General features: G+C 33.6%; 1 protein-coding gene across 3 annotated transcripts; it reads right to left on the reverse strand.

Moving 5' to 3' along the window:
• Window positions 1-8,641: 8,641 nt before the first annotated feature.
• Window positions 8,642-113,932, reverse strand: LOC106094275 (3-phosphoinositide-dependent protein kinase 1). Of its 3 annotated transcripts, none has more exons than XM_059370747.1 (6): window positions 113,419-113,932; window positions 61,065-61,515; window positions 59,070-59,537; window positions 28,281-29,486; window positions 27,934-28,208; window positions 8,642-11,462 (listed from the first exon to the last, which is right to left on the reverse strand). In XM_059370747.1, exons 1-6 carry the CDS (start codon window positions 113,428-113,430, stop codon window positions 11,106-11,108), a joined length of 2,769 nt encoding a protein of 922 aa, XP_059226730.1. In that variant the 5' UTR covers window positions 113,431-113,932; the 3' UTR covers window positions 8,642-11,105. The 3 variants fall into 3 exon arrangements, with proteins under 3 accessions (XP_059226730.1, XP_013116932.1, XP_013116933.1); XM_013261478.2 differs by lacking the exon at window positions 113,419-113,932 and adding an exon at window positions 83,818-85,361; XM_013261479.2 differs by lacking the exon at window positions 113,419-113,932 and adding an exon at window positions 71,277-72,492.
• Between the last annotated feature and the right edge of the window lie 30,247 nt (window positions 113,933-144,179).

The following is a 144,179-nucleotide window of genomic DNA, read 5'->3' on the forward strand; positions in this document are numbered from 1 at the left end:
TTTAAGGCTTTGGGCCCATAAAAGATGCATCTATCTTCCGATTGTGCCAAAATTTGGCACAGTGAGTTGTGTTACGCTCTTCGACATTTTTCTGCAACTTGGCCCAAATCGGTCCAGATTTGGATATAGCTGCCATATAGACCGATCTCCCGATTTAAGGTTTTGGACCCATAAAAGGCGCATTTATAGTCGAATGTCGCCGAAATTTGGGACAGTGCGTTGTGTTGGGCTCTTCGATAGCCCTTTTCGATACCCCTCTTCAATTTGGCTCAGATCGGTCCAGCTTTGGATATAGCTGTCATATAGACCGATCTCTCGATTTAAGGCTTTGGGCCCATAAAAGGCGCATTTATTGTCCGATTTCGCCGAAATTTAGGACAGTGAGTTGTGTAAGGCTCTTTGACATATTTCTGCAATTTGGTCTTGATCGGTCCAGCTTTGGATATAGCTGCCATATAGACCGATCTATCGATTTAAGGCTTTGGGCCCATAAAAGGCGCATCTATTGTCCGATGTCGCCGAAATTTCGAACAGTGAGTTGTGTTAGGCTCTTTGACATATTTCTGCAATTTGGCTTAGATCGATCATGATTTGGATATAGCTGCCATATAGACCCATATCTCTATTTAAGGTTTTGAGCCCATCAAAGGCACATTTATTATCCGATTTTGCTGAAATTTGCTACAGTGAGTTGTGTTGGGCTCTTCGATAGCCCTCTTCAATTTGGCCCAGATCGGTCCAGCTTTGGATATAGCTGCCATATAGACCGATCTCTCGATTTAAGGTTTTGGGCTCATAAAAGGCGCATTTTTTATCCGATTTTGCTGAAATTTGGCACAGGGAATTGTGTTAGGCTTTTCGACATATTTCTGCAATTTGGCCCAGATCGATCAAGATTTGGATATAGCTGCCATATAGACCGATCTCTCGATGTCAGGTTTTGGGCCCATAAAAGGCGCATTTATTATCTGATTTCGCCGAAATTTGGGACAGTGAATTATGTTAGGCTCTTCGACATATTTCTGCAATTTGGCCCAGATCGAAAGAGATTTGGATATAGCTGCCATATAGACCGATCGCTCGATTTAAGGCTTTGGGCCCATAAAAGGCGCATTTATCTTCCGATTGTGCCAAAATTAGGGACAGTGAGTTGTGTTAGGCTCCTCGACATTTTTCTGCAACTTGGCCCAAATCGGTCCAGCTTTGGATATAGCTGCCATATAGACCGATCTCTCGATTTAAGGCTTTGGGCCCATAAAAGGCGCATTTATTGGCCGATGTAGTCGAAATTTGGGACAGTGAATTGCGTTAGGCTCTTTGACGTATTTCTGCAATTTAGCTTAGATCGATCAAGATTTAGATATAGCTGCCATATAGACCGATCGCTCGATTTAAGGCTTTGGGCCCATAAAAGGCGTATTTATTATCCAATTTTGCTGAAATTTGGTACAGTGAGTTATGTTGGGCTCTTCGACAGCCCTCTTCAATTTGGCTCGGATCGGTCCAGCTTTGGATATAGCTGCCATATAGACCGGACTCACGATTTAAGGTTTTAGGCCCATAAAAGGCGCATTTATTGTCCGATGTTGCCGAAATTTGGGACAGTGAGTTGTGTTGGGCCCTTCATCATTATTCTTCAATTTGGCTCAGATCGCCCCAGATTTGAATATAGCTGCCATATAGACCGATCTCTCGATTAAAGGCTTTGGGCCCATAATAGGCGCATTTATTTTCCGATTTCGCCTAAAATTGGGACAGTGAGTTGTGTTAGGGTTTGTGGATCCTTTAAGGACTACTGCTAGCCTACCCTCTGCCACAGATATAACCACTTTGCACAATATATTTAAAAAACTAAAAATTTACTCAAACAAAAAAAAATAATAGTTAGATAAAAACGCCTATTGGATTGTAAGAATCGAAAAAACACAAACCTTTTCTTTTCCTTTTTTGGGTAATTCTCCAATTGTTAGCCAATTAAAAAACAATAAGTTCGTTTTTGTTTCAATTTTGTTTTTATAAATCAATTTTTTCTTTAATTTTAAATTATTGTAATTGTTTTAATTTTGTTTTTTTTTTTTGTTTTGGTTTTGTGATAAATTTTGTTTAAATATTAATTTAAATCTCAAAATTTTGTTAAACTAAATTCAATGATGCTTTAGAAGTTTCTCAAGTATACGTTAGCTCTGCTCTCATTAATTTATTTTAGAATTTATAATTTTGGGGTTTCTTGGTTTTGGTTGTGCCTTTTTTTGAATTAAAAATAAAAATATTTTTTACAATCTTTTTCATCGAAAATTTACAATTTTTTGTAGGATTTAATGGTTATATTACAATGAAATAGTGTAAGGTTTTGGTGATTGATAAAAAAAAATGTGAACAATTAATAAAACTTATAATAAAAAAAAGATTAAAACAAAATACAAAAATACCCAGAGTTTAAAAAATCCTCGGAAACTTAAAAGGTCCCCGAGTTAAAAAAAATCCCCAAATTTAAAATTTTTGTTTTGTATCTTTTGTATAGCAGTTTAGAGTCTAAATGACTTTTCGAACGAAAATCATGTATGTTGAAAAACTATGTTTTTTTAAATAAAATGTAAAAAATCATCTTTTACTGTAAACGAAGCATATTTTGGATTAAAAATATTTTTGAATTTTCGTGTAAAATTTCATACAGACAGAGATCCAAAAGGTTTTGTCATGAACGTAACGACTTTTGTATCAAAAAGTGACAAATTCACGACCAAGTGCCTTGGAGAAACGAAAAAAATAATTCCTAGTAACGAAAAACGTTTCTGATAGTTAAACCCTGGATAGTCATCCTTCGTCAAAACGACATCTCGCGATTTTCGACTAAAAAGTGTTTTTTCATTTGTTTTGAACTTATTTTTCGTATAGCAAGTTAATTTTGAAAATTAAAAAAAAAATTAACTAAATTTTGGTTTTCATTTTTGCTCATGGTGCAATTTACGGAGCCTAGAAATAGGTCGTAGCGAAAATGACGAAGGATGGCGTTAGTGTATAACAAGTAACAGCAAGCGTGCTAAGTTCTAGAAGCTCAAGAAGTCTAATCAGGAGATGGGTTAAAATGGCGCCTATATCAGGTTACTGACTGATATAGACCCTACTTGGCACAGTTGTTGGAATTCATACCAAACAATATGTGCAAAATTTCAGCCAAATCGGATGAGAATAGCGCCCTCTAGAAGCTCAAGAAGTCTAATTAGGAGATGGGTTTATATGGCAGCTATATCAGGTTATGGACTGATTTAGACCTTACTTAACACAGTTGTTAGAAGTCTCAACAAAACACTTTTTGCAAAATTTCAGTCAAATCGGAATAGAATTGCGCCCTCTAGAAGCTCAAGGAGTCTAATCAGGAAATCGGTTTATATGGCGGCTATACCGGGTTATGGACTAATTACGACCACACTTGGTACAGTTGTTGGAAGTTATACCAAAACGATATGTGCAAAATTTCAGCCAAATCGGATAAGAATAGCGCCCTCTAGAAGTTCAAGATGTCTAATTAGGAGATGGGTTTATATGAGGGCTATATCAGGTTATGGACTGATTTAGACCATACTTAACACAGTTGTTAGAGGTCTTTACAAAACACCTCACGCAAAATTTCAGTCAAATCGGAATAGAATTGCGCCCCCTAGAAGCTCAAGGAGTCCAATGGGGAAATCGGTTTATATGGCGGCTATATCAGGTCAGTCCTTTGGACCAGAAGGAACGTGACGAGGATCGCCACTTCCACATGAATATGTGACTACAACAAGGAAAAGCTGCCCAGCACGGGATAGCTGTGAGCACCACACAGGCTGGAACATTGAGATCCGATCAGTGGGGTATTCATTTATGGCGCCTTTAAAACACCATTGGTCCCGCAGCGATCACGCGTCTACAGGTTGCGCATAGTGGAATACTCCATACGAAGTAGCTGCAACGGCAGTCACGGACAATCAGCGATATCGAGCGGGGAGTCTCAGTGAAAGACCGGGCGGCACCGGATCATGCACAAATACTGAATGTCTATGATGCTCGATATGACAAGGCGAGTTATCGGCGCTTTTGAATAACCAATGGCAAACTTGTTCCCGCGGAGTTCGGTCCTTTGGACCGGTATGAACATTCTACCCTTCAGGACTTGACGAGGATCCTCACTTCCACATGGGAATGTAGCTACAACAACGAAAAGCAGCCCTGCACGGGATATATGTGAGCACCACATCGTCTGGAACATTGAGCTCCGATCTGTGGGGTATTCATTGCTGTCACGAAAAGTTAAGTTGCGAGCAACTGGTCCCATCCACAGGTTGCGGATAGTGGAATGCTACATACGAAGTAGCTGCAACGGCAGTCACGGACAATCATCAGAGGCCCGGCGGCCCTGGCTCTTGCTAAAATACTGAGTGGCACCTTTATATAACCAATGAGCACCCTCTTCCCACGATGATCGTCCCTTTGGACCGAAACGAGTTTGTTCACCTAAACCTTTGGACCGAAACGGGCTTGTTCACCTAAAAGAGTTTGACGAGGATCCCCCCTCCGCATGAAACTATGCCTACAACAAAAACAACAACAACAAAAAGCGGAACCTTTCTAGTAGGTTATGCAGACGATATCGTTGTGGTCATCACTTGAGGAGAGACAGAAGGGGCAAAGTATAAACTATGGCAGGTGATGTTAAGAGCAAAGGAACACCGCTTGCAACTTGCTACGCAAAAGAAAAAGCTACTGCTCTTAAAGAGAAAAAATGTCCCCGTGGATAAATACATAGATAGCATACTGGGGAAGATAAAGGTGTCAAATATCTAGGGATCCGACTGAATACAAAGCGAATCTGTGGAAAGCAAATGCGGCACGAAACGACAAAGGCCACGAGGATAACAGCGCAACTCAGTCGACTGCTGGCAAACATACGTAAGCCTTTCCCGAGCAATCGCATACTCCTTATGGAGACATGCAATGGAATCCTCCTACATAGGAGTGGTATATGAGGTCAGATATATGGGTCCCAAGAGGTATCACACTGCGGCACGCCGATCAGACTCCACCAGAAAAAGGAGGTCCCTTATCATTGAGCTTAATGGGTCGATTATGAATTGCAACTCGACTACAGTTGCGTTGCCAGGAGACAAAACTACGAAGTACAAATTAGTATATCCCCCTTATTCCGGTTGGCGATGGCGTAGTCGAATATCGAAATTGATACAAAATGGTAGCACGTAAGTCGAATTCGACTGTCAGATTTGACGAAAACGATCGTTATATAAGTTGATTGCATTCTGAATTACATTGGGCCGGTTTTTGGGAAGAGTATGGAACCTACTTTTATGTAGTTTTTATACCCACCACCATAGAATGGGGGTTTACTAGTCTTGTTATTCCGTTTGTAATACCTCGAAATACTGATCTAAGACCCTATAAAGTATATATATTCTTGATAGTCTCGACTTTTTGAGTCGATCTAGCCATGTCCGTCCGTCCGTCCGTCTGTCAAAATCAAGATAGTGGTCGAACGCGTAAAGCTAGCCGCTTGAAATTTTGTACAGATATTTTATACTGATTTAGATCGTTGGCGATTGCAAATGGGCCATATCGGTTAAAATTCAGATATAGCTCCCATATAAACCGATTTCCCGTTTAGACTTCTTGAACCCTTACAAGCCGCAATTTTTGTCCAATTTGGCTGAAATTTTGCATGTGATGTTCTTTTATGACTTCCAACAACTGTGTCAAATACGGTCCAAATCGGTATTCAACCTGGTATAGCTCCCATATAAACCAATCTCCCGATTTGACTTCTTGAGCCCCTGGAAGTCTCAAATTTCATCCGATTTGGCTGAAATTTAGCATGTGGTGTTCTGTTACGACTTCCAACAACTGTGCCAAGGTTGGTCCAAATCGGTCTAAAACCTGATGTAGCTCCCATATTAACCGATCTCGCGATTTGACTTCTTGAGCCCTGGAAGCCTCAATTTTCATCCGATTTGGCTGAAATTTTGCATGTGGCGTTTTATTATGACTTCCAATAACTGTGTCAAGTACAGTCCAAACCGGCCTATAACCTTATATAGCTCCCACATAAACCGATCTCCCGATTTTATCTCTTGAGCCCCTGGAAGCCGCAATTTTCATTCGATTTGGCTGAAAATTAGCATGTGGTGTTCTGTTATGACTTTCAACAACTGTGCCAAATACGCTCCAAATCGGTCTATAATCAGATATAGCTCCCATATAAACCGATCTCCCGATTTTACTTCTTCAGCCCCTGGAAGCCGCAATTTTCATCCGATTTGGCTGAAATTTTGCATGTAGTGTTCCGTTATGACTTTCAACAACTGTGCTAAGTACGCTCCAAATCGGCCTATAACCTTATATAGCTTCCATATAAACCGATCTCGCGATTTGACTTCTTGAGCCCCTGGAAGCCTCAATTTTGGCTGAAATTTAGCATGTGGTGTTATGTCTGTTATGACTTCCAACAACTGTGCCAAGTATGATCCGAATCAGTCTATAATCTGATATAGCTCCCATATAAACCGATCTCTCGATTTGATTTCTTGAGCCCCTGGAAGCCTCAATTTTCATCCGATTTGGCTGAAATTTCGCATGCGCTGTTCTGCTATGACTTCCAACAACTGGGCTAAGAACGGTTCATATCTGTCTGTAACCAGATATAGCTCCCGTATTTTAGCAGAACCCTTGGTGGTGGGTTCCCAAGATTCAGCCTGGCCGAACTTAGCACACTTTTACTTGTTCTATGATCAAACTGTCGAAGGCGAATAAGTTTCAGCATACCACGAATTCGCCTTCGACTTTGGCTGCTGTCGATTTTCGCCTTCGACAACGGGAATAAGGGTGATTAAGTTGGAAATTTTGATCAATTTCATTTAATATCAGTATTTTCAAAGCTCAGCTACTGAGAAATGTAAATTTCTGTAACAAATTTGGTCGTTGGCAACGCAACTGAAGTTGGGTTGCCAACTTGGACATGCCAACCTCTGCGCTTCAGTAGTCTCATTAAGTTTGCCCACTGTTCCTCAATGGAATGTTTTTTGGACAAATTTGCATTCGGGCAAATGGGGCCATAGACTGCAGATAGCATGCTGAACGAAATCCTAGCTCTCGGCACAGAGGAAGGAGGCTCTTAGGGTCATATTGTCCAACCGTATAGGCGTTCGGCGTCATAGGCGGACATGCGCTACGGTGGCCTCGTTAAGTTTGCCCACTGTTCCTCAATGGAATGTTTTTTGGACAAATTTGCATTTGCAAATGGGGCCATTGACTGCAGATAGCATGCTGAACGAAATCCTAGCTCTCGGCACAGAGGAAGGAGGCTCTTAGGGTCATATTGTCCAACCGTATAGGCGTTCGGCGTCATAGGCGGACATGCTAACCTCTGCGCTACGGTGGCCTCGTTAAGATTGCCCACTGTTACTTAATGGAATGTTTTTTGGAAAAAAATTACATTTGCAAATGGGGCCAGACACTGCAGACAGCATGCTGAGCGAAATCCTTGCACTCGCCACATAGGATGGAGGCTCTTAGGGTCATATCATCCGACCGTATGGAGAGGGCGTCCGCAGCCCTCAACCTACATTTTTTAGAGAATTCTAAATGGCATTGGCCATGGAGGAGGCCACCGTAGCTCAGAGGTTAGCATGTCCGCCGACACTAAACGCCTGGGTTCGAATCCTGGTGAGACCATCAGAAAACTAATTTTCAGCGTTGGTTTTCCCCTCCTAATGCTGGCAACATTTGTAAGGTACTATGCCATGTAAAACTGCTCTCTAAAGAGGTGTCGCACTGTGGCATGCCGTTCGGACTCGGCTATAAAAAGCAGGCCCCTTATCATTGAGCTTAAAGTTGAATTGGCCTGCACTCATTGATGTGTGAGAAGTTTGCCCCTGTTCCGTAGCGCATTGGAGGCCACCGTTGCTCAGAGGTTGGCATGTCCGCCTATGACGCTAAACGCCTTGGTTCGAATCCTGGCGAGACCATCAGAAAACTAATTTTCAGCGGTGGTTTTCCCCACCTAATGCTGGCAACATTTGTGAGATACTATGCCACGTAAAACTGCTCTCCAAAGAGGTGTCGCACTGCGGCATGCCGTTCGGACTCGGCTATAAAAAGCAGGTCCCTTATCATTGAGCTTAAACTTGAATTGGTCTGCACTCATTGATATGTGAGAAGTTTACCCCTGTTCCGTAACGCATTGGAGGCTACCGTAGCTCAGAGGTTAACACATCCGCCTATGACGCTGAACGCCTGGGTTCGAATCCTGGCGAGACCATCAGAAAACTAATTTTCAGCAGTGGTTTTCCCCTCCTAATGCGGGCAACATTTGTGAGGTACTATGCCATGTAAAACTGCTCTCTAAAGAGGTGTTGCTCTACGGCATGCTATTCGGACTCGACCTTGTCATTGAGCTTAAACTTGAAGTTTTCCCCTGTTCCTTAGTGGAATGTTCATAAGTAAAATTTGCAATTTGCATTAGCATGGCTAACCATGATGCGACTCCATTTTCAGCCTAACTTTAAGCATTCTTTTGGCTTTTAAAGTCCCAACCCCCAGGTGGCTCTCAGCCCACCCTTGTAAAGAAAAAATCATAATAAATTAAAACAAAATCATATAAATTGGTTTGCAAAATAATTGAAATTCAAATAAGGTTTATTTTCTTTTTCTTTCTTTCATCATTTTTTTAAAGTCTTTTTCTTAAATATTTCCACACAAGCGCAAGTTTTATTGCAATTTTTCACTATTTTTATTTTTAGTACTGCGTTTTTCTGTTTTCTTTTCTTTTTTGATAATTAGTATTATTATTTTTTGGCGGAAATAGATATTCAAAAAATCATATAGCTAAAAGGTATAATTCCAATAAGAAAGGGGAGAGAAAACTAAAATGGGGGAGTTTTTTTTTTTTAATGGATTAGGGGTTTGTTTGTGGGTGGTGTAGGTTGCTTTTTACTAAACTTTCAATTAATTATAAATATATGGGTATATATATATAAGTATTATAAATATAAATAGGATTAAATTGTATTACAAACAAAAAAGAAATAATAATAATAATAGCATAGGAGAAGTAAATTTGAATTTTTATAAATATAAATAAAGGAAGAGAAATAAACACAAAAAGAGAAAAAAACAAACAAACAAAACAAAAAGAAAATGTAAAAAAATATAACAAAATTTCATATGCAGTTTATTGAATATTTGGTGGCAAAATTTCTAAGAGGGGAAATACAAGGAAAAATCCTAGTTGTATATAAGGAATTTTGAATTCCTTATATAAACAAAAAACAAAAAAAAATTGACTAATTTTGTAAGATTTTACAATTTCGATATTATTTTTTTTTTTTTTTTTTTTTTTTTTTTGTTTGACCAAAAGAAAGGAAAGAGAGCGGCTGTGTTGTTAGCTTTTCTTCTTCTTCGTCGTCATCGGCTTCAACTACTGCTTATTAATTTTTGTTAAATTAAAATTAAGATAAATTAAATAAATTATTTTTGCTTAATGTGTGTGTGTTTGTTTTGCTCTTTTTGTTTTTTGTTTTTTTTTTTATATATATATAATTAAATTAAAGTATATGCATTGTTGTTTTTAGTTAGAATTACAATTTTTTTAAACTAAATTAATTTTTATACAATGGGAACTTTTTTTTTGGGAAAGGGGCTTTATATTTAGTACTAAATAAAAAAAAAAGAGCTCAAATTGAAAAGTGTTTTCCCTTTCAGTTTTTTTTGTTATTTAAAAAAAAAAAAAAAAAAAACAAAAATTCTAGGAAACATTTTTTCAATTTGTTTTCTCTTAAAAACGAGCTTATAGTTAATAGTAGTTGGTTGGTTGCTTGTTTCTCCTTTTTTGCTTCAAAGATATTTTACTGTGTTGTAATATTTCTTTAATTTTTAAAACTAATGTATTTTGCGTATATTTCTTTCAATATAATATAGCTATTTTTATTATTTATTTTTCATTAATTTTTTATTATATATAGCTTTGCGTTTTATATCTGTGTGTATATATATATATATGTATAATATTTCTTTTAATTTAATTTAGCTTTAATTTAGTTATAATTAATATTAATGTGTGTATTTTCGCAATTTTCGCTAAATTTTTCTAAATTGCTTAAAATTTAGTTTTTGTTTAGTTTTTTATAGAGGGAGTGGGTATACAAGGTATTTTGGGTTCTGGTTTTTCTTCTCCTTTTTGTTTTTGTAATATTTATATAAATACTTTTCTAATATATATACGTACTATGTATATTATAATTACTTTCTGTTTTTCCTTTTAATTGAGACTATCTAGAGTTTTGTTTGTTTTGTTTTTTTTAATAGTAGTATTTTCTGGTTTCTCTCTCTTTTTCATGTATAATTATTAATTATTTTCAATTTATATTAATTTTTTTGTAAATGTATATATATATATATATAGATATAGGTATGTTTAAATATTACCAAACTTATACATGTAATAAAGTGTTGGGTGTTTCTCTTTCCGGTTTGTTGTAAATAAATTATTTTTTAAAGGATATTTTCATTAGTTTTTTTGTTTTAATAATTATGCTATAATAATTATAAAATATAAAGGGTTTTGGGTTTATATTATAACTTTTTTTTTTATTTCTCTGAACTAAATTTGTTCTAAATTAAACAAATGAAAATAAAAAAAATAATAATAATTAAATTTAAATAATTTTTCTATGAATTGCTGGTAGATGGGGGTTGATTTTAAGAGAGGGAGCTGATGATTTCAGTTGCTGCGGCGAATTTTTCAGTTTTCAGTTTTAAGTTTCCATTAACACATTTCAACATTCCCATTGCTTATCGTTGGCTTAACTAAAGATAGGCAAATAGTGATATTCCTTTGTGAGACTTCTTCTTTAGACTGCTTCTTTAGTTTTTGCATTTGGTTAGTTCTATGGTTCCATAAGTTTCCCACAAGTCATTTCTTTTTAGATGGTGTTGTTGCTGTAGTTGTTGGTGGTGGTGGTGTTGCTTGTTAGCTGGCTTTTGTTTTTTTTTTCTTTTTTTCGTTACATTATCCTAAAGATATTCCCTCTGCTTTTGTTTGTCCTGCGTCCTCCTTCCTCCGCTTAATTGGAAGCCGTTTTTAGTATTGTAAACGGTGCTGTCAGCAATGATGAGGTTTTATGCGCTATTGATGTTGACGATATGGCTGAGGAGGTTTTCGTTACCGAACTTGTTGAATGGCTGTGATTGTTATTATTGTTATTGTTGTTCAGATTCATTGCCAAACGATTAGAGTTTGTTGTGGAATTTGACGAGCAGGAGGACGATGTGGAAGAGGATGAGCCAACAATACCGGCTGCAGCATTGGAGTTTGAGGTATTGATTTGTTCTTTATAGGTTAGATGATGCATTTTCTCAATGGATTCCACCCATTGGAGACCGAAGCCTTCGGGATCATCCAAATAATAGGTACGATTGGGCTGTAAAAAAAAGAACAAAACAATGCAATTGATTAAAAAAAATTAATAAAAGAAAATTTGAAAAAAAGGAATAAAAATAAAAACTGTCCGTCTTGAAAAATAGGTCAGAAATGACAAAATAGCAGTAATTTGGTATAGAAGCCACAGGAGAACTTATTAACGAAATATTAAAAAATAAAAAAAATAATAAATAAAACAAATAATAAATTAAAAAATAATAAAAAAATATAACAAATAAAACAAGTTAAAAATAAAAAAAGAAAGAATAAAAAAAGAACAATAAAAAAAATAATAAAAAATAATAATATCATAATAAAAAAATTAAAAATTAAATAAAAAAATAATAAAAAATAATAATAATATAATAATAAAATTAAAAAATATAAAAAAATAATAATAATACAATAATAATATAATAATAATAATAATAAAACTAAAAAAAATAAAATAAAAAAACAAAATAAAAAAAAATAAAAAAAAAATAAAAAAAATAAAAAAAAATAAAAAAAAATAAAAAAAAAATAAAAAAAAAAATAAAAAAAAAAAATTAAAAATTAAAAAAAAAAATAAATAAAAAATAAAAAATAAAAAAAAAATAAAAAAAAATAAAAAATATAAAAAAACAAGTAAGAAGGCGTTAAGTTCGGCCGGGCCGAACTTTGGATACCCACCACCTCGGGTATATATGTGAACCACATTTCGTCAAAATCGAGTGAAAAATGCATACCTTAAGCCCCATAGCAGCTCTATAGATATCATCCGATTTAGACCAAATGCTTATAAGTACAAGTCATTGATCAACCGAGAGATCGGTCTATATGGCAGCTATATCCAAATCTGGACCGATCTGAGCCAAATTGAAGACAAATATCGAAAGGCCCAACACAAGTCATTGTCCCAAATTTCGGCGACATCGGACAATAAATGCGCTTTTTATGAGCCCAAAACTTTAAATCGAGAGATCGGTCTATATGGCAGCTATATCCAAATCTGAACCGATCAGGGCCAAATAGAAGAAAGATATCGAAGGGCCTAAGGCAAATCACTGTCCCAAATTTCAGCAAAATCGGATAATAAATGTGGCTTTTATGGGCCAAAGACCACAAATCGGAGGATCGGTCTATATGGCAGCTATATCCAAATTTGGACCGATCTGGGCCAAATTGACGAAGGATGTCGAAGGGCTCAACGCAACTCACTGTCCCAAATTTCAGCAAAATCGGATAATAAATGTGGCTTTTATGGGCCTAAGACCTTAAATCGGAGTATCGGTCTATATGGCAGATATATCCAAATTTGGACCGATCTGGACCAAATTGACGAAGTATGTCGAAGGGCTTAACGCAACTCACTGTCCCAAATTTCAGCAAAATCGGATAATAAATGTGGCTCTTATGGGCGTAAGACCATAAATCGGAGGATCGGTCTATATGGCAGCTATATCCAAATTTAGACCGATCTGGGCCAAATTGACGAAGAATGTCGAAGGGCTCAACGCAACTCACTGTCCCAAATTTCAGCAAAATCGGATAATAAATGTGGCTTTTATGGGCCTAAGACCATAAATCGGAGGATCGGTCTATATGGCAGCTATATCCAAATTTGCACCGATCTGAGCCAAATTGACGAACGATATCGAAGGGCTCAACGCAACTCACTGTCCCAAATTTCAGCGAAATCGGACCATAAATGTGGCTTTTATGGGCCTTAGACCCTAAATCGGAGGATCGGTCTATATGGCAGCTATATCCAAATCTGGACCGATCTGAGCCAAATTGACAAAGGATGTCGAAGGGCCTAACACAACTCACTGTCCCAAATTTCAACAAAATCGGATAATAAATGTGGCTTTTATGGGCCTAAGACCCTAAATCGGCGGATCGGTCTATATGGGGGCTATATCAAGATATAGTCCGATACAGCCCATCTTCGAACTTAACCTGCTTATGGACGAAAAAAGAATCTGTGCAAAAATTCAGCTCAATATCTCTATTTTTAAAGACTGTAGCGTGATTTCAACAGACAGACGGACAGACGGACAGACGGACGGACATGGCTAGATCGTCTTAGATTTTTACGCTGATCAAGAATATATATACTTTATAGGGTCGGAAATGGATATTTCGATGTGTTGCAAACGGAATGACAAAATGAATATACCCCCATCCTTCGGTGGTGGGTATAATAAATAAAAACAAATAAAAAAATATAACAGGAGAACTTATTAACGAAATATTAAAAAACAATAAATAAAAAAATAAAAAATATAACAAAATAAAGAACAAATAAAAAATATAAAACAAATTAAAAATTAAATAAAAAAATAATAATATAATAATAATAAAATAATAATAAAAATAAAAAATATAAATAAATACAAATAAAAAAATATATATACAAAAATTTAAATGTTTTTTGCTATACAATTCTTTGAATAGAAAGCATTAAACAATGGTACAAAGCCGGACAATATCCTACAATGAAGTATCAAAAAATAAACATATAAAAATATAAAAAAAAAACAAATGAAAAATTAAATATTAAATATAAAAAAAAACAAAAAAAATATGAATTTTAGTTTTGTTTTAATTTTAATTTTATAGTTTCTTTAATTTTTTTTATTTATATATATTTTTTTTTAATTTCATTAGGTGTGTATCCATAGTGACATACACATAAACTAACCTAATGTAACCGATATTTTTTTTTATTTTTATAATTGTTAATTTTTTTGTTTTTAACTTTATTTTACATGTTTTAATTTTAATATTTTTTGGAATATTTTTTTTAACTTTTTGATTTATTAGACAATTGTTAATGTAAGTAATCTAATTAGTAGTCTACCCTCTCTTTTACATTTTTAGGTATTCAATTACAAAAAAATTTATTTATATGTCTATTTGAAAAACGATTTTTTAAATTTATTTTTTTTTAATTTTTTTTATATTTTTTTTTTATTTTTGTTAATTTTTTTTTATAAATTTTTTTTACTCATTTTTTTTTTAATTAAAAAAATTTTTTTTTTATTTTTTTTTTTATTTTTTCTTATCTGTTAAATTTTTTTGTTATTGTTTTAATTTTTTTTTTAATATTTTTCAATTTTTTTTTTTAATTTTTTTATATATTTTTTTTTTGTTTTTAATGTTTTTTTATTTAATTTATTTGTTTAAATTTTTGTTTCAATTTTTCAAAACTTTTTTTTAATTTTTATTTTTAAATTTTTTTTTTTAATTTTTAATTTTTTATTTTTTTTTTATTTTTTAAATTTTTTTTTTTTTTTTTATTTTTATTTTTTTTTTTTCATTTTTATTTTTTTTATTTTTATTTTTTTAAACGATTTTTTAATATTTTTTTAATCGTTTTTTTAATATTTTTTATTTTTGTTTTTAATAGTTTTTTTTTTATTTTTTGTTTTTAATAGTTTTTTTTTATTTTTTGTTTTTAATAGTTTTTTATTTTTGTTTTATTATTTTAATTTTTGTTTTTGATAGTTTTAAATTTTGTTTTGTTTTTGAATATCCGATGTTGTCCGGCTGCAGTTCTACGGTTCTCTGTGTTAGGTTATCAAACATATAAAAACAAAAAACCCTCTTTTAAAAATTGTTATAATTTAATTTTTTTATTTATTTAAATTTTGTAATTCTTTTATTTTTTATTTTTTTGTTTTATTTTTTTTTATAATGTTATTATTCTAATTGTTCTTATTTCAAGTCCTACACCGGCTAAGAACAGAGGTCTTTAAGAAATTAGGGCAATCAAACTCCTGCAGACATTCAAAAATAATGAAATACATGAAAAAGTAACGACGCAAATTGTTTGCTTCAAATATAAATGTCGAAATTCGACAGACAAACAAACAAACAGCAAAAAAAAAACACCTTGCAAAAATTATAGTTTTATTAATTGAAATTAAAACAGAAATCAGAGCAAATTAGAAAATAATTTGCATAAAGCTGCTGTTTTAATCAATTCGAAGCAAAACCTCACGAAACGAAACAATTGTTGAAGGAGCTGAGCTGAGGTGAGCTGAGCTGAACTACCTAAGCCATCACGTGTCGAATGAATGGGAATGGATATTGAAAATGGGGACTTGGATTTTGATTTGTTTTTTTTTTTTTCTTTTTTTGTGTCAACACGACAATCTTGAATGCGGCAATAACAGTTACAGGGCCACCCACGCTGTCCGCAGAATTTTAATTCATTATGACTATGGATTTTTGCAGCATTAGCAAAAATCCATGATCAACGAAATTGTCGCAAATGGATTTTGTATATACAAAATCCATTTACCCCAACCAGCCACAGAGAAACAGAGATCAATGCAAATATCATTTGACCACCCATAGCGAGCCATAATGAAAACATATACTATGAAGAATTCATCAGCTAATTGTAAACATTTATTTATTAAGCTAGCGTTAAGGAAAATTTGAAATAAAGATTCAGTTAGACTTGAAACTTACACAAGAGAAGTTTGTATCTAAAACTGGCGCAGTCGGTAGGATCCTACAAGGTATCCACGACTCAACACCATCCAGGAAAAGGATGAAAACATAAATCCTCGAAAAGGATTTACTTTCGGAATCCAGGAAAAGGTTTTGTCCGGGCAACAGGAAAAACCATACGACGGATAAAGGAAGAAAAAGGATGAAAACATAAATCCTCGAAAAGGATTTACTTTCGGAATCCAGGAAAAGGTTTTGTCCGGGCAGCAGGAAAAACCATACGACGGATAAAGGAAGAAAGAGGGAGAAACATACCAGCTCTAATTTATGGTAACTAATAAGAAAATAATATTGAATATTAAGAAATTGTGAAAAAAAAAAAATTGTGAAAAATTTACGCTAAAAAAAAAATTGTTTCTGATAGCTCTAATTTATGGTAACTAATAAGAAAATAATAGTGAATATTAAGAAATTGTGAAAAAAAATTGTGAAAATTTTACGCTAAAAAAAAATTGTTTCTGATAAAAAAAAATCAGCAAAGAAAAAAGTTTTAATTTAGACAAAAAAAATTTAAATAATAGTAAAATGGCACTTAACGCAGTCACGGTTGACCCTATAAAGTATTTATCAAAATTACCGGTTTATAACGGTAGTTTTAGCGAACTCTACACCTTTATTGACTTAGTTGACAGAATTACGCAAATTTTAGAAACCTATGATGACTTGTCGAAGGGAATATTTTTAGACATAATTAAGTCAAAACTAAGTGGACCGGCTAAGGACATTTCCGAAATAAACAATCACCTTACAAGATGGACAGAGCTAAAAGAAACCCTTATTAACAACTTTGGCGATAGATTAACAGATGAACAGTTATATGATAAATTAAGATCAGTTAAATTTAAAACTAATGCAAAGAATTTTTATGACGAGATAATAACTTATCTCAGAAGACTTAACATGAAAACTCGATCATTACATCAAAACGAAGCGGGCTACAATGCTCTCATTGCAGCTAATAAAAGGGTAGCATTGGACGTATTTAAAAACAAATTAATTGAACCAATGCGTTCCATTATAATTTGTAGAAATCCAAATAATATCGAGAATGCGATGAAAATACTTTACGATACGAATTATGCTTTCTATAATCCTAATCCAATTCCAAATAAAAACGAAACAAATTCTACTCATGACAATAGAAATAAAAGCGTGAATCAAAATACGAACTTTAATAAAAATCAAAACTATAAATATCAAAATCAAAGACACAGACAAAATCAACATCAGAATCAAAATTATACCAGATATCAGGATCAATATCAAAATTATATTCCGAGACAGAATGATAGTAATAATCGAAACAACCCGTTTCAAAATAACACCGTTAGCAGTGATTCAACTAATCAGCCAATAAATGATAGTGATAGACCAACACCAATGGATATTGGAAATTTTTGTCAGACAGCTCCAATGAACTCACCTACATAGTAATTAACAAGTGCAAATTTTTGATTGATACAGGAGCCACAAACTCCTTAGTGAATCCAAATGTTTTTCATCAAAGTAAAATAGTACAATTAAAAGGACCAAAGGAAATGTTAGCTTTAAAAAATTCACATATAGTTACACATAAAGCCGTGGTGAAGGCTTTCAGGGAATTTAATTTGCCAAATCAAATGTTTGAATTTTATGTTTACAATTTTAATAATAATTTTGAAGGATTAATAGGCAACGACATTTTATTGAAAAATAAAGCGATTATAAATTACGAAGGGATGTATTTACTTCTAAATGGTTCAAAACTGCCATTACTTTCTGAGAAAATAACGACGAAAGTAAAGATAACTATTCCACCGGGAGAGCAAGATTGTAAAATATGTCTTCCTTTAGAAAATGGAGACGTATTAATTAATAATATTATGCAGGGTAATGGAATAATTCTCAATGAAGGTCTTTATAAATGTGAAAATGGAGAAGTGTGTGTAAAGATTAATAATAAATCAAATAAACCTATTGTTTTAGATACAGGAGTGATTTTGACGTATGAAGAAATTTCGGAAATTCATAATATTAATGATATTAGTGGAAAAATCAATAGCGAAATTATAGATGTTGATTCAGTTCTAAAGAAAATTAGAACCGAACACCTTAATTCTAAGGAGAGATTAGAATTGGAGAAACTAATTAGGGATTTTAAGGTTTTACTTTCTGATAATGGAAAATTGACTTTTACCCACGAAATTAAGCATACTATAGATACCACTGATGAAATACCAATAAGAAGTAAAATTTATCGGTACCCTTATATATACAAAGATGAAATCCAAAAACAGATTTTGGAAATGTTAAGTAATGGAATTATTGCACCGAGCAGTAGTCCATACAACAGTCCTGTTTGGGTCGTACCAAAGAAATCAGATGCATCGGGCATGAAGAAATTTAGATTAGTCATTGACTATCGAAAATTAAATGATAAAACCATTGAGGATAATTATCCGATTCCAAATATAACAGATATATTAGACAAGTTAGGAAAATCGAATTATTTTTCTATTCTTGACCTCAAAAGCGGTTTTCACCAAATCGAAGTCCATGAAAAGGACAGACAAAAAACTGCATTTTCAGTAGATAACGGCCATTATGAATTTAATAGAATGCCATTCGGGTTGAAAAATGCACCGAGCACTTTTCAACGATTGGTAGATAATATTTTAAGGGAAAATGTTTCGAAAAGGGAGTGTATGGTTTATATGGATGATATTATTGTATTTTCCAATGGACTAGAAGAACATGTAAAAAATTTGAAATCAGTGCTTAACAAATTAAGAAATGCAAGGCTCAAAATTCAATTAGATAAATGTGAATTTTTCAGGAAAGAAGTCGAATTTTTGGGTCATACAGTAAATGAAGAAGGCGTGTCCCCGAACCAAGCTAAAATTGAAGTTATAAGAAAATTACAAATTCCTAGAACTGAAAAGGAAATAAAAAGATTCTTGGGAATGACGGGCTATTATAGAAGATTCATAAAAAATTATGCACACATTACTAAACCCATGACTAAATACTTGAAAAAGGACTCGATTTTAGATATAAAAGATATAAATTACATCGATGCATTTAACATTTTGAAGGAAAAGTTGGTTCATGCTCCAATATTAGTTTATCCCGACTTCAGTTTACCTTTTGAAATTACTACGGATGCGAGCAATGTTGCTATTGGAGGAGTTCTATCGCAGAACGATAAACCGATTGCATACGTATCTCGAACTTTGAATGAACACGAAATAAACTATTCCACCATTGAGAAAGAATGTCTTGGAATTGTATGGTGTTTAAAACAATTTAGGCCATATGTCTATGGCAGGAAAATTAAACTTTTTACTGACCACAAACCACTAATATGGTTAAATAACTTAAAAGAGCCAAATTCGAAATTAATGCGGTGGAGACTTCAAATAGGAGAGTATGATTATGAAATAAACTATAAAGAAGGACACCTAAATAAGGTGGCAGACTGTCTTAGTAGAATTGAAATTAATAATACCATATCATCAAATCAAAATTTTAACAATAATGAAAATCTAAATTCAATTAAGGAATTGCAAAAACCAATAAATATTTATGACAATCAAGTTATATTTCAAAAAATAATATCAGGCGCTGTATCAATTAGAAACTCAGTCATACATAACCACAAAAGAAAAGTAATAAAGGCAAAGGAATTTGACGATGATTTCCTGAAAACAATTATAGAAAATCATTTTGATCACGAAAAAACAAACGCACTATTTGTAGATGATGACATATTTAATAAATTAAAATCAATCTTATTTAAAGATTATAGTAATCTAAAAATTGTCAGATGTCTCAAGAAATTAATTGATATCCTCGACGAGGAGTATTTAGAAGAGATAATCTCTAATGAACATTTGAAAAATAACCATAGAGGATGCAATGAAAACTACAAAGAAATTAAAGATAAATATTATTACCCATATTTGTATAAGAAAGTATCGGAATTTATAAACAATTGTGAAGTTTGTATGCTGTCAAAATACGAAAGGAATCCAGATCTAGTTCCTTATAAAATATCTGAAACCCCTAGAAGACCACATGAAATTATCCATATGGATGTATTTTATTCCATAAATAAAAGTATATTTGTTACCATGATAGACAAATTTAGTAAAGTAGCACTTATAACTCGTGTTACCAATAGATCAGACCCCGAATTTAGGAAATGCATCTTAAGATATTTAAGCTCTTATGGAAATATTGAAAAAATTGTAACAGATAACGAACTCGGAATGAAATCACATGGAATGATGGAGTTCTTAAAAGAAAAGAATATTGAAATTAACTTTACATCAAGTTTAAATCATAATAGCAATAGCGATATTGAAAGGCTACATAATACTATCAATGAACATTTAAGAATTCTCAAGCAAAGCAAAATTGACATTTCTATAGAAGAACAGATGATTCAAATAAATGGTTTCTACAACCATACTATACATAGTACAACAAATATAAAACCAATTGATTTTATTCAAGGGAAGATTAATGAATCTCAATACCCGGATATATATGATAGGATGCTAAAGAAAAAGGAACAAGTAATTAATAAACTGAATGAATCAAGGATAGGAGAAAAAATTCTAGAAGACGGCATCAATTATATCAAAGAGACTAGAGGAGGCAAAAATTATCAGAAATTCAGGAAAATAGAAGGAAGGAAAATTGACGACTCTCATTTAAAAGACCAAAATTCAAAACAAATTTATTATAAAACACATGTTAAAAAGAAAAAGAAATTCCAAAACGCACAGAACGTAAGATTCCCAGTGCAACAAACCACTAGAAGGGGTAATGCTGTTAAACGAAATAATTAGTAGCAACAATACAGGAGCATAAAATCGAATTTTAAAGATTACTGCATTAATTTTATACATATATATATATATATATATCTAAATAACAAATAATTATTATAATTGTCTAAATTGGTCTTCCTTGATCTTATATTCTATTAGATCACAATGACAACTTTGTTGGTACTAATAATTTTGATATATGGAATTCATGCGGAGAATATCGAAATAATCGATTTGGACAACAACAATGGTTATTTACCAATCAAAGTGGATGAAGTGCGGCTTATTGAGTATAATATGAAAGTATTACACATAATTAATATAACAGAACTAGAAGTTGCTAGAAACCAAATAGAAGTTAATATTAAGATGTTAAATGAAACGCTACCAAGTGACACAAAAAATGACTATATACATAGGACGTTGCTTAGGAATTTTAGGGAACTGGATACAAAACTTAAAGCTTTAACACCAAAAATAAGAAATAAAAGAGGATTAATTGACTTATTAGGGAAAACATTAAAAGTTATTGCAGGAACCATGGACAGTGAGGATGAAAAAGCAATCTATAATGCATTACATAATTTAGATACAGAAAATACCGAACTTATTAATGAAAATAACAAACAAATTAAAATAAACAAGGAATTACAGGAACAGATAGAAATTCTAAACAAAAATATTTTGAATATTGAAAGATATATTTCCAGCCAAATAAAAAGTCTTGTATTAAATACTCAGATTAGGGAACATTATTACTATTTGAAAGTATGTTTTCAAATACACAATGACATTAATTCTTTACTTCATTTTATCGACACAATAGAGGACGTTATTTTGACCAGCCGATTAGGTATCCTCACAAGAAATATTTTGACAGACCAAGAAACAAAACTGATAGAATCTGACGAAGAATTTAAAAATATTGATTTAGTGTCATTACTATATAAGCATAATATTATTATATTTACTCTATTAATTCCTAAATACGGAAAAGAAAAATATGAAAAATATCGTCTTTTTGAAATTTTGGATGATAAAAATGAAACAATTAGTTTTAAGCACAAAGAAATATTGTTAAAAGACGGTATTGTTTACGAATTTAATGAGAAATCGGAAAAAGCAAGCAACCTTGTAAAATTAAATGATGAATGTATTATCGATATTTTTACAAAATCCATAATAAAAAATTGCATTAGAATTAAGAAAAAAGCAGAAGAAACAATAAAAATTATAACGCCAGGCTCTATTGTAATACAGAAATTTCATAAAACCAAAATGAAAACTACTTGTGGTCATAATATTTTTGTAGAAGGAACAAAATGGATTAAATACAAAAATTGTACTTTATACCTTAAAAATCAATCTTTTACAAATGTCGAAAACACTATTAAACACCATTATTTAAACCCTGAGTTTATTAAAGCTATACCATTTACAAATACAACCAAAGAAGAACTTACTATGGAAATATTGGACACAAAAAATGTCCAAAATAGAAACAAAATTGAAAAACATCAAAAAGTGTCAAATTACCATTATACATGTCTGTATTTGTTAATATCAATTATAATTATACTTATTTCATATCAAAGTGTAAAAAGATTTAAGTTAAATCTATCATCGACTCCGAGGACGGAGCCCGAAACAAGCGTTGGGGGAGTTACAGGGCCACCCACGCTGTCCGCAGAATTTTAATTCATTATGACTATGGATTTTTGCAGCATTAGCAAAAATCCATGATCAACGAAATTGTCGCAAATGGATTTTGTATATACAAAATCCATTTACCCCAACCAGCCACAGAGAAACAGAGATCAATGCAAATATCATTTGACCACCCATAGCGAGCCATAATGAAAACATATACTATGAAGAATTCATCAGCTAATTGTAAACATTTATTTATTAAGCTAGCGTTAAGGAAAATTTGAAATAAAGATTCAGTTAGACTTGAAACTTACACAAGAGAAGTTTGTATCTAAAACTAATAACCCCGGCCAATGAATGGAGGGCGGCAAGGCGGCACTTCACAAAAAAACAAACAAAGAAACAAAAAAATCATAAAAATTCAACATTGTTGCAAAATACAAACCAAAACTAAAAATAAAAAAAAAAATTAAAAAACTAATTAATTAAAACGGAATGCTTCTATGTTATGCTAATTATTGAAAGAAAAAAAAAACGAAAATAAATAAACAACCAAAACGGGTTGGTTTAAGGTTGTTCATATAACACACAAAAACACCCCAAGACCAAAACAAGAAAAAAAAACAGAGTACAAGGAGGTGGGGTTTAAGGTAAGCAAGTTGAATTTTGTATAACATAAGATTTGTGTTTAAGCATCTTTATTTGACACAAAAATAGAAATGTTGAGTCAAAAAAAAAATTGTCAACAATAGTAATAAAATCCAATGATTTCTATTTATGGTGTATGTCTACAAAAGTTGAAGATATGCTGTTGGAATATGAAAAAATTATCTAAAAAGTGTTTCGTTTTCGATCAAGTTCTGTTTGGTTTTCATGCTATGGCCTTGGGATTCATTTTCTCTACACAAAAAATGGCCAATAAACAAAAATATGCATATTATACCATTCTATTTCAATATTTTTATTGCTATTATTTAATTTGTTTTTTTTTTTCTTTGCAGTTCTTAGATTAAAATGTATACAAATTGCTCCAAAGATTATCATCACTTAGTAGTACCATATGATCCTCCTCCAAATGCAAAACAAACGAATCGAAACGTTAGCGAAAATAACAACAACCCAAAAGCCATTCGTTGTCGTTCGGTCAGCACATCATGCAACGTGTATGTGTTTTGTGTGTTTATCTGTCTATCTGGCTGGTTGCCTGCCTTTTTTCCCGAATACTTTGTATTTTATTTTGAAATATTTAAATGCTGTTTAAAGTTCAACTACATAATACATAATTGGCGCCAACAATTGTCATTTGTCGCGGGCGAAAAAGATAAGATCAAAAATTTATTGGTTTTGTTTATTTTTCTGAACGAACGAATGAACGAGACCAACACTTCAAATGGAATGCTTGATGTTTATTTTTTTATTTTATTTTATTTTTATATAAAATTAAAAATTAAATGTGAAAAGCCAAAATCACGCTATTAGAGGGTGAAAGACAATAAAAAAAAATTAAAAAAAATTATTTTCGTAATAGCAAACAAATCAGGCATTTCAAAATCAAAAGGTGAGTAAAGTCAGCTAATAATAAAAAAAAAACTGAAGAATTTTTAATGGAATATCAATACCAGAAGAAGACAATATTGTGTTACCTGAATTTGATTGAAATTTAAAACAAAAATCGCCTTAGCTGTATTTGTATCTTAATGACTTTGTGTCAGATCTTGTGTCATAGATCAGAAAATATGTAGAAATAGCTAATGCTCAAAATGTATGCATGAAATTTAGACAAATCTTACAAAAACACAAATATCCTCATTTGAAGAATGCTAACTAGCATTTCAAAAACCATAAAAGGCTGAAGATATTAGACTTCACAAACTTAAAGATTACCACAGACAGCGTTTTCAATCACATACTCCAAAATGGCATAGTGTTAAAGCTTTGGCACACAACCGAGAACATGAGTAGTCTCTTATTTATGACAGCTTTAACCCCATGTTTTGAACTATAGCCTATACTACTCATTGATATGAGAAAAATCTCCCTGCTGTGAATGCAGAGTAATGCAACTTTGGCTATTTCAACATGTCTTATATTTGTTTTTATAGGAAATCAAAAATTCAACAAAACGTGCCAAAATTTCTCCAATGACCTTGGGGGGAATGCATAAATTCCAAAGAATAATAATAGATTAAGAAAGCGGTTTATAAAATGATTTCTAATTTTAGCAATTGTCATAAAATTCATGCAAATGTATCAACTTAAAAGCAATAATGACATTTGAAACAGTTATTTTTGAATATAACAAGTTAAACAAAGACTACGAGTATGTGAAGAAGGGGTACGCATATTCATATTTATTGAAATAAATCCGAAAAAACGAGCAAAATAAAAAAAAAAAAACATTTCGTTTTCTTTTTTTATTTTTTTTTATGCTTTATTGTTCTTTATTTTATATTTTTCAAATTCTTACTTTTTAATTAATTTTTTTCTAACAATGCATACAATAAATGTATAATTTATTGTAAATTTTTAAGTTTAATTTATTTTTTAATTTTTAATTGTTTTTTTCTTCAATTTTTAGATTATTTTCCATTTTAAGTTTATTTTCAATTTTTAGTTTATTTTTAATTTTTTATTTTTTCTTAAATTGTTTTTTTATTTTTTTTTTTTAATTTTTTTTTTATTTTTTTATTATTCTTTTTTATTATTTTTTTATTATTTTTTTATTATTTTTTTATTATTTTTTTTTATTATTTTTTATTATTTTTTTATTATTTTTTTTTATTATTGTTTTATTTATTTTTTTATCATTGTTTTATTTATTTTTTTATTATTTTTTTATTATTTTTTATTATTTTTTTTTATTATTTTTTTATTTTTTTTTTATTTTTTTTTATTTTTTTTTATTTTTTTATTATTTTTTATTTTGGTTTTTTTACTTTATTATAAGGAATAATTATTTAAAAAATATTAAAAATTAAAATATTTTTATATTATTATTTTTTTACTGTTTATAAAGAATAATATTAAAGATTGCTTTAATATGTCACATTCATTTATTTTATTTTGTTTTTTTATTTGATATTCCTTTTATTTTTTGTTTTTCATTTTGTTTGTTATTTTATATTTTATTTAATTTAATTTTTTTTTTAAGTTTATTTTATTTTTTTATGTTCTTATTTAATTTTTTATTTTATTCATTTTATTTTTGTTTTTGTGTTAAATTTTTTATATAATTTTTTTCTTCACTTTATTTTTTTTATTTTGTTTTTCTACTTTTTTATAAGTAATAATGTTAAAAAAATATTGAAAATTGTTTTAATATTTTATTTTATTTTTGTACTTCATCATTATTTTCATTGACAAAAACTTCCCTATGTTTAATTGCTCATTGTCCCCCTATCGCAATTACCCATATATTGACCTTCATTTACTATTTCATAGTTTGTTTACAGTTTAGTCACCTAATAAAACTACCAACAACAACACCAAGCAACTCTAACTAACCAGCGAACCATAGTTGATTGAACTTTCTGAATAAAGGCCATATGGAAGAGAAAAAAAAACAGTAGGGTTTTTTTTTTTTGAATAATGAGAGGAAGTCGGGGTAAAATTAAAATCCTCAAACCTACACTATAATGCTCGTATAAGAATGTTGTTGTTAAATTTTTTTTTTAACATTTTTGTTCTAGTTTCAAAGAATTAAGTAATTTCCCTCCCACAATGCGAGAGTAGGCGAGCGAGTGCAGCAAAAGTCCTAGATAAATATGTATGTATGTGTATATTAGAGAGCAGAACAAATCGAACGCACCATAATAGAAAATTTTCAGCAGTTTTAACAATACAAATACAAAGACTACAAACATATGTATGTATGTAGTTTATAAATGGCATACACGTGCTGGCTTTTTTTTTAACAATAATGTATCGACGACGACCCCCACTCACAGTTTTTGCTTCCCCAACATGGCAATCATCATCAACAACATCAATATTGTAGTTTTTCTTTAACGCCTTCACCTCCTTCTTGTGCTTCCTGCCCCTCATCACTGTCATATTCCTTATCGACTTAATCACCCTTAGAGAACAGCATGAAAGTTTTTGTTGGTTTGTTGTAGTTTCATTTTCTATTTAATAATGACGTCATAATAGTAAAATTTTTGGCGTGTGTTTTTTAATTGCTTTGTTAAATAAATGGCTTTTGTGTGTTTGTTTGCCTGAACACGAGAGCGGTAGAGAGTGGGGCAAGAACGAGAGCTTTCCTTTTAGTTAAAGGATTTGTTGTTCGTTATTAATTGAATTGTATACGAAAAAAAGGCAAAACGTATATGAAATAGGCTTAAGTAGGCCATAGCAAAGGATTTTTCTCTATTAATAGATTTGTTTGAAGAAATAACACAATCCATCACAGGCGACATAGGTTAAGTGGAAAAAATGTCTTAATTAGGTCATATGGCCCAAAATGGAATTTACCAAAATAGAAATTTGTAGAGAAAAGTTAAAAAACAAAACCAAAAAAAATATTAAAATGTTTATGGAGTAGCTTTGAAGAGGTGAAAAATGGAAGGAGGAGTCACTTTTTCTTTAAAGGAATAGTTCTGTGTGGTACAGATATAATTCAAGAACAGTAGATTGGTCATAGTGCGTAAGAGATGTGGAAATGAGAGCTGATTTAGTGGGTTCCGCCGGGGAGGTGAGTGATGTTAAAAAAGCATTTTTCTATGTAATGAGTTTTACATTTTGGACGAAGTTAGTGATGTGCGACAGATAGGCTAGTGTTGTTCACCCCGGTGGTGAGTGATGTGCTTGTCACTACCTATTTTCTTAATTTTTTTTAAATTATTAATTTTTTATGTGATACATTTTTATATATTTTTTATATTAAATAATATTAAGTGCAATATTTTTCTCTTTATTTTTTATTTTTTTTTCTTTAAATTTATTTTCTTTATTTAATTAAATATTTTTTAATTTAATTTTTTAACTTAATATTTTTAATTAACTTTTTTTATAAAATTTAATTTAGTTTTTTCTTTTTTTAATTTTTTTTTTTTAATTTAATTGAATTTTATTTTTTTAATTTTAATTTAGTGTTATTTTTTTTTAATTTAATTTAATTTTTTAAATTTAATTTAATTTAATTTTTTAAATTTAATTACATGTTATTTTTTTAAATTTAATCAAATTTTTTAATTTTATTTTTTTTAATTGATTTTTTTTAATTTTATTTAATTATTATTATTAATTTTTTATTTTTTATTATTAATTTTTTATTTTTTATTATTTCAAATTTTTTAATTTTATTTTAATTTTATTTTTTTTTTAAGTTAGTTTGATTTCTTTTTTTTTTTAGTTAAATTTATTTTTGTTTTTAAGTTAAATTATTCTTTTTTATTTTTTTTTTTTTTTTATTTAACTTTTTATTAACTTTTATTAACCGCTTTAAAATTGTCATTCCCTATATGTCTTTAGTCATTCGTCTGTTTTAATTTTTCAACTTACCGTATGCACAAAGAATATTTTGAAATTTTTGGCTTCAGCTCTCAACTCCGGACTCCAAGGTATTTCACCTTTCTTCACCATTTGCACGGGATCAATGTAGATGAGGCGGGGTCCAGTGGTCAACAGCAACATGCGGCGGCGAGCAAACAAACCTTTGCGTTTGTTAACAAAGCCTTTCTTTAGAATGACTTCGCCCTCGGCAAAGCTATGCCATTTATCGGTTTTTTGCAATTCCAAACGTTTATGCTTTTCCAAATCGGACAGATCAAAGCTATCTAAAGGGATGAAGAATAAAAAAAATAATTAAAAAAAAAAAATCTAATCAAAAATGCTCAACAACTACTCACTTTTGGCTGATTTCTGAAAACTATTTGGCGTTGAGGCCGGCGTTGTGGTTATTGCAGGTTTGGCTTTATTCACACTCATCTTCCTCTCACCGGCATCGTCATCGCTAATGCAACCCAGTTCCTTGCCCAGCAATCTCGTTAGCTGTTTGTCATCCAAACCGGGTTCCAAATTATCGCACAACATATACGCCTCCTCTTCCTCACGCACCAGATCGGGCAAATACGGCGATATCGGAGGTGGTGTTGTCTGCCGCACTGCCTCGAAGTCCACGCCCTTGAAGAAGGGATGCGAGCGTATTGTCAGATAATGACTTATAAATTCTTGGGCACCCAAACGTTCAGCAGGATTGAGTTTTAACAATTTTTTGACTAGATCCTCGGCATCCTTGTCGAAGCCTTGGGGAAAATCTAAATTGCAGGCAATTATCTCCTTGAAGATGACATAGTCATTGGAACCACGGAAGGGTGGCAAACCCGACATCATTTGGTAAATGATGCAACCCAAGGCCCACAAATCAGCTGCCGGTGTTATGGGGGCATTTTGCAAGACCTCAGGCGATACATATTGCGCTGTACCCACAAAACTGCCGCGTCTTCGCCGATGATATCTGGGCTGTTGTTGACGTCTGGCGACACGCGGTGAATCTGTCTCACCACACACTTCACCATCACCACAGCTACCGCCCGACGAACCGGTCGATTCGTAATCCTCATCATCTTCATCGCCATAATCATCATCATCGCTGCGCATGCTGCCGCCCGATTGACATCTGGCCTTTTTGGTAAAATCAATGCCGCCGGAGAGTAGGAATTCATTAGCTTGAATCTTCTCTTCGGCTGTGAGAATCTTTACCGAACCAAAATCGGCTATTAGCGTATGCATATCCTCATCGAGCAGTATGTTCTCCGGTTTCAAATCACGATGCACAATATTGCGACGATGCATTTGTTCGCAGGCTAATACTAGTTCGGCAGCATAGTGGCGCGTTGAATCGATATCGAAGGAACCAACTTTATTGATGTATGGCAATAGATCACCATTTTTGGCATAGGTCATAACAAAGTAAAGTGAACGGGCATCTTGGAAGGTGCAGGATAAATTCACAAAACCAGGAACATTTGTTAGAGTGTGCATAACTTCGCGTTCGCGTCGTATGTAGTCTTGTTTGCGTTCGCGTAAAATTTGGCGTTTTTCGCAGACTTTAACTGGAAAGAGAGGAGGCAAAAGATAAAATTAGTAAGGCAATTAAGTTAAGGAATTTATATTAAAAAAAAATTCTAAAAAAGTACCAAAGTAAACAAAGTTTATTTAAAAGCTTTCAAAAAGCTCATAAAGCTTTCAAAAGTTGTTAAAGCTTTTAAAGCTTTTTAAGTTTACAAGATTTTTTAAGTTTTTTAAGCTTTAAGAAGCTTACACGCCTTTAACGCAGCTTCCAGCTAGTTCCGCTTAGGTTTTTTGAAGCTTTCAAACTTTTTTTAAGAATTTCAAGCTTTATACAGCTCTGAATCCTTTCCAAAACGTTTTTTAAATACGTTAATCTAGCCTAAATACATTTTTTGAAAATTTCATAATCTTTTAGACCTTTGATACTGTTGCCAAGCTTCATCCCACTTGGCGCCAAAACTGCAGGCAGAGATATGAATGAAAATTATTTGGAACGCACCACCAGTACAACACATCTCTGTGTTTTTATTAGCTTGCTGGCTTGTTTTATTACTGTCTCTCTAATGACCGCAGAAGAACAACACATCCGAAGAACAAACTCTAAGGAGTTCAGAGCAAACAACCTTGAACTTAAAAACACTGAACCAAAAAACAGAAACAAATCTTAAACAAATGTTGATAAAAAAAAAAAAAATGTGCAATAAAATACACAGTTGAGTCAAGAGAGAGAGAGAGAGATCTATTAAAAAAATAAAAAAAAAAAACAAACAAAAATTGCAATAAATTCATAAGATGTGAAACGCAGTTGGTTATCAGAAAAAAAAATGTTTTTACGACTTTTATTATTTAAAATTTTGAAGCATTATTTTGTTTATATTTTGCATGCCTTAGCGAATTATTGAAAATATGAAATGGCACACGCCAACGTCGTTGTCTTGTAATTTGAACACGTTTTGTTTTAGTCATCGATTTTAAAGTTTATACGCAAATCGTGTCGTAATTATTCTTGGGCTAACAAACCCCAGAGAGATGGATTAAAAGCTCAACAGCTATCCAGGTTATTGGCCTTTGGGGAGTCATCATCAGACAGTTAGGCTATAGCACCAAAACTACAAGACCAAAGGGGACTATGGAAATATGTAACAAAAAATTATAATAATACAGTGTTTTTGTTTACTTTTTTGCTCAATAGTTGCAAACACGAGCACATAAGTCATATTCAAAATCTGTGTTTTTGACAGTTTTATGGCAGTTGTTTAAGTTTCCAATCAGGAGACAAAGAAATAAGACAGACCGTCAGACTAAGCAGGTTAATAAACTCCATGAAGTATGAACGAAAGCAAAATTTAATTGCAATGTTTATAAATATGAAGACAATGCTTAAAAGTTTGTTTTTTGTTGTTGTAGGAAAAAGCTTGTAGGATTAAAGTTGTAAACTACTACACTTATAGCCAAACTATTGAAGTAAGTATTAATTTTTAAGCAGTTAGCGCCATCTAGTTGCAGGCTTTCAAAATATTTTACTATATTTTTAGTTCTGTTTTTAGGAGATGCAGCTTTAAATTGATGAAATCTGTACCTCAAGAGCGCCATCTACACAAACCTTTGGAATAATTCAGGACTTCTATAGTTAAATACAACTCAAAAGCTTTTTTCCCATTATAAACATAAAGCTTTTAAATTTCTAACCAAATTTAATTCCCTTGCCATATTGCTCTCATCACTTTGATCTTTACTCCCAAGGGGGTAAAAAATTTTGAACATAATTCAAAAAAAGAAAAACAAAAAAAAACCCCAAACAAACAACTTTAATGGTTTTTGCCCCTCCAAACAACAGCTTTTGGCCATGGTCAAATTTTGATCACAAGACCTGACCATGACGTGAACGTGTACCGCCCACTTTAAACTGGCTGACATTGCTGCCACCTGTTGCCAACTGAAATACACTTAATTTTCAGCATCTACTAAAAATGCTAAAAACAAAAAACTAAAACTAAACAAAACTTATGGAGGAAAAGTAGGATTTTTTTTCTGTTAGAAAAACAAACAAGCATTCCCATTAATCCCAGAACATATGAACATAACGCGGCCAACAACAAAACTCTTGATATAGGAAAACAAACTAAAAAATAGACTTTAGGAGGTAAACAATATATTTAAACATTTATTTTGCTGGTTTTATTGTTTTGGCAAATCAAAAAAAAAAAAAAAGCAAAACATCACATAGTATTTACAATACGAGTGTTATTGACATTTTCATCGAATGCAAGAACAAGGGGTAAGCATAGGGTGATAGAATGAAGACATGAAGAACAACAATAAAAAATTTTGCATTGTTTACTGAATTTAACCAGGCGGCAGAGTTGAATATAGAGCGAAAGTTATAATTTTCGCCAATTTAAGCATTTTAAAGAAGGTTGGCAAATTAGCGAACAAAAATTGGCATTTTGGATAAAGAAAATAAAATTAATTTTCTTTTTTTTTTCAATTTTTTTATTAAGCGTTTTTGTTTTTAATATAACATAATTTTTGTAATCAACAAATTTTTGAAATTAAAAAATCAATTTTTAATTTGAAAAAAAAAAAATTAAAAAAAGTAAAATATTAAAAGAAAAAAATTAAAAAAATTAAATAACAAAACTTAAAAAAAGAAACCAAAAATTGGAAAAATGTAAATGCTAATTTTAAATTTTATTTTTGTAATTTCTTTTATTTTTTTTTTATAATTTTTTTATTTTTTTTTTATATTTTTTTATTTTTTTATATTTTTTTAATTTTTTTTAATATATTTTTTTTTTAATTTTTTTTTATATTTTTTTAATTTTTTATTATTTTTTTAATTTTTGTTCTTTATATAACATAATTTTTGTAATGAAAAAAGAAACAATAAATACATTTAAAAAAATTCAATTTTAAATTAAAAAAAATAATTTAAATAAAATATTAAAAAAATTAAAAAACAACACTAAAAAATTGAATAACAAACCTAATTATTTAAAATTAATCAAAAATTGGAAAAATTGTAAATGCAAATGCAGATTTGACCATGAACATTCCACTAAGGAACAGAGGAAAATTCTCACATATCACTGAGTGTTGTCCGATTAAAATTTTAATCTCAAAAAAATATAAAAAATTTAACCTGAAAAATAATTATAAAAAAAAGGTTCTACACCTGCGGCATTAATGCACAAAAATTCCTTATTAAAGTCCTTTTTATATGGGATTTTCTTTAAAGAATTCTTCCTTAAAAATTTTAAAATTTCTTTCTCATCACCCAGCCAGTAGTAAAGAACACAAAGCAACATTTTGGCGGGAAAATATGTACATGCTTGCTATACTTTTATGCTTTAACTCGTTTTAGTGTTTTTTTTTTCTCTTTTTTATGTCAAGTTCTTGCTGTATGTGTGAGTTTTAGTTGTAAAAGAAATAAATCTCAGCCTGTTGAATTTCTTACAGAATATAAAAAACATGAGGATGGAGGAACAGACAGACAGACAAGACAATACAAGAATAAAAATTAACAACGAAAACGAAAACGTTCTCATAATAAAGCATAAAGTACAACAACATTTGCACATCTACTCTTGCCATCTCTCACTCTGGTTTTGCAAAAAGAGGGGGCTACCACATTAAAAGCTTGTTTAGTTACACCACCACACACCATCATTCACCACATCACACCATTGTTTATATGGGGAGTAGGAGGCATGTATTATGCTGGAGATCATAAGCATGTATGGGTTGTGGAGGCTTGTGTGATATGTCTTTTTGATTCATTTTGTTTTTTCATATTTGTTGTTATTTTTTTTTTTTTTTTGCCTTATTATGGGTTTGTTGCTTGTGGTGTCAAGTTCAAAAACCTTTTTTCCCTGTCTGGGTTTTAAAAAGCCACCACAACAACAAACCAAACCAAAGAATCATCGAGCAACGAACTGCCTCCGCACTACAGTACACCCCATTGTTAAATAAATTTCGCAATTGGTAGTGTTCTTTTTTTTTCCTTCCTCTTCTTCTTCTTCTTTGCCTTTTTTGAGCTTCTTTTTTGTTTCAGCCTTCCCATAGAGCTGAGGTTGTTGCTTGAGGATAGCTTAGTCTGTCCGTCCGTCTGTCCATCTGTGCGGATAGACAGTCAAAACAAAGAACAAGTAGTGCAGCAGCAGCAGCAGTCTAACCATTATGCCTCCTCTATGTGAGTAGTGTAGAAGGGTTTGTTGATCTTATTTTTGCCTCACACTGGTGTTTTATCGTCTGACTGAGCCATGAAACATACTTCAAAGGCAGAGACAAGAAATATCAACGGTGCGACAATACCATGAGGCGTCATCACACTGAGCAAACTAAGCCTGTGTAGTTCTAAGCGGCGAGAGGGGGAGAGGATAAGAGCTTCTCATATAGATCTTTAAGTAGCGGCAAAAGTTGAGAAACAAATAAATATTCTCAGACAAAGAAATTTAACACAAAAACAGAAATGAATTTAAAATATAAAAAAATGCATGTTCAAAGGTGAACCATATAAAATATAAAAAAAATTAATATTAAAAAAATAAAAAAAAATAAATAAATAAAAAAATAAAAATAAATAAAAAAAAAATAAAAATAAATAAAAAAAAATAAAAATAAATAAAAAATAAAAGTAAATAAAAAAATAAAAACATAAAAAATATATAAATGAATAAATAAAAGTAAATAAAAATAAATAAATAAAAAAAATTAAATAAATAAATAAAAAAATTAGTAAATAAAAAAATAAATAAATAAATAAATAAAAATAAATAAATAAAAAAAATAATAAATAAAAAAAATAATAAATAAAAAAAATAATAAATAAAAAAAATAATAAATAAAAAAAATAATAAATAAAAAAAATAATAAATAAAAAAAATAATAATAAAAAAAAAATAATAAAAAAATAATAAAAAAATCGCAAAAAAATCGTAAAAAATCATTTAAAAAAAAAAAATTATTTAAAATAATAGAAAAAAATAAAAAAAAAATTAAAAAAATAAACCTTTTTAATTTAAAAATATTAAATAAGTATATAAAAAACAAAAAAATAATTTTAAAAAATTAATAAGAAAAAAAAATAATAAAAAAAAATTTAATATTTTTTTTTAAATAATACAAAAATTTAAATGATTAAAAAAAAATTTAATATTGAAAAAAATTTAATAATCCAAGAGATTGTAATAATAAAAGAAACTGATAATAATTTTTTGACATTTTTACAATCCTCTCAGCAATATTTACTCTTATAATTACTTTTAATTGTGTTTTTGCCATTCTTGTGTACCTATTTGTATTCACTTACAAGTCTATTTGTTGTTATTCAACATAATTGCCGACTTTTCATGCAACGGCCTTGTGATTGCCGCACACAACATCTAATACAACCTGTACAAGTTTGTATATAAAAATGTTTTTTTTTTCGACTCGTGTGTTAGATTTTCCACATAAAAATGCAACAACTTCTTGGCCATAAAAACACCCATAGAGATTGGACAATTGCTTTCATATTTTTCCAACAATTTCGTAGAAACAAACTGAAATGGCTGGGAAAAAAAACTCCAAGCTATACGAACTTTAAAGGTAGTAGGTGCTCTGTTGTGCTTCTTGTGGAATGCTGCTCTACCACATTTGACTGCAAAACAATGCTGTCTTTCGGATGCTGCTGCTGCTGTTGTTGTTGTTGCTGCTGCAGTATTAAAACCAAACAACTAACAACTAACAACAACGACATCTGAAAGAAGATAATTGTTATTGCTGTTTTTTGTACAGTTTGCTATTTCTGTTCTAGAGACTCTAACAGCAGTATCGATTCTATGCGCACGCGTACCATCGTACCTGTGCACATTTTATTCTATTTTTGGGTCCACGGAGCAGCAGTTAAATCTCTAATGGGGGGGAAACGAATTTTTCCTCTAAACTATGTGGTATTGCTTGACTGGTTTTCATGGATTTTGTTGGCCATAAATATCAACATAGGAAAGGTTTGAGCTCTGGTTTCTTTTTACTCTTCCTCCTTCTTCTCGTTAAAGCGGGCGGCCAGGCCAAGCATTCTCAATTTGTTGTTAGTTTTTATGTGATATCATTATCTCTTTTATACCCTCCATTTGTCTGCAAGTTCGACCAAGCGAGACCAGACCGACCATCATCATCATTCGCAAGCGATAGAATGCGCTTCCATGGATTTGGTGCATATGCCCCCGCGTACAATACCCGGGGCACTATGCTGTTCTTCAACATCGACGCACACACACACACCCGAATACACTAACTTGGCCATATCTATCTAACAACCATATGCCATCTCCTGGTGCTAGCTAGTGTGTCGGAGGCAACAGGCAGGGTGCAATCCTCTTGGCCATGGCTTGGCTGATGCTGCGTTGTTTTGGTTGGTATTTATAGCTCAATGACTTGTTTGGTATGCGCGATTGTATAGGAATGTGTTTATTTTCTTATTTTCCAACATCATCATTATGATCATCTTTGCCTGTTGATGATCATCATGAATTTATTGGTTTGTGATTTGTGTGGTGTGCTTTCTGTTGTTTGTTATGGTACCAGCATCGCTTTTTGTTTGCTGCATGCTGCAAAAAGCATCTCTCATGAATCGAAGGTGAGTTGAGAGTGGCAGAACTTTAAAAAGAAGCAACGCAGCAAAGGCAGTTGGAAATTTAAAAAAAGTTTGAAATGATAGACAGAAATAATTAAATGAAAAATAAAAACAAATAGAAATAATAAAATAGTAATAGTAAATAAATAATAATAAAAATAAATAAATAGTAATATATAAATAAAAAATAATATATAAATAAAAAATAAAAATAAATATTAATTATAAATCAATTAAATAACTAAAAAGTTTTAAAAAGTAAATTAAAAACAAACACATAAAACAAACTAAAAAAAATAAAAAAAAATAAAACAAAACAAAAAATAAATAAATAAATAAAAATAAAAAAAAATAAAAAATAAATAAAAAATAAAAAAAAATAAAAAAAAATAAAAAAACAAAAAAAAAATTTAAAGCAAGAATGATATGTAATTATTTTAAAAATATATATTTATATATATAAACATATTAAAAAATATATATAAAAAAAAAAAATAAAAATTAAAACAAAATTTAAATAAAAATTAAAACAACATTTAAATAAAAGTAAACAAAAACATAAAACTTACTAGTTTAGGTTTTGTTTTAGTTAAGTGTTTTATTTTGAATTCATTAAATTTTTCTTTTTAATAGCTTAAATTTAAAAAATTTCAAAATATTTTTTTTTTACTTTCTTTCTATCACTCTTTAAAAGAACACCCTCTATTAGAGATACAAAGCAAGCAGCACACATTGGTGCAACATTAATTTATGTTTACTGTAAAGATGAGATTCTCCCCTCAGCAAAGACGACGACAACAGCGACGTTTTGAAAGCATGTCCAGTTTAAGGCAAACGGGCAAACTTGTTTAACTGCATTCCAAACGATGTTGGATTTAAATGCAATCGCTGTTGCAGTCGTATCACAAACAGTAACGACGACAACTATTTACGTTAGAACAAGAGAGATTCGCGCGCAAAAAGTTGTTGCCAGCTAGCAATTCAATAAAAATTCCTCGTATGGGCACTTTTTACATTTCACAAATATATCAATGGCATTTACTGAGGGAATTCTTAACCAAAATGGGGTTAGTTTTCCAAGAATTTGAAAAATAATCAGATAAAAGAAAATCTCATGATCGATGTGTAGGGAAAAATATTTTATATGCAGCAATGCCTTTGGCAAATGAAAGGCTATACAAATTTAAGCGAAATAGGGAATATAAAAAAAAAACATGTTGCTGGTTATAAAATTTGACAGAGGATAACAAGGATAATTTCGATGTACTTTAAAAATTCAGCCGAGAAGTTACCTTTTTGTTTAAGGCAAAATTTAACATATTAAAAAAAATAAAAGTAAAAAAAAATTTTAAATTAAATTAAAAAAAAAAAATAAAAAAGAAAATAATAAAATAAAAATTGAAAATAAAATTAAATAAAAAAAAACAAAAATAAAATTGTTGTTTGTTATTGTTCTATTTCTGTAATTTTTATTATTTTCCAGTTTTTTTTAATTTTTATTATTTTTTTAATATTATTTTTTATTATTTTTATTTTTTATTATTTTTATTTTTTATTATTTTTATTTTTTATTATTTTCATTTTTTTATTTTGTGATTTTTACTATTTTGTGTATAATATTTAAAATGATTATTTTTTATTTTTCTTTTTTTTTAATTGTATTATTTTTTATTTTTATTATATTTATTATCATTATTATTTTTATGTTTTATATAATTTTTTTTTTCATAATTTTTAGAACTTTTTTAAAGTTTTTATTTTATTTTTATTTTATTGTTTCTATTATTTTTTATTTTTTTATTTTTATTTTATTTTTTTTCTATTATTTTTTATTTTTTTATTTTTATTTTATTTCTTCTATTATTTTTTATTTTTTTATTTTTATTTTATTTTTTTCTATTATTTTTTATTTTTTTATTGTTATTTTATTTTTTTTTTCTATTATTTTTTTATTTTTATTTTTTTTTTAATTTTTTTTTTATTATTTTTTAATTTTTTTTTTTATTTTTATTTTTTTTTTTTACTATTTTCCTGGTGTTGGGGGGTGCTACATATATGTATAGAAATCGTACTATTTGCCAAGTTTTTGCTTACGATAAAAATTTATAGTAAATAATTGCCAAGGGACATAATTTCCAAATATTATTTTATATCCCAAATGCAATAAAAAACACAAAATAATAAAAACTGGCCATGAATTGCATTTAATCGCCTCCTTAAGGGTACTTCCGGAGGAAGTGGTCTGAAAACAGTCTTATAGGCAACAAAAAAAAAATAAAAATATACGCAATAATTCACCATGATAATTATATGCCCATTTACATTTAGTAGGAAGGATTCGATATTCTTGTAATCCCACCCCTCCCTTGAACGTTCTCTTTGAGAGAACACACAAATTATGAATAAATTATTATGACGATTTTGGTAATAAAATATCTGTAGTTTTCCCCCCTTGGTAAAACTGCCAACGCGCTACAAGAGTTCATGAATTTCTTCAAACTAATTTCATCATTTACGAGTTGCCATAAAAATTATAGCAAAAATAGAAATAAACTTTAATTCACCACCACTGTGTGATATCATTGGGAATCACAACAAATATTCTAATTAACATGCTAATAAATGTTGGGCTTTACAACCCAAACGGCAGTCATGGAATAATGATTCAACCACATGTATATATATAGGGATGATAGAGGGGGGAAGGAATAAACACCACCCCACGCTTTAACCTACATTGCGAAGACATGCACTTTGCCTTAAGTTTCAATCTGTTAGTCAGTCTGTCAGCGATGTACAATATAATCACAATGGTTGTCATAAGCATAGCGATTGTACATGATCTTCTTGCACACATGTAGTGGACATTTTTATCACACATCTCCCCCACTTGACCATAAAAGACTGAGGCAATTAAAATTAAAAATAGCAGCAGCAGCAAAAAGACTTAGTATTTTGAATCATAAGAGAAATAAAACTATTTTACAATAAGAAAAATCAAAAAATAAATGGGAACCCCCATACATAAAGAATGTGTGTATGTGCGGTCTTATTATCGTTAAACTATAATTTATGACAATCTCGGAAAATACACTGAAAGAAATATTTTAAAGCAATATTTGGTGCGAGATTAAAGTCAATTTGACCAACTCTAAGTGAAAATGAAAATTATTGTATAATCTCCCAATCGCTTCATAGTTAAGCTTCAAATATATCTGGGCTTGCTTTTAACAGCAAACCTTGCTTGCTCTTTATAGCAAGCATTTTTTTCCCATTGTATACTATGTCAGTATAGGTATTGCAAATGCAACCCAAGCCAAAAGTAATACCAAAACTTCGCCATCGACACCAACATTAATCATTAAATGCATAAATAGGCGATTGTTTTTGTACACACACAAACACACACACACACACATCCCACCACCAATGACAAAAACCATGGGACTTGACCATCCTTTGTATTCCCATTCGTTTTGGTATTCGACATCATTTGAGCAACCCACATGCATGCCTTCATGTCTTTTGAGCGAGCCCACGAAAAGCCAAACATAAAGGATTTCAAAAACCTACGCTTTTTATTTGAGATTCGGTCGAAGGTTGAATTTAAAGCGAAAGACCAAGGGGGAGAGAGCAGAGGGAGGGGTTTAAAAACAAGACAAGCCACCAACCAACCACTAAGGACAACACTAGGAATGCCAATATTGCAAAATCAATAAGACAAGCAAGCCAGAAGAAAGAAAGAAAATAAATGTACCGACCAATAACAAGGCAAAGATGGTTGGCGTCAACATTATGTATGGGGCATGTGAATATTTGGCCATAAAACACATCCCATTATTGTTAAGCAGCAGAATAAATAGTTGGTGGTAAGTGAACTGGTACTTGATATTTGTGATATCATACGAGTCATATATGTGCTGCCGCCACCGCAATCCTTTGCCCTTTGTGGCAGTTTAGTTAGCCAGTAAGTCAGTGAAGCTATAGTTGCCACAGTCAGCATTTTATTGTAGCAATTTGTTGCTGCCACCAATTTAAGTTAATAAACACTCACACAAACAAACACAAACACCATGGGGCTCTAGGATAACTGCCAGAAATAGTCTCATGTCACTGGAGCCCCCTTTTTGTTTTGCTCAAAGAGTAAGTAAGAGTAGCACACGCAATGCTCATTGCTTTCCTTTGCTTGGCTTTTGCAACACTTGTGTGATATTTTGATGAGCACCTCTTACAAAATGACAATCCATGGAGGAGCAGGGTGTCGCTTAAGAATGTGGAAGTTGTACAACTACTATTAATACTACTGCTACCACTACCACAATTATATGTAGTAGATTTCCCTAAAGAATTATTAGCATTTCGCTGTTTATTCCTAGCATTTCCTTTAGACCACAACCAACACAACCACCACACGAGGTGCCACGATGGCAGACAACACCAAATGGAGAAGAGAAAAAATAGTAGTAAAAAGGCGCCCAAGAGCTTGCACGCAATGTCAATGGAAGAACACAAACTCACACACTCACTCTCCCACATGTACATATATGTATAACAAAAGTCATAAATGACATTTTAGGCTTAATTTTGTTTAATAACGGCAGAAAATGCCAACTTAAAAGAAAACCAGCGACATCAAAATGCCTAAAGGAAATTATTACATATGCAGTTGGGAATAGATCTCAAAGGATTGGTAGTGTCATGTCAGCAAAAAAAAAAAGAGCATTTAGATAAGCCCCTGCATAAAATGTAGTAAAAAAAAGAGAAAAGCAAAACTAATTAACTTTAAAATAGGCTTGAAAAAGGCTGAAGTTGAATATGAAATGCAATTTTATTATTTTTATTTGACTTACAAAGGAATTAAATAACATTTAGCATGCAAATTTAGGCAAATTTGAGATATTGTGAACTTGCTATAATTTTTATAGCAAGTCTTAAATGAAGAGCTTGAAGCAAATTCCAAAAGGGAAAATAATTGTAAGCTAATTGACAATAGAAATAAATAAAAATACACTGGAAAAAATTAAATGTTCCCATAAAAATTTGAAAAAATTAAATATTGATAAACATTACTGAAAAAACAAAACTTACTATGGTATGGCTATCATGAGCCTATTTTTGTAACCACTTTGTTTTTATTCGCTTTGAGTAATCTTAAAATACCATGTGGCATGAACATTTTGGTTAAATTGAAAGTTTTTGAACTTGCTATAATTTTTATAGCAAGTCTTAAATGTAGAGATAGGTGAAATTTCCTGGAGTGAAAGTAATACATAGATAGTAAGAAAAGATAGCAAGATTAAAATACACCGAAAAAAAATCATAATTTTAACTAAATTAAAGCAATATAAAATTTTTATACTCATTATCAATAATTGGGGAAAAAAACTCTGGTAGACCCTTATAAGAATAATTTTTTGCAATTATTTGGTTTTCATTCACTTTCAGAGGCAATAAAACAACATATGGCCAGAAATTTTTTCCAAATTTTAAAGTTTTTTGAACTTGCTATAATTTTTATAGCAAGACCTCAATGAAGAGATAGACTAAAATTTTAAAAATGGAAAATAATTATAAAGTATTTAAAGGTATAATAAAATAAAAAACACTAAAAAAAATTCTAGTTTTTACAAAATTTAAATATTCATGCTCATTGTTGAAAAAGAAACAACGCATAATATGATATGAAAAAAATAAAAATAAAAAATAAAATATACAACAAAAAAATAAATAAAAAGAAAAACAAAAAAATTAAAAAAATAAATAAAAACAAAAACTAAATAAAAATAAAAACCAAAAAATAAATGAAAAAAATAAAAGTACAAGTAAAAATTAAAAAATAAAATATTAATGAGTATAAAAAACGTAGTAACTCAAAATTTAAAAGATAGAAATAAGTAATAAAAATAATAAAAAATTTAATGTAAACAAATTTATAAAAAAATTCAAATATAAAATAGAAAAAACTAAAGTTTAAAATAAAAGATTTGAAACAATTAAGAAAATTTAAAAAGGAAAACAATGTTGAAAAAAATAAATAAAAATAAAAACAAAATTAAAAACATAAAAAAAACAAAAACATAAAAACACAAAAAAATAAAACTTAAAATAAAAAAATTAAAATTAAAATAAAAAAAAAATAAAATTTAAATTAAAACTAAAAAAAATTTAAATGAAAAAAATTAAAATAAATTAAAAAAAAATTAAAATAAAAAAAAATTTAATAAAAAATATCAAAAATAAAATTAAAAAAGCAAAAAAAAAAATTAAAAATATATATATATAAAAATATATATATAAAAAAATAAAAATATAAAAAAACAAAAATATAAAAAAATAAAAATATAAAAAAATAAAAATATAAAAAAATAAAAATATAAAAAAATAAAAATATAAAAAAATAAAAATTTAAAAATTTAAAAAAATAAAAATATGAAAAAATAAAAATATATCAATATAAAAAAAATAAAAAAAAATATTATATAATTTTTCAAGTTTTTTGCCTGTTAGGGCGAGATCATTAAATTTTACAACTTTTGTTTGTTTCTCTTTCGAGACGAGCTGAATGATCGAAGATGCAAATGGAAAAGGAAAGCCAAAGGTAAGAACACACACCAACCACTATGGGACGCGTTTCGTCTTTGGTTAGAAGACTTTTCAACCATATTAGGTGTGATGACTTCAAAAAAAAAAAAAATTATATATATTATTATAATTTGCTTCTACTACTACTTTATGGCGTTTTGCTTTCAAATATTTTCCATTAAGGCATTTGAAAGTAAGAATTTCATAATTTCATCTTTTAAAGCCTTAAAAATGAAATAAAAAAATAATTAAAGACAGGACACTTCAAAAATGAGAATTTAATGCAATAACGTTGAGGCCATTAAAAAAAGCTACACGCAATGCATAGGCAACTCAAATAGATTACATTTTATTTTTTAATTTCTAGTAATGAAAGCCAAAAAGGCTAACAGCTACAGCTACAGCCAAGCAAAAAAAAAACGGAAATTGCCATAAATTCTACATGGAAAATAGTTTCAACAAGGAGTATAGTGCTCTCATCCCACTTCCCTTCCAAAAACAAAAGTGTACAAGTAAGCCTTAAAGCCGCCGCCACTTAGTAATGAGAACTCTAGCAAATAACCGTTTGTAGGGGCAGTAATGTATTCGGAAGAAACAAAGTAATTTGAATTTTATGATCATTTAACAACTATAAAGAAGTAGCTCCAAACAAACATTCTCAACAAGGAGTGTCACTACTTTCATGGTAAAGGCCATAAACAAAATAGAATTCACCCCACCACAGATGTTCTACATAATAAAACAACAGAAACAAAACCCAACCATACAACAAACTTTTAAGACTAAAGAGAGGCACGTGTGCCATGTTTCCTATCTGATAATCATATAAAAGGGCTACATATAGTAGTAGTTCCTTAGGAATTGTGGCCATAGTCCTTGCCTTTCAATGCACATGTGTATGTATGTATGTATGTCTGTATGTGTAGTGAAGCGAACGCATTTCATTTCAAATCCTTAACTCTCGTCAGCCAAAAACAAAAAACATCTGCCATTAGTTGAGGGGTTTTTGTTGCTTCTTTTTGGTAAAAAAAAACATAATAAGGTTTAAAGACCTTTTGTTTTGGCCAGGTGCATTCGACGTCTTTTTTTTGGTTTTTTTCTCCTTAGTTCAAAGAAAAAGGACATTTAACTTTGGTTATAAGAATCGTATGAAGGAACAACTGTAGCAGCATAGCCCAGAGAACAAATAAACCAATGAAACCCTAAGGAAGTCCAGTCACGCAGTAGTCCTTACGGTTTTTGCTTTTTGTTGTCCATTGCTATGGACTCTAAGTTAGCCCGAGGGTTTTAGTTTAAAATGAAGAGGTTAATGACTTGTTTTTTTTTTTTCATTTCGTCTACATGCTTTTTTTTGGCAATAAATATTCGCTTAAAACTCTAAAGATTGTATTACCTGTGTAGAGGAGAACTGAGCAGAGCAGACTATGGCCTCATTGTGTGTTTTTTTTTTTTATTAGGGTATAAATAAATTTATAGCAAAGTTGTGGCAAAAGGGATGACGTGTCCCCAAGACTACTGCAGCTTAGTAGAAATTTGCAAAATGACTGCAAATATATGACAGATGTCCTTTGCCAAAGGACAATGACCAGCCATATCGAGTTAGAGTTCACAGCTGAGCGAACAAACCCCAAAAAAGGACAGTGATCTTTTGAGACAGTTAAATTAAGTTCCCAATGGCATTCAGTTTTAACCCCGCCTTCCTCTCAATTGTGACTAAGTGATAATAAAAAAATAATTTGTAAGAAAGTCTAGGCTACAGATAATACAATTAAAAAGGAAAAAAAAAGACAATGAATGCCCTCAAAATTTTAATACAATTAAGAGGACAAAATGTTAAAAAAAACTTAAAAAAAAGAATGGCAATAAAGATCTCCCAACTCCCAAGTCAAAATTGGTCCTCGAGATTGCGCTTTCTGGCATAGAAAAAAAAACACTTGAAAAACTTCTCTGACAATTCTTTTATGAATTTATTCCCTTAATCCCTTTCTTTATAACATCGTTTAAAACTCTTCAATTAGATGTCGCTCAATAACTGACACATGCCATCTGTTGGAGCTTTTTTGTACTAATATTGTTTTTTTATATAAATTCAAATTCAAATGAAAAGAAAATGTCATTCATTGATTTTGTGAGGGGGAAAAGCGACTTCTTTCAATTGTTGATTGACAAAAGTTCATCAATAATGGTTCTACATTTTCTGTTGTTGTTGCTATTGTTTTCATAGAGGCAATATATCGCTGCGTATTTACAGTTATTGATAACATCTGAACACATTTTCCAATGATGTTATTATTAATAAATATTATTGTTTGTTTTTAACAGCAACAACACACACACACAGCACAAAGCACAACAATAATTTCCAGCTGAAAAACTGTCTAGTCACTCTTAAACGTCAGTTGACGTTGACGGCAATATTAACAACTACGCCGATGAAGTGAATTAACCAGAAATAAAATTTAAGCAACCAAAAAACGAAAAATTGAACGATAACTGCGTCGCTTGTTCTAGCTCAATGACTGTTTTAATTATTGCAGGTTGTATAAAAAAAAAATCATTAATGAATACAACCTTTGGGTTTACATCTAGTAGATGACATAAAAAATGTGGCGTCATAATTTGATGAAAATGAAGAATAAAAACAAAATTGAAGAAAAATAAAAAAAAAATTGTTGAAAAGTAACAAAAAAAAGAAATCTCATAAAATAAGTATATAAAAGAACAAAAAAAAAACAATAAAAAAATTTTGTTAGAGATGCGTTTATTTGATGTGTTTGTTTTTTTTTTTAACTTAAATTTTCTATTTTATATTTTTCTTTTTTTATTTTTTTTATTTACCTTTTTCAATGTTTTCAAATAAAATTAAAAATTTTCTTTTTTTTAATTAATTTTTTTTTTTTAATTTTTTTAAATTTTTTTCTTTTAATTTTTGTTTTTTTTTTAATTTTTGTTTTTTTTAATTTTTCTTTTTTTTAATTTTTGTTTTTTTTAATTTTCTTTTTCTAAATTTTCTTTTTTTCAACGTTTATTTTTTTAAATTTTTTCTTTTTTAAATTTTTCCTTTTTTTGTTTCCTTTAATTTATTTCATTCTGTTTTGTGGATCGATTTGATCCATTTACAAACCCTGACAAATTGCAATATTTCTTCACACTGATTTATTAATCTCCTGGCTTGCCCCAAATTCCAATTTTGCCCTACCCCATCCACCACCTATAGGCCATACCTTAATCAATACTTTATTAATTTTCTACGCTCATAATCATGATCAGCGATTAGACCCCTAGTTACAATACTACAAACTATTTTCGGACGTTTATCACTGAACACAAGTTCATGTCATTTGGCCATTGAAGAGCGAACAAAACACAACAACATAAGGCAAAGAAAATTTATTAACATTTTTCATATGAGAATTTCATCATCTTTTTTATGGAATGTGTGTTTAGCAACCTCAGCAACCCCAACCCCAAAGCCCCCCCCTTAGCAGTAAGTAGAGTAAACAATAATAAAAACAAAAAAGCAAGTAACGAAAACAAACGAAAGATGAATACAATAACAACACTTTACTCTACTATGCGGTTGGTCTACAAAAATAATCTTCTGGTCTCACCCCACCCCAAAAAAGCTAAAGAGCACGAATGCTTGAAGCTTTGCTGGCTGGCTGTGGTTGTGTAGATAAAGACAATTATGAAAAAAATTACAAAAAAACAAATACTCTACATATGAGTACTGCACACATGTAATGTATGTATGTACCGTGTGTTATGCATAGAAAGAGAAATGTAATACAGACGCGAATTTTAAGACAGAAAATAAAACAAAAACAAAACACAAGTACACAAGTACACCACACATTTAATATTACTTTGATGAAAATAACAAGAGCAACTACACGGGAATACAAAATAACAACAATAACACAACATCATCATCATCATGCTCATAATTTCCTTTTTCTCATCTTCAAAGTGAACACACAAAATAAGAGCATCATCATGAATGGAGTATGAATGAATGAATTTAAAGAAAACCAAGGCAAACAAGCGCAACAACAACTGCTCGAGACTACTATTATGGGGCCATTAAGGGGACACACTTTGATGCTAGGAGCGCAGGGTAGATAAGGCAAAAAGACCTATTTTTGTTTTCATTACTTTTAACTTGATGTAACAAAGTCCATTGTCTCAATTGCTTTGGTGTCGTTTTGTTGTGTGTGCTTACACACTATGATATTTACATTGGGAGGTAGGAGGTAAGAGAGAGTGAGTAATATCAAATGTGAGTAAAGTGGGCGTGAGAGGTGGTGTTGGTTGGATAGTAATGTCTGTATGAAGTAGTCGGCCCACTTGTACCAAGCTTTGATGAGTACAAATCGAAGGTAATCGGTAATTGAGGCATTTAATATTTATATATGTATGTAGGTTAGATATTTCAAAATGTGAAGCATCCTTATGACATAAGCATAGATTAGCTGGAAATTGATATCTTAGAGGCAACAATTCTCAGTTTGAAAAAAGCTACTATTGTTATTTTATTTATTTATCTTTTTTTATAATTTCTTATGTTTTTTTTAAAGCGCACAACTAGCCGATTACTGGCTTAGGTGTATGTGCATAGTGGCATGGGGCGGATTAAGCCTCTTTTCAACCTAACCTTTTATTTTTTTAAATTTCTCATTCATTTTTTTTTTTGTGTTTAGATTTTGTTATTATTTGTTAATGATTTTTATTTATTTTTTAATTACTGTTTAATTTTTTAATTTTCTTTTCAATTTTTTTTTTATTTTATTTTTTGTCTTTTTTATTTTTATTTATTTTTTATTTTTTTAATTATTATTATTTTTTTATTTCTTATTTATTTTTATAATTTACTATTTTTTTATCATTTTTTTATTATTTTATTTTTGTATTATTTTTTATAACTTTTTATTTATTTTTTTTTATCCAGTTATTATTTGTTATTTTATTGTTTATTGTTTTTTTATTATTTCTTTGTTTATTTTTTTCTCTTAATTTGTTTTAGTTCTATTTTATATATTATTCATTTATTTTATATTCAATTTGATTTATTTTATTATAATGTCTGTTGGCGCTTTTATTATAATTTTTTTTTTTTTTCCTATTTATTTTTATCATTTTCTTTTTATTTACTTTTGATTTCTTTTTTTATTCCTTCCTTTTTATTGTGATTATTTTTATGTTTTAAGTTTTATTACTTCCTTTATTAATATTTTTATGTTTAGAATAATTTTTTTATTGTAAATTTTTTATTTACAATGTTTTCAAGTCAAAAGATTATCTTCACATTGCTGGCGTGAACATACAGGAAATGGCAAGTGTAGCAATAACAACAGCAGAAGCAATATTGCACAAGTTCGTTCTCTTTTCTTACTGAAAGTGTTTGTCCGCTTTCTAACCCATTATTATAATGTTATTGTGACGCATTCAATTTGTGTGACAATACAAAAAAATCTATCATGGAACGTAATCTTGATAAAGAGTAGTAGGTAGTAGTACTTGAGAGGACTTCAATAATAGAAAAACAAAATAATTGTTTACTTATTTTGCAGGCCTGCCGCCACCTCAAACCACCCAACGCCATTCAGAGCACACCACAATCACACACACACACACACGCACATACACATATATGATAATCAAATTTGTTGTTGAATAGACAAGACAGCCAGCCGTGTGTGCGAGGTGTTTTTTTTTTTTTCATTTTAAAGCGACAAAAACAAACTCTTACGTTTTTCGAAAACAACAAATGACGTTGAAGGAAAGCTGCTGTTTATAGTAGTACTATGGAAAAATTCAAAAACAACAATTTAATTGGTAAATAAAAAAGTGAATAGCGAGGTATGAGTATATAACAACAAACCGACAGATATGAAGCTCTACAATGAAAACTTTGAACTTTTTTGACGTTTAGCTGTTTCTGCTGCTATTATGAGAGTATGCCATAATTCTAATGTCACATGTATGGAGAAAAAAAAGAGAGATACGTATGTACTCCGGTCTAGACAGCTGGATGTATGGTGACAGAGTTTATGCGCCAATGGGTGGTTATGGGTGCGTATTTCTATGGAGCTTAAAAATACCTTCTAACGTCATTATGAGTGACGCCTGGCGAAAAACAAACATCAGGTGCTTGTGTGTGTGTGTGTGTGTGTGATGGATGATGCCTGTTTTTTTCCTCTTCATTTTATTAGTTTAGCGTTGTCGTAGACTTTGTCGTCGAAATCTTTACCCACAACGCACATCACATGCTTTCTCTTCGATTTCTATCCTATCATCCTACAATACCATGATGCATGGCATGGATTTATTTGTATAACATTTAATTAATTTTATTATGCTAGCAACAGCTGTCGCTCTTTGCTAACTGTTTTAAGACGTACAACAAAAAAAAAAAAACAACAACACTTTCTTAAAGTGTCCATTTCCGAGGAAAACAAAGATATTACCTGTGTAGGCACTAACATAAATACACACTTTCACACGCACACCTAAGACATGCCACCGTATTCCAGCAAATCATACGCACAGCTGCATATTGTTGTATAGCCATGTAATAATCTGCTTATGCTAGCAAAAACAACAAAAAAGGATTGAGGAAAATGCTGGGACAGCTAGGCCAATAGTAGTATACACAGAGAAAAAAGTCTTGAACAAACAACATATTTTTGTAAAATAAAAATTTCGCCCCGGTCAAAGCTTGATAAGGTTCAAATTTCAAGCGAATTTAAAACCAATCTTAAATGCAATAAATGAACATGCATGACTAATTAACTTTAAATGTCAAGACATTCTTAGTAATCTATATTAGATTTGAAACTTAAACACAAAATTATTTACTTTATTTTTCTGTGTGTATTATTCAACTGCCGCCATAATGGAGCAACTATTTTAGGAAAACAAATCCCTTAACTAATTGATCCTAGAAGATTTGGAAGCTTAAAAACACATGCTCACATGTCAAGGCATGATAGAATTTTCTTGCTTACCACCAAAAGAACACTCAATTTGCTAAGGTTTTCTTTTGGAAGATTTGTCGGTTGTTTTGTTTTGTCCAAAACAAATAAGCTGACGTTGGCCACCTTTTTCTTACCCAATGAGAAACATTTCAAAAGTGATAATTTGTTTTCCTTTATTTTGCTTTTTTTTGGGATGACTGCAGCATATCTTTGCAGACAATATTTGTTGCATTTGTTGTTTTTGGCTAAACAACACAGTAAGCAATCCATCCCGGGCCATCAACATCATTAACCAACCATTCTTAGCAAATCCGAAATTGTAGGAACAAAAAACAAATATCAGCAGCAGCTGCTTGTCTAGTACGTATCTCCACCACTACCTACAGCGTGTCAGTACCTAACTTGCACTCTATGGGAGAGTTGGGCAACTTTCTTAGATTGTAGAATGATGTACATCACGAATGATTCCAGTATTTTTCCTTTTGAGTACTCCCTAAGTGTTTTTCCAAGAAGTTTTTGGTTTTTTTTCTACTGCTTTCTAGCATTTCTGTCTGTTGTCGTTGTTATTAATAAAGTGCCTCCAAATGAACCTACCCTGTATGAGTACATGAGCATCAAGAGAGGGAGGAGAAGGCGTTTCAAAAGTAATGCCATGGGGAAAGACCAGATAAGCAGAGCTGTTGGATTTTATTTGGTTTCTACATTAAGTAAACAACATATTGAAATTGTATGGAAGCAAAAAAAAATAAATTGAAGCTGGATCTGATATGACGCTGGAAAACTACCCACTTTGATTTTTTTTCTTAGTTTGTTTTCTACATTTGTATATACATATGTATATGAAAAACATATTACAACACTTATGTTACAACAAGGTGATGATTTACCCCCGCCTTGACAAAAACAATTCTATATTTATCAGCAAGACGAGAAAAAGAAAAAAATAACCACACTATATATACACACATGTCTAATAAATTATACCATTTGTATAGGGGAGTAGAGATGAGAACTATTTTTGAATGAAAATAAGGAGGGTCTAATAAAATTTGTTAGAAGCAAACAAAAACTATTGGGGGCGAAAAGCTAAAATTGTCAAATCTCATATGAAGGGGAGACCAAGACAAAACAACCAATTAATGGAAACGAAACATTGATGGAAATTTCCATATAAAAGGTAACATATAAAAAGAAAACTATTAAAAAAATTTATAGAAAAATTATAAAAAAAATATAAAAAAATTAAAAAAATATATAAAATAATGTAAAATAAAAAAAATATATAAAAAAATATATTTAAAAAAATATATATAAAAAAATATATATAAAAAAATATATATAAAAAAATATATAAAAAAAATATATAAAAAAATAAAAAAATTAAAAAAAAATTTATAAAAATATATAAAAAAATTTAAAAATTATATAAAAAAATTAAAAATTATATAAAAAAATTAAAAAAAAAAATTTAAAAATTATATAAAAAAATTTAAAAAAAAATATTAAAATTATATAAAAAAATTAAAAAAAATGTATATATATACATAATTTTTTTTCTTTTGTGAAAAATTTTATAATGTTGCTTATAAAATAAAATTTTTGTCCAAAAATTTTGTCTACTATTTACGAAATTGCATTAGAAATGTTTTAAAACTTGAGTTTGAGGCTTGCTATAATTTTTATAGCAACTTTTTCTACTTGGAATTTTATTACAATTTTGACCAAATATAATTCAGAAATATTTGAAATTCTTTGTCAAGTAGCCTTAAACATAAATAGTTTTTTTTTGTTTGCTTACGAGACTTTTTTGGAAACTTAATTTCTTAATTTTTTTAGGTTTTAATTTTTTCTAATCTTTACGATAATTATGTTTTCTTATTGCTCATGCCTCCATTTGTAAAAATCCATTTACAAATTTTTTAAAACTTTTACACTTGCTATAATTTTTATAGCAACTTATATATTCTCAAAATTTGTGGAAAATTTCAAAAAAAACCATGCAAATATGTTTATAATTTAGGAAAATTCAAGCCAAAGTTTCTTAAAGTTATTAATTCAGGACATGCTATAATTTTTATAGCATCTATTTTTGGTTTAATTGAAAATATTTTTTTGTTTTGTTAAATAAATTTAATTTTTTTTATATTCTTGAAATTGTGCTTTGCTTTAACTTTTATATCAACTGATATAAAATATAGATAAAATTATAATTTTGTTCTTAGGCCTTGCTATAATTTTTATAGCATCTTTTTCATTCGGTTAATTTTGAGACAAAATTAAAAAAAAATACTTTTATTGCTAAATTTATAAAAAAAAAACTGTTGGTATTTTTACCAAAAATTTGGCATTTAAATGCAGATTTTCTTTGTCGCATCATTATCTAATTGCCGACGCCTAATTGAGCCAACACGTGTGGGAAAGCTGTATTTCTTTTTTTTTTTTGTTTCAGAATTTTCCCTTTGCAATTTATACTCTTGACATAACAAACGAAACGGAACAAACGATACGTCTCGCTGACAAACAAATGAAATCCGTTGATTATGTTCAAGTTTTTTTTTTTTTTTTTTTTTGCTTTCTGCTTTGAGATTGTGGTCAATTGGCGCCAGACGTAAAGCAAACGACCGTGTTAAGATTATTTACAACAAATATTATTTGTATCTCTGTATTGTCGGTTGAGTTTTCATTCTTAAAAAAAAGGCAAGTTTTTCCCAAGTCCCCACAAGCAGAACGAGAACCTGACGTTGGGAGGGGGGGACGCTGTGTTTAGGTGATGTTGTTTTGTTTTTGGCCGGGACAATTAGCCAAGAATGCGGTCGTAATATTAGAAATGTCCATATGTAAAAAAAAACACAGACAAAACAAAAGCAACAAGAACAACATGTGAATGGTACAGCTACAATTCATTGGCCGCCTTACTGACGGATTTATCTCTCTCTCTCTCTCACTCACTCTCTTTCTCTCTCATTCTGTCTGCTTGTAAAGTATCCATTTCTTGGGAGTCTATTTATGACAATCTCATGTGAATGGAGGCGTTTGTGTCATTTGACCGTTTTTCTGTTCATGGGCTGGACGTGTTGCTGTGTAATGTGGCAAGATCAATAAAAAAAAACGGAATATGTAACACCCTCATTTTATGGCACTAGGAGCGAGAGATGGGGATGGGGGGGGGGGAGACAAAGACTGAGTGTCTTAAATGCCTAGACCGTTTGATTGAAACTTTTGCAAGCGGCTGGTCTTTGTGACGAATGTTTATTTCACTGGGTACGTGAGTGGGTGTGGGTATAATGTAACGCAGAGCAGCTTTGTTGGCCCTAGAAGGTGAAACAAAGACCAACATGACGTTCTATTTTTAGCAAACTACTTTAACATACGCTAATTAAGACGAGAGACTTATTGTTATGGATGTTGTGTCTGAGGTGCTAGTTTTCTTAATATTGAACAAAAACAAAATGAAATGAAAAAACAAAAAAAAAAAATATTTAATAAATAAAAAATAGAAATAACATAAATAAATTGTAAATATAATTAAAAAAATAAATTTAAATTAAAATAAACATTTACATAAAAATTTAAAATAAATTAATAAAAAAAAAAAACAAAAAATTAATAAAATATAAAATAGAATTATAAAAAATTAAATTAATTAACAAAAAAAAAGTTTATAAAACTAATACGTAAAAAAATTAAATTTTTTAATGAAATTTAATAAATAAAAAATTTAATTAATTTTAAATAAAAAAGACTGAAAATTGAACAAAAACAAAATGAAATGAAAAAACTTAATAAAAATGAAAAACAAAAATAATAAAAATAAAAAATATACCTATTATATAAAAATAATTATAAAACAATTAAATTTTATTCAAAATAAAAATAAATTAATAAATAATAAAACATAAAAAATAAAGTAAATAAAATATAGAATCAATAAAAATATATGAAAAAACAATTTTTTTAAAAAATAAAATACATAAAATTATAAATTAATTTTTAATTTTATTTTTTTATTTGATTTTTTTTATATTTGTATTTAATTATTTTTTTATGTATTTTATTCTATTATTTATTCATTTTATATGAATTTGATGTTTTTGGTTTATTTTATTTATTTATTGGTTTATTTTATTTATTATTTTTATTATATTTTTTATTTATTCTATACATAATACATAATAAAAATAAAAAGTACAAAAAATAACAAAATAAAATAAAAATGTAATAAATAAAATAAAAAAAAAATTAAAAAAAAAAATAAAAAATTAAAAAAAAAAAATAAAAAATTTAAAATTAAAAAAAAAAAATAAAATATACATAAAAAATAAAATAATAATAAAAAAAATATATTTGTTATCTTACGTCTTAAAAAAATAATTTTTATTATTTTTTTTTTATTTATTTTTTTTTATTTTTATATGATTTTTTTTATTTTTATTTGATTTTTTTATATTTTTATTTTTTTATATTTTTATTTAATTCTATTGTTTTATTAATTTTATTCTTTTTTTTTCAATTTTTATGCATTTTATTTTTTTAATTTTTATTTATTCTATTACATAAATAATAAAAAAAAACAAATAAAAATATATAATAAAAAAAATATTAGTATAAAAATATAAAATAAACAATTATATGAAAATAAGTAATCAAATAAATAGATAAAAAATAAAATAAATGGAGAAATAATTAAAAAATTACATAAATAAAATATTTTAATGAAAAATAAATAAAATAACATATATAAAAAAATAAAATAAATAAAAAAATAAAATAAAATAAAATAAATAAAAAATAAAACAAGTAAATAAAAATATAAAAAATAAATAAATATAAATCTAAAAAAACAAAATAAATAAAAAAAATAAAATAAATAAAAAATAAAATATATAAAAAAAAAATAAAATATATAAAAAAATTATATTTTATTTATTTTAAATTTTTACTGCTTCCATTTCCCATAAAATAATTTTTTTTTTTATTTTATTAAATTGCTTTTGCACTTTTTGGCTTTGTAAGCTTTTATACCGGGGAGTTTTGCAGCAATTAAAACTAAAAATCAATAACAATTATTTCTGTTATAAAAAATGTTTATTGTTTTTTGTTTTTTTGCTATTGTTTTATTCATAAAAACCCCACATTTTATTATATGTAAATTAGCAAATTGTTTTATTTTTTGCCTCATATGATTTTGCATTTCTATGCTCCAATGTTGATTTGATTTGAATTGTTTGTTTTCGATTGTATGTGATTGGGAATTTCCAAAAGGAATTTGGGTCTTAATGAATTTGACGTCAATGTGTCACATTTTAAGTGTATTATATTATAGTCGATTTGATTATATCGCCTCTCGGACCACCACCCTTCTTCCCATCGAAGAACCCCCCCAACTCAAATTATTATCGTCAGAGTTTTTGTCTTTATTTCATAAGAAAGAAAAACCAAAAATGTAGAAAAAAACAAATCTTACGGAAGGCTAAGTCAGGTTGACTGACTGGTGGTGTGGTGGCATAGAAATCACGTACAAAATCAAAAGATAATCACCGCCACCAGGTAAACCAACAACAACAGTAAAAAAAACATTTTAAAACGATAAAATGAAATATTTTTCTAGTCAGGTGTTGTGCGTGATGCGATAGCTGCTACAGCTAGCTAGCTGCTGCTGGTTAGGCTATGCTTGAATAGAAGGCAAAGTGAGGTGAAGCAGTTGGAGGTGGTGCTTTACTTCCCCAGATAACACTTTTCCATTCATATGCATGTATGTATGTATATGTACATACATCATAAGTAGTGCATTTCACATATTTGGTGTGGTGGAGCAAGAGTGGGAGGTGGATTTAGTTTAGTGAAAAAAAGTGTTAACCAAATTGTTTATGTTTTCTTTACAAATTTGGTATCACAGGTACACATTTCTTAATGAAATTCCCAAAAATTCCACACCATATTTGTAAAGGGTTTAGGCTTTAGTTGATTTTTAGAGGTATGAAGGGGAGGGAGGGAGGCGTATAATGATTATGATGTGATGGTTTTCACACTAGAGCTGGTGGCATGGCTGGTTTTTTTCTTATACTAAATGTAATAATAAATAAACAACTATTCTACAAACCGGATGAATTGTTGGCTATATTAACAGTAAAGGTAGAACATTATGGAGACATTTCAACTAGTTGTTGTTTGGTTGTATATGTGGTATTTAGAAAATGCATAACTCAATTGTATCAGTTTAAAGGCTAGCCACAAAGAGTATAGGATGTTGGGTTTAGACAGCCAGTTTAAATGTCTAGGTTATAAATATTATGGTACAAAAATATGTTATTAAGTGTGTTCACCTATTCAAGAAGGTTGAAAAAGTTGAAAGTTATTTGGGAACTTAATCTCTCGATCATCTACTGTGAGAGTGAGAGCGAGAATAATGTACTGAGAGTTTGGTATATAACAGTGTTCACCAATAGATTTTTTTTTTTCAACCAACTCTCAATAATCAGATTGAGGAAAGAGGGAGCCGTGTTTATTAGAGCTGGCAACATATCGTTGGTACTATCGATATTTAATTTTTTGACTGCAAATCGAATGATATTTTTCCGAAGGATACTATCGCAAAAGTAAAATTTTTCCAAAACTAAACAAAAAACAGCAATCCGACACTGCAATGAATCCTTTAAGATACATTACGCCTATAGAGGGCGCAGTTTTCATCTGACTAGACTAACATTTTGTACAATGATTTCTCTCATGACTTTGTCAGCAGAAGAGAGCGGGAGAGTGCGTGAGAGCGAAAGTTTGGTAAATCAGAGCTTAAAAATTTCTTGTTAGAGGTTACTTTATAGTTTCAAGAGTTTTCATAGTTTTTAATATCTGCACCCTCTTTTCAACCTAATTTAAGTACAGCCTTTACTCTCTTGCTATTTATTTGAATTAAACAGCTGCTTAATGAAAACCAGCTGTTTAATTAAACTATAAAGAAAATTTAAAGCACTGATTTACCAAACTCTCGCTCTCACGCAATCTTCCGCTCTCTTCTGCTGACAAATTAAGTACGCGTACAACTTCCAGTAACAATTTGTGCAAATTTGCACAAATTTTTGAGTACGCAAAACTCTTGCAATTTTTTTTTTTACTGTAAAAGTTAACGAACTTATTTATTTTGAATCTTTAAGAAAATAAAAAATCAAAACAAAACTACTAAAGAGGGAAAGGCAGACAGACAGACAAACTTTATTTATGTGTACGCTATTTACTCCGCAACAACAAAAACAATTACAAAACAAAAATGTTAAACAATTGCTTATGGCTTAATAAAAATTGCTGCTTAGCTTGGGTTTTATTATTTTTTTTTTCACCATATTTCCTCCAAGCGGTCATACATACATACGTTTCTGTTGTTAGTGTTTTGTTTTTGTTAAGCCATATGAGGAGAAACAAACAACAACAATAATAAGAGCCGCAAAAAAACTAAGCGACACGTGTAAGCGATAAAATGTTTTTTTCTTACATTTTTTTTTCTTCTTTATAATGTATGTATGTATGTACTCTATATACACTTATGAATTCAATTTCAATTCTTTAAACGTTATTTTTTTCCTTCCTTTCTTTCCCAAAAAAAAGAAAAAAAAACCAAAATGTAACTTCAACTCTTCTATTATTTTGTTTTTGGCTAGCTAAATGAACAAAACTCATCTTTTGTCAAGTCATTGTTGTCGCTTAAAAGCAACGGTATATTTCATTTGTTTGGACAACGACTTGTGTACACTGCACTCTTCTGCTCAACACCACACTCTCCTCGTATATCATTGTTACGGTTTTCAAAAACAGTGCTGGAGAGTACGAGTTCACTCTAGATTTTCGGTGGGAATAATGGTCATTAAATTAAAAGAAATCTCTATTTGGTGGTTTCTTTGGTATTTCTTTTTAATTTTTTTTTTTTTTTGGTTTCTTCTTTTTTGGAAAGAAAGAAATGTATGAGAAAGACATTTTTTTAGAGAAATCTCTCATACCAAAAAAACAAAACAAAACAAAATACCTTTGGCAAAACAAAAAAGAAAAAACATTAGAGTGAAATAAAGGGGGGGGGGGGGGGGGGGGGGAGTATTGAATTTGAAAGCATTGGTATTTTAGATTAAGAGTTTCAGGAAGGAAATATTAAAATGAAAAAAAAAAAAAACAAAGAAAGATTTTTTAATAGAGATTGTTTTGTCTTCAATGTTAAATGATAACATTTCTCAATTTGTTCCATAAAAAGATAGACAATTGGACAATGCGTTAAAGTTATTTAAAATCAACATCGACCCTTCAAAATTAGACCTCCCTCTACTTTGTAATAGCAATGGGCACATACAAACAAACAGACTGTTGAATTATATATAATGTGCATATGATTTAAGTTGCAAAAAAATTTTACAAAATTCCTTTAACCTCAGAAAATGAAATGCCTAGATTTACCATATTTAAATATCAAGTGTCCACACCATTGCCACATTTTGCCTTCATCAGAATTTTTCGCAGAAATTTACGTCAAGCCAGGGCAGGGCGTTTAAATAAAAGTAGTGTCAATTTATGCAGAAAGGAAAATCCCAGCAATTTTATAATTCAAAGAAATTCAATATGATATGTAGATTTATGTGTACAATATACAAATATTCCAAAGAAAAAAAAACGGCTGTATTTTTTTTTTCGTCCTCTACTCATTGCACATTCGAATAAAAACCCTGAAAAAAATAAATATATAAAAAAATCCCACCATAACGGCCAGTTAGTCAAGTTGTTTAAGTCACTCTCTCAGAAATGTTTAATTCACACTCTCAGCAAAGAGAAGATATAAAAATATTATATAAAAAATCCCATTATAACGGCCAGTTAGTCAAGTTGTTTAAGTCACTCTCTCAGAGTTGTTTGTTTTAATTCACACACTCTCAGCGAAGAGAAGAAACCAAAAGCCTATCACTCAGCTAACTGTATATGCCAAGAGTTTGTCAAAAGATAATGAATGTCGTAAAAAAAAACAGCATTAAAATAAAAATAAACAAAAACAAAACCAAAACAATCCTCAATTAACAACAACCACAACAAAACCAAAAAGTAATTTTATATATATAAAAAAAAAAATTACTTAAAAAGAGAACACATGGTAAAGTTAGATAGCAGGGACGGAGGAACGGACTAAAAACCGTTGAATATTTGCTGTTCAGTATTGTGACAAAGGCGGATGTTTAATCGATTCGATTCGAAAGAAACCCCTGCCTATCTCATCCATAGTGGCTGCTAGTAGAAATAGTCTTCTAATTTGACCATCATTAGAGGTCACACATAAAATCTAAGGCTATTAGTCATTTTGTTTACTTTGGTCGCCACAATTCACTCACTGTACAATAGCACAAAAAATACATACACACAGTTATGTGTGTGTGTGTGTTATAGCATTAATCTATTTAAAAATAAAAAATTCTTTTTACACTTACTTGCATATTCACGTTTTGTATTCACATCACTCGCCAAATAGACATTACTGAAACTGCCTTCACCAATGTATTTACCAAAATAAAAATCTTTTGCCGATTTCTTTGGTGGTGTAACGGCGGTGGCGGCAGGTGGTGATGCTTTAGCGGGATACAAATTGTTTGTCGAATTGTTTGTTGTGGAGGACGCGGATGACATGGCAAATGAGCCACCGGATGATGTGGAAGTTTGTGATGAGGCCAATGTTGTTGTTGTTGCTGCTGCTGCTGCTGCTGTCGCTTCAATACCAACACCAGCAACACTACCAATACCATTGCTTGTTTGTTGTTGCTGTTGTTGATAACGCAGACGACAACATGTGGTATTGCTGCTGACACTGCTGGCATTTGATGCAATTGATAAACGTTGAGGTGATGACGAGGGTGAAGAGTTTTGTGTGGCCAAGGCCGCTGTAAGGGGTGATGAATGTCCTGAAAGCAGACAAGAAATACACAGAAAGAATTACTAGAGGTAAAAATAGTAAAAAAAAAAACATTCTTTTTTACCAAAGAAAAGTGAGAAAAAGAAAGAGAGCAAAAGCGAGAGAGAGCATAATTCTTCTAACCAAGTAATAATATATAATTAAAGACTATTTCAATTTATGATTTTTTTCTTATACAATAATTTGTGACATGCTATAAAACAAATATAAGAGTAAGAAAACCAAATTATCGCAAATAAAAAATTAAATATTTCATTTCAAAATTATTATTTTACATAAAATTTATGAAATTGAAAGTTGATATACAATTTTAGCAATTTAAAATTTTGAATTCTAATGAAATAAAATATAGTTCTTGCCTTCTTCCATTTATTTAAATGTATATCACTCTATATTGTGTTTGTATTCTTTGTATTTAAAAAAAAAATTATAGCAAGTCGAGAGTTATGCTTGGACAACAATAGCTATTGCATTAGACTTTCCACATTGTATAGATTTTTTATCTATTAAGTTTTAAACCATTTTTTAAACCTTCAGAGTTGCTATAAAATTTTATAGCAAGTATAAGAACTCAATTTTCTGGTCCAAACGCTACTATTTTTTAATTATATGTTTTTCGAAATTGTTTTTTGAATAATTTTAGAAAAAATATTGCACTTTTTTATGAAATTTGAGTTGCTATAAAATTTTATAGCAAGTCCAAAAACTCTATTTCTTTGGAAAAGGGCAAGTATTCCGAGTTTATATATATTTTTGAAGGATTTGTAATAGGAATAGATGAATACATATGGCAATTTGTCAAAATTTTTAGATGCTATAAAATATTTATAGCAAGTCCAAAAACTTCAGTTTTTTTTGAGAAAAATCTAGTATGCAGTTTCTTATTTAAAATTTTTTAAGTATTAAATGACTATTAGATTTTTTCAAAATTTTCAAGTTGCTATAAAATTTTATAGCAAGTCTAAAAACGTGAGTTTTTTGAGAAAAGACAAGTATGTACTTTGTATGTATGTATTTTAAATATTTTAAGTATTAAAATGAATATTAGAATTTTACAAAATTTTTAAGTTGCTATAAAATTTTATAGCAAGTCCAAAAACTTCAGTTTTTTGGAAAAAAAAAGTTTTACTAGTTTTTAGTTTTATAATAATTTTTAATAAGGTTAGGCGTATATTGTAATTTTTCTAAAATTTTGAGTTTGCTATAAAATTTTATAGCAAGTTCAAAAACTTCAGTTTTTGAGAAAAAAAAAACAAAAGCTTCGTTAGTTTTTATTTTTATAATAATTTTTAGTAAGGTTAGGTGTATATTGGTATAAGATCTTGAATACCTAATATTTTTTTTTGTTTTCTTTCATTTTGTTTATATCATTTCTCTTTTTTAACACGTGTAGTCTTTATCTATCATTTTATATGTTTTTGTTTTTAATTTTTCATCATTTAAGCCTTTAATCTTTGCATGAATATTTCTTTATTTTTTTTTTTTTGAATTTGTTTGAATTAATCCCCCTACTTACCATTGGTCATAAATTTCGTACGCATGGTAACCTCAGGAGCTGAGGCATTGCCACAACCACATAGATGTCGTTGCTGTTGTTGTTGATGGTGATGATGGGCAGCATTTTGTTGACGACACGATGTCGCCGTTGACATGGGCCCAGCATTAACGGGAACTGTGGCGGTAGTGGCCATGGCAGCGGTGGCAGCTACTACGGCAGCGGTATTGGCTAATTCTTTAAAATTCAATTCACTAAAATTATTTTCTGTTAATGATACTGCTGTGGCTGCCTTCTCAGTGGGCATAGCGGGCATGGTGCTATTACAGCAATGATTCAGATATTGCTGTTGCGCCGGCGCCGTTGCTGCTGTTGGTGTTGTTGGGGCACAAGGCAATGTTGCTGTTACGGTTAATGTTGCCGAGGTTGTGGGTAGAGGAGGGAGTTGCTGTTGTTGTTGTTGACCGTTAATCTAAAATTAGAAGAGAATAATGTGTGATTAGCTGTTTTCTTGGCTCTCTTGGTATTGAAATAAAAAATTAGATGTTTACTTTTCGCTGTAGGCAATTAAAAAAATAACAACAGTAACAACAATGAAAATTTTTTCGATATGAAAATATAAAAATTTTTATGACTGTTGTTGGTTTTTTTTTCAACATTTGTGTACAGGTTTTTTGCGTTATGCAGAATTTCATAGGATTGAACTGTGGACCTATACGAAATCAACGAAACGAACGAACCAAACCAGAAGAGAGATAAACTCGTAGCTAATAAAACCAAAAATATAGATGTTGTGAAATACACCAACATGACGCTGTTGTCTAAGCAAATAGTTTAAAAAACAATTCACATCATTTTTCTCTTTCCCCTACCGCCTCCCCTCCTTTCTCTCTCTCTCTATCTATCAAATAAAAGTTGTCTTTTGAGGTTTGCTGGGTGAATGAATGTGAATGTATGGTGGTTTTTGTTAGCCGAAATATTAAAACAAGGCAAACAAAAAGGTGAGTTAACTCTCATCAATAATTTCATTAATGGTTGGAGGTCATTAGTGACGTAGACCAAGAAGACTGGCACAGACAATTCGACAGACGCGTAGAAGACCTTCACACATATACACTGAAAAAACAAAAAAACTCTCTCTTGATGTTATACCCACAGAAAAAGCGTTGCCTTGAGAGTTTGCTAACCACTAAATAACTATTCTAACCGAAGAGAATAGTTTGTAAACAAAGTATGTTTGTGGCAAATATTTGCTATATATTGGGTTGCCCAAAAAGTAATTGCGGATTTTTTTTTAAAAAAAGTAAATGCATTTTTTATAAAACTTAGAATGAACTTTAATCAAATATACTTTTTTACACTTTTTTTTCTCTAAGGCAAGCTAAAAGTCACAGCTGATAACTGACAGAAGAAAGAATACAATTACAGAGTCACAAGCTGTGAAAAAATTTGTCAACGCCGACTATATGAAAAATCCGCAATTACTTTTTGGGCAACCCAATATTTCCCTCAAACATCTTATGCCCTAAATATAAGTTGAGTACCAAACGAAACTTTCTTGGAGAACAATTCACTCAAGTGTGAAATTTATGTGTCCTCTATTTTATTTTTCGTTTACAAACCACCAACTTTTTTCCCAGTGTATACGAGACCAATAAAACACAACAAACTACCATAAATTAGGACAGTTCATATGGGGAGAATGCTTTGTTGTGTCTTTTAGCTGTGTTTTGAGCAATCTCTTAAAGGTAAAACCTACAAAAAAAAATGAAGTTTAAGCTGTTAAACAAAAATGAAGTTAATAAACTTACAAAAATGTATGAGAAAATGTCGAATCACTTAGGAGGACAGCAGCAGCAGCAGGTGCTGTGAAGTGATGTGCTGTGCTGTGGTGTCTAGAGATTTGGCCCAATAGCTACTAATCAATATTAGAGGTAACCGAAAACGGGGCTATGGGAGCTCTCTTGAAATAAAAAGGTTTGCACAGTAAGGTGTGTGTGTGTGTGTGTGAGGTAGGGGGGTGCCTTAATTTGCAAATTAACCGACATACCTAGTGTTGCCTAATTAATTCAAAAAGGGGTTTTTGTTGGGTATTTGTTTTTTTTTCTCAGTTTGATGACAACGAAATCTTTGCTCGCACGCTTATTTGATCTTTTAGCGACAAAATACTTGTTAAATTTCCAAATATGGAGATTTTTTTTTTTTGCTTGATTGTTTTCGTTAATATTGGGGCCATGTCTTTTTTCGGGGAATTTCTCGTATCTCGTAGCTATCGTTGGCTTTTAACTACACATATATTGTATATTGGTGTCATAGTTTGAAAATAAATAAATTATGATCTCATGCTACCGTAACGCGTTGTCTGCGATGCTCTTCTATGTATGGCTGTGCTCTTACTCATACCGAGTGTGAGCCAACACCACTCACTCAATAGACACATTTAAAAAACTATTTAAAAAAATCTTTAAACAATAATAAATAGATAGCAGAAATCAACACAAAACTCCCCCATAAATCTTGACGAAATTCAATTTCCAAGAATCAGAAATAAAGAATCATTAAGTCATAATCGATGAAGTATAAAGAAGACAAAGTGAAAGAGATTGGGTTCAAAGATAAGTGAAGACTTCCAAAAGAGAATTAATTATAAAAATAAAAAAAATATATAAAAAAAATCTAAGATTAAACAAAATTAAGTCAGAGAAGATTTTTTGTGTTTAATTAAGGAATAAAAAAAATTTAATTTTATAAATGAATTTAAAATTAAAATGTAATACATTTTGTTATATTTTAAAAATGGTTTTAATTATTTTTGCATACCATTTAAATTGAAAGAGATTTGCAACTTTTTTAATTTGTATTTTTTTGTAATTTTTAATTTTTTTCAATTTGTATTTTTTTGTAATTTGTAATTTTTTTTTAGTTTGTATAGTTTTTTATCTTTTTTGGTATTTTTCAAAATATTTTAAATATTTTTGTTTTATATTACCTTTTTATTTTTTATTTCCCTTTTTTTTCATAAATTTTTTTATTCGATATTTTTTGGATTTTTTGACCTACATTAAGTTTCCGATTTAGATTTTTACAGCATTTTGTTTGTTGCCTAAAATTTGAAGTTTTCTATGCCAAAGTCTTTACATTACCCTCTGCTCCTCTAAATCCAAGATTTTTTAGCCTTGGCCCCTGACTTTTTTGGATTTATTATGGCATAGCATGTTTCTTCCAGGTTTGCATGTCTATAAAACATTGCGAGCTACCACCAGTTTTGCCGCCCACAAATCGTCACAGTTCCTAGGCCCAAGCAAAAAAACAGTATCCTGACAATATCATTTCATACAAAAACAACAATAACTGTTACAATAACTCAGCGAAAAAAAAAAAGACTCAAGCTATCTTTTTGTTGCAAATGCCGTTGTATTTTTCATTCAAGCATTTCATGTCTGCGCTGGTTGCAGCAACCATTACCAGAACCACCTACCTAACATACCTCCCCCCCCGTTTACTTGATGATGGCGACGACGTGAGTTTTGATGAGGTCCATGGAACTGGCGCCTTTTGAAAAGAAAAATTATGCTCGGCTAATTTTCTTTTAACTTGGCAAAAAAAAACAACAACAACAACAAAGAACAACAGTTGCAAGCTGAAAATTTGGTGTAGTGGTGGGGTGGGACCAGCCCAAAGAATTTTGTTTTTTTTTTGGTATTTTTGATAATAGCAGGAAAGTGTAAAGGTAAGATAGGTAATGGTTGCCTATTGGTGTGGTCTGGTGATTGTTTTTGCCTCTATGGCGTTTTTCCACATTCTTTATTTTTTGGCTTGGCTAAAACCATTGAAAAAGTATCAACAGCCAACTAGTCAGCCAGCTAGCAAATAGCAGCCATAAGAACAACAAGACTAAAATCTGGCACAGAGGCTCATCGTCGCCACTTGCACCTTGTCTGATTTTGGCTGCACTAAAGTGGGTCTGTTGGTGTTTTTGTTGCCGTTGTTGTACATTCTCGCGTTTGCTATGCCATTTTTTTATGGCACTTCACAACTGTTCTTTTTTTCTGGCTCTTAAATGGCGCTCTCATTATTATTGCAGGTGCCTGAGTGACGCCTGCATGTTACAATTAACGCTAACGCTATTTTTTTTTTTTTTTTTGAAAATTTCAGTAAAATAACATATTTTTATAGTTATATTAAAGTAAGACAATTTCATTATGATATTTTAAGTAAAATTTTTATAATAAAAGTAGCAATGGAGAAATAATGAAAAATAGCAATGCAAATCCTTAATTTTTAAATTAAGGCAAAATTTCTTTAAAATCATAGTTGCTATAAAAACGATAGCAAGTTTGAAGTAGTAGTAGTTGGTAGTTTTAAACTCATGATGCTTCTAAAAATAGATTTAATCTATAAAATTGCAAATATTTCATAAAATAAGACTTGCTATAAAAATTATAGCAAGTCCAAAACTTGTTTAAACCTGCCATGTCAATGCCAATCAAATATTCTTGTGCTTTCAAACATTGAAAACCACATTGAAGCTGTTAAATGTCAAAAGTTTCTAAAAATATGAGTTGCTATAAAAAGTTATAGCAAGTTCGAAATTGGGATACTATTGAAAATTTTGATGCCAATCGAATATTTTTGAGCTATATTAAATGAAAGTTATAAAAATTCTAACAATTCTTATAATGAGAGTTGCTATAAAAATTATAGCAAGTTGAAAAACTGCAAAATCTTGAAAAATTTCAAAGCAAACTTAATATTTTTAAACATCTAAGAATGGTTCTTAAGTTTTGGCAGAAAATTGTTTGAAATAAGAGTTGCCATAAAAATGATAGCAAGTTCAGATTTTAGGATATTCTTAAAAATTTCAATGCCAATTGGATATGTGAAATGAGAACCTGAAAAAAAATATGTTGTTAACATAAAACGGCCAATTCCTTATAAGAAAAAGTTGCTATAAAAATTTGAGCAAGTTAGAAAATTTTGCAATAATTTGCATAAATTTCTATATATCAGAAAGTAACGTGTTAACGATCCTAAAAGTTTCTTTTAAAAAATATTTGCCAACATACTTTAAAAAATTGCTATAAAATTATGGAAAAACCCAAAATAAGCAAATTTCCAGAAACCTCGATCCCACTGTTCTAATATCAAAAAGAACAGTGTATTAGAACAAAAGAAAAACAAAAAAAAAGACTTTTTATTTAAATTTAAATAATTGAATAAACTTGAAATAATTCTTTTATTATCAAAGCTTTGTTCCAATTTTCATATGCAAACATGTTTTATATACGCCCTTAAAAGTTTTTCATAATAAAATTTGCAAAAAACCTTAAATCAAGACTTGCTATAAAATTATAGCAAGTTCCAAAAGTTTAAAAATCCTACAATTTTCAATGTTAAGTGCAAATTTTTTTGGCTTGACAAACACAAAACACACAATTCAAACCATAAAATCTTAGAAAACTTTGAATTTGATAAAAAAAGGAAATAAGTTAACTAAAATTAAGAAAACTTAACTAATTTCTTATTACTAGGGCTATTATTAAATTTGTATGCCATATAAAATTTCATAAATATTCCCTTCAACGTTTTCAATTAAATTTTTGCTAAAATCTTTAAACTTAGACTAGCTATAAAATTATGGCAATATCCAAAAAAAATTTCAATGATTGCTTATTAAAAAAATAATACAATTTACTTAAAATCAAGATTAATTTCACTAATTATGTTATTATTATAGCTTTTATAAATTTTTTATTTCTAATTATATTCCCTAAATATCCTCTTATACGTTTTCCATTACATTTTTGCCAAAAATCATTAAAATAAGACTTGCTATAAAATTATAGCAAGTTCCAAATTTTGGTAATTTCCCAAAAATTTTGATACCAATTGCATCTTTACGAACTAGTTAAACACAAAAACGAAAATTTAGGCTTTAGAATAATAGAAAAGTAATTTTTTCCAACATATAAAAAGTTAAATTTGTATTTTTCCAAAATTATAAAATTGTTTATAATTTCTTTATTTGTATCGAAATTTTCTACATTTTAAGGCCAATTGATATTCTCAATAACCTTTAAGACTTTCCACACCAAATTTTGCCAAAAATCCTTTTAATCATGACTTGCTATAAAATTATAGCAAGTTCCCATAATCAGGAAATCCCCAAAAAAACTTGAACTTTATTGAATATTTATGAAGTTATTAAATACATAAATGGCAATTTAAGTCATGAAAACATAGATGACTATGTTTTTGACAAAAAGTTTAGTTTTCCTAAAATGTCATTATGATGATTCATTATAACATACCTGTTATGAAGCAATATCAACTAGAGGCCCACATCATTAAGCCTTAAACGATTGTTGTTAATAACAAACTAGTTGAGCAAATCAACATCTGTTTCACATACATACGCAATGTAGTGAGTATTTATTTTTTTCTTTTTTGGTTTTTAATAAATGCATAATTATACTAGTTTTGAGTTTAATAGAGCATGCAAATGTGGGCTTAACATACTCGTATGGCTATACTAACAAATAGCAGCAAAGTGATAATTATTACATAAAATGTTAATGAATGCTCCTCTAGTATCAATAGTTTCTTGTTTTTTTTTTTCTTCAAACGAAGTTAAGGCAAAAACAAAAACAAGATAACCTTTCAATCGATTGGAATAATGACCTTTTACCTTTGGCTATAATGCCCCAGAAGAGCAAGGCAATGCACACAAATTTTTTTATAATTTAAATGTTTAAGCCAAAATTTTCCTTTATGTTGATTTTTTTCTGTACTCCTTTGCTCTTGAGTTGCCTTTCAAAAACAATTTTGCAAATTTTTAAAATATTTCATCAGATTGCTTCAATAACATACACTTATTTATGATTTATTCATCTTAAATGGCCTTTAATAAATAAGCAAACGTTGCTTTCTTTTTCCATTTCTTTTTTTTTATCACGCAGCTAGCTTGTGTTTGAATTTTATGATTTTGTTTACTAATTTGCTGCGAAACGTAGCGTAGAAGACAAAAAAAAATCTTTATCTTTTGGCGGCGTTTGGTGATGACCAGCCAAATTGCTATACAACAAGGGATAATTTGCTTTTTAGTTTCAAAACAAATCAAGTTATTTATAAAATTAAAAAAAAATCTCTGCCTATTAGGGAGGGTCAATTGTTTAATGTCATATAAATCATTAAATTACGATAAATTCTACAAGAATTACCCAAGGAAACCAAAAGTCTAAAATTTAAATCGAATTTTTGATAAGTGTTTTTCGACCCACCCTAGTGTATATTACCTACATATACAAAAAATTTAGAAAACTATAATGGCTTTGACATACAGACATACATGCATACTATGTGGAGTGAGCTAAGTGCAACAAAGTATCATACAGTTATTTCTAAATAAATTAACACAAATTTGTGTGTAGTCGCCTGCTTACCCCGCTTTGCGCCTACCCCTACTTAGCTATCAAACAAAATTATTTATTTAAACAAATAGCCAGACCCACAATATTGTTATAGTTTTGGACTCTTTTTTTGCCTCAAAAGCATATCACTGCTTAAGACGATGATGATGTCGTCTTCATTGACTTGAGTGAGTCGCTTGTTTATGTAGCAAAAAAAAAATAAATTTAAATCAACGAATTCATTTAAACATTTAACACAAAACACTGCTACAACTACAGCATAGGCGGGCGGCAACAGACACCAACCACTACTGCAGACAGTAACAACAACAACAAAATATTCTTATTGCCATAATAGATGTATAATTTATTATATTTTGGGTTTTTATAAACATTTCAAACATTTCACGATGACATTTTGAATATTGTTGAATATCGTATGTGTTGTTATTATTATTATTGTTGTTGTTCAGGCTGTTGGGCTATTTTTGAGTTTTGCCAACAACAATAATAAACATGTCTAGACAGTTTCCACGTCAACAGGAAAATATAAACAATAAAAATCCAACAAAAATAAAAACATTTAAGAAATATCAAAAAACAAAAATGTTCTTCATAAAAAACAAGATCTTTTTTTTTATTGAGAAATTGGCATTTAAGCTCAAACGTCGCTGATTTCAAAAGGTAATAGGCTATTTCTAACTTGCTATAATTTTTATAGCAAATGTTGAATGAAGGGGAAAATAAAAATAGATTATGCATTTCCTAAAAACAATAGAATGATTTAAAAAAAAATGCATAATAAACATAAAAAAGCATAAAAACTGAATTTTAATATATTTTATAAAAAAAAAAATTATATTTTTTATAATATTGTCTTTCCAAAGGTCACTAAATCAAAGAAAAGTGAAAAATATTATATGCAAGAATTTTCAAAATAGAATAATTGTCTAACAGTATGACATAAAAAATTCAAAATTTGTTGTAAAATTTGATAGTTTGCATTAAAAATGCAAGGGGTGGATTATGGATGGCAACTGAACTATAGTCCCGTTGCCATTCGATATCATAATTTTGAACGTTCAACTACTAAATAAATTGTAAAAAAGTATGCAATTCAATGCAGAAATGGAGATTTCTATAACAAATTTGCACGTTGGAAACTCAACTGAGGTTGGGTTTCCAAAAAAAATATATATTTAGTTCTTTTTAATCATTTGTTGATACAAATAGCAAACTGTTTGCTGAAACATCAGCAAAATCGACTGCAAAATGTTGGCAGAGAATGTTAACAACTTTCAGTTTTTTTTCATCAAGAGGTGGTGAAAAAAAAATACCATTTCCCCCTATGCAGATAAACAAAACAATGTAGCTTAGACAAAAAACAACAACAAATATGTTCCCCCAAATATTTGTTGTTGTTTTTCTTCTTCTTTTTATGGTAAATCGTAAACAAACAGGTAAGCACAAAACAAGCGCAGAACCAGAAAAAATTCCTAACGGTAATTTTTGCACATACGTAAGCAGCTTGTATGTATGTTCCTTTCACCTTTGCTAAGCCAATAATCAACTATTTCATTTTAAGGTCCAGTATGCAGCACCTCAGCGAAATTACCGTTAGCCAAGACATGTTGACAAATAACTATGCATTCGTTTGGCCAATCTGCCGCAAGTTTTTGCTGATAAAGTACACTTTATAAAATTTAAGCATTGTTTTGTAGAAAAAAATCCATTACATGGTACAAAGAATTATCCAAGCAATAATTTTCTCGCAATGAAAGAAAACAAAATATGTCCAATGATTTCAATGTCACCCTTTAATACAAATCAAACCGAAAATGTCGCTTACTTATGGCAACGCAAAGTTCGCTTAAGGGAAAATTTTGATTTTTTTTTTAATTTTTGCCCCTAAATGTTTATAAATTTTATGAATGAATTTTTTCATAGGATTGCTTGCTGGCTAGTTGTAACAAAATCCGCCATACACGCTCACACACACACACACATTTATTCAATGCACGCGCGCATTGTCGTTTCATACACACACACACACACTCTTATTTGCCTATGGGGCTCAAGGTAAAATTCCATTGTGTGTTCCTTTCACCAAACTGCCCGCATAACCCCCGCTCAATGGATAAAAAAAATAAAATTGTTCTCATAGTCACACAAGAGTGAGAGTGAGTGTTGGAAGGTGGAGGCCTAGTTGATGTTTTGATGCATAACAACAAAACAACAACAAAAATACCCCACAGTGGTGTTGTAGAGAGGAACAGCAGCAAATGCCAAACATAGACAACATATTAATAATAGACACGAATAATGCACAACACTAATAAAATGAGTTAAACAACAGAGAGAGAGAGAGAGAGAAAGAGAGTGAGAGTTGAACCATGTTTCACCCAGAGAGTACCATAATATTTTGGTTTTTTTTAAGGGGACTATAACAATTCTTTACAACTTCTTATGTTAAATAAATTAAAGCTGTTCAGCATTAATTTAGTTTTTGTTAAATTTCCTTTTTCTGAGTTATGGTTTTTATAAAATTTAATTAAATCGTTTTTCTTATTATTTGCTACATGTTGTGTGTATAGGCATTTTGTGTTTTGCCATTCTCCAAACTGAGAAAACTGCAATGCGTCAAAATATATACTTGGCGTAGTAGGTAGTAATTGGAGCCCCCATATTTGTTTTTTTATTTTGTTGTCTATTAGAGGTCTTCTCTCGTTTTCATTTTGGCACACTTATAATTTACGTAGTATATCTACTAGAGTTTTTGTCTGCTCTCAGACGACCGAACAGCTAACTAAGCTAGCTCACTCACCTCGTATGGTGGCGCGCACTTGCTTTGGCTCTTGGGGTTTGCAATGTTGGATTTTTTTTCGCTCCACACCACTAGAGAGGTTGTGGTGGTGTTGAGCTGCTGCTGTTTCTTCTGGTGGTTAAATAATAATAATCGGATTTGTTTTCTCTCTCTCGTAGACTTCGGCAATTTTATATGTATTATACTTGTGTGGTGGTGTTTTTTTTTTTGTTGTTGTTATTGTTGCTGTTGTTGATTATTTTAAGGAATTCGGTATTTTTCCTTTATTGCGGGGCCAAAGAATTTTTATTTTGATGATATTATTATTCCGTTTTATTTATTTTTTGTTAATTTTTTGCTTAGAGCAAAACATTAATGTATAGATAATTTTTGCTATGATTTTTTTTTCTAAATAATTTCACACGATTGAACACAGATTGGAACGTTGATGACTTGTTTTAGTTTTCTTTTTTTGGTGGTTGTGCACACAAAAACATGTTTAACATAAAATTAAATTTAACATATCACACATACTATTAGATGGTCGTATGATTCGATCCACAACGAAATTTGTAGAATTTAATATAAATAGCAGATGAAATCGTTTGCCATTTTTTATATTTTTTGCCACAAACATAGAGAAACGCCACAAAAATAATTTTACTAAATAAATTTTTCTAGATTTATTCCTCTTTTTGGAAATGAACACATTGATTTCTGCCTTCTTTACATTTTTCTGGTTTGATTAGGTAGACGACATACAATAACATTTATTTAATTTTTTTCTATATGTATTTAGGTATATTTTGTTTTCTTGTTTTTTTAGGTTTCTTTATTTGATTTTTTTTTTTTCTTCTTGCTTTGAGAAATCAATCCTAACGAACGGGACCCGAAAGCTTCAAGTGGTTTGTTTTTGGTATACCGTTTCACTGTAAGCGCCACAAAAAACTAATCAAGAATGATTGTATTGTGGTTGTATAAAACCGTGAAACAGCCAGCTAGTCAACCAGATAGCATCGGCTAAAACAAGTCACAAGTGGGCATTGATATTCTCTTGACTTCTCTCTGTTTCTTAAAACAATACGTTCACTGTGGCAGGGAGGGCAGAATTCATTTTTGATGTACGAGTTTGCGCTCGCACTCAATCGCTCTCACTTCAGTGCTGACTCAATCTCTTTCGCTCAGTGCTGACAAAGATAGTAGGGTACTATTTGAAATGATTGTGAAATAGAAAAAGTACTCACTTTGCATTTAGAATTCGTCTGAAGCGGACGCTTCGGGATTCGATGCTTAGTCATCGTTATACACAGTACAGTTATAACTGTACATTGGTTTTAATTCTGTATTTTTAATACACGTGTTTTAATTTACAGTTGGTGGGGACACCAACTTCGGAAGTACAACCTGGCATATAGAGTCGTACTCTGCCATTTCGATTAAAGTCCAAAAAAAAGAAAAAGTACTATTCATAAGCACCACAGACATGTTCGAACACTACACTATTTCCAGACTCGTTGTAAATGTCTAAACTATAAATAGTTTTAATACAATTTGTTTGTTTATAACATTCCTAAACTACAACTATACGCATTTATGTACAATCTACAATCTTGTTATTGTTTCCAACACACATAAATGCTGAGCTCCCATATATAATAATAAACAACACTCGCCACTTAAGGCCGACAACCATTTGCTCTCCCCTCTTGCTCTCTGTCTATCGCTCACAGTCTTTCAATAACAGCACTATATATGTGAAAACATAAAATGAGCAGAAACCCCAATATCCAAAAACACAAATACCAATATCCAAAAACACAAATAACGCATCAATCCCAACAGAGCTGTTGAGGTAGACAGCGAGAGAGAATCAGCGCGCGAGTTCAATGATGAACAGTATAAAATGTTGTGGGGATACACAGAGGGAGCATACCAAACAAACAAGAGCTTATGTGGGGAATATGACAGCAATTGTATGCGTGTGTATAATAACATTACCTATAGTTGTTGTTTAAAAATAACTGTGTGTGGCGCTTTCATATATTTGGGGATTTTTTAGGAATTTGTTTTTTTTTTTCTTGCATGTTTTGTCTACTTGCAGAGGTGTAGGTAGTGTTGTTGCTGATATGGTTTGTTTTGTTTTCTCTTGGGGGAGCAGCAAAGAATGCCGTGGTGTTGTTTGATGCTGGCAAACATAACCAGCTACACATTCCACAAGAGAGACAACGACAGAGAGAGAGAATGAAAAAAAAAACAACCAAAACAAACAACAACATCACTACTTTAATGTTTACAAAAACATAAAGATGCCGCTAATCAATCAATCATTCCAAATACATAATAATAACAGTCATAATAAAAGGCCTGCAGCATTATAAGGTACAAAAACCCCAAAAAATATATTCTTGAATGGGAAAAATATTAACAGAGCGAGAGTGAGAGAGAGAGAGTGAAGGTGAAAATGTCGTTGTTATTCAGCTTTGTTTGATTTATTTTAATCGAATTTATATGTAAAATTAATTTGTACAAGCTGGCGCAAGCAGTTAGGCTACTTTGATGGGGAAAAGAGGTCACCACAACTTTTTAATTACAAGCAAAATGAGGAGGAAAAAAATAATAAAACAAAAATTAAGAGAAAAGCAAACAAAAGCATAATGACTAAATATATGTAAGTGTTGTGGGGACACACATTCAAAAGCCAGCGCCAAGCCAACAACAACAACAATGCCGCACAGCAAACATCATTAACAATTTCAATTTGACTTTTTGATCAATGACCAGCATCACAACAAAACAAAACAAAAAGGGGCGGCGGTATGTTTGAAGGTTTTATGTTGTTTTTGGAGATTTTGTTGGGGATCGTCGTAATGAAGCCAAAGATCAATTTACCCTATGTTATGTGTGTGAGTAGTTATGTTGGTAAGTCTAATGAGCTTAGCAGTTTTGAGCCAAGACAATAAGGTAGAAGAAGAAGGTGGTGGTGAAGGTGGAGAGGTTTCTTTTAATGTTCTCATTGTACAACGGTGATAAATGTCCATGAAAACATGTAACGGCATTGCGCTTTTCTTTTCTAGATAATTGATGCGATTTGATTTGAAAGCGTCATTATAAGGCAGAAAGTAGGAATGTGGTGAAATCTGAGAGCAAATTGGGAAAGTACCTACCTAAGTAATTTTTAACATATGGTTTGGAATCTGAGGAAAGTTTGACAAGGATGTTTGAGACAATTTTAAAATAATCAGAAAAATACCGAGTTTATTATAGAATTTGTCAAAACCCTACTCATTTTTTGTTTTTTTTTTATTATGAGACCTATTGAACATTATTTCTTTCAATAACAGAATGCTTGTATACATTTCTCTAGTTTACTTTACCAACCAACGTGCCGTGCTGTGCCGTGTTCAATGTTTTTGTCTAATCGAAAAATTACATACAAAAGCAGCGCAAAAATTCTAAAAACAACAATAATAAAATGGTTGAATTGAGGTCATTGTCGTTTTACTTTGAGCACCACACACATAAAACAAAATAAAAACAAAAAGTCATTCAAACAGTAAACGACAAAAATAAGTAGGTACCCATATACAAATAAAAAAACAAATGTGTGTTTTTTGTTGTTGTTATTGTCTTCTTTTAAACAAATTTCTGGTTTTCTGAAAATTTATTTATTTTCATTATTATTGGTTATTAGTTGGATATTAAAAACAAATGTTGACGAAGACTATGACGATGATGATAATCGGCCCCATTGCCGTGAGTAATTTATCATTATTTTTGAGTAAAACATTAAAAGAGCAAATATACGAGACACAATTGGCTTGTCTTTGAGAGCGAGAGCAGTTAACAGATGCAAAGAGGTGCAAGTCACAAAAGAATGCAAAAACAAAAAATCCCCAACTGATATGTAAGATTCAGTATTTATTGTTGTTGTTGCTGTTGCTGTTGCTGTTGCCGTTATTGTAAATATTCATTTGCAAAACAACACTCGGCACAGACAAAACAAACGAACCGACAAAAATGATAATAACAACAAACATGAAAAACCAAGGTGGATGTCTGCTGGCAGACAGACAGACAGAAAAAACACCTTTCACTTTATGAATACTGGAGCCCCACAACAACAGTCGAACAGCCATATAATACAACAGCAGACTTACATACCTATAAATACCAACAATATATGTATGTATATGCACATATGTACATATGTATTTTTTGCAAAATATTTGTGAATGTTCACAAAAATAAAAACAATAACAGCAACCAAACATACATACCTACTTTAAACAAGCGGTAATAACAATAATAATAACAATAACAATAAAAAGGAGAAATTAAGCAAACAATACAATTGCCAATGATGATGAGGACAAAGATCATGGATAAATCAAAATAATTGCCATTTTAATTAAATATATGTATATAAATTAGAAAAAAAAAACAAACAGATCAGAATAGAGACAAAAGCATTCAACAACTTTAAGCTTGTATACATGCGCAGAGAAACAGGAAAAAAAAAGAAAGAGTTAGAGGGCATAGCAGTTTATTAAAATTGCACCCAAAATTGAAAGGAATTTCAAAAGACTTAATAATACTTTAAAATGAAGAATTTCAAGCAGTGCTGATCAAACAGAAGCATATTTTGGACAAATTGCAGTTGATTGTTTTGTTTGTGGTGATACCGTGGTAGGTAAAGCCATTGACTAGGTATCTTAGGGTTTTAGTTATGTAGCAAAATTCAGTGCCCATTAACCTACGCACCTCGATTTGTCCGATTTCTTTCAAGTTTCAGTTATTCGTTATTCAGAAACAGGCAAATATTTTTGTTTTTATAAAAAAATAATAAAATACGCATATCTCTTGGTTATGCCCCTACAGGTTGTTTTGCTTTCAATGTCAATATCAAAGATAAGATTAAAACAAATCTAAAATTGTTAAAAAAATAATGCTTAAGATAATTAGTTTTTTTCGATTTCAGATAAGAATATTATAACCTAAAATACAATTTAAATCATATAAATACAAATAGATAGCAATTTAAAAAAAATAATATAATTATATTCTCTGTCTGTATTATTCAATTGCATGCTTCTACTAAACATCTACCAACCAAACGATTACTTGTATTACATATCATTTCCCTCCAAACAAAAACGAGATCAGTCCAGTTACGCACTTCTACATAAGGTTGTCTGCTGTCTCTCTGTGCAAAGAACAACAGACAACAACAGCCAGCCAGCATTAACAAATAATAAAACAATAACAACACAGCCTTTCAAACACACATCCTCCACTCACCACCCAAAACCCCACACAAACAGGCACACATACGAGTGCTCACCCAGTGCTTACGGGCAGCAATCACCCAGCCAGCCATCATATATCAGGTATGAAAAAAAATTGTTTACATTTTTCTCGGACAATTTTCTTTAGTTTCGTTTTGCGCGTTTCATTTGTTTTTATCAACCCTCAACGCACAGATGTATAGGCGCGCGTAAAAGAAAAAAAAAAAAACAACAACAGAAAAAATTAGTTTGACATCACGCAACTTCCCCTCTCACTCTCTCCCAATACCAATCATCAAAATAATGCACTTTGCAATAGAGAACAAAAAACAATTGCGTTGTTTAGGTTGGTAAACACAGGGTGGCGATGAAGAAAATGGAATGGAAATTTCGGGAATTTTTGATGCAAAAAAAAAAATTATAATTTTATAGAATTGTAGGAAATAAACAGTAGGAATTATTTAAAAAATGTCTAAAAATTGATAAAAAATTATTTGCAATCCATATAGTAGTAGTAGTAGTAGTAGTATTCTTTATTAATTTCATTAATGTTTTCATATAAATATAGCAATATAAACATAGCATTCTAAAAGAATAAATTGAGTATATATTTTCTTGACATTGACCTTCGGTCGTCTGTCCATTATTAAAATATAGTGTATATACTAGAGATTTACGAGTTTGTTTTTCCATATATGTCAATACAATATCTCAAGAGAATCATCTTCTTTCATAAAAGAAAATATATTTGCAATTAAAAAATAAAATACATAGGTATGTATGTGTGTGGAAAAATTCTTCATCTTTCCTTTTTGTTTGTTCCTATCTGAATCACCCTGTCTTACATCATAACATTGCTTGCTGTTTTTGTTTTTTTCTGCCTATAACCCCAATTTGATGTGTGCAACGTGTGTTTTTTCAGAGTCAGCCAGTCAGTCACTGCCGCAAGCAATGATCACCGTTCAAAAACAAGAGAAACAACAACAACTACCGCCACAAATGAAGTGTTGTTATTATTGATGTCTGGCTCACTTCATGGACTTTGTGCGTTCGCTTTTCCACTGTTGATTGCTGCACACGAACGCACATACACCCTGAGAGACGGAGGCAGCCAATGTTTATTTATATTTTTCAATACAATAATTTTTCCGATTTTGTTGTTACATTGCAACGCATTCATTGTCGCACAAGGCAAACAGCCAGCACATTGGGATGTTCAATTGATCAAAAAATAATTTTAATAATAATTAATAATTTTTCTTTATAAATTATTATTATATGAAATATATCAAAAAAAATTATTCAAAATGTTGATAAAACACTTTTATGATGTGGCGAAATGAACAGGAAAAACTTTTATGAAGTGATGAAATGTTTATGAACAAATTTCATTAAAATTTTCCAAAAAAAAAACTTCTTCCAATATATGAAATGTTCATAGGATCAATGATTTGTTTTATAAATTTCTATGCAAATTTTGATAAATATTTTAATGACGTAATGAGGAAGTGATGAAATGGTTTTATGAAGCAATGAAATGTTTATGCAACATTTTCATATTTTTTCTCAAAAATTTCTTCCAATCTATGAAAATATCATAAATGTGATGAAAATTTTCATCAATTTTGTTGATGAAACATTTCAATCAAGTGATGAAACGCTTTTATGAAGCGATGAAATGTTCAAGAAACATTTTCATAATTTTTTTCCCAAGAATTTCTTCAAATCTATGAAAATTTCATACATATGATGAACATTTTCATCAAATTTTATGACATTGGGTGTTGATGAACACGCTTCATCAAATTTGATGGATATTTTTTTCAGTGTATAAATGAAAAAAAATTTGGAAGCAAGATTTCCAAGATTCCCTGAATAAGGTTATCCCAAGCGATCAGCCGACATACAATGTTTTTAATTTTTGACGGTTCTTGGCATTGAGGATGTCAACTTGCTCTCTTTTTACATTCATTCTATGTTTAAGTTTCCTCCTATTTGATGACACTTTCAATCGGCAGATTTGACATCCTTAATGATGTTCATGCTCCCTATCCACTTCATGTTTTCGCAAGTGACCTAACCTTCTATTAGTGAATCCTACAAGATTTCGAGGAGAATGAAAAAATTCTACACACATAAGTAACTACATACTATTTTTGGGGAATGTTTTTATCATTCGCAATTTTTATCCCTTTAAAAGGTGTTTAAATTTTAAGGGCCAATGTTGAAAGAGAACTTCATCTAAACCTAAAGTTTGTTTTCTGCATTTCATTTGCAGATAGAAATTGCTCATGAACATTCAGTCCGATTCAAGTTTAATTTCAATGATAAGGGACCTCCTTTTTAGAGCCGAGTCTGACACCTCTTTGGGGAGAAGTTTTTACATGGCATTTTAACTAACAAATGTCGCCAAAATAAGATTAGATAACCACAGCTGAAAATTTTCATCTGATGCTTTTGCCAGGATTCGATCCCAGCCGTTTAGCTTTATAGGCGAATATGTTTACCTCTGCGTTACGATGGCTAGCATTTCATTTGGCATTCCCCAGTTACAGACTAACGACATTTGAACTATGGAAAGGTACAAAATCAAGCAACGCTTTTTAGTTCAGCAGAATCAACTTCGGTTCTTAATGTGTAACCACCACACTCTATAACTTTTTTACCCACTGTGCCTTGTTTGTTATTTAATACTGATTTATCATTGCAAATTTTTCGTTTTTTTTGTTGTTGTTATTGTTGTTCTAGCTGGCTGTTAGTTTTGCTTTGTTTTGTCGTCTGTTGTCTATGTGGCGTTGAGTGCTCATTTTCTTGCAATTCTCAGCTGTTTTTTTTTTTTGTATTTTAGCCTAATGTCTTCTCTTTGCCCCACATCACTCATTCCTCAATCTTGTGAGACAATCAACCAACCAACAACCATCCATATACATATGCAGCAAACGGTTTATGTCTGGTTGGCATTGCATGATCTGCCATGGCAGTGTTGTTTTTGTTATTGCTGCTTAGTTCATCTGTGAGGGGCCTCACTTAAAAACGAGAAATAGTGTTGGTGGTTGTGTTGTATTGTTACTAGATATTTGTGTTATGGCGTTGTTGCTTTTATTGTTTTGGTTTCATTTTCTTCATTTGAGAAAATTGGCCTCCATAATAATTATTTATTTTTTCGTTTTTGTTTTGCTATGCTATCTGCCTGCCTAGAAATATTTTTTGTTGTGTTGTTTTTGTTTTTATTTTCTATATGGAAAAAAACGCAAGGGGTTTAATATTTCGCTTCCTTGTTGCTGAAGTCAGCAAAAATGAAGAAGTAAGAAGACAAAATGTATAAAGACAAATACAATAACAACAACAGCAGCAGCGCCAACCTCATATAACAATAATGATGGTGATGATGATGACGATGAAGACAGCAACAACGGCGTCGAAGCTGACACCGCTGCTGCCACCATTACCCCAATGTTGTTTTTGTATTTTTAATGTTTTGTTTACCATTTGCCACAGCAAAATAAAAGAAGAAAAAAACAAGGAATACTAGAAAAAAAAAGAAACTCTTAAATTCGAATTCAATTCATTGTTTTTCATGCTCTTAAGTTCCACAAATTTATTTGATAGCGGTTTTGCTCTTAAACAGCTACTTTGCTCTCTTTCACTGCTGTTCGAATCCATTCTGGAGCAGCCAAGATAGTGGTAATAATACATGGGGGGGTGCGTGTAGTGTGTAGTGTTTGTTCTTTTTCTTTAATTCAAGTTGATTTAATTTTTTTGGGTTAATTTCCCAAGTGTTTTCTTTTGGTGTTGTTGTAAGTTTTTAAGAGCGAGAAATGGCTGACTATACAAAGAATTTACTCAAACAAATTGTTTGTTACCCCCACACTCCCAACGCCCTCCTCCCACAACTTCATTACACAAGATGATAATGGTGTAAGCGAAATGTGTGTGTGTGTGTGCGTGCATTGTACTCATGTAATGACAAAGGAAGTACACCTTACTTAAAAAGGTTCAAAGGTTATAAGGTTTTGTTATTGTTGTTGTTGCTGCTGAAATATATCGAATATATTTGTTTAGGGTTTTATTATTTAAGCAGATGGGTATATATTTGTTTTTCATGTTATTTAAATTTTATTAGCATTAGTTTTTTGAAACAGTAAATAAGTACAATCCAAAAGAGCTTAAGGAATTTAAAAGTTTAAAAAATTTTAGTTTATTTGCATGCATAGACAAATAAAATTAAAAAAACTAATTTTTTGTTAAGGATAAAAAGAAAAGAGAAAATGTCATAGACAGCGAACAATTTTGCTTATTAAACACCATGGTAGCTCAGTTGGTAGCGTGCTCCGGTTATGGTTGCTTGGGCCTTGGATTCGGTTCCCCCAGAGACTTTGCTGGTCCATCTCTGTTCAAATTTAGTTTGTTTAAAGGATTTTCAGGCTACAAACCAATTAAACATGGGGGTGTAAGCTGTGTTAGTTTGCCGTAATTGCAAATCACAGCAGTGGAGTATTTCATATTGCAAGGCCAACTTAACGTATAGATTAATTTGACAGCCTATGACGCTGAAAGAACGAGTTCGTTTTCTGACGAGAAAATCAAAACCTATTTTCAGTGGCAATTGTACCCCAGGTGACCACTAAAGCGCAGATGTTAGCATGTCCGCCTGATTCAAATCCTGGCGAGAACATCAGAAGAACTTTTTAGCAGTGATTCCCCTTGGTAATCCTGGCGGCAAGCCTTTCGTCTATAAAAATAAGATCTCTTATCAGTGAGCTGAAATATTATTTGGACAGCACTCTGTGATATGTGAAAAGCTTGTCCCTGTTCCTAAATGGAATGTTCATGGGCAAATTCGCATCAGTACATCGGAGAGTCTAGGGATCTCTAGTTGGGACGAAAAGTCGGCTTTTAGACTCTTCGATGTATTTTAGTCTAGGAGGCCACCGTGGCGCAGAGGTTAGCATGTCCGCCAATGACGCTGAACGCCTGGGCTCAAATCCCGGTGAAAATATCAAAAAAAATTGTGGGGGTTGTTATTCCCTTACTAATGTTGGCTACATTTGTAAGGTGTCCTGCCATGTTAAAACTTCTCCCCAAAGAGGTGTCGCTCTGCGGCACGCCGTTCGCACTAGGCTATAAAAAGGAGGTCGCTTATCATTGAACTTAAAATTCAATCGTACTCATTGATATGTGAGAAGTTTCCCTAGTTCCTTAATGGAATTCATGGGAAATTTTATTAATTTAGTTAGTTTTTAGGAGGCCACTGTAGCGCAGAGGTTAGCACGTCCGCCTATGACGCTGAACGCCTGGGTTCGAATCCTGGCGGGAACATTAACAAATTTTTCAGCGGTGGTTTTCCCCTCCTAATGCTTGCGACATTTGTGAGGGACTTTGCCACCAAAGAGGTGTCGCTCTGTGGCACGCCGTTCGGACTCGGCTATAAAAAGGAGGTACTTATTATAGAACTTAAAATTGAATCGGACAGCAGTCATTGATATGTGGAAAGTTTTCTCCAGTTCCTTTATGGAATGTTCATGGGCAAATTTGTATTTTTTAATTTATTAATTTTTTTTTTAATTTCTGTATTTTGTAAAAATGTTTGGTAGAAATCCAATTTTATTTTCCAATTTAAAAAAATTTATGTTTTATATTTTTTTAATGAAAGTTGTTTTTTCACTATTTTTCGGCTAAAACTTTTTCTAAAAATTTTTTTCATATTTTTTTTTTTTTATATTATATATATTAAAATATTATTATTATTTTTTTTATTAATTTGTTCTTTAAAAATTTTTTTTTTGAATTTTTTTTTTTTTGGTAATTTTTTTATAAATCATGAATGTTTGGTATTTTTTGAAGCGTTTTTCAAATGTGTAATTAGAATCCTATTTTCTTTAAAAAATTTTAAATTATTTGAATTTTTTTTTTGAAATCTCAAAAGATTTAAATTTATTTAGAAGATTTTCAATTTTCTTACGTTTTCAAAAAGCATTTTCTTTGACAAAGGATGTTTTACTTGTTATTAAATAGATCCTTAATTTTGGGTCTTTTTTGAAGACAACTATCATTTAATGAAAGTCAAAATGACTTTGAATGTTAGGAAATTGTTTTCAAAAACACCGAAAAGCCTTACGAATAGTATCGCATTTAAATTTTTAAATCTTAAAAGTATTGATTGCATGTTTTTTTTTAACTTTCAGAGTCCTTTCTGAAGTGAAATATGAATCAGACCGCTATCTAAATTCCAAGCAGACTCATAGCTCCGTTTTTCCTGTTCGAAGAAATGTTTCTAAATAAAAGTTAATTTTTTTTCTAAATGAATTTTTTTTATATTTTCTTAATATTATTTTTTTATATTATTTTTTTATATATTATTTTTTTATATATTATTTGTTTATATATTATTTTTTTATATATTATTTTTTTATATATTATTTTCTTTTTATATATATTATTTTTTTATATTATTTTTTAATACATTATTTTTTATGTTAGTTTTTTTTTATATATTATTTTTTTCATATATTATTTTTTTATATTATTTTTTTTATAATTTTTTTGTTAATTTTTAAAAATATTCAATAACTATTTTTGAAAAATTTTCATTGTGCTTTTCTGCTTGTTTGGCTCAATCTCATGTATTTCTTAAGAAAAAATTGTTTTTTTAGTAAAAAAAAAAAATTTCCGATATTTCAAAACTTTGTCATTGATCATCATCAGGGAAATATTTATAATAACCATTGATTTATTCACCAAGCCGTAAATTTGCTTTAATCATTCGTTATTTTTTAAACTTATGTTTGTTCATAATTTCTCATGAAATAGGTTTAAATATTTTTTATTAAAAATTTTGAAATCATGATTAGTAATTTTCGAAACAATAATTTATATAAATATTTTCCTTATATTAAAAAAAGTTTCAGATAAATGTATTTCTTTTATTTATAAAATATATATTATAAAATTAGCGCGGAACTAGAAAATTTTTACTATTTGTAAGAAAACCTCGTCGCTTTCTTATATTTCAAATTTTAGTTAAAAAATGTTCCAAAAGGTTTTACCCATAACTCCTTGAAAACAGAGATTTTACTTTAAATTTCATTTCTTAAAAACAGGTAAATTTCCCTTTGGCTAATACATTTTTATTCCCATTTTATTCCACTTACATCTCAAAGTAAAAATCAAATGCTTAAAAAATTGACTTTGTAATTTTAATTGAAGAAAATTTTAATATTTTTGTGTTAAAAAAAAATTGAATTTATTATAATTTAAAATAAAATAAAAATATTTACCTTAATAAACTTCAAGCGTCGAACAACAAAATTGTTGATTTTATTAGACCAGCTTTTACATTTCATGAGGAGGCCTTTTTTGGTATTTTTATCCCGAAAAAGGAGACTGTTGGGCAAATATTCCTCCTCCTCCTCCTCCTTGTCAGTGTTGATGTTGAAGTTGTTGTTATGGCTGATGCTTGCAATGATGGGTGGTTGTTGTAAAAACACAGACGAGAAGGCGTTGTAATTGTTAAAGGTGATGTTGTGCAGGATGGATGATGAATTTTAACCGTTGAGTTTAATCCACTTAAAAATGAATATGAGGGTAATCCTTTAAGGGCTCTCTCTTGTCGTTCTGTCTATGTTCACTCCCACAATATTTTTGTTTTTTGGGGGGTATGTTGATTTTTATTTCTTTTAGTTTTGGTGATTTATACAATTATCTTTATTGAGAACTTCTTCTTCACAAGAATCTCTCTTTTTTTCTGAATGCGTGTGTGTGTGTGTTTGATGCAGAAAAAAACGCAATACAACATACACAAATAATAAAACAAAAAAATCACATTAAAGGTTCCTTAACCTTTAGATGATTATTTGTATGGGTATTGTTTGAGGGGTATGTATTATGGCTTTCAAAAAATTAAATTCAAATATTTTTTGTTTTGTTTATAGGTGAACATTGTAGCACTTGTTTGGAAATGGCCATGGTCTTGTTCCAGAGAAAAGGCCTTACTGGTCTTAAAATTGTGAAACTTTTTCAAGCCTTTAAAACAAATTCAAGTTTTTTTTGATATATTTTCTAAATTTTATTTTCACGAAATTTGTGCGTTTGCTTTTAATATTGTGGGTGTTATTAATTTTATTTACTATTTTTTTTTATTATGTTGTGTTCACACACACTCTTGCTAAACGCAAAAGTATTTCATTTTTATTTTGTTTGCCTTTGATTTGTTTTATTTTCATCAAAGTACGATCTTGTGTGATTGTTGATTTGATTTTGTTGTGTACATTTTTTTATTATTGTTGTTTGGTTTCTTCAAATTGAATGCGATACGAAGGTAGATTTTTTTTTCTTTCAATTTCCTTAATTTTTGTTTTCCGTCGCAAACGTCCGAAACGCGCAAAGTTAAGTTTAAAAATGAGCAGATGAACGAGTGAACAAACGTTCAGAAGCGCGTTTAAAAATAAACTGTCATTTTCAAAATATTACAAATAAACAGCCACAGAAAAACGAATGGCAACGAAATGAGCGGCGCCCACTACAGTAAGCGAGTGGCATGAGTGAGCGAAACAGAAACCCAAAGGGAGAGGGAGAGCCTGCATCAACAAATAGAAATGAAGAAAACAAAACAGTAACATTAACCACCACAAAAGGCAAATGCAATGCATTGGGACATAGCCATATCGACCAGCACAGCAAATATCTCTCTGCTTACAGCATAACTGAAAATGAATCAATGGCCTTTGCCAAGAAAGAGCAAAATTCACTCGACCAGCTAAAGAGTAAGAGAGAGAGAGAGAGAGAGAAAGAGAGAGCCTTCATTTATGTCAATTCCATAGTGTTCCAATTTGTTCCACATTTCATTGGCCTGTATTGTGTGGCAGACAGAAGAAAAAGGGCGCGCAAAAAATTCACAAAAAATACTACGTTCGTTCGTTGATTTCTGGCTTCTTTGCTTTGCATCTCTTTCCCCTGACAAGACCAAACACCAAACCAAAAAAAAAACCGGAGCCTAGCAAACAACTCTTCGCTCGTCACAAGAATGTTGATGTTATGTTTTTGCCTTCTCCTAATTTCTCACCACTCCAGCTAGCTATAGAAAACAAGTGCCAGTGTTGTGTGTTGTTATTGTTGCCGATTTGATTTGGATTTGTTTTTGCCGCCTCTGCTTGATGTACCGTTATGTGTGTTTTTTTTCTGGTTCACTGTTTTTGCTTTCTGTTTGTTTTGTCAAAAGTTATTTTGATGGAATTTGCTGTTGGGAATGAGTGAGTCTTTCGAGTAAGAGTGCGTTTGCTGGTGTGTGTGTGTGTGTGTAGGGGGGGCGATAGCCAACAACGAGCAAGCCTCCCATTCAATTAAAAAATCATTGAACAAACGAGCAAACACCATGTGTGCGTGCGTATGTGGCGAGTTTGTTTGGCAAACATTTGATTGATAAACATTTGCACGAAATAAAAAAATAAAAACAAACAAAAATATTACAGGAGTCATAGGCCTCCAACTCTCCCTCGCTAGAAAAAAAAAGTGAGAGTACTACAAATTTCACAACACAGGGGCAAATGTAAAATTATAAACAAGAAACAAAAAAAACACACACACACTGACACACAAAATAGGCGCAATTTTTGTTTTTTTTTTCGTTTTTGGTTTGTCATTTCTAATTTGTTTACGATTGGCGCATATTTAGGTGGTGAATCTCAGTGAATATTTATAATTTAACGGGAATTCCAAGGAGACTTGAGAGCACTGTAAGCTTATTAATAAACCTATAAAAGAGGGGGGAAATACGGAATACATATGTAGATGACACAATGTAAAATCTAAAGCAATTGAATAAGTGATAAAGTGTAAGTAACCCCCTCTCTTTCTCTCCACAATGCAAAGCATCAAATATTCTTACAGCAGTGATTAATAGCCTGTGTTAATATTTTTTTTGCTGTTCAAGTGAGATTTTATTTGTATTTTTAACTCCAGCCCCCCACCCTTCACAGTGCATAAAATGAACAGACCTAACTAATCATGAAATAACAAACAAACAACATCATTGCCGACTCATCATCGATAACAACAAAACGGTGAGTAATCTTAAGTTTATCAGTAAAATTTTTTTTTGCAAAAATATTTTTATTCAAATTAACGAAAATAGCAAACAATTCATATATGAATAGTGGAAAAAAATTAGCAAATTTATTTTCTATGAAATTTGTTTAGCATTTGTTTTTTGGCATTCAGCTTGAACCATATTTTTGATTTTCTCTGAACTAGAAAGTAGATAAACAATAGGGAGTGCGCTCGATTAATCGATTATTCGTGGCTTCAAATGACACTTTTTCGGATAAACAAATAATCGAATAATTTAGGAGGGTTAATCGATAAATCGTTTGGATGTTGAGAAGCTTTCTTTCATATGAATTGTGTCATTTGTTCGATCATTTGGACCCTACTGGGGTAAAATTACATTCTATTGTGATGAGATTTTTTGCTTTAATTCAAAGAGGAAGAGCAAATAAACCGGATCCATATAGGTACCTATATCAGAAATATTTGTAGTTTAAGGTCTCTCAACATATATTTTCCATTTTGTTTTATTAGATATATAAATCGATAATTCGACAACCTTTTCGGTCTTGTTTGAATTTTTAAATACGATTTATCGAATACTCAAAAATTTCAAATTAATATACACCCTAGTAAATATTCAAGCATCCTCGTAGGTATACATCTAGAAAACAGTTTTTATACCCACCACCATAGGATGGGAATATATTAATTTAGTCATTCTGTTTGTAACACCTCGAAATTTTCGTCTAAGACCCCATAAAGTATATATATTCTTGATCGTCTTGACGCTCTGAGTCGATCTAGCCATGTCCGTTTGTCCGTCTGTCGAAATCACGATAGCAGTCGAAGTCGACAAGAAATTTTGCACAACTACTTAATATCGATGGAGATCGTTGGGGATTGTAAATGGGCCATATCGATTCAGATTTAGATATAGCTCCCATATAAATCGATCTCCCGATTTGATTTCTTGAGCCCCTGGAAGTCGCAATATTTGTCCGATTTGAAATTTTGTGTGTTGTATTGCGTTATGACTTTAAACATCTCTGCCTAGTACGGTCTAAATTGGTCTATAACTTGATATAGCTCCCACATACACCGATATCCCGATTTGACTTCTTGAGCCCTTACAAGCCGCAATTTTTATCCGATTTGGCTGAAATTGAGCATTTTTTTTTGTTTGTTATGACTTCCAACAACTGTGCCAAGTACGGTTCAAATTGGTCTATAACCCGATATAGCTTCCATATAAACCTATCTCCCGATTTGACTTCTTGAGCCCTTAATAGCCGCAATTTTTCTACGATTTGGCTGAAATTTTGCATTTAGTGTTCTGATATAACTTCCAACAACTGTGCCAAGTGCGGTCTAAATCGCTCTATAACCTGATATAGCTTCCATATAAACAAATCTCCCGATTTGACTTCTTGAGCCCTTACAAGCCGCAATATTTTTCCGATTTTGCGGAAATTTTGCATGTGGTGCTCCGTTATGACTTCCAACAACTCTGCCTAATACGGTCCAAATCAGTCTATAACCTGATATAGCTCCAATGTTTAATTTTGTAGAACAAAATATTGGTATTTTTGGTAGCTATATCCAAATATAGACCGATCTAAACCATATACGACACGGATGTCTAAAATCCTATTATGAGTCACTGTGTCAAATTTTAGCGAAATCGGATTATTAATGCAAGCCTTTAAATCGAGAGATCGGTCTATATGGCAGCTATATCCAAATTTGAACCGATCTGGTCCAAATTAAAGATGGATGTCGAAGAGCCTAACAAACCTCACTGCCCCAAATAATGGTGAAATCGGACAATGAATGCGCCTTTTATGGGTCCAAGACCTTAAATCGAGAGATCGTTCTATATGGCAGCTATATCCAACCGTGGACCGATCTGAGCCATAATGCAGAGAGATATCGAAGAGCCTAACTCAACTCACTGCCCTAAATTATGGCGAAATCGGATAATAAATGCGCTGGTAATGGGCCCAAGACCTTAAGTCGAGAGATCGGCCTATATGGGAGTAATATCCCAATCTGAAACGATCTGGGCCAAATTGATTTCTGTTTTTTTTTTAGGTTAGGTTGCAAAAAGTATGCGGATATTAATCTGAATTCTATACAATTAAAATTCAACGAAATTCAATGAAATTCCAAGTATCTTCCATTGCCGTTAAATGTATCATTCATTGTAAGTGGCCTAGATATTAATTCTTAGGATTTTAGTTTTAATGGCATAAAATAGCCTTATTGGTGTCATTGCAATACTAATTGTTCCAAAAATGCCTTTATGGAGAAATTTGTAAATTTCACAATAATTTCATTATAGGTATTTGTGAGAACAAAGCCCTCCCATGCAAAACGTAAATAAGCGGAAAATTCCAGGAAATTATGGGAAAATCACCCAGAATGGCCACTTGTAATATAAATATGGGATATTTACAAGTATTTGCTCTCAAAATGGGTCAATGGATTACAACGGAGTTGACGTTGTCATTGTTGTTGTTGTTGTTGTTCACATTCATGAATGAAATGAAAATGTGAAAGGGGTTTCAGCGGAAATAAAGTCAATAATAACAAACAATAAACAATAACAACTAAACAAATGGAAGCGAAAAACAAAAACAACAAAAAAATCAACAGTCACGCATAAATAAGAAGACTGAGCTGATAAAACAAAGTAGGCGCCGACTTTGGCGGTGACGCAGACATCGAGTATATATATACGCATACTGCCTATGTATGTAAGTGTATATGTACATGTCGGTATACTGTATGATTTGTTTCATCAATCTTATCATCGTCGCTATTCGGTGTATGAAGGCGGGCGCGTGCAATCCCCACCACCATCTAGACCTTTCAATGAGAAAGTCAGCCGGCGAGCACTCAGCGCTCACATGTTCCAGGCAAAGTTGTTGTAGTGCGATAAGAAGGAATTCCGAGAAATTCCCTGAAAGAAGTTGACATTCTTTTAACCCGTTGGGGGCCAAGCAGACACGAAACGTCAGCCCTCACCCCGGTGGGGGCAGGATGCATGTAGCGATGGTTGCCTAGGTGGGTGTTTGTCAGCAGTTAATAATATCTAATTATGTATTTATGGCATATGTTGTTGTTGTTGTTGTTGCTGCTGTTGCTGTTGCTGCTGGTGTTCTCAAGTTGTTTTTGTTTTCGTTGCTGTTGTTATTATTTATCAATTATGGCAATCATGGCAATGGCGATGGTGATGATGATTGTCGTGTTTTTTGTACGAAAGTACCCTGGTACGTCATACGGAAATGATTTTGAACAATTAGTAGTTTCGTGCTATTTGTTTTGTTGTTATTTTTTAATGTGGTTGTTGTTGTTATTGTTGTTCATTCGCATACAAACAAGTCAATTAAGAAAAAGTGTTGTTCAATTTTTTTTTTGATTTTTTTTGCAAAACTGCCTGTTATTCCACACACTGAAACAAAGTGTTTTATGCCAAAAAAAAATCAATGCTTCCAACCAATGACACAACAAAAATTGTTTAACAATTTTTAATTATAAATTAAATAAAAAAAAAATCCAAATCATATTTAATGGTCTGTCGACTATTTCAAGGAATATGATTTCAAATAGTCCGCACACAAAACCACCAAACATTGAAGGCCAGCCCATAATTGATTAATTACCGCGATTTATGTTGAAATTAAGCAATAAATAGAAAACAAAAAACAATTGGCATCACTGATTAACTGTGGTCAGATGTGGAGAGATAAGTACAGTAGTGGCGAGTATGGATTACACCTTGCGTATTGTAGGACGATATCATAAAGAGCAAATTGCAAAAAAAGACAAATTTCTGCTAAATTTTGCCAATTAAAATTTCTTTAAAAGCTAAATTTCAATGAAGTGATTCATTAGAAACCAAATGTTCATGAAATTTTTCCCAAATACAAAATTTCTGTGAAATTTTACAGAAACGTTACCTAAAGACAAAATTTCAGTGAAATTTAACCTAGAAGAGAAATTTTCAGTTAAATTTTTTCTAAAGCAAAAATCTCAGTGAAATTATACCCTTAATACTAAATATCAGTAAATTGTGCATTAAAGATACAATTATAGTAATATTTTCCCCCTGAAGACATATTTTTAGAAATAAATTCCTGTGAAGTTTTTGAAAGATAAAATTTCTGTTAAATATTTCTAAAGACAAAATTTCAGAGAACTTTCCAGTAAAGACAAAATTCCAGTAAAATTTCCACTAAAGAAAAAATTTCATTGAAATTCCCCAAAAAACTAAATTTCAGTGAAAATTTCCCTAAGACAAAATTTCAGTAAAATTCTACCTTGAGAAAAAATTTCAGTAAAATACTCCCTAAAGCCAACATTTCAGTGAAATTTTCCCTTAAGATAAAATTTTGGTGAAATTTTTTCCTAAAGACAAAATTTCAGGGAAATTTTTCCTAAAGACAATATTTGAGTGAAATTTTCCCTAAAGGCAATAATTTCAGTAAAATTTTTTACAAAGGCAAAATTTTATTGAAATTTTCCCTAAAGACAAAATTTCAGTGAAATTATCCCTAAAGACAAAATTTCAGTGAAATTTTCCCTAAAGCCAAAATTTCAATAAAATTTTTCATAAAAGCAAAATTTTAGTGAAATAGTCTCTAAAGTCAAAATTTCAGTGAAATTTTCCCTAAAGACATCATTTCAATGAAAATTTCTCTTAAAACAAAATTTCAGTGAAATATTCCCTAAAGCCAAAATTTCAGCAAAACTTTTCATAAAGACAAAATTTCAATGAAATTTTTATAAAAACATTATTTCTGTAAAATTTTCACTAGATAAAAAATTTCAGTTAAATTTGAGTGAAATAATCCCTAAAGCCAAAATTTCAGCAAAATTTTTCATAAAGACCAAATTTCAATGAAATTTTTTATAAAAACATAATTTCTGTAAAATTTTCACTAGATAAAAAATTTCAGTGAAATAATCCCTAAAGCCAAAATTTCAGCAAAATTTTTCATAAAGACAAAATTTCAATGAAATTTTTTATAAAAACATAATTTCTGTAAAATTTTCACTAGATAAAAAATTAAATTTTTCATAAAGACAAAATTTCAATGAAATTTTATATTTTTTTTCATAATTTTTCATAAAGACAAAATTTCAATGAAATTTTATATAAAAACATAATTTCTGTAAAATTTTCACTAGATAAAAAATTTCAGTGAATTTATCCCTAAAGATAAAAATGCAGTGAAATTTGCCCTACAAAGACAAATTTTAGTGAAATTTTCCCTCAAAACAAAATTGCAATGAAATTTTCCCTCAAGACCAAATTTCAGTGCAATTTTCCCTAAAGACAAAACTTCAGTGAAATATTCCCTAAAAGGCAAAATATTCCCTAAAAGCAAAAATTCAGTGACGTTGTCCCTTAAAGCAAAATTTCCGTAGAATGTTCCCCAAAGGCAAAATTTCCGTGAAATTTTCCGTAAAGACAAAATTTCAGTGAAAAATTTCCCAAAGAAATTTCCAGTGAAATTTTCCTTACAAAAATTTTTAGCGAAATTTTGCCGAAAAAATTTCATTGAAATATTCCTTCAAGAATTTTTTTCCCAAAGAAATTTTTGGTGCAATTCTTTCCAAAGACAAAAATTCAGTGAAAATTTCCGTAAAGACAAAATTGCAGTGAAATTTTCCATGAAGATAAAATTTCAGTGAATTTTTCCTAATCCTAAAGACGAATTTGCAATAAAAATAAATTTCAGTGAAATTTTCCCCGCACAAAAAAAAATTTTCCAAAGGACGAAATTTTCGTGAAATGCCAATTAAAACGAAATTTCAGTGAAATTTTTCCTCTGAAGCTGTCATATAGGTCGATCTAGGGTCTTGACTTCTTGAGCCTCTAAAGGGCGCACGACTTGTTTTGTCATGACTTCCAACAACTGTACCAAGCATGGTTCCAATCAGTTCATAACCTGATATAGCTGTCATATAAACCGATCTGGGGTCTTGATTACTTGAGCCTCTAAAAGGGCGCAATTCCTATCCGATTTGGCTGATATTTTGCACGACTTGTTTCGTTATGACTTCAAATAACTGAACCAAGTATGGTTCCAATCAGTTTATAACCTGATATAGCTATCATATAAACCGATCTGGGGTCTTGACTTCTTGAGCCTCTAGAGGGCACAATACCTATCCGATTTGGCTGAAAATTAGCATGAGGTGTTTTGTTATGACTTCCAACAACTGTATCAAGTATGGTTCCAACCTGATATAGCTGACTTTTTGAGCCACTAGAAGACGCAATTCTTATCCGATTTGGCTGAAATTTTGCATGAGGTGTTTCGTTATGACTTTCAGCAACTGTGCAAAGTATGGTTCAAATCGATCCATAACCTGATATAGCACCCATATAAACCGACCTGGAATCTTGACTTATTGAGCCTTTATAGGGTGAAATTATTATCTGATTCGGGTGAAATTATGTACAACGGCTTCTCCCTTCAACATACATGTCAAATATGGTCTGAATCGGCCTATAACCTAATAAAGCTCACCTATAAAACGATCTCCCTATGTAACTTTTTGAGCCCCTAAAGGGCGAAATCCTTATTCGATTTGGCTGAAATTTTACACAATGACTTCTACTGTGGTGTCCAACATTCATTCCATTATGGGCCGAATAGGACCATAACTTGATGTAACCCCCAATAGCATATCAATTCTTTTCTTTTATCCTTTCCTTTCCTCTGTTTGCCTTAAAAAAGTTGCCGGGAAAAGAACTCGACAAATGCGATCCATGGTGGAGGGTATATAAGATTCGGCATGGCCGAACTTAGCACTCTTTCACTTGTTAGTACTTTAAGTCCACAGCAAGCCGATAACTGGCTTAGATGCATCGCCATAGGGCCCAACAAGTTTCCAAAATTTTGATAAATAATTTTTTATAAAATTTTTTCTCGAATCACCCAAACACCCAACTTCCTGTAAAAATGTTTAAAGAGAATTCTTTATTGAGTCTTTGGCTGGCTTGTTTTATTTTGCACCTACCGCTGACCCCCTATGAGGTCATCGTGATAGAGTCACAGAGTCTAGTTCGTTTGGTTTCATTCAAGCGGGCTCTTAAAAGAAATCGACAAATTGGTCATGCGGCAAATTTAACCCCCAAGAATGCTAATCATGCAGATTCGATTACACCAAAATCTATGACAATATCCAAAAATACGATGTTTTGTTTTTGTTGTTGTTTTATCTTGTTTTTTGTTGTTATTGTTGTTGTTCTTCTTTCGTTACTTTGTTGCTTTATGTGTTTTTGTTTTTTTTTTTTATAATAATTTGACAACAGGTAAAGTGAGTACTAATGAGGATTGCCTCACTCACCGCTCTCTCTCCTCTCTCCGGCTGGCCAACTATTAACCCCAAAAACCAGGCAACAGTTGACAATGACAATTTATCAAATGTGCCAATACCGCTGAAAAAAAAAAGAGTCTAGCAAACATAGATGAAATTTTAACTCGTTTTTCTCTAAATCCCATGTCGCTTGAGTTGGCTGTTCGTTGACTGATGCCGATGATGGCAGTTGACTCGCTTTGATTTTCTAGCAAAAAGGCGAAAAAATGCACATAATTTGGTATGTGTGATGTGATTGCTGTTGTTGTTGTTGCTGGCTCTTTGTATTGATCATTTAGTATTTGAAAGCCAATATTATTGTTTAATAGTTCATTAATATTTATATATGCGCTTGTGTTTCCAAACAATTTTTCAGAAACCTTTTCTTCTTTTGATTAAGGCAAAAGGGTGTTGACGCTGGGAGAGATTGGAGTTTTTGAAGGAATGAAATTTTTCAAGGCCAAATTTAATTGAAATTTTCTCAAAAGACAAAATTTTCAGCAAATTTACTGCAAAGATAAAGCTTTGCAAGACCTTTAGCTTGAGTTAAAATAAATATTTGAACTATTATACCCTCCACCATAGGATGGGGGTATACTAATTTCGTCATTCTGTTTGTAACACCTCGAAATATGCGTCTGAGACCCCATAAAGTCTGTCCGTGCGTCCGTCTGTCCGTCCGTCTGTCTGTTTGTCGAAAGCACGCTTACTTAAAGCTAGGTGCTTGAAATTTGGCACAAATACTTTTCATTAGTGTAGGTCGGCTGGGATTGTAAATGGGCCAAATCGGTCTATGTTTTGATATAGCTGCCATATAAACCGATCTTGGGTCTTGACTTCTTGAGCCTCTAGAGGGCGCAATTTCTATCCGATTTGACTGAAATTTTGCACGTAGTGTTTTGGTATCACTTCCAATAACTGTGTTGAGTATGATTCAAATCGGTTAATGATCTTGGATCTTGACTTCTTGAGCCAATAGAGCGCGCAATTCTCATCCGATTTGGCTGAAATTTCCCATGAGGTATTTTGTTACAACTGGTACAACTGTGCAAAGTATGGCACAAATCGGTACATAAACTGATATAGCTGCCATATAGACCGATCTGGGATCTTGACTTCTTGAGCCTCTAGAGGGCGCAGTTCTCATCGGATGTGGAAGAAACTTTGTACAACGTCTTCTCTCATGACCTTCAACGTACGTGTCTAATATGGTCGGAATCGTTCAATAGCTTGATGCAGCTCCCATATAAACCTATCTCCCGATTTTGCTTCTTGAGCCCCTACAAGGCGCAATTCTTATCCGAATGAACTGACACAATGACTTCTACAATGTTCAGCATTCATTTATGGTCCGAATCGGACTATACCTTGGTATAGCTCCAATAGCATAACAGTTCTTCAATTCAATATTCTTTGTTTGCCTAAAAAGAGATACCGCGCATAGAACTCGACAAATGCGATCCATGGTGGAGGGTAAATAAGATTCAACCCGGCCGAACTTAGCACACTCTTGTTTTATTTTGTAATTATTTTTCTTTTATTATACCCACCACCGTAGGATATTGGGTATATTCATTTAGTCATTCCGTTTGCAACACATCGAAATATCAATTTCCGACCCTACAAAGTATATATATTTCGGATCGTCCTAAAATTCTAAGACGATTTAACGATGTCCGTGTGACTGTCCGTCCGTATGTTGTAATCACTCTAGAGCCTTCAAAAATTGAGATATTGAGCTGAAATTTGTCACAGATTCGTCTTTTTGATGCACGCTGGTTAAGTTCTTGAACGGGCCAAATCGGACCATATTTGCATATAGCTGCTATATAGACCGATTTTCCGATAAAGGGTCCGAAGCCTATAAAAGCTTTATTTTTCATCCGATTTCGTTGAAATTTGAAGCAGTGAGTAGTTCAAGGCTTCCCGATATTTGACCGAAATATGGTTGAGATCGGACTATATTTGGGTATAGCTGCTATATAGACCGATCTGCCGACAAGGGTCTGAAGCCCATAAAAGCTTTATTTTTTAACCGATTTCGCTGAAATTTTAAACAGAGGGTTATCTAAAGCCTCCTTATATCTGACCTAAATACGGATAATATCGTACTATATTTAGATATAGCAGCCATATGGACCGATCTCCTGATAAAGGGTCTGGAGCCAATAAAAGCTTTATTTTTTAACCGATTTCGCTGAACTTTAAAACAGAGGGTTATCTTAAGCCTCTTGACATCTGATCTGAATATGGATCAAATCGGACTATATCAAGGTTTAGCTGCCATATAGACCGATCTCCAGATAAAGGGTCTGTAGCCCATAAAAGCTTTATATTTTAACCGATTTCGCTGAAACTTGAAACAGGGGGTTATCTTAAGCCTCCTAATATAGAACATAAATTAGGTTCAGATCGGACTACAGTTAGATATAGCTGCCATATAGACCGATCTCACGATTAAGGGTCTGAAGCCCATAAAAGCTCTATTTATTACCTGATTTCGCTGAAATTTTAAACAGTGGGTAGTCTTAGTTCTCCCGACATCCGTCCCAAATATGGATCGGATCGGACTATATTTAGGTATAGCTGCCATATAGACCGATCTCCCGATTAAGGGTGTGCAGCTAATGAAAGGTTATTATTTTTTTATATTTTATTTTATTTTATATTATTTTATTTTATTTTTTTATTTTATTTTATTTTATTTTATTTTATTTTTATTTTATTTTATTTTATTTTATTTTATTTTATTTTTTTTTATTTTATTTTATTTTATTTTATTTCATTTCATTTCATTTCATTTCATTTTATTTTATTTTATTTTATTTTATTTTATTTTATTTTATTTTATTTTATTTTATTTTATTTTATTTTATTTTATTTTCTTTTATTTGTATTTTATTTTATTTTATTTTATTTCATTTTATTTTATTTTATTTTATTTTATTTTATTTTATTTTATTTTATTTTATTTTATTTTATTTTATTTTATTTTATTTTGTTTTATTTTATTTTATTTTATTTTATTTTATTTTATTTTATTTTATTTTATTTTATTTTATTTTATTTTATTTTATTTTATTTTATTTTATTTTATTTTATTTCATTTTATATTATTTTATTTTTTTTTTATTTTATTTTATTTTATTTTATTTTATTTTATTTTATTTTATTTTATTTTATTTTATTTTATTTTATTTTATTTTATTTTATTTTATTTTATTTTATTTTATTTTATTTTATTTTATTTTATTTTATTTTATTTTATTTTATTTTATTTTATTTTATTTTATTTTATTTTATTTTATTTTATTTTATTTTATTTTATTTTATTTTATTTTATTTTATTTTATTTTATTTTATTTTATTTTATTTTATTTTATTTTATTTTATTTTATTTTATTTTATTTTATTTTATTTTATTTTATTTTATTTATTTTATTTTATTTTATTTTATTTTATTTTATTTTATTTTATTTTATTTTATTTTATTTTTATTTACTTTTATTTTATTTTATTTTATTTTATTTTATTTTATTTTATTTTATTTTATTTTATTTTATTTTATTTTATTTTATTTTATTTTATTTTATTTTATTTTATTTTATTTTATTTTATTTTATTTTATTTTATTTTGTTTTATTTTATTTTATTTTATTTTATTTTATTTTATTTTATTTTTATGTATTGAAAATCTATCACCCCTATTTAGTGGAGCCTTTTTACAACTAGTTTTTAATACGCATATGATGATTTAAAATTAATATTAATAATGTATGGTTGGTTGGATAGCTGGATGGCTGGCTGGCTGGCTGGCTGGCTGGTTTGTCGCAAGTCTTTGTTTCTTTTTCATCTTCAAAGACCAGAGGAGACATATTGGAGCCTCCGCTTGGTTAGGCTGGCAATGACTGAAGCTCCTATCAAGACTGGGTATATGAGACAAACGCCATTTTGCCCTTGTTGCTGTTTGCTGTTGTTGTTGTTGTTGCTTGTGTGAATTTTAAAAATACAAAGACAAATATTTTGCCATACGAGGGGGAGGGGATTTTTTCGAATGCCAATTTAAAATTGACATTTACATATGAATGAATCAAAATAAAGTTTGTCTTTTGTTAATGACAAATCCATGAAATCCAACGGACGACAAAACAAATGATTTATAAATGTTTGTCTCTTCATTTATTAAAACGAAGTGATTTGTCAGAAATCCAATGGCTAAATGTCCATGGGGTAATAAAACTATTTTTTTTTTTTTTGTTATTTTTAGGAAGCTTGGCTGAGAATGTCATCTTCGGCGCGTCAGACGAACACTTCGCAGCCACCATTAAATTCTTATCAAACGTTTGATATGAGGAATTCGATTGTGCATAACTTTCGAAGATGAAATCAAAGCTTTGCAAATGGCAAAAAATCAAAACCTAACAACTAATTTCGAATTCAGCAACATTTTTTTTTAAGAATTTCCCCCCCATAAAAATACAGCAATCACTTAAAAAATTAATTTTAATGATTTCGCCAAAACAAAGATTTGCACATACATACACACAAAATATGTTGGAGAATTTAGCTCAAATATGTTCAAAGATAAAGGCAAAGTTGAAAATTATGGCTAAGATATGGTGTCTCTGAATCTCTGCAACTTTCTATGAAACTAAAATCAAAGAAAATGAAATTTGTATAAGCCAAAGTGGAATTAGGTATGAACATACTTAACAAACATAAAATTTTTTTGGATTATTTAGAAAATTACTTTGTGTAAAATATTCGACTTGGTAAGGTTGAATGGGGGGTTTCACTCGTAGTCTGTTTTGGCCTTTTGTGATAACCCAGTCAGAGTTGGGGCAGTTTAGGCGAAAAAAGGTGGAAACTCCAAGTCACAGATAAAGAGAAAAGAAGGTAGTGGATACAGTTGGAACAACCCCGTATATCAAAAGATCCCCGGAAAAGAATGGACTTGCTTCTACCCTCGTGTCTTATAGTGGCAGTAGTTTATAACCAGATTAACGCCATATATCCATAGATCACCGAGAGAGATTGGGCCTGCAACTTCTGGCGACCGATCATTTAGTATTAAGTGTGTCATTAAGAAAATTTCATTAATTTATGTCCTTAGAGAAAGGTCGTCTCATCCTAGCCGTCCCAAATTTCAGCCAAATCGGAAAGTTAATGTGGCTTTTATGGACCCAAAACTTTAAATCGAGGGATCGGTCTATATGGTAGCTATATCCAAATGTGCACCGATCTGGGCCAAATTGACGAAGGATGTTAAAGGGCCTAACACAACTCACTCCCCCAAATTTCAGCCAAATCGGATAATAAATGTGGCTTTTGTGGGCCTAAGACCCTAAATCGGAGGATCGGTCTATATGGCAGCTATATACAAATGTGCACCGATCTGGGTCAAATTAACGAAGGATGCCGAAGGGCCCAACACAACTCACTGTCCCAAATTTCAGCCAAATCGGATAATAAATGTGGCTTTTATGGGTCTTAGACCCTAAATCGGCGGGTCGGTCTATATGGCAGCTATATCCAAATCTGGACCGATTTGAGCCAAATTGTCGAAGGATGTCGAAGGGCCTAACACAACTCACTGTCCCAAATTTCAGCCAAATCGGATAATTAATGTGGCTTTTGTGGGCCTAAGACCCTAAATCGGAAGATCGGTCTATATGGCAGCTATATCCAAATCTGAACCGATCTGGGCCAAATTAATGAAGGATGCCGAAGGGCCTAACACAACTCACTGTTCCAAATTTCAGCAAAATCGGATAATAAATGTGGCTTTTATGGGCCTTAGACCCTAAATCGGTGGATCGGTCTATATGGGGGCTATATCAAGATATAGTCCGATATAGCCCATCTTCGAACTTAACCTGCTTATGGACAAAAAAAAAAGAATCTGTGCAAAGTTTCAGCTCAATATCTCTATTTTTGAAGACTGTAGCGTGATTTCAACAGACAGACGGACAGAAGGACGGACATGTCCTTCCGTCCGTCCTTCCGTCCGTCCTTCCGTCCGTCCTTCCGTCCGTCCTTCCGTCCGTCCTTCCGTCCGTCCTTCCGTCCGTCCTTCCGTCCGTCCTTCCGTCCGTCCTTCCGTCCGTCCTTCCGTCCGTCCTTCCGTCCGTCCTTCCGTCCGTCCTTCCGTCCGTCCTTCCGTCCGTCCTTCCGTCCGTCCTTCCGTCCGTCCTTCCGTCCGTCCTTCCGTCCGTCCTTCCGTCCGTCCTTCCGTCCGTCCTTCCGTCCGTCCTTCCGTCCGTCCTTCCGTCCGTCCTTCCGTCCGTCCTTCCGTCCGTCCTTCCGTCCGTCCTTCCGTCCGTCCTTCCGTCCGTCCTTCCGTCCGTCCTTCCGTCCGTCCTTCCGTCCGTCCTTCCGTCCGTCCTTCCGTCCGTCCTTCCGTCCGTCCTTCCGTCCGTCCTTCCGTCCGTCCTTCCGTCCGTCCTTCCGTCCGTCCTTCCGTCCGTCCTTCCGTCCGTCCTTCCGTCCGTCCTTCCGTCCGTCCTTCCGTCCGTCCTTCCGTCCGTCCTTCCGTCCGTCCTTCCGTCCGTCCTTCCGTCCGTCCTTCCGTCCGTCCTTCCGTCCGTCCTTCCGTCCGTCCTTCCGTCCGTCCTTCCGTCCGTCCTTCCGTCCGTCCTTCCGTCCGTCCTTCCGTCCGTCCTTCCGTCCGTCCTTCCGTCCGTCCTTCCGTCCGTCCTTCCGTCCGTCCTTCCGTCCGTCCTTCCGTCCGTCCTTCCGTCCGTCCTTCCGTCCGTCCTTGCGTCCGTCCTTGCGTCCGTCCTTCCGTCCGTCCTTCCGTCCGTCCTTCCGTCCTTCCGTCCGTCCTTCCGTCCGTCCTTCCGTCCGTCCTTCCGTCCGTCCTTCCGTCCGTCCTTCCGTCCGTCCTTCCGTCCGTCCTTCCGTCCGTCCTTCCGTCCGTCCTTCCGTCCGTCCTTCCGTCCGTCCTTCCGTCCGTCCTTCCGTCCGTCCTTCCGTCCGTCCTTGCGTCCGTCCTTCCGTCCGTCCTTCCGTCCGTCCTTCCGTCCGTCCTTCCGTCCGTCCTTCCGTCCGTCCTTCCGTCCGTCCTTCCGTCCGTCCTTCCGTCCGTCCTTCCGTCCGTCCTTCCGTCCGTCCTTCCGTCCGTCCTTCCGTCCGTCCTTCCGTCCGTCCTTCCGTCCGTCCTTCCGTCCGTCCTTCCGTCCGTCCTTCCGTCCGTCCGTTCTTGCGTCCGTCCGTTCTTGCGTCCGTCCGTCCGTTCTTGCGTCCGTCCGTCCGTTCTTGCGTCCGTCCGTCCTTCCGTCTGTCCGTCCTTCCGTCCGTCCGTCCTTCCTTCCGTCCGTCCGTCCGTCCTTCCGTCCGTCCGTCCTTCCGTCTTTCGAAATCACGATAGAGGTCGAACGCATAAAGCTATGCTTTTTATATTTTATATTTTTATATTTTGATATAGCTGCCATATTAACCGATCTTGGATCTTGATTTCTTGACCCACTAGAGGGCGCAATTCTTATACGATTTAGCTGAAATTTTGCATGGCGCGTTTCGTTGCGACTCCCAACAACTGTGCTAAATATGGTTTAAATCTGTCCATAACCTGTTATAGCTGCCATATAAACCGATCTGGGATTTTGACTTCTTGAGCCTCTAGAGGGCGCTATTATTATCCGTTTTGGCTGAAATTTTGTACAACGGCTCTCTTCATTGGCGGTTAAAGTTTAATTATTTCTTGCCCTTTAAGTTCAAAATTTAGCTTATTCTTAGTACGTTTCACGATTTTTTTTAAGTAAAATTTTACTAAAATTAAGAAAATTAAATTTTGTACAACGGCTCTCTTCAAAGAAATTTGCGGTTAAAGTTTAATTATTTGTTGCCCTTTAAGTTCAAAATTTTGATTATTCTTAGTACGTTTCATGAAATTTTTTAAGTAAAATTTTACTAAAATTAAGAAAATTTAATTTTGTTGCAGTAAAAAGTGAAACTTTTCGCCAAAAAATTGCCTTTCTATAAATTAAAAAAAATTAAAAGATTATGTTGTTAATCTCCTAAAATCATTTGTAAATGTTTTTTTTTTTTTTTTTTTTTTTGGTAATTATTATTGCAAATGTACCACAAATGGCTTTAATTTGAGTTCAGTTTCATAATTAAGTCATTAATGGGGGGGGGGGGGGGGGGGGGGGGACAAGCACTAGCAGATAAAACAAAATCAAAGTGGCAAAATGCGATTTAATGCTAAATTAACAAAAAACGATGACAAAAATTACCCTTAAAAAAGTATTTAACTAAGCATCAGGTGTAATTAAATAAATTAATGTTGTTTTTTGTGTTATTGTCTGTTTTGTGTTTTTTTTGCAGTAGCTGCTTTGCTGGCGTATTAAATTTAATAAATTGTTGGCAAAAAAAAACACCATAAACAAGAATATTAAAAAATAATTAATAAGACTTTAAAGGGGTCATTAGCAGTGTGATAATGATACCAAACAAATCAAATCAAGGATTTAACCTCAATTTATGTTCATTAAAGATGCAAGTCAATTTTTAAACACATGTAAATTTATCACAAGGGACTTTGATTGATCGAAGTTTGTAGCAAAAATTGTTTTTGTTTTTTTTTTTTTGTGGAGATATAAAAAACAAAAAACAACCAAATCAAAAAAAAATAGAGATAACATCAGAAACATGAGACGATCATTTTCGAAGAAAAAACAGTCGATAATTTCAATAGCAATATTTTATGAATTGAGTTGGGAAAACACATTTTGAGAGAGCGGGTGAAAGCGACTCTATTACACCCTAAACCTAAATTCAAAATAATTTTATACTAACTATTAGGATTTGTGGAACTATATTTGAAGATGCATTCATTTTTAAATTCTATTTTAAGTAAAGCAATTACTTAGCTTAAGGATGTTTAACCTTAAAAAGATTGGTCAAACAATGCCCTTGCAGTGGCTCTTGCGGTGAAAATCTGGCGATATACATATATGAGAGCTATATCTAAATCTGAACCGATTTCTGTGAAATTCACCAGGAATGTTGAGAGTCATAGGAAAATCCTTCCGGCCAAATTTCGAGAGAATCTGAGAACAAATGAGCAATTTATTGCAATATTTTTTAAAATCGGACGAACATATATATGGGAGCTATATCTAAATCTGAACCGATTTGGAGCAAACTTCTCAGATACTGTGGCAGTCGTCAAGGAAAGCGTTGTACAGAATTTTGGCAAGATTGGTCAATAAATGTGCTTGCAGTGGCTCTAGGAGAGAAAATCGGGCGATATATTTATATATGAGAGCTATATGTAAATCTGAACCGATTTCCATGAAATTAACCAGTAATGTTGAGAGCCAAGAGAAACTCCCTCCTGCCAAATTTCGAGAAAATCGGTTTACAAAAGACAATTTTATTGCAATATTACAGAAAATCGGACGAACATACATATGGTAGCTATATCTAAATCTGAACCGATTTTGACCAAACTCTATGTATATTGTGGCAGTCGTCGAGGAAAGCGTTGTGCAAAATCTTGGCAAGATTGGTCAATAAATGTCCTTGCAGTGGCTCTAGGAGTGAAAATCGGACGATATATATATATATATAAGAGCTATATCTAAATCCGAACCGATTTCTATGAAATTCACCAGCAATGTGAAGAGTCGTAAATAAATCTTTCCTGCCAAATTTCGAGAGAATCGGTTTACACAAGACCATTTTATTGCATTATTACTGCAAATCGGACGAACATATATATGGGAGCTATATCTAAATCTGAACCGATTTCCAGCAAACTTTTCAAATATTGTGGTAGTCGTTAAGGAAAGCGTTGTGCTAAATTTTGGCAGGATTGGTCAATAAATGCGCTTGCAGTGGCTCTAGGAGCGAAAATCGGGCGACATATATATATGAGAGCTATATCTAAATCTGAACCGATTTCCGTGAAATTCACCAATAATATTGGGAGTCAAGAAAAAATCCCTCCTGCCAAATTTCGAGAGAATCGGTTAACAAATGACCATTTTATTGCATTATTACTGAAAATCGTACGAACATATATATGGGAGCTATATCTAAATCTAAACCGATTTCCAGCACACTTCCCAGATATTGTGGTAGTCGTCAAGGAAAGCGTTGTGCAAAAATTTGCCAAGATTGTTTAATAAATGCGCTTGCAGTGGCTCTAGGAGTGAAAATCGGGCGACATATATATATGAGAGCTATATCTAAATCTGAACCGATTTCCGTGAAATTCGCCAATAATATTGGGAGTCAAGAGAAAATCCCTCCTGCCAAATTTCGAGAGAATCGGTTAACAAATGACCATTTTATTGCATTATTACTGAAAATCGTACGAACATATATATGGGAGCTATATCTAAATCTAAACCGATTTCCAGCACACTTCCCAGATATTGTGGTAGTCGTCAAGGAAAGCGTTGTGCAAAAATTTGCCAAGATTGTTTAATAAATGCGCTTGCAGTGGCTCTAGGAGTGAAAATCGGGCGACATATATATATGAGAGCTATATCTAAATCTGAACCGATTTCCGTGAAATTCGCCAATAATATTGGGAGTCAAGAGAAAATCCCTCCTGCCAAATTTCGAGAGAATCGGTTAACAAATGACCATTTTATTGCATTATTACTGAAAATCGGACGAACATATATATGGGAGCTATATCTAAATCTAAACCGATTTCCAGCAAACTTCTCAGATATTGTGGTAGTCGTCAAGGAAAGCGTTGTGCAAAAATTTGCCAAGATTGTTTAATAAATGCGCTTGCAGTGGCTCTAGGAGTGAAAATCGGGCGACATATATATATATGAGAGCTAGATCTAAATCTGAACCGATTTCCGTGAAATTCACCAATAATATTGGGAGTCAAGAGAAAATCCCTCCTGCCAAATTTCGAGAGAATCGGTTAACAAATGACCATTTTATTGCATTATTACCGAAAATCGGACGAACAAATATATGGAAGCTATATCCAGATTTGAACCGATTTTTTCCAATTTCAATAGGCTTTGTTTCTAGGCCGAAAAACATGCCTGCACCAAATTTGAAGACGATCAGATGAAAACTGCGACCTGTACTTTGTACACAAATTAACAGGGACAGACAGACAGACAGACAGACGGACAGACAGACAGACAGACGGACGGACGAACAGACGGACGGACAGACAGATGGACAGACAGACGGACGGACAGACAGACGGACGGACAGGCAGATGGACAGACAGACGGACGGACAGACAAACGGGCGGACAGACAGATGGACAGACTGACGGACGGACAGACAGACGGACGGACAGACAGACAGACGGACAGGCAGATGGATAGACTGACGGACGGACAGACAGATGGACAGACAGACGGACAGACAGACGGACGGACAGACACAAGGACAGACAGAGAGACAGAAAGACAGACGGACGGACGGACAGACAGATGGACGGACAGACGGACGGACAGACAGATGGACAGACAGACGGACAGACAGGCGGACGGACAGACGGACGGACAGACAGACAGACGGACAGACAGACAGATGGAGCTACATCAGGTTAAAGAAGCCTAAGTTTTCATCCGATTTGCCTGCAATTTAACACAAGCACTTCCGTTCTTACTTCCAACATCAGTGCCGAGTATGATTTGAGTCGGTCAATAAACTGGAATTCCCCCCCCATATAAACCTATTCCCGGATTAAAGTTCTTGAGCCTATAGAAACCACCGTTTTCACCCGATTTGGCTGAAATTTGGCAGTAGGACTTTATATTCTTGATCGTCATGTCATTTCAAGTAGATCTAGCCATGTCTTTTGTCTGTCCGTCCGTCCGTCCGTCTGTCTGTTGAAAGCATGCAAACTTTCGAAGGAGTAAAGCTACCCGCTTGAAATTTTGCACAAATACTTCTTATTAGTGTAGGTCGGTTAGGATTGTAAATGGGCCATATCGGCCAATGTTTTGACATAGCTATCATATAAACAGATCTGGGGACTTGACTTCTTGAGCTTCCAGATGGCGCAATTCTTATCCGACTTGAATGAATTGTTGCACCAAGTATTTTGTCATGATATACAACATTTGTGCCAAGTATGGTTCAAATCGGTACATAACCTGATATAGCTGCCATATAAACCGATCATGGGTCTTGACTTATTGAGCCTGTAGAGGTCGCAATTATTATCCGATTTGCCTGAAATTTGTACGACGGATCCTCTCATGACCATCGACATACGTGTTAATTATGGTCTGAATCGGTCTTTAGCCTGATACAGCTCCCACATAAATTGATCTCTCTATTTTACTTCTTGAGCTCCCAAAGGGCGCAATTCTTATTCGAATTGGCTGACATTTTACACATCATATAATTTAATTGTGGTCCAAGTCCGATATCTTGATATCGCTCTAATAGCAGAGAAAATCTTTTCTTATATCCTTTTTTGCCTAAGAAGAGATGCAGGGAAAATAACTCGACAAATGCGATCCATGGTGTTTTTTTTCTCCTCTATACGACGTTCCTAATAAAACCATGAACGCATAATACCCTACACCTCGGTAGTTAGGTATCACGTAATTTTCGCCATGTCATTAAAATTGTCATTGGCCAATTTTTATGCTTAAATTGAAGGCTAAAATTGAGTTTCTAAACTCTATTTCGATTTTGTAAACTCAATGTTTAATTTTTGTGTGTTTTTTTTTTCTTTGCTTTTGTTTTGCATATCGAATAGAAGTATTCAAGTTCTTGTGATTGATTATAAATTTGGCACGATCAAGTGATTAATCACTTCAATGCACTTCACTTCACATAACGTCACAATGGCGAGGCTGTTTTGTTCAAGCGCCATTTAATTCAATATTAATAACAAATGATGATGATGATGATGATGATGATGACGATTGTGGTGATGACGATGATAATGCCTTGAACCTCAAGTGTTTTTTTCTACACATGCAGTGATAAAATAAGGCAAGCATTTTAAAAATAATTATGAAATGCATTTTTATGGGAAATACGAGATGGCTTGTTTTTGTTTTATTTTTGGCATTGTTGTTGTTTCTTTTTTCTTCTAAAATAGCTGAAAAACCAGAAACCTATAAACAAAACAATTGTGATTAATAGAAAAAAAGTACAAAAACCCGCATGTTCACACATGTTCACGAATACAAATAAACGCGCTAGAAATCTAGCATTGGCATTACTCATACGCTACCAAGTACACTTGAACGCAATACAGAATCATGTGTGTGTGTGTGTGTGTGAGTGAGTGAGTGAGTAATTTTCAATACAAACATTGAAACAAATTGAGCGCGTTAAAATGTAAACAACAACTATGAATGGCTTACAAGTCTAATCGAATCCTGTAAAGCTTTTGTAAATTGATAAAAAAATTTAAATAATTTTGGATGCTTGGATGCACTGGATGATAAAGTTTTTCAGTTTTCAGAGTATTATAGACGATTAAAAACTTGCAATTGAGAGGGATTTTTAGCCTATAATAATAACAGATGGCTTTAATTTTTTGTTTTTACTCTTGGATGTTAAATATTGGCAATTTCAGGCCAATTTGGATAAACATAATGCATACGAGGTCTTGTTCTGGGGGAAAACGGGCTTTTTAAAAGTCGGCAATTTTGTGTATCCAAACCAGAGAGGAAAGGTAAGAGTCGGGCGTTGATGACTGTAGAAACCCTACACCTAGCCTGTAAGTACGAAGTTGGAGCTATATTTTATTCTGAGCCAATGTTGATGGACCTCGCCGGATGCCTTTCAGATGGGTTACTAAACAATCCGTAACACATTTCGAGCAAATATGATCAAACGGTAAGAACTACGATTGACTATTGACAAAATTATTGCAAATTACTCAAAATCTGACGAACATATATATGGGAGCTATATCTAAATCTGAACCGATTTCCATGAAATTACCCAGAAATATTGAGAGTCAAGAGGAAATCCCTCCTGCAAAATTTCGAGAAAATCGGTTAACAAAAGACCATTTTATTGAAATATTACTGCAAATCGGATGAACATATATATGGGAGCTATATCTAAATCTGAACCGATTTCAAGCAAACTCCTCAGATATTGTGGTAGTCGTTAAGGAAAGCGTTGTGCAAAATTTTGGCAAGATTAGTCAATAAATGCGCTTGCAGTGGCTCTAAGAGTGAAAATCGGGCGATATACATAAATGGCAGCTATATCTTAATCTGAACCGATTTCTATGAAACCCACCAGTAATGTAGAGAGTCAAGAGAAAAACCTTCCTGCCAAATTTCGAGAGAATTTGTTAAGAAATGAGCACTCTATTGCAATATTAGTCCAAATCGGACGAACATATATATGGCAGCTATATCTAAATCTGAACCGATTTCCAGCAAACTCCTCAGATATTGTGGTAGTCGTCAAGGAAAGCGTTTTGCAAAAGTTTGGCAAGATTGAGCAAAAAAATGCGCTTGCAGTGGCTCTGGGAGTGAAAATCGGTTGATATACATAAATGGCAGCTATATCTAAATCTGAACCGATTTCTATGAAATTCACTAGTAATGTCGAGAGTCAAGAGAAAGTCATTCCTGCCAAATTTCGAGAGAATCGGAGAACAAATGAGCATTCTAATGGAATGTTTCTCAAAATCGGACGAACATATATATGGGAGCTATATCTAAATCTGAATCGATTTCCAGCAAACTCCTCAGATATTGTGGTAGTTGTCAAGGAAAGCGTTGTGCAAAATGTTGGCAAGATTAGTCAATAAATGCGCTTGCAGTGGCTCTGGGAGTGAAAATCGGGCGATATACATATATGGCAGCTATATCTTAATCTGAACCGATTTCTATGAAATTCACCAGTAATGTCGAGAGTCAAGAGAAAGTCATTCCTGCTGAATTTCAAGAGAATCGGAGAACAAATGAGCATTCTAATGGAATATTTCTCAAAATCAGACGAACATATATATGACAGCTATATTTAAATCTGAACCGATTTCCAGTAAACTCCTCAGATATTGTGGTAGTCGTCAAGGAAAGCGTTTTGCAAAATTTTGGCAAGATTAGTCAATAAATGCGCTTGCAGTGGCTCTAGGAGTGAAAATCGGGCGATATACATAAATGGCAGCTATATCTTAATCTGAACCGATTTCTATGAAACAACAGTAATGTAGAGAGTCAAGAGAAAAACTTTCCTGCCAAATTTCGAGAGAATTGGTTAAGAAATGAGCACTCTATTGCAATATTAGTCCAAATCGGACGAACATATATATGGCAGCTATATCTAAATCTGAACCGATTTCCAGCAAACTCCTCAGATATTGTGGTAGTCGTCAAGGAAAGCGTTTTGCAAAAGTTTGGCAAGATTGAGCAAAAAAATGCGCTTGCAGTGGCTCTGGGAGTGAAAATCGGGCGATATACATATATGGCAGCTATATCTTAATCTGAACCGATTTCTATGAAATTCATCAGTAATGTCGAGAGTCAAGAGAAAGTCATTCCTGCCAAATTTCGAGAGAATCGGAGAACAAATGAACATTCTAATGGAATATTTCTCAAAATCGGACGAACATATATATGGGAGCTATATTTAAATCTGAACCGATTTCCAGGAAACTTCTCAGATATTGTGGTAGTTATCGAGGAAAGCGTTGCGCAAAATTTTGGCAAGATTGAGCAAAAAATTCGCTTGAAGTGGCTCTAGGAGTGAAAATCGGGCGATATATATATATATGATAGCTATATCTAAATCTTAGCCGATTTCTATGAAATTCACCAGTAATGTTGAGAGTCATAAGGAAATCCTTCCTGCCAAATTTCAAGAGAATCGGAGAACAAATGAGCATTCTAATGGAATATTTCTCAAAATCGGACGAACATATATATGGGAGATATATCTAAATCTGAATCGATTTCCAGAAAACTTCTCAGATATTGTGGTAGTCGTCGAGGAAAGCGTTGTGCAAAATTTTGGCAAGTTTGAGCAAACAATGCGCTTGCAGTGGCTTTGGGAGTGAAAATCGGGCGACATACATATATGGCAGCTATATCTTAATCTGAACGGATTTCTATGAAATTCATCAGTAATGTTGAGAGTCATAAGAAAATCCCTCCTGCCAAATTTCGAGAGTATCGGTTAACTAATGACCACATTATTGCAATATTACTCCAAATCAGACGAAAATATATATGGGAGCTATATCCAAATCTGAACCGATTTTTTCCAATTTCAATAGGCTTCGTCTCTAGGCCACGCCTGTACCAAATTTGAAGACGATCGGATGAAAATTGCGACCTTTGTACTTTGTACACAAATTAAGATGAATGGGCCGATATAGGGACAAACAGACGGACATAGCTAAATTGAGTCAGAAAGTGAAGCTGAGTCGATCGGTATGCTTATCAATGGCTCTATCTCTCTTCCTGCTGGATGTTACAATCAAATGCACTAAGTTACCCCGTACCACAGTGGTGATGTAGGGTACAAAAACAAACAAAAAACACAAGTAAAAGCGTGCTAAGTTCGGCCTGGCCGAATCTTACATACCCTCCACCATGGATCGCATTTGTCGAGCTCTTGCCACGGTATCTCTTTTTAGGCAAACAAAGGATAAAAGAAAAGAATTGCTAAGTTATTGAACCAATATCAAGTGTTGGTTCCTTTCAGACCATAATTGAACTGAATATTGGAGACCATAGTAGAAGTCATTTGCAATCCCATATATCCGTGATTGGCTAATGTGCCCATTTTGGGCGTTTTTGTGGGGCTGGGGTGACTCCCTATACTTCGACATGAATTTGTATGCCAGATTCGGAATCTACTTCCGCATACTTTTCTTTTGATACCCATATTGTCCTTATCGGTCCACTTTTGATTTTGGTTGGTGTTTTTGGGGTAACGGTAAATGGTCCACCCCCTTCCATTATCAATAAATTATAAAGCCTATTTCTACTTCCTGACCATATTTGTAATCTACTCCCGAATACCTTTCATTTGAGTCCCATATTGTCATGATCGTCAATTAAACCTATATTAAGGGGTTTTGGGGCTGGAACGGCCCCCCAGGTACTTGGACCCAACTTTTATTATGAAATTCGTACTCTACTCTTGAATACCTTTCATTTGAATCCCATATCGTCCCGATCGGTCCACTTTTATTTTTGGATAGTACTTTTGGCGTAAGGGGGAGGGTCCGCCCCCCTTCCGATATCAAAAAATTATATAGCCTATGTTTCCTTTCAGACCAACCTACACAATTTGTGAAAATTTTGAAGGTAATCGGCTAAGCCGTTTTTGAGTCTACTCCCGTATACCTTTCATTTGAGTCCCATATTGCCATGATTGTCAAATAAACCTATTTTATGACGGTTCTGGGGCCGGGGCGGCCCCCCATGTACTTGGACCCAACTTTTATTATGAAATTCGTACTCTAATCTTGAATACCTCTAATTTTAATCCCATATTGTCCCGATCGGTCCACTTTTATTTTTGGATAGTACTTTTAGGGTAAGGGGAAGGGTCCGCCCCCCTTCCGATATCAAAAATATTATATATTTTTGCCTATGTAGCCTATGTATAGCCTATGTTTCCTTCCAGACCAACCTACACAATTTGTGAAAATTTTGAAGGTAGTCGGTTCAAACCGACAAACAAACACAAATTGAATTCTACATATAGGATAGGTGCGGAAATTCATATTTCGATGTGTTGAAAACAGAATGACAAAATTAATCCCTCCCATCCCTCGACGGTGGGTATAATAAAGAACAATTGTAATCATATGGCAATTCAGCTGATTTAACTAATCCAACATATGGTCTTAAATAAAGGGGTGTTCACATTGATACAAGGGCAGTTCACAAAGTAGGATATGTTGTAAAACGACACTATTGAGTGATAGTGTTTTTATACCCTCCACCATAGGATGGGGGTATACTAATTTCGTCATTCTGTTTGTAACTCCTCGAAATATTCGTCTTAGACCCCGTAACGTATACATATTCTTGATCGTCATGACATTTTATGTCGATCTAGCCATGTCCGTCCGTATGGCCGTCTTTCCGTCCGTCCGTCTGTCTGTCGAAAGCATGCTAACTTTCGAAGGAGTAAAGCTAGCCGCTTAAAATTTTGCACAAATACTTCTTATTAGTGTAGGTCAGTTGGGATTGTAAATGTACTATATCGGTCCATGTTTTGATATAGCTGCCATATATACCGATCTTGGATCTTGACTTCGTGAGCCTCTACAGGGCGCAATTCTTATCCGATTTGGCTGAAATTTTGCCTGAGGTGCTTTTTTTATGATTTTCAACAACTGTGCTAAGTATGGTTGAGATTGGTCTATAACCTGATATAGCTGTCATATAAACCGATCTGGGATCTTGACTTTTTGAGCCTCTAGAGGGCGCAATTCCCATTCGATTTGGCTGAAATTGTGCATAAGGTGTTTCGTCATGACTTCCAACAACTGTGCCAAGTATGGTTCAAATCGGTCCATAACCTGATATAGCTGCCATATAAACCGATCTTAGGTCTTGACTTCTTGAGTCTCTAGAGGGCGCAATTCATATCCGATTTGAATGAATTTTTGCACGAAGTATTTCGTTATGATATCCAACAACTTTGCCAAGTATGGTTCAAATCGGTCCATAACCTGATATAGCTGCCATATAAACCGATCTGGGATCTTGACTTTTTGAGCCTCTAGAGTGCGCAATTATTATCCGATTTCCCTGAAATTTTGTACGACTGATCCTCTCATGACCATCAACATACGTGTTTATTGTGATCTGAATCGGTCTATAGCCCGATACAGCTCCCATATAAATCGATCTCTCTATTTTACTTCTTGAGCCCCCAAAGGGCGCAATTCTTATTCGAATTGGCTGACATTTTACACAGGTCTCCAACATATTATTTAATTGTGATCCAAACCGGACCATATCTTGATATCGCTCTAATAACGGAGAAAATCTCTTCTTATATCCTTTTTTGCCTAAGAGGAGATGCCGGGAAGAGAACTCGACAAATGCGTTCCTTGGTGGAGGGTATATAAGATTCGGCCCGGCCGAACTTAGCACGCTTTTACTTGTTAGTCATGATTATCTCGCGAGCCGTGATTTTTCATCGTAAGAAGTGTTTTTTTTTCTCGTGTGTTGTAATTTTTATTTATCGCGAGTCGCGATTTTCTTGCGAGACGTGATTTTTTTGTGAGTCCTGATTTATCTCATGAGTCATGATCTTTCTCGTGAGTCATGATGTTTTCTCGTGAGGCGTCATTTTCTGGAGAGTTTAGACTTTTCTCCTGAGTCTTGATCTCGCTCACGAATCACGTGACTCGCACGTGATTCCCGTAAGAAACGACAACTCACAACGCAATTGCACATCTCTTAGCAAAGAGAAGGGCCGATATTGGTGGATATAGAAGTTAGTAATTTTTTTAATTTTTATTTAGTTTTTCTTAAAAAATATAGAATTAGTCATAAAAAGCTTACATGATAATCCATAGCCCAACATTTAATCCTTTAAATGACTGGCTGCTGGCTGTGTTGGAAATAAAATTGCCTGCTTTCCAATTTTTCTCTTCAGACGCAATTAGCCAAATTGATTTGGAATCAGTTGCACTGACAAATGTTTTGGTGATATTTTTTTTTTCTCCGTCTGCCAGTAGAGATTCTTTAGTGGGTCAAACACTTTTGGCATGCAAATGCCTTACGGAAATGTCCAAAAAAAAAATGCGATTTTTCAATTGCTGTGATAATAATTTACGATGCTTGATTAAATAAAACATGAAAGCACGACCCCACTTGCTTGGAGTGTGATGCGTTGTTGTTGTAGTTGATATTTTTTTTTGTTTATTTTGATTATTGCGTTTTGTTTGTTTATTTGGTTTTTTGTCGTGCTGCTTCTGGCTCTCTGAGATGCACTTCAAATTGCCGCCGCTTGGACTTGATTTGTTTTTTTTAATACATTTTTTATTTGACAATAATAATTATTTTTAATGTTTTGTTTTTGATTGTTTTGAGATTTTTTACTAATTTTTTTTTTTCACAAGAAATTTTAATCACTTTTGTTGTTTTCTTTTGCGTAACTTTATTTAGGTTTTTTTTTAAATATTTTTTTTGTTGGATTATCGGAGTGTAGTACTATGTGGTTTTGGTTATGTGTGAGTTGGTCTTTTGTTTTGTTGTCTTTTCTTTAATGTTTTCAAGTTCAAGAGCGCTCTGTGAAACCACCAACGAGCGACTAAATGGTTTTGTCGTAGTTTGCTCAACTTAAATATCAAACATGCAAAAAGCCTTAAAAACAACAACCATGAATATCCACAAAATAAAGAAGGCAAACTAAAATGCACTCGAAAAAAGCACAGCAACATCAACAAATGTGGCACGTGTAGTGGGGGCCCCCTTGGTACCCTTCGAATTTCCCTTTTCCCCGTAGGCTTAAAAAAAAACGAAAACAAACAGACCCCCTTTTGCCTAAACGCAATGACACACAGACACACACACACCCAGTTATGAGCCCATTCACCCATTTGTGAGAAATGCATCTCCTCTTTGTACTCTGTGGGGGGGTTTGGGCTGATGGTGTATGTCTCTGCTCACGAACCTTTTGCCCATCACATTCACATTTCGTTGGCTGTAGAAATTGCACTTGGCGTGTAAATTGACTGCAATGGCCGCACAATGCATCCGGTCTCTTCTACCAACAGCACACCTACACAAATGCCATTAGTTTGTGGGTCAACCTTCCTTCCACCGCACTCGCCACTAACACAGACACATTTTAGGCCTAAGTAGCATTCGTAGGCAAACACGCAAACAACATAGGGCTTAAGAAGACGATGGAGAAAGAGAACAACGGAGGTACCCTCCCCCCCCCCCCCCGCGCTTTATCACAAAGAAAAGGGCAATTTTATTTGTTTTGAAGTGTAGTTTGGGTGCTTCTTTTCGTTTTGTGGTGTCATGGCTGGTTGTGACCTTTTTCTAGAAAATAGTACGCCATGTCTACGAAATTTTAGTATCGTTTTTCAATTTACGTCGTAGGCTTATATTTTTTTTTTATATGCGAAATAAACTAAAACGCAAATTTTAATGTGGGATTATGGAAACATCTAAATAGGGTTTTCTCTTTCAATACACTTGGAAAAAATGAAGAGGGAAACTCAGTGCAATAAATTAAATTAAAACAAGTAAAAGCGTGCTAAGTTCGTCCGGCCGAATCTTATACACCCTCCACCATGGATCGCATTTGTCGAGTTCTTTTCCCGGCATCTCTTCTTAGGCAAAAAAGGATATAAGAAAAGATTTGCTCTGCTCTAAGAGCTATATCAAGATATATGTTGGAGGCCTGTGTAAAATGTCAGCCAATTCGAATAAGAATTGAGCCTTTTGAGGGCCTAAAAAGAAAAAAAAAAGAAAGATCGATTATATGGGAGCTCTACAGACTATAGACCGATTCAGACCATAATAAACACGCATGGTGATGGTCATGAGGGGATCCGTTGTACAAAATTTCAGGCAAATCGGATAATAATTGCGACCTCTAGAGGCTCTAAAAGTCAAGATCCCAGATCGGTTTATATGGCAGCTATATCAGATTATGAACCGATTTGAACCATACTAGGCACAGTTGTTGGATATCATAACAAAAGACGTATTCATTCCAAGAATTGCGCCCTCTAGAGGCTCAAGAAGTCAAGACCCAAGATCGGTTTATATGACAGCTATATCAGGTTATGGACAGATTTGAACCATACTTGGCACAGTTTTTGGATATCATAACAAAACACGTCGAGCAAAATTTCATTCCAATCGGATAAGAATTGCGCCCTCTAGAGGCTTAAGAAGTCAAGACCCAAGATCGGTTTATATGAAAGCTATATCAGGTTATGAACCGATTTGAACCATACTTAGCGCAGTTTTTGGATATCATAACAAAACACGTCGAGCAAAATTTCATTTCAATCGGATAAGAATTGCGCCCTCTAGTGGCTCAAGAAGTCAAGACCTAAGATCGGTTTATATGGCAGCTATATCACGCTATGGATCGATTTGAACCATACTTAGCGCAGTTGTTAGAAGTGATACCAAAACACAACGTGCAAAATTTTAGTGAAATCGGACGAGAATTGCGCCCTCTAGAGGCTCAAGAAGTCAAGACCCAAGATCGGTTTATATGGCAGCTATATCAGGTTATGGGCCGATTTAAAACATACTTGGCACAGTTTTTGGATATCATAACAAAACACGTCGAGCAAAATTTCATTTCAATCGGATAAGAATTGCGCCCTCTAGAGGCTCAAGAAGTCAAGACCCAAGATCGGTTTACATGGCAGCTATATCAGGTTATGAACCGATCCGATTAGAACCATACTAGGCACAGTTGTTGGATATCATAACAAAAGATGTATTGCAAAATTTCATTCCAATCGTATAAGAATTGCGCCCTTTAGAGGCACAAGAAGTCAAGACCCAAGATCGGTTTATATGACAGCTATATCAGGATATAAACCGATTTGAACCATACTTAGCGCAGTTTTTGGATATCATAACGAAACACGTCGTGCAAAATTTCATTCCAATCGGATAAGAATTGCGCACTCTAGAGGCTCAAAAATTCAAGATCCCAGATCGGTTTATATGGTAGCTATATCAAAACATGAACCGATATGGCCCATTTACAATCCCAACCAACCTACACTAATAGGAAGTATTTGTGTAAAATTCCAAGCGGATAGCTTTACTCCGTCGAAAGTTAGCGTGTTTTCGACAGACGGACGGACGGAATTCATGGTGGTGGGTTTCCAGGATTCGGCCCGCCCGAACTTAGCACACTTTTACTTGTTTTTATACTCCCAGAAGGAAGAGAGAAAGACCCATTGATAAGTATACCGATGGACTCAGCATCATTTTCTGATTCGATTTAGCCAAGTCCGTTTGTCTGTCTGTCCGTCTGTCAACATGGACAGACCGTCTATCCCTGTTAATTTGTGTACAAACTACAGGTCGCAGTTTTCATCCGATCGTCTTCAAATTTGGTGCAGGCATATTTTTCGGCCTAGAGACGAAGCCTATTGAAATTGGAAAAAATCGGTTCAGATTTGGATATAGCTCCCATATATATATTTTTGTCCGATTTTGAGAAATAATGCAATTAATTGCTCATTTTTTAACCGATTCTCTCGAAATTTAGCAGGAAGGATGTTCTCTTGATTCTCAACATTACTGGTGAATTTCATAGAAATCGGTTCAGATTTAGATATAGCTGCCGTATATGGATATCGCCCGATTTGCACTTCTAAAGCCACTGCAAGCGCATTTATTGACCAATCTTGCCAAAATTTTGTGCAGCGCTTTTTCCGATGACTACCACAATGTCTAAGAAGTTTGCTGGAAATCGGTTGAGATTTGGATATAGCTCCCATATATATGTTCGTCCGATTTGCAGTAATAATGCAATATAATGGTCATTTGTTAACCGATTCACTCGAAATTTGGCAGGAAGGATTTTCTTTTGATTCTCGATTTTGCTGTTGAATTGCAACAACATCGGGTCAGATTTAGATATAGCTCTCATATATACATATATCGCCCGATTTTCACTTCTAAAGCCACTGCAAGCGCATTTATTGACCAATCTTCCCAAAATTTTGCACAACGCTTTCCTTGACGAATTCTACAATATCTGAAAAGTTTGCCGGAAATCGGTTCAGATTTAGATATAGCTCCCATATATATGTTTGTCCGATTTTGAAAAAATATTGCAATAAGTGCTCATTTGTTCTCTGATTCTCTCGAAATTTGGCGGGAAGGATTTTCTTATGACTCTCGACATTACTGGTGAATTTCATAGAAATCGGTTCAGATTTAAATATAGCTTCCATATATATGTTTGTCCGATTTTGAGAAAATATTGCAATAAAGTGCTCATTTGTTCTCCAATTCTCTCGAAATTTGGCAGAAAGGATTTTCTTATGACTCTCAACATTGCTGGTTAATTTCATAGAAATCGGTTCAGATTTAGATATAGCTCCCATATATGTGATCGTCCGATTTTGAAAAATATTGCAATAAAGTGCTCATTTGTTCTCCGATTCTCTCGAAATTTGGCAGGAAGGATTTTCTTATGACTCTCAACATCGCTGGTGAATTTCATAGAAATCGGTTCAAATTTAGATATAGCTCCCATATATATGTTCGTCCGATTTTGAGAAAATATTGCAATAAAGTGCTCATTTGTTCTCCGATTCTATCGAAATTTGGCAAGAAGGAGTTTCTTATGACTCTCAACATCGCTGGTGAATTTCATAGAAATCGGTTCAGATTTATATATAGCTGTCATATATGTATATCGTCCGATTTTCACTCCTGGAGCCATTGCCAGCGCATTCATTGAAGAATCTTGCCCAAATTTTGCACAACGCTTTCCTTGACCACTACCACAATATCTGAGGAGTTTGCTGGAAATCGGTTCAGATTTAGATATAGCTCCCATATATATGTTCTTCAGATTTTGGGTAATTTGCAATAATGTTGTCATTTGTCATGGTAAAACTTACCCATGTACTTTTGAAGAGGGGAATAAGCTATGCTTTAGCCTTATGGCTCACTGTATGTGGGTTGAGTTTAACCCTTTGGTTGTATCTTCCCGTAGAACCTTCTATTTTTTACATCCATCTTCCATTTCTTCCGATTCTCTCTACGACCACTTGTTCGTTGCAGTGGCAGCAGTAGAGCTTACCACTATTCCTCTTTGGTGTGCATATGTTTTTAGTCTTCCTTGTTTGCCACAATAAGTGCATGCTCTCTGGCATTTTCCCGAACAATCATCGATTTTGTGTTGTTATAGAATTTTTGTGTTCAGAAAAAAAAAAACACATCGTTACTACTACAGTTTGGCTAAGTGCGACTGGTTTGTTGCTTGCAGCAGGCATGTCAGCCATCTGTCATATGCTGCACTTTACTCTAAGCCAGAGGTTGTGCAAAGAAAAAACGAACATTCTCCCGGTTCATGCATTCCATCTTGGCGATGGAGGAGCATGCAACCGTGTGGATTAGGAGGGGCAAGGAAGGGATAATAGTAACTTACAGTTGGACTTTGGACTTTGCTGGTTGATGGCCCAGTCTGGGCTCTGAGTTTGTCTATCCGTTAGCCTGTATTTGACACATAAACCTTATTTTTTACCATTTGCTTGTTTTAGTGGCCTTTTCGTAAATTTGTCATGGTTGCTGTTGTTGTTGTTGTTGTTGATGGCGTTTTTCGGTCGTTTTTGCCTGTTTTTTTGTTAATTAAATTGTTACAAGGCTGTTATTTTCGAAACGACGTAGTAAATTTTTGACTTGCATTGAGTGAGTCTCTGTCTGTTAGTTGTAGCAGTGCTGCTGTTAGTTGTAGTGTGTGTGTGTGTGTGTGTGTGTGTGCATGTTCTTGATGCCACTCACATTTACACAATTCCAGTGTCGAACATGTGGGACAGACGAAAGTAGGTCGCCTTGTTTCATTTTCATCACATCTCCCCCCCCCCCCCCCCATTGAAATTGAAAGGAGGCTTTCCTTGGTTTATGAATGTAAGCGTGAATGTCTATGTGTGTATGTGTGGGGGGTTTGTGTGTTTGCTTTCGAGTAAAAAAAAAAAAAATTGTATGCCCATCTCACATTGAATGACTTGAGCCTTGTCAATGTCGTTGTAGTTGAGTTGCCATTACTGTTGCTTTCCCATAGCCTCTCCATCTAATGTGCTCTAATTTCTCAAGGATATCTTAATGTGTGTCCTTCCTGCCTGAAATGAATTTTCTTCTTTTTAATCCTAAATGAATTTGTATTCACTAATGAAATTTTAATATTGAAAAAAAAAAAATCTATGAAGTTTCGGAAAAAATGGGGTAATTGAAAATGAGTGTGAAGACTTATCTGTGTGTGGGTGCCGTGAAACTGGGTCGGCAAAGTTTGTTGATTTAAGGGTTCTTTTTCATATTGTAAGGCAAGCTGTTGTTGATAGACAGACATATAATCGTTACAGATAAGCATCAGCGATTGCTGAGGAGTGACTATGGGTGTAGAGGTTGGTCAATAACCAAAAATTGGAGGAAATAACCCAAAAAAATCCCTTAAATGGGGGCAAAATGCAAAAGAAACAATTCAAGTACTAATTTGTGAATGTATTGGTATCCGATGATATACCCCAATACTAATTTCCAATGATCACCTTGTCATGGCAGCAACCAGACTGAAATGTTTTAAAGCCCCAGGAGCCGAAGGTTTACCAACTAGCCCATTTAAGACCGAAGGCTAGCAAATGAATAGGGCAATGAATATGAAATTAGGAAAGAAAAAATAAAAGCGTGCTAAGATCGGCTAAGATAATGCCAAAAATTTAGTTGAGGGCCATAATTTTATTCTACATATCAAACTTCTGTCAAAGCAGCAAAATTAAAGCTTCTAGGAACCGAACAAATATAATCGAGAGACCAGTTTATACAGAAGCTATATCAGGTTATAGACCGATTTGGACCGTACATGGCACAGTTGTTGGAAGTCATAATAGAACACCACATGCCAAATTTCAGCCAAATCGGACAACAAATGGGGCTTGTAAGGTTTCAAGAAGTCAAATCGGGAGATCGGTTTATATGGGAGCTATATCAGGTTATAGACAGATATGGACCGTACTTGGCACAGTTGTGGGAAGTCGTAACAGAAGACCGCATGCAAAATTTCAGCCAAATCGGACAACAATTGGGGCTTGTAAGGTTTCAAGAAGTCAAATCGGGAGATCGGTTTATATGGAAGCTATATCAGGTTATAGACAGATATGGCCCATACTTGGCACAGTTGTTGGAAGTCATAACAGAACACTACATGCAAAATTTCAGCCAAATCGGACAAAAATTGGGGCTTGTGAGGTTTCAAGAAGTCCAGTCGGGAGATCGGTTTATATGGGGCTATATCAGGTTATAGACCGATTTGGACCGTAAATGGCACAGTTATTTGAAGTCTTAACAGAACACCACATGCCAAATTTCAGCAAAATCGGACAACAATTGGGGCTTGTAAGGTTTCAAGAAGTCAAATCGGGAGATCGGTTTATATGGAAGCTATATCAGGTTATAGACAGATATGGCCCATACTTGGCACAGTTGTTGGAAGTCGTAACACAGCACTATGTGCAAAGTTTCAGCTAAAAATTGCGGCTTCCTAAGGCTCAAAAAGTCAAATCGGGAGATCGGTTTATATAGGAGCTATATCAGGTAATAGATCGATTTGAACAGTACTTGGCATAGTTGTGCCATTTTATCACAGCCACCACTACTGTGGCTGTGATGTGAAATGTGAAGTTCGACTCAGAAATTTTCTGTTGACTCGGCCTAGCCATGGCCGTCTATCCCCATATCCTTTCTGTGCTGAAAGTCGATCTATCGTTTTTTTATACCCACCACCTAAGGATGGGGGTATATTCATTTTGACATTCCGTTTGAAACACATCGAAATATCCATTTCCGACCCTATAAAGTATATATAATCTTGATCAGCGTAGAAATCTAAGACGATCTAGCCATGTCCGTCCGCCTGTCTGTTGAAATCACGCTACAGTCTTAAAAAAGAGAGAAGTTCTGCTAAAACTTTGCACAGATTCTTTTTATGTCCATAAGCAGATTAAGTTTCAAGATGGACTATATCGGACTATATCTTGTTATAGCCCCCATATAGACCGATCCGCCGATTAAGGGTCTTAGGCCCATAGAAGCCACATTTATCATCCGATTTTGGTGCAATTTGGGGCAGTGTATTAAATTAAGCCCCTCAACATCTTTCTACAATTTGGCTCAGATCAGTCCAAAATTGGATATATCTGCCATATAGACCGATCCGTCGATTTAGGGTCTTAAGCCCATAAAAGCCACATTTATTATACGATTTTGCTGAAATTTGGGACAGTAAGTTATGTTTGGCCACTCGACATGGTTCTCCAATTTGGCCCAGATCGGTCCAGATTTGGATATAGCTGCTATATAGACCGATCTCTCGATTTAAGGTTTTGGACCCATAAAAGCCACATTTATTATCCGATTTTGCTGAAATTTGGGACAGTGAGTTGCGTTGAGCCCTTCGACATACTTCTTCAATTTGGCCCTGATCGGTTCAGATTTGTATATAGCTGCCATATTGACCAATCTCTCGATTTAAGGTTTGGGGCCCATAAACACAGCATTTATTGTCCGATGTCGCCGAAATTTGGGAAAGTGAGTAAGGTTAAGCCCCTTGACATACTTCTGCAATATGGATCAGATCGGTCCAGATTTGGATATAGCTGCCATATAGACCGATCTCTCGATTTGAGGTCTTGTGCCCATGAAAGGCGCATTTATTGTCCGATGGCACCGAAATTTGGGATAGTGAATTGTGTTAGAACCTTCGACATGCTTCTTCAATTTGGCCCAAATTGGTCTAGATATGGATATAGCTGCCATATAGACCGATCTCTCGCTGGAAGGTTTTGGTGCCGTGAAAGGCGCATTTATTGTCCGATTTCGACGAAATTTAAGATAGTGAGTTGTGATAGGACCTTCGACATGCTTCTTCAATTTGGCCCGGATCGGTCCAGATTTGGATATAGCTGCCATATAGCCCGATCTCCCGATTTGGGGTCTTAGGCCTATAAAAGGCGCATTTATTTTCCGATTTTGCTAAAATTTTAGACAGTGACTTGTGTTAGGCCACTCGATATCTTTCTGAAATTTGACCTAGATCGGTCCAGATTTGGATATGGCTGCCATATAGACCGATCTCTCGATTTAAGATCTTAGGCCCATAAAGGCCGCATTTATTGTCCGATGATGCCGAAATTTGGGACAGTGTTAGTTAGTTGTGTTAGGCCTTTCGACATACTTCTTCAATTTGGTGCAGATCGGTCCAGATTTGGATATGGCTGCTATATAGACCGATATCTCGATTTAAGGTTTTGAGCCCATAGAAGGCTCATTTGTTGTACGTGTTCGCCGAAAGTGGGGACAATGAGTTGTATTAGGCACTTCGACATTTTTCTTCAACTTGGTCCAAATCGGTTCAGATTTGGATATAGCTGCCATATAGACCTATCTCTCTATATAAGGTTTTGGGCCAATAAAAGGCGCATTTATTGTCCGATGTCGCCGAAATTTGGGACAGTGAGTTGTGCTAGGCCCTTCGACATCCTTCTTCAATTTGGCTCTGATCAGTCCAGATTTGGATATGGCTGCTATATAGACCGATCTCTCGATTTAAGGTTATGGGGCCCATAAAGGCGGATTTGTTATCCGATTTCGCGGAAATTTGGGACAGTGGGTTGTGTTAGGCTCCTCGATATTTCTCTGCAACTTTGCCCAAATCGGTTTAGATTTGAATATAGCTGCCATATAGACTGATCTCCCGATAAAGGCACTGAAGCCCATAAAAGCTGTATTTTTTACCGGATTTCGCTGATATTCGCAACAGTGGGTTATTTGAAGCCTTCAGACATCTAAACTAAATATGGATTAGATCGGTTCATATTTAGATATAGCTGTCATATAGACCGATCTCCCGATAAAGGGTCTTAAGGCCATAAAGCTTTATTTTTTATCCGATTTCGCTGACATTTAAAACAGTGGGTTATTTTGAGCCTCCTGACATCTGACCTAAATATGGTTCAAATCGGACTATAGTTTGGGAGTGTCTCATTAAACATAGGTTCCAGGATGCTAGCTTGAAAAAATTGGACTTTCAAGGAGACAAGTTGGCCTACAATAGCAGCTAGTAGGCAATTAGTCGAAGAAACGGTTAGGCAGTAAAACCACTTTTCAGACCAATTGTTCTCGTAGCAACCCTGAACGTAAGGAATACCTCAACCATCCTTAGATGGACCATCTAAGGATGGTCTTCGGCCACTCGGAGAGAATTTTCTTACTTGTTTTCTCCGGAAGAGAAACAGTTACATAAATACCATGTTATGGCTTTATTATTATTTCACATAAACCTGCCTCATTGAATGCCAATGGCTTTGTATTAAAGGTTATAAATAACACAATGCCATCTTCTATATTGACCTTCCAAATGTAACAAACGAGTAAACATCCATCAGTTTTACCTTCATCATCAATCAGTCACATTGCCATCATCTAACTTTTGTTCTCTCTCTCTCTCTCTCTCACATACAACCAGAGGGAATTTTTTGGGGGCATTATACGTTGTATCATTATTTGGATTTTTAGGTAGAAAGCAAGCAATCGCTGAACTTTAACCTTTTCAAGGATGTTGTAACGTTGTGAAGAATACTTTAACATGATTTTTGCACAAAATTCAAACACACTCTTTTGTTTTACTTTAACATTATCCTTGAACTTTGGCGGATGTTTGGTGTAGATTTGGTAAATGATTATTAATTTTAAAGAATTTAAATTTCAAGCATTTGGTTTACATGCCCCAATGGAAGTCTAATGGGGGGTAGTTTCAAAGCAGTTAAAGCTTTAATTTGGTGTAACTTTTAAAAACATCTGTACGTCTATCCCTTCTAGACCAGAAATCGAAGTGGGACTTCACGAAGGCCCCGAATGACTCGCTTGTGTCACCATGCCCCAGCCCCAAGCAAAGGTGCAAACAGCGACCGTGATGGTGAACCCCAGAAGTGGTTGCAAGAGAGCCATTGACAAAAGTCAGACGTCATGTATTGGGTGTATACCGCAGTCTGCAGTTGTCAGACCTATAATGCTAACATTTTGGAAAGGGAAAAAGAGGCAACTCTTGCCCTATATAGCTGCAAGAGAGCCGTTGGCAAAAGTTGGAGGCTTAGATCGCGTGTCATGCATTGGGTATATACTGCAGTTGTCAGACCTCTGATGCTATATGGTGTTGTGGTCTGGTGGACAGCGCTTTGAAAGTTTACCTACTGTTTAATACTCAACCGGATCCAAAGAATGGCTTGGTAGTGCATCACATCCGCACTGAGGACATCACCTTCGGATGCACGGAATTTAATGCCACTTCTAATGCCCCTGGACATTGTGGCTAGACAAATTGCTGCGACCACTGCCGTGGGTCTAAGGGTGCCTTTGGCCATGTGGCGGCTTTGGACACTGTATGTTTTTCTTGATATAATGTCCGATGTTCCAGGCAGTATGGAGCCACTGTTTGATAAAAAGTACGATATCCCTGGTAAAAGAAGTTACATCGACTTCTATACGGATGGTTCCAAACTAGACAACCAGCTGGACTTTGGGTTTTCTCTAAAGATCTAGAACTGGTCATATCGAAAAGGTTATCCGACCACTGGAGTGTGTATCAGGCCGAGATCCTTGCAATTAAGGAAGTGGTGGAATGGCTAAGATATAACTGGCATAAATATCTTCTCAGACAGTCAGGCAGACACGGTAGCAGATGCGGTGAATAGCTACCGGTTGAATGTGGTCCTTCGAGAACGACCGCCTCCCATTGCATCTGAAGAAATTGATCTCCCCCGGCAAAGTAGAGTGGTTCTAGCTGAATTACAATGCGGCAAATGCAGCCGACTCAACTCCTACAGAGCGAGGATTGATGTGATCAGCGACCACACGATACACGTCAATAGTTTAACTGCCCCAACAGATTCACTCGACTCAGACCCAGATCCCACTGGACGCACCCCATCTTAGTCGCAGAGTTTCTGTATCTGAATACTCAACAGAATCAAGCAGACGAAAAATACAACACAAAATACACTTTTATAACAACAACAACAACAATTTCCCGCCAGAAGCCACTCTCGAGCTTAAGCGTTTGCATCTATGACAACGAAGATGGTCCTAAGACTGAGGCAGTCAGGTGTCTGGGGGAGTCCTTTCTTGTTGACATCGTTTTGCCGAAAAGAGATCTCTGGGTTGCGGGTACCCCGCCTTTTTCGGGACCCTTCGTGTACATGGATGGGTCTAAATTGTATAAGGGGATCGGGGCAAGAGTCTTCATTGATTTCTTTGCAATCAGGCAATCATATAGGCTTTTAGACGGATGCAACATCTTTCTCGCGGAAATCTTTGCGGTCCTGAAGACGATAACGAAATTTCAGCCAATTCGAATAAGAATTACACCTTTTAGGGGCTGGAGATATGGAGATCGGTGTATGGAGGAGCTGCAGCAGGCTATAGACCGATTCAGACCATATTCGACACGTATGTTGAAGGTCATGGGAAAAGCTGTTGTACAAAATTTCAGCCAAATCGGATAATAATTACGCCCTCTAGAGGCTCAAGAAGTCAAGACCCCAGATCGGTTTATATGGCAGCTATATCAGGTTATCAACTGATTTGAGCCATACTTAGCACAGTTGTTGGGAGTCATAACAAAACACGTCATGCGAAATTTCAGCCAAATCGGATGAGAATTGCGCCCTCTATTGGCTCAAGAAGTCAAGACCCCAGATCGATTTATATGGCAGCTATATCAGGTTATGGATCGATTTGAACCATATTTGCAAAATACTTTTTGCAAAATTTTAGCCAAATCGGATATAAATTGCGCCATCTAGTAGTTTAAAAGGTTTATATGGCAGCTATATCAAAACATGGTCCGATATGGTCCATTTACAATCCCAATTGACCTACACTAATAAGAAGTATCTGGGCAAAATTTCAAGCGGCTAACATTACTCCTTCGAAAGTTAGCGTGGTTTTGACAGACAGATGGACGGACAGAAGGACGGACAGATGGACGGACCGAAGGACGGACAGAAGGACGGACAGAAGGACGGTATAAAAGTCGACAGATCCCAGTCGGGATTCGAACCTAGGCACACGTAGCACCAGCAAGAGCCGTTGCCGTTTTCACTAGCGTTCAAAGCCATCAATACAACTTCCAACAGATGCACAGAATCATTTGTATACCATGGGAGTAGGGTAATTGTGTAGACAAAAAATCTGCCATTACACAAAAACACATGCATTGGGAAAAAGTACAGCTAAAAGACGGAGTTGTCGAGCGTGGCTAATGTGGTATTTATGTCATGGAGGCGTTTTCGCAATAATTTCAGTATAAATACAACATACCAACGTACGGCCCTTGAAGCCTTCACACGATTTTGCTGAAATTTAAGACAGTGAGTTGTGTTAGGCCCTTCGACATCCTTCGTAAATTTGGCCCAGATCGGTACAGATTTGAGTATAGCTGCCATATAGACCGATCTCTCGATTTAAGGTTTAGGGCCCATAAAAGCCTCATTTATTATCCGATTTTAATGAAATTTTGAACAGTGAGTTGTGTTGGGCCCTTCGACATTATTCGTCAATTTGGCCCAGATCGGTTCAGATTTGGATATAGCTGCCAAATAGACCGATTTCTCGATTTAAGGCTTTGGGCCCATAAACGGCGCATTTATTGTCCAATGTCGCCGAAATTTGGGACAGTGAGTTAAGTTCAGCCCCTCGACATACCTCTGCAATATGTCACAGATTGGTCCAGATTTGAATATAGCTGCCATATAGACCTCTCTCTCTAGGTCTAGATCTCTCGATTGAAGGCTTTGGGGCCATTAAAGGCGCATTTACAGTCCAATGTTGCTGAAGTTTGAGACAGTGGGTTTTGTTAGGCTCCTCGACCTTCTTCTATAATTTGGCCCAGATCGGTCCAGATTTGAGTATAGCTGCCATATAGACCGATCTTCCGATTTAGGGTCTTAGGCCCATAAAAGCCTCATTTATTATCCGATTTTAATGAAATTTGGGACAGTGAGTTGTGTTGGATCCTTCGACATCTTTCTTCAATTTGGCCCAGATCGGTCCAGATTTGGATATAGCTGCCATATGGACCGATTTCTCGATTTAAGGCTTTGGGCCCATAAACGGTGCATTTATTGTCCGATGTCGCCGAAATTTAGGACAGTGAGTTTAGTTAAGCCCCTCGACATACCTCTGCAATATGTCACAGTTCGGTCCAGATTTGAGTATAGCTGCCATATAGACCGATCTCTCGATTTAAGGTTTTGGGCCCATAAAAGCCTCATTTATTATCCAGTTTTAATGAAATTTGGGACAGTGAGTTATGTTGGACCTTTCGACATCTTTCTTCAATTTGGCCCTGATCCGTTCAGATTTGGATATAGCTGCCATATGGACCGATTTCTCGATTTAAGGCTTTGGGCCCATAAACGGTGCATTTATTGTCCGATGTCGCCGAAATTTAGGACAGTGAGTTTAGTTAAGCCCCTCGACATACCTCTGCAATATGTCACAGTTCGGTCCAGATTTGAGTATAGCTGCCATATAGACCGATCTCTCGATTTAAGGTTTTGGGCCCATAAGAGCCTCATTTATTATCCAGTTTTAATGAAATTTGGGACAGTGAGTTATGTTGGACCTTTCGACATCTTTCTTCAATTTGGCTCTGATCGGTTCAGATTTGGATATAGCTGCCATATAGACCGATCTCTCGATTGAAGGCTTTGGGGCCATAAAAGCCACATTTATAATCCGATTTCGCTGAAATTTGGGACAGTGAGGTGTGTTGGACCCTTCGACATCTTTCTTCAATTTGGCCCTGATCGGTTCAGATTTGGATATAGCTGCCATATAGACCAATCTCTCGATTTAAGGTTTTGGATGCATGAAAGGCGCATTTATTGTGCGATATCGCCGAAATTTGGGACAATGAGTTAACTTTAGCTCATCGACATAGGTTCTGCAATATGGCGCAGATCGGTCCAGATTTGGATATAGCTGCCATATAGACCTATCTCTTGGTTTTAGGTTTTGGGGTCATAAAAGGCGCATTTATTGTCCGATGTCACTACAATTTGAGACAGTGTGTGTAGACAGTGTTGTTGTGGCTCTTCGACGTCCTTCTTCAAATTGGCCCAGATCGGTCCAGATTTGGATATAGCTGCCATATGGACCGATCTCTCGATTTAAGGTTTTGGGCTAATAAAAGGCACATTTATTGTCCAATTCGCAATTCTTGTCTGATTTGGCTAAAATTTTGTACAACAGCTTCTCCCATGACCTTCAACATACGTGCCAAATATGGTCTGAATTAGTCCTTGACCTCATAGAACTCTCATATATCTCCATCTCACGATTTTACTTCTTGAGCCTCTAGAGGGCGCAATTCTTATCTGATTTGGCTGAAATTTTGCACAACGACTTCTCCTATGACCTTAAACATTCGTGCCGAATATGGTCTGAGTCAGTTTAAAATCTTATATAGCTCCCATATAAACCGATCTCCCGATTATACTTCTTGAGCCTCTAGAGGGCGCAATTCTTATCCGATTTGGTTGAAATTTCGCACAACGACCTTTTCTACGATCTCTAACATTCATGCCGAATATGGCCTGATTCAGTTTAAAACTACATATAGGTCCCATATAAACCGATCTCCCGATTATACTTCTTGAGCCTCTAGAGGGCGCAATTCTTATCTGATTTAGCTTAAATTTCGCACAATGACTTTTTCTACGATCTCTAACATTCGTGCCCAATATGGCCTGATTCAGTTTAAAACCTCATATAGGTCCCATATAAACCGATCTCCCGATTATACTTCTTGAGCCTCTAGGGGGCGCAATTCTTATCCGATTTGGTTGAAATTTCGCACAACTGCTTCTCCCATGACCTTCAACATACGTGCCGAATATGGTCTGAATCAGTCTATGACCTCATATAACTCCATCTCTTGATTTTATTTTTAGAGCCTCTAGAGGGCGCAGTTCTTACCCGATTTGACTTAAATTTCGCATAACGACTTTTTCTATGATCTCTAACATTTGTGCCGAATATGGTCTGATTCAGTTTAAAACCTCATGTAGGTCCCATATAAACCGATCTCCCGATTATACTTCTTGAGCCTCTAGAGGGCGCAATTCTTATCCGATTTGGTTGAAATTTCGCACAACGACCTTTTCTATGATCTCTAACATTTGTGCCGAATATGGCCTAATTCAGTTTAAAACCTCATATAGCTCCCATAGAAACCGATCTCACGATTTTACTTCTTGAGCCTCTAGAGGGCGCAGTTCTTATCCGATTTGGTTGAAATTTCGCACAACGACTTTTTCTATGACCTTTAACATTCGTGCCGAATATGGTCTGATTCAGTTTAAAACCTTATATAGCTCCCATAGAAACCGATCTCCCGATTATACATCTTGAGCCTCTAGAGGGCGCAATTCTTATCCGATTTGGTTGAAATTTCGCACAACGACCTTTTCTATGATCTCTAACATTTGTGCCGAATATGGCCTGATTCAGTTTAAAACCTCATATAGCTCCCATAGAAACCGATCTCACGATTTTACTTCTTGAGCCTCTAGAGGGCGCCATTCCTTTTAGATTTGGCTGAAATTTTGTACAACAGCTTCTCCCATGACCTCCAACATAGGTGCCGAATATGGTCTGAATCAGTCTATGACCTCATATAGCTCTCATATATCTCCATCTCACGGTTTTACTTCTTGAGCCTCTAGAGGGCGCAGTTCTTATCCGATTTGTCTGAAATTTGGCACAACGAATTTTTCTATGACCTCTAACATGCGTGCCAAATATGGTCTGAATCAGTCCATGACCTCATATAGCTCTCATATAACTCAATCTCAAGATTTTATTCTTGAGCCTCTAGAGGGCGCAATTCTTATCCGATTTGGCTGAAATTTGGCACAATGACTTCTACTATGGTCTCCAGCATTTAAACAATTATAGCCCGATATAGCTATAGCATAGCTATATCGTCCATTATCCTTTGTTTGCCTACAAAGAAATACCGGGCAAAGAACTTGACAACTGCGGTCCATAGTGAAGGGCATATAAGATTCGGTCTGGCCGAACATGGCACTCTTTTAATTGTTAGATGTAAATATAATGATGCAAAAATATTTTGTAAAATACCATTAAATGAACATTACTGCCACATTGGGGCTGTGTTGTCTACATAAATGGGTTTAATCCTATTATATTGCCTTGGAACATATTGCCAGTGTGTGCAACATTATTTGAGCTTGTGCTTGCATAGAATGCCAATCGGTTTAAAATACATATGAATAACATGAAGCCAGTTACCTTCTTAAAATCACATATCCTGCCATCTATACACCCATCAGTAGCATCACCATGTACCCACACTCTATAAGCACATAGACGTATAAAACAAATGCAAACTAGGGGGTCTTATACCATCATGGGCAATTCGAATGCATAACCTGTACACTTGCTGAACTATGACCTTTTGTGGAGCCAATGCTATATGCTGTAATCTTGTTGCCTGCCTTCGTAGAACTTTGATGTAACTTCTAGGGAAAATATTTTGCCTTTTTATTTTTATTTCTCTTTAATTATCCTCGAGCATATATATGTATGGTATGCATTTGCTTCGCCAACCTACTCATGTCAAATACACACACACACACACACGCGCTCGCTCATATGAAACGTTGAAGCTTCATATGGATGACAGCGCGTGTTGCAAAGCTAACTTACGTGAGCGGTTGTTACCAATACGATGCCCTTTAAAGGCGAATGTAGGTTGTGTGTATGTCTTTAGATTGACTGATAATACCCAGAGTTGGTCTCTAAGATGTGGGGGGACTGTGTGTTCAAATCATTGCTCTGCAACCCACACACACACACACACACACACATAAGCACAACTTAAATGCAATACAACGAGGACATTAATTAAATGATGCCTCCATTATTTCATGCCCTTTTACAATACAATTGCATCTCCATCCATCCAACTATCCAACTATCCATTTATCCTTGTTTTTATTGCCAGCACCATCAAATGGTGTAGGCTTTTAGCATTTAATAGATATATGGGGCCACCGAGGAGAGAGAGAAAAAAAAAACGTTGTGTAGACGTTGTATATCATTCACTTTGGACAGTGTTGTTTATTGAGTTTGTCATTTCACTTTTGCAAAGTACCTTGAAACGTTCAAGGGAATTCCTGACAATGCGAGGCAAGATAACTTCAATGGAAAATTCCTAATCACAACCACTATAAAAGTACAGTGGGGGTTTTGTGGGATGTTTTAAGGTGAAAAATAAGAATTGCGGATGAGTTATGCCCTAGCATTATGAGTGTCACATTGGTACACACAAATACAATGTTTGGTAAATTTTTACCACAAACGAAAAACTTTTATGGAGAAGGTTTTCCTTTATTGCAACCGTATAACGTTTCGCTTCAACATATCAAACGTTTGCCATAAACGTAGCATTATTGAACGTAACAAACTTTGTTTGTTGTAAACGCTTTAGCAGCTTTGCTTATGCTAAGCAAAGCCTAAGGGAGACAATCAATCATGATAGCCATCCTCTGGTGCAACGAAGGGGATAGTGCATGATACATTGAATTCATAAGAATTACAAAATAACAGGTCAAGTAATTCAGCATTATTGTGTTGAACCTGGCTTGTGTGATACAAACCTAACGCGATAATTGTATCAAAGAAACCGCCGAAAGTAACCACAGAAGTTGGAACAAGTAAAAGCGTGCTAAGTTCAGCCGGGCCGAATCTTTTTACCACAAACGAAATTCTTTTATGAAGAAGGTTTTCCTTTATTGTAACTGTGTTACGTTTCGCTGCAACATATCAAACGTTAGCCATAAACGTAGCATTATTAAACGTAACTAACTTTGTTTGTTGTAAACGCTATATTGCCGTTAAGCCCTAGCATTATGAGTGTCACATTGGTACACACAAATACAATGTTTGGTAAATACAACGAGGATCGCATTTGTCGGGTTCTTTTCCCGGCATCTCTTCTTAGGCAAAAAAGGATATCAGAAAAGATTTGCTCTGCTATTAGAGCGATATCAAGATATGGTCCGGTTTGGGCCACAATTAAATTATATGTTGGAGACCTGTGTAAAATATCAGCCAATTCGAATAAGAATTGCGACCTTTGGGGGCTCAAGAAGTAGAATAGAGAGATCTATTTATATGGGAGCTGTATTGGGCTATAGACCGATTCAGACCATATTAAACACGCATGTTGATGGTCATGAGAGGATCCGTCGTACAAAATTTCAGGCAAATCGGATAATAATAGCGACCTCTAGGGGCTCAAGAAGTCAAGATCCCAGATCGGTTTATATGACAGCTATATCAAGTTATGAACCGATTTAAACCTCATTTGGCACAACTGTTGGAAGTCATAATAAAATACGTCATGCAAAATTTCAGCCGAATCGGATAGGAATTGCGCCCTCTAGAAGCTCAAGAAGTCAAAACCCAAGATCGGTTTATATGACAGCTATATCAGGTTATGAACCGACTTTGACTATACTTGGCACAGTTGTTGGATATCATAGCAAAATACTTCGTGCAAAAATTCATTAAAATCGGATAAGAATTGCGCCCTCTAGAGGCTCAAGAAATCAAGACCCAAGATCGGTTTATATGACAGCTATATCAGGTTATATACTAATTTGAACCATACTTGACACAGATGTTGGATATCATAACAAAACACGTCGTGCAAAATTTCAGCAAAATCGGATAATAATTGCGTCCTCTAATGGCTCAAGAAGTCAAGACCCCAGATCGGTCTATATGACAGCTATATCAGGTTATGGACCGATAAGAACCATACTTGACACAGTTGTTGGATATCATAACAAAAAACGTCGTGCAAAATTTCATTCAAATCGGATAAGAATTGCGCCCTCTAGAGGCTCAAGAAGTCAAGACCCAATATCGGTTTATATGACAGCTATATCAGGTTGTGAACCGATTTAAACCATACTTGGCACAGTTGTTGGATATCATAACAAAACACGTCGTGCAAAGTTTCATTCCAATCGGATTAGAATTGCGCACTCTAGAGGGTCAAGAAGTCAAGACCCAAGATCGGTTTATATGACAGCTATATCAGGTTATGGACCGATAAGAACCATACTTGGCACAGTTGTTGAAAGTCATTGCAGAACATGTCGTGCAAAATTTCTTTCCAATCGGATAATGACTGCGCCCTCTAGTGGCTTAAGAAGTCAAGACCCCAGATCGGTTTATAAGGCAGCTATATCAGGTTATATACCAATTTGAACCATACTTGGCACTGTTGTTGGATATCATATCAAAACACGTCGTGCAAAATTTCATTCCAATCGGATAAGAATTGCGCACTCTAGAGGCTCAAGAAGTCAAGACCCAAGATCGGTTTATATGACAGCTATATCAGGTTATGGACCGATAAGAACCATACTTGGCGCAGTTGTTGGATATCATAACCAAACACGTCGTGCAAAATTTCATTCCAATCGGATAAGAATTGCGCACTCTAGAGGCTCAAGAAGTCAAGGCCCAAGATCGGTTTATATGGCAGCTATATCAAAACGTGGACCGATATAGCCCATTTACAATCCCAATTGACCTACACTCATAGGAAGTATTTGTGCAAAATTTCTAGCGGCTTGCTTTACTCCTTCGAAAGTTAGCGTACTTTCGACAGACAGACGGGCGGACGGACCGACGGACATGGCTTGTTCGACTTAAAATGTCATGACGATCAAGAATATATATACTTTATGGGGTCTTAGACGAATATTTCGAAGAGTAACAAACAGAATGACGAAATTAGTGTACCCCCATCCTATGGTGGAGGGTATAAAAAATTCACTGTTTTTCAAATTTCAGCGAAAACGGGTAAAAAATCGCTGAAATTTGCAACAGTTAGCTATTGATTTGCTGCCACTGTTCATAAACCATTCAAATTTTGTGTTTTCGAGTTCGCGTATCAATAATAATGGCCTGAGTTATCCCATGGACAATATGATCTTGAATATTTAAGTGTGGCATGACTAGAAACAAACACAATTAGTTGTTGTTCTTGTTGTTTTTGTTGCTGTCGTCTTTTCTTAAGTGGGAATTGGTCTTGGGAAGGTTGTTTCATAATGGCCTCAAGGCCAAACATGACTGACACCAACACAATAACACATTAAACAGACTTCAACATCATAATCGTAGGCATTGTCGCCCATATCCATTGTCCTCGTGCAAGCCCACAAGCATGGATGGACTGCAAAAACAAAAACGTCATACTTTATGGTCGCCCAACAATGGCTACAGCCGAACAACACCTACCACCACTGTTCGAAAACACTCCTTATTGGGGTCCTCAGAAGCTCCCTAAAGTGCTTTTCTTTGCTTTGCTTCTTACAGTCATGGTGCAGAGAAGGGGAAAACAATGCCAACAACACCATCACCACCTGTGTGTATGGAGGCTCTGTCATATATTTCACTTTGGGCCCAATAATAAATTATTTCAGGCCTACGCCAAAGCCAAAACAGAAAAAAGTGGAAGGCAAAACAAACAAAAACAAACAAGCAGCGGCGACGGACGGACGGCAAGGAAAACAAAACAAAACAAAACAAAACAAAACAAGTAAGAGCGTGCTAAGTTCGGGCCGGGCCGAATCTTATATACCCTCCACCATGGATCGCATTTGTCGAGTTCTTTCCTGGCATCTCTTCTTAGCCAAAAAAGGATATAAGAAAAGAGTTGCTCTGCTATTAAAACGATATCAAGATATGGTCCGGTTCGGACCACAATTAAATTATATGTATGTTGGAGACCTGTGTAAAATTTCAGCCAATTCGTATAAGAATTGCGTCCATTGGGGCTCACGAAGTAAAATAGAGAGAACGATTTATATGGGATCTGTATCGGGCTATAGAACGATTCAGACCATTATAAACACGTTTGTTGATGGTCATGAGAGGATCCGTCGTACAAAATTTCTGGCATATCGGATAATAATTGCGACCTCTAGGGGTCAAGAAGTCAAGATCCCAGATCGGTTTATATGGCAGCTATATCAGGTTATGAACCGATTTGAACCTTATTTGACACAGTTGTTGAAAGTAAAAATAAAATACGTCATGCAAAATTTCAGCCAAATCGGATAGGAATTGCGCCATCTAAAAGCTCAAGAAGTCAAATCCCCAGATCAGTTTATATGACAGCTATATCAGGTTATGGACCGATTTCAACCATACTTGGCACAGTTGTTGGATATTATAACGAAATACTTCGTGCAAAAATTCATTCAAATCGGATAAGAATTGTGCCCTCTAGAGGCTCAAGAAGTCAAGACCCAAGATCGGTTTATATGGCAGCTATATCAGGTTATGGACCGATTTAAACCATACTTGGCACAGTTGTTGGGTATCATAACAAAACACGTCGTGCGAAATTCCATTCCATTCGGATAAGAATTGGGCCCTCTAGAGGCTCAAGAAGTCAAGACCCCAGATCGGTTTATATGGCAGCTATATCAGGTTATGGGCCGATTTGAACCATACTTGGCACAGTTGTTGGATATCATAACAAAACACGTCGTGCACAATTTCATTCTGATCGGATAAGAATTGTGCACGCTAGAGGCTCAAGAAGTCAAGACCCAAGATCGGTTTATATGGCAGCTATATCAGGTTATGAACCGATTTGAACCATACTTGGCACAGTTGTTGGATATCATAACAAAACACGTCGTGCAAAATTTCATTCCTATCGGATAAGAATTGCGCACTCTAGAGGCTCAAGAAGTCAAGACCCAAGATCGGTTTATATGGCAGCTATATCAGGTTATGGACCGATTTGAACCATACTTGGCACAGTTGTTGGATATAATAACAAAACACGACGTGCAAAATTTCATTCTGATCGGGTAAGAATTGCGCACGCTAGAGGCTCAAGAAGTCAAGACCCAAGATCGGTTTATATGGCAGCTATATCAGGTTATGGACCGATTTGAACTATACTTGGCGCAGTTGTTGGATATCATAACAAAACACGTCATGCAAAAATTCATTCCAATCGGATAAGAATTGCGCACTCTAGAGGCTCAAGAAGTCAAGACCCAAGATCGGTTTATATGGCAGCTATATCAAAACATGGACCGATATGGCCCATTTACAATACCAACCGACCTACACTAATAAGAAGTATTTGTGCAAAATTTCAAGCGGCTAGCTTTACTCCTTCGGAAGTTAGCGTGCTTTCGACAGACAGACGGACGGACGGACGGACGGACGGACGGACGGACGGACGGACGGACGGACGGACGGACGGACGGACGGACGGACGGACGGACGGACGGACAGACGGACGGACATGGCTAGATCGACATAAAATTTCACGACGATCAAGAATATATATACTTTATGGGGTCTCAGACGAATATTTCGGGTAGTTACAAACAGAATGACGAAATTAGTATACCCCCCATCTTATGGTGGAGGGTATAAAAACACAATACCCAAACACAACTTACTACCTACTACGACAACGTCAAACAAATTGTATGGCACTTCGTCTTCGGCTTTATGGTCGTCGCTTATGTCGTACAAAACGACATCATATACATCAATACGTCAGAGAAGCCCAGCAATATGCCTTCAAACCGATTTTGGTTTACTCGAATATTCGCCAGCAGATTCTCAAATAGCAACAACTATAACAACAGAGCGTGTGTCGAGTGCAAATTCTTGGTTGTAAACGTAGTACGTTAATGACGTAACAATGTTATGCCTACCTCTGCCCTAACCCCCTGTTCCCAAAACACAAGCTGTGGGTATAAGTATTTCATCATTTCGGCAAACATTCGTTAGGCCGCCGACGCCGACACCGCCAACAAAACAAAAAATTCTCCAACATCAAACCATGCCTACTGTACTCGCTGTGGTGTGCAATAACAGCCTAACAAACACATACATACAAACATACACCCATCAATCGGTTTGACACCCACTTAAGCGCCACTCAGTCCCACCGCAGTCTGTTTAGAATGGCCATAGACTTACAGCCAACAATTTTGTTTCCTTGCACACATGGCCTATATTTAGCCTTTGCGTTGTTGTTGTTGCTTGTTGTTGTTGGCTTTATGCCTCTGTGACCCAGAGAGAAACCCAGCACCAGAGAGTGAGAGAGCAAGGTAATGGTTTTATCTGGGTGTATGTGTGTGTGTGTGTGTGTGTGCAATAGGGGAAAACTGTTATGCGAGAAAATAAAGCAACAACTGTTCGTTCGCCTTTGTAAACGTAATTGAATTTTCCATGGTGCAGATGAGCAGAGTTGTGACGTAGTAGTTGACAGATACATAAGGCACAGTGGCTTGAGTTAATTCAAAGGAGACCCTAAAACAATAAATGGGAGTAGGGACAAGTCGTTATTTTTACCCAATGTCATAGGTTGGGTTTAAGGCACAGTAGACCCTTTGATGGTATATGTGGCGACAAGAACCATTTCCGAGGATGTTGTTGTAAGTAAACCAGGTCAAAGGACTTGAAGTGGGCAAAAGTTGATGGGTAGCAAGCTGAACTATTTGAGGCTACAGACGACATGCTGATGTGACGTATGTATAAGTTTTCTGCGAATGCATACCCGATGATTAGAAATTCAGCATTTTATGTCCCATACATATGAAAGGAGAGAAGGCAGTGTGTGCCAATTACAGAGGAATAGGTTGACTACCCATTAAACTCTATCGAGCGTACTATATGAGAGATTGGGGTCTAAAGATCTCTTTCCACACTACACCGTAGCGTGGAAAATAACCAAGAGAAAAGCATAGCCAATTACTTACTTTTAGCAAACTACAAAGCCGCCTTCTATATTTAAGGCGGTTTCAAACCATCTCTGAGTTTGGTATCCCAGCAAAATTCAAACAACTTTGCAAGATGGCGCTAGCTGATACACATTCCTCAGTAAGAATAGGAAAGAACCTCTCCAAACCATTAAAGCAAACGAAGTTCCCGCCAAGGGATAGCTATCAGCATCACACAGACTGAGACTTTGAGCTCACGAAAAGCTACCGGGCGCTTCCACAATTTACGGATAGTGGAATGCTCCATATGGAGTAGCTGCAACTGCAGTCGTGGACAATCAGCGGTATCGCTTGGAGAGTCTCAGTCAGAGGGCGGGTGGCTTAAATACTGAGTGCCTATGATGCTCGATGCGACAAGGCGTGATATTGGCGCTTTTAAATAACCCATGGCCATCATGTTCCCACGGCGATCGGTCGTAAAGACCGGAACAAGCTTGGTCGCCTATAAATGTGGCTACAACAACAACAAAAACATGGACCGATCTGGGCCAAATTGAAGAAGGATGTCGAAGGGCCTAACACAATTCACTGTCCCAAATTTCGGCGACATCTGATAATAAATGCGCCTGTTATAAGCCCAAAACCTTAAATCGAGAGATGGGTCTATATGGCAACTATATTCAAATCTGGACCGATCTGGGCCAAATTGTAGAAAGATGTCGAAAGGCCTAACACAACTCACTGTCCTTAATTTCAGCAAAATCGGATTATAAATGTGGCCTTTATGGGCCTAAGACCCTAAATCGTCGGATTGGTCTATATGACAGCTATACCCAAATCTGGACCGATCTGGGCCAAATTGAAGAAGAATGTCGAAGGGCCTAACAAAACTCACTGTCCTAAATTTCAGCAAAATCGGATAATAAATGTGGCTTTTATGGGTCTAAGACCCTAAATCAGCGGATCGGTCTATAAGGGAACTATATCAAGATATAGCCCATCTTCGAACTTCGAACCCGCTTATGGACAAAAAAAGAATCTGGGCAAAGTTTCAGCTCAATATCACGGGTATAACTAGCTGAGCTAATGCATCAATAGAACTAAACTAGTTAAGTGTTAGCTGTAATAGTTTGCTGAATTCAAATGACCTAACTGAGCTGATGAGTCAAAAGAACCGAACTAGTTCAGTTGGTTGATTTCAATGATTAGAAAAGTATTAGTAAGGGTTGTAAGTGATTGCTAGGTTGAAATGCTCTAACTGAACTGATTAAGTTAAATAACCGAACTGAAAGGAAGTGGCAGTAACGGCTGTAACTGATTGCTGAACTCAAATGATGTAACTGAGCTGGTCAATCAAAAGAGCAGAAGTAGTTCAGTTCGTTCGTTTCAGTGATAAAGTAAGCGGCTGGCTGTACGCGATTGTTAAACTCAAATGACTTAACTCACTTGGTGACTCAAGAAAACCGAACTAGTTCAGTACGTTCATTTCAGAGATGAAGAAAGTGCCAGTAAGGGTATTAAATGATTACTGAAAAAGCGTTAACTAAGCTGGTGAGTAAAAAGGAATCGAACTAGTTCAGTTTGTGACTTTGAAAGATTACAGCCACTCCTGTGAGTGATTAGGGAACTCAAATGACCTAACTTAGCTGGTGGGTTAAAGGAACCGTTCAGTGTTCAGTGATTTGGAAGGTAGAAGCAATGACTGTCATAGAAGTTGTGACTGATGAGTCGAAAAATCAAACCTGTTCGGTTCGTTCATTTCAGTGATGAGGGAAGTGGTTGTAACAGCTATAACTTATTAGTGAACTGCAATGACCTAATTGAGCTGGTGAGTTAAAGGAAACGAACTAGTTCAGTTCGTTTCGTTTTAGTGATGAAAAAAGTTTCTTCATTTCAGTGCTTGGGGAAGTGACAGTAATGACTGTAAGTGATTTCTGAAGTCAGATAGCCTAACGTAGAACCGAAATAGTTCTGTTCGTTCACTTCTGTGATTAGGGAATTGACTGCAAGTGATTTTTGCACTCAAATGGTCTAACTGAGCTAGTGGGCCAAATAACCGAAGGAATTCAATTCGTTCGTTTTGGTGATGAAGGAATTGACAGTTATGGCTGTAAGTGACCTAACTGAGCTGGCTGTAAGGGATTAGTGAACTCAAAAGACCTATCTGAGCTGGTGTTTAAAAAAAGAACTAAACTAGTTTAGTTCGTTAATGTCAGTGATAAGGGAATTGGCTGTAAGTGAGTGCTACATTCAAATGACCTAACAGTGCTTGTGAGTGAAAATAAGTGAACTAGTTCATTTCGTTAAAATGATTGTAACAGACCAAGGAAAATTGACTGTTAGAGATTGCTAAGCTGAAATGGCAGTACGTCTGTAACTGATTGCTGAGACTATTCTTTGAATAGAGAGCATTGAATATGATCTCGAGCTGGAAGGTGTTTGAAAAATCACGAAAAGATTTTAAAGATAGATTTTAAAGACAAGTTTCTCATTAAATTCAAAGTTTTTCTTTATTTCGCAAAAATTTTTTTACTTTATTGAAACACAACAAGTATTAGAAAAATTATGTAGACATTCAACACCACCAGCGCCAACAAACAAAAGTCAGACAATTTTTTTTCCAATTATTTCAATAAACTGTTAGGTGCATGCGGCATTCAAAACCCGGCAATGTGGAGTTGAAAAATCGCAAACGGATTTGATAGGTATTGGGTGGAAATGGAATCATAGTCATCATATCCTCCTTCAAACTTAGGTCCTTAATAATCACATCATGCTGATGTATGGAGAATTAATTGAAAAGAAACTTTGTTCATTATTTAATTCATCCCAGGGCACTTACATTAACTGGACAGCTATGGTTCATGTTTGTAGCAGGCAGAATTGCTTCCCAAATGATTTTCCAAAACATCCAACGTTTGGGATTTTTCATAAATTCACAAAAACTCATTGTGTCATTGTAAATGTAGGGGCCAGAGGCACCTCGCTGATGAAATTGGGCATTAATCTGAAATGTAAACCTAAAGTATCACAAATCTTTCTATCTTTTCACTTTTCAGTTCACACACCTTAATATTGTTCATCGGATATAAGCTTGGATTAAATTTTATATATATATTCAGGCTGACATTATGCCGACCTAAAGCTTTCAATCTACACTTGTCGAAACTGGTCAACGATTTATCAAAAGATTCGCATTCCAAATTGGTGAATTTCAGGAATACCCCTTTGCCAAAAACAACAAATCCGCAAAGGATTGTCAATAACGCAAGCACAAAATCCGAACTATGTTTCATGGTGACCTTACTTTAAATACTACTGCAGTTGTTAACAAACTTTTAGACTTATCTCCTAATTGATTTTTAATGGAGCTCCCATGGATGATGAAATCTTTTGTATAGTTTTTTTTTTTTTTTTTTTTTTTTTTTTTTTTTCCTACTAATGCCCATATCGATTTTTAATTTGGTCAAAGGTTTCAGAATCAAAAAGTAATTTTTCGAAAATATATACTCTAATATTATTTGAAATTATTTAAGCCATTGAAACGGGAATTGGTGCAATAAACAAAAAAATGTGATTTCCCTTAGATAGTGACGTGAGAGTGTCCTGCCGGAGGACCATCTTTTACTATGCACCCACACAAAGCTATTCATTGTTAAATCTTTCGAATTGACTAAACAGATATTTTTCCCCCAAACCGGTGCCTAAGATGAGAAGTACCTTGAAATAATAGGCTAGGAAGAACAAGTAAGAGCGTGCCAAGTTCAGCCGGGCCGAATCTTATGTACCCTCCACCATGGCTCGCATTTGTCGAGTTCTATGCGCGATATCTCTCTTTAGGCAAACAAAGAATATTGAATAAGAACTTTTATGCTATTTGAGCTATATCAAGTTATAGTCCGATTCGGACCATATATGAATGCTGAACATTGTAGAAGTCATTGTGTAATATTTCAGTTCATTCGGATAAGAATTGCACCTTGCAGGGGCTTAAGAAGCAGAATCGGGATATAGGTTTATATGGGAGCTGTATCAAGCTATTGATCTATTGAGACCATATTGGACACGAATGTTGAAGGTCATGAGTGAAGCCGTTGTACAAAATTTCAGCCAAATCGGATGAGAATTGCGCCCTCTAGAGGCTCAAGAAGTCAAGACCCAAGGTCGGTTTATATGACAGCTATATCAAGTAATGAACCGATTTGCGACAAACTTATCACAGTTATTGGAAATCATAACAAAACGCCTTGTGCAAAATTTCAGCCAAATCGGATGAAAATTGCGCCCTCTAGAGGCTCAAGAAGTCAAGACCCAAGATCGGTTTATATGACAGCTATACCAGATTATGAACTGATTTGAATCATACTTAGTACAGTTGGTGAAAGTGATACCAGAACACCATGTGCAAAATTTCAGCCAAATCGGATGAAAATTGCGCCCTCTAGAGGCTCAAGAACTCAAGACCCAAGATCGGTTTATATGGCAGCTATATCAAAACATGGACCGATTTGACCCATTTACAACCCCAAGCGACCTACGCTAATAAAAAGTATTGGTGCAAAATTTCAAGCGGCTAGCTTTACTCGTTCGAAAGTTAGCGTGCTTTCGACAGACAGACGGACGGACATGGCTAGATCGACTTTAAATGACATGACGATCAAGAATATATATACTTTATGAGGTCTCATTCGCATATTTTGGGGTGTTACAAACAGAATGACGAAATTAGTATAACCCCATCTATGGTGGAGGGTATAAAAAAACTAGAAATGGGAGGAACGTAGTTGACAGGGGATATAACGAGTGAAGTGAGCACAGAGATGGATGGATGCTTATCGAGAACGCGGAGAGACTCATCCACAACGTTGATAAGTTCACCCACAAAAGTTTATACATTTATCCAAAAAAAAAGTGGAAAAACTTATCCACAATGTGGATAACATTATCCACCACATGGCTAAAGTTATGTACAACATGAATAAATTATGCACAACTTGGTTAAAATTATCAACAACGCGGATAAAATTTTCCACAACCTGGATAAAATTATCCACAACTTGGATAAAATTATCCATAACGTGGATAAAATTATCCACAATGTTCACAAGTTTATCCCCAACGTTGATAAAAATGTCTTCAATGTAGATAAAATATCCACATCGTCACCCACAACGTGGAACAAGTCAGATAAAGTTATCCCAAACGTGGATAAAGTTATCCAAACGTGGATAAAGTTATCCACAACATGGATAAAGTTACCCACAACGTAGATGAAGTTATCCACAACATGGACAAATTTATGCACAACATGTATAAAGTTATCCACTACCTAGCTAAAGTTATCCACAACATGGACAAACTTATCTACAACATGGATAAAATTATCCACAACTGGAATGAAATCATCCAACGCGTAGATAAAATTACTCACAATATGGGTAAAGATAATAAAACTATCTACTACTCCATAACGTGTTTTAAGGTTAACCACAACGTGTTTCAAGCTATCAGCAACGTGGTTAAAGTTATGCATAAAGTGGATAAAGTTATCCAAAACGTAAATAAAGGTATTCACAAGGTGGATAAAGTTATCCACAAGGTGGATAAAGTTATCCACAAGGTGGATAAAGTGGTCCACAACGTGGATAAAGTTGTCCACAACGTGGATAAAGTTGTCCACAACGTGGATAAAGTTGTCCACAACGTGGATAAAATTATCCAAAAAGTGGGTAA

Source organism: Stomoxys calcitrans, chromosome 1 (assembly GCF_963082655.1).
Source record: "Stomoxys calcitrans chromosome 1, idStoCalc2.1, whole genome shotgun sequence".
Lineage (NCBI taxonomy): Eukaryota > Metazoa > Arthropoda > Insecta > Diptera > Muscidae > Stomoxys > Stomoxys calcitrans.

Bases quoted from the DNA above. Each gene is read 5' to 3' on its own strand.
- LOC106094275 (XM_013261478.2), bottom strand. From the start codon at position 83,883: ATGAAATGTAAAAGCTGGTCTAATAAAATCAACAATTTTGTTGTTCGA. The intron at 28,209-28,280 runs GTGAGTAGTTGT...TCATCCCTTTAG, and splicing joins TTTTCAGAAATCAGCCAAAA to ATAGCTTTGATCTGTCCGAT. The intron at 11,463-27,933 runs GTAAGTTGAAAA...TTTTTTTTACAG, and splicing joins AAATATTCTTTGTGCATACG to CCCAATCGTACCTATTATTT.